General features: G+C 40.6%; 5 protein-coding genes across 6 annotated transcripts in view; 1 reads left to right on the top strand and 4 right to left on the bottom strand.

Annotated features, from left to right (window-relative positions):
* Positions 1–4,519, top strand: part of LOC101733641 (coronin-6-like) — a 7,454-nt gene extending 2,935 nt beyond the window's left edge. For both annotated transcript variants that reach the window (XR_004221251.1, XM_031896674.1), the window contains one exon: positions 2,232–4,519. Coding sequence is in view for 1 of the 2 variants with exons in the window: in XM_031896674.1 (XP_031752534.1) it covers positions 2,232–2,364 (133 nt within the window). In the remaining variant the exon portion in view is untranslated. The remainder of the gene's footprint in view (positions 1–2,231) is intronic.
* Positions 4,520–20,676: 16,157 nt separating this feature from the next.
* spag5 (sperm associated antigen 5) lies at positions 20,677–45,728 on the bottom strand. The gene is made up of 26 exons (XM_012957454.3): positions 45,629–45,728; positions 44,814–44,891; positions 44,195–44,338; positions 41,726–43,542; positions 41,425–41,608; positions 39,846–39,965; positions 39,075–39,167; positions 37,679–37,813; positions 36,116–36,235; positions 35,935–36,027; positions 35,191–35,325; positions 34,630–34,702; positions 34,308–34,455; positions 34,100–34,153; positions 33,483–33,597; positions 30,650–30,783; positions 29,348–29,516; positions 28,727–28,838; positions 28,491–28,565; positions 27,721–27,847; positions 26,978–27,110; positions 26,605–26,685; positions 25,961–26,104; positions 24,382–24,456; positions 23,372–23,452; positions 20,677–21,547 (listed from the first exon to the last, which is right to left on the bottom strand). Exons 2-26 carry the CDS (start codon positions 44,868–44,870, stop codon positions 21,476–21,478), a joined length of 4,491 nt encoding a protein of 1,496 aa, XP_012812908.2. The 5' UTR covers positions 44,871–44,891; positions 45,629–45,728; the 3' UTR covers positions 20,677–21,475.
* Positions 45,729–53,552: 7,824 nt separating this feature from the next.
* Positions 53,553–74,971, bottom strand: rskr (ribosomal protein S6 kinase related). The gene is made up of 12 exons (XM_002937626.5): positions 74,611–74,971; positions 71,766–72,014; positions 70,662–70,745; positions 69,917–69,985; positions 69,720–69,789; positions 59,397–59,504; positions 57,568–57,608; positions 55,732–55,759; positions 55,557–55,646; positions 55,004–55,092; positions 54,810–54,920; positions 53,553–53,869 (listed from the first exon to the last, which is right to left on the bottom strand). The coding sequence occupies exons 1-12, from the start codon at positions 74,635–74,637 to the stop codon at positions 53,645–53,647; spliced, it is 1,191 nt and encodes a 396-aa protein (XP_002937672.2). The 5' UTR covers positions 74,638–74,971; the 3' UTR covers positions 53,553–53,644.
* A 3,345-nt stretch (positions 74,972–78,316) lies between these two features.
* Positions 78,317–130,591, bottom strand: kiaa0100 (protein KIAA0100 homolog). Its single transcript, XM_004911634.4, has 39 exons — positions 130,297–130,591; positions 122,146–122,278; positions 119,739–119,788; positions 119,004–119,163; positions 116,547–116,665; positions 115,442–115,502; positions 114,134–114,347; positions 113,276–113,384; positions 113,056–113,180; positions 112,661–112,728; positions 111,193–111,338; positions 110,726–110,844; positions 110,021–110,184; positions 109,234–109,519; positions 107,891–108,096; positions 106,664–107,768; positions 104,397–104,588; positions 103,413–103,615; positions 103,006–103,124; positions 102,373–102,593; positions 101,218–101,408; positions 101,028–101,127; positions 97,781–97,962; positions 97,184–97,478; positions 95,979–96,136; positions 95,438–95,644; positions 93,046–93,145; positions 92,649–92,831; positions 92,431–92,552; positions 89,499–89,654; positions 89,162–89,283; positions 88,000–88,180; positions 87,713–87,799; positions 87,140–87,250; positions 86,164–86,299; positions 85,549–85,679; positions 84,992–85,093; positions 84,180–84,314; positions 78,317–81,540 (listed from the first exon to the last, which is right to left on the bottom strand). The coding sequence occupies exons 1-39, from the start codon at positions 130,362–130,364 to the stop codon at positions 81,364–81,366; spliced, it is 6,744 nt and encodes a 2,247-aa protein (XP_004911691.2). The 5' UTR covers positions 130,365–130,591; the 3' UTR covers positions 78,317–81,363.
* A 5,713-nt stretch (positions 130,592–136,304) lies between these two features.
* Positions 136,305–140,410, bottom strand: sdf2 (stromal cell derived factor 2). The gene is made up of 3 exons (NM_001016483.2): positions 140,204–140,410; positions 137,057–137,253; positions 136,305–136,879 (listed from the first exon to the last, which is right to left on the bottom strand). The coding sequence occupies exons 1-3, from the start codon at positions 140,373–140,375 to the stop codon at positions 136,592–136,594; spliced, it is 657 nt and encodes a 218-aa protein (NP_001016483.1). The 5' UTR covers positions 140,376–140,410; the 3' UTR covers positions 136,305–136,591.
* Between the last annotated feature and the right edge of the window lie 3,769 nt (positions 140,411–144,179).

Genomic DNA, 144,179 nt, shown 5'->3' with positions numbered 1-144,179 from the left:
ATTGTGCCACAATGACATTATAATTGCACTTTGGGTCTTCACAGACCTAACTGATTTTGTGTCTAATACAGTCCTGGCATTAGAACTCACTTAAGGGTCCAGTATATAATTTTACATTAAATCTGTGTGAGGTCTCTTAAGGTCCCCATACATGGGCCGATAGAAGCTGCCGATAGCGGTCCCTTGGACTGACTCGGCAGCTTATCTGCCCATGTAGGGGCAGAAACGAGCGGGCTGGCCAAACGATATCTGGCCTGAAATTGGCCAGATATCGATCGGCCAGGTTAAAAGATTCAGTCGGATTGGGGGCCGCATTGGCTCGTTGATGCGGTCCCCGAACCGACTGCCCCATTGCCGCCCAGGGCCAACATTCGGATTATTTTTTTTTTTAAACTTCAAACTCCCTGATATCGCCCACCCGTAGATGGGGATATCGGGGGAAGATCCGCTTGCTTGGCGATCTCGCCAAACGAGTGGATCTTACCGTGTATGGGGACCTTTAGGCATTAAAAACCCAGTGGGTTAACTCTAAGCTGGACATACACATTCAGATTTTAGTCTTCTGGCGAACGGATATCAATCGTATTTTTTAATGCAACCATCTGACACTAACATTCAGATTGAAATTGTAGGATAAAGCCCAAAAAATAACAAATGGGAGGATGTTCTGAACATGAATAGTTGGCAGACACCAATCGTACGAAAGTGACTCCCATTGTAGGTCCCCCAAGGATCTCGTCAGATTCACAATACAGGCGCAGATTTGAATACGCACGGTCCAAAAGTCGTACAGTAGTAAGTTTTGTGTGATTTTATTGGTACGTGTAAAGCCAGCTTTAGCCTACAGGGTAAATTCATGTAATTGGAATTTTATTGGAGCCCTTTGGAGTTAGTTCCCAGAATTCCTTGTGTTTATTTGCATATGTACGAGGCAGTCTCCTCACCCTCCTTGGTTTACATTTGGATCCACACGCCTGTCTCTACACTAGCAGTTTAGAAAATCCTGTGTTAAACTATTGAGCCCAAAGAGTGGTGAAACTGGTCTGTAGTTGGGAATTTTATTAGATATAATACATTTTTATTATTTATTAAAAAAATAAAAAATCTAATTAAGTTAAGAGTTTTTATCAGGTGTTTAAAAATAAAAACAAAAATCTGGTCAGCTATTAAACTGATTTCTGCTTTAAAAACCCAGTGGCTGAGCTTTAGCCTGCTATAGGCTAAACCCTCATAATTGGAATTTTAGTGGAGCTCTTTGAGATTAGTTTCCAGAATTTCTTTTGTATATTTCCATATGTGTGGTACAGTATCCTCAATCCTAGTGATTTATTTGTGGACTAGCTTTAGTGGTTTCACTAGCTTGGTTCAGCCTCCTCTCAGCCATGGTCTGTTTATTATGAGATGTGTCAAATCTTTTTTTTTTTTTGCCTCTACTGTGAGGCGTCACTCCTTCATTGGTACATTTGTACGTTTCACATACCTGATTGGCGATAAATATAAGTGCTATGCAAACAACACACTTGCCTGTGACAAAGCCCTGTAGTATAGAGGGCACAACTCGCATCAGGCACATATTTAGGTGCAGTTAGGCAGGACTCTTTGATGCTGCTAACATGAGGAAGGGGGCACATGAATTTTGGTGGGCATTGGATACAATGGGAGGATCATATTTGCCTGATTGATAACAGAGTGAATCCTGGTGAGTGCTCTGCCAGACTTGTCACCTGTTATCACTTACCCTTAATATACCACCTTATACCCACTCCCCACACCACCCTACCATCTCACCTTACTTGGCTGGGTAATAGCGACCAACTGAGTTGGAGTATCAGCCTCACTACACACTCGGTTGTGGTTTCTTCATATAATGTATACTCACCTCTATAGGCAATGTCAGCGATTTGGCTCTGCCTTAACTGTCAGTTTTAATATTTTTATATTTGTTTAGTTAAGCACTTTTTTTAGTTCTTTTATTTTTAATCTGGTATTACAATAAAAGTTATGTTTTAATTTTGGAACTGGATTTCAGATGTTCCGGAAGGGAAGGTGCAATATAAGTAGTCTCTGTACCTTGGACCCTGCACACCTTCCTATGGCTTGTTGATTAATGGGGGTGCTCCCTTAATATTAATTGCTTTACTGCAAATATATCTCTACAACCCCTTCCCCTTTGCTGTGTGCCTCTGTATGCTTATTGCTCTTTTAATGGTTTTGTGCTCTCGTTCCTACAGTCAGACCTCTTCCAGGATGATTTGTATCCAGACACACCCGGACCTGAACCGGCACTTGAGGCTGAGGAATGGTTTTCAGGACAAGACGCAGATCCTATTCTTGTATCTCTTAGGGACGGTTATACCCCCTTAAAGAACAGGGAGTTGAAAGTCAACAAGAAAAACATTCTAGATAACAAGCCTCCAACTGGACCACGAAGAAGTTACTCATCTTGCGATGCTGGTTTTCTGTAAGTCTGCAGTGTGTGTAATCCAGCAGTGTCATCCTCCTTTTATTATTCATAAAATATTCTGTCATACAAAATAAAGAGATATTTGTTTAATGGGGCATTAAAATTAGTTTAATGGCGCCTCTAAACACAATTGGCTCTGTTCAGTGGGGCCTTACAAAGAGAATGGGCAGTGGTTTATCTAGAGAGAGACGAGATCCTCTGCACGCACCCATTATCAAAATATATAGGGTATTAAGACATTCTGTGCATTAAGCTACTAAGAAATACCCTCCCCTTTAAGCAAAACAGGGATTGTTTGTCCATATATTGCAATATACTTTAACCTGACCAACTACATCAGCCATCCCTGGTCTGGTCAGTCCTATACTCACTTTTATCTGATTCATTAAGAATCCTATTGCTTCATTACACATTTTGCACATTGACTGAGTTTTACCTGCAACTTACATGCTTTCTGGGTTACTTAAGGATTTCTTTGTAGCTGAAAGCACAGAATGGGATAATGTCCTATATATACTGATAATGAGTGCTGAGGCCCTCTTGTCTCTGTCTAATTTAGAGGTGTGCACAACTTTCCCTTTTTTGCTATAGAAACTGGTTTATAGTCCATGCCAGGCTATATGATCCCAAACCTGCTGTAGATCTGTAGCATTATCTCAGCCTAAACTGGCCAGGTTCACATGAATAGGCATTGCCGTTTTGCTATACATTCCTACATGGTCTGTAAAAGTAAAGAGGGCACTTTATAGTTATAAAAACGAAAAGAAGTAACTTAAGTAGCTTTAAATACATACATGTTCTATTCACTGAATTCTGTGTTACTCCTTTGACACCGTGTTTCCCTTGAGGATCTACTAGAAGAAATCAAGAGCTTGAGAGCCACAGTTGAGTCCCAGGAGAAACGTATCTCCGACCTAGAAAACCTGCTGCTTGAACTTTCCAATGGCACAGCTTGAGGCAAAAAAGCCTAAGGTCAGCCCAGCTGGTTCAGAATGCACTAGAAGAAACCTCTTGTCCTCCCCTCCTAAGAAGTACACCCTGATCATGCTCTCCAGGGGGGTAGGAGCCATTACAGGGACTCCAAAAGGACATCCCCAACTAATACTCTTGCTCCAAAGAAGCTTCATTGTAGATGTGCCTCCAGGGGCCTTTGCTTGGGGCTACCTTTTATCCAAAGGAACAAAATGACAGAAGAAAAGTTTAAAAGCACTTAAGCATTTATCTGCAGCATCCACACGACGAGAGGCCAGTGCTTTACATGATGGAGGGGAGACTGAGCAGTCTGGACTGAGCAAAACTAAAACCACATTTGTATGCAAGCCCCCACCACCAAGCCATGTTTCTTGGACCTAGTAGTGACACTGTATTAGAAGCACATACAGTTCTATTTTTTTTCCTTGCTGGTCTTATTCCGTTTTTCTTATTTAAGTTAGCGCTGCTGTATAATCACACGTAGGAACAATGAAAGGGCACAGGAGATTGACTGAGGGGGTTACAGTTTTATTGTTAGCCAATACCCAAAGGTTTGTAGGTTTTTATGGCTGTATGGTGTCTTTATACAGCAGTATAATGTATCCAGATGTTTGTGCATTGGAATTATAAAGCTGCCTATCTATGCAGGCTGCCAGTTAGCAATTTCTTTTTGCATTGCTGCACAGATTAATGCGGGTCCGGCTGCAGAGTGTCTACACTGATTTGCTGTGCATTATTTATGGAGGTTGTGGAACGTGGAGCCAAATCCTTACTACTCACTTCATCCTTAGAATAATAACAGTTAAAAAAATTGCAGAAGTTTGTGCCTATTCTAGTAACCCATAGCAACCACTCAGCAGGCCAGTATATGGTGACTGGTTGCTATGGGACACTAGAATGAGAGCAAACCTGGCACAGCTGTTGTATTAACCTTCAAATATTAATTGCAGTAGTGCTTCAGAAATTGTTGTTCCGTTGCTTTGCACAATTACAGATGTCTAGGTACAGGGACAGGCTACTGTATGAAGAGCTACAGCTTAAAGGGATACTTTCATCAGAATAAACCATCTTTATATAATATTACACATTGTGTTCATCATGTTAAGTAGTTCTGGAAATGATTTACTTTGGAGAGAGTCCTTTTTGTGCTTCCTTGGTACTTATGTGACTCTCTTTTACTATAAAAAACACAACAGTCCTGTCTTGCTTTATGGCAGGGATTCTAGCTATACATACAGGATCACAGCAGTTCCACAGCAGTCTCACAATTTCCCTTTACTGCACTGCTGCCTGGGAAGAACTTTGTAATTTAGAAGACGGTAGAAGGGACAAGCTGAGGCCCAAGAAAGAAACCATATTTAACATTTATATCAAATATAAAATAAAAGAAAAATAAGTTGGCTTAATCAAAGCTTGGGGGAGTCTATACTCTCACAAGCTTTAATTAAGCCAACATATTTTGGAATTATAAGGCATATTTATATGATGACACTATTCCTTTAAAAGCTAGTTCTGCACTTTTATATGGAAGGAAGGTGAGTACAGGAGCCACTACATTGGACATTTTCCCTTAAAATTTACAGTGGAGGAAATATGTATCATATATAGTACAAGCCACATTCATTCTGCTTATAGAAATGTTGAGATTAATAATATTGCTCTATATATGTACATTTATGCACCCATATGTGCCGCTAAAGCGCAGAGAAATAATTCTTATCAGTGAGTGCAAGAGTCCCACAATGGGATAATAAACACCACACACAGACTAGGCGTGTTTGTCATTTCAATGTCACTTTTTTGCATTGCAGATTTTTGCACAAATGTTACCACTATGTAATATGTATCTAATTACAAGTAGGCAGTCGCCTCCCAGCAGAGATCATGGGTAGGATTTTTTTGCCTGTGACAATATTACGCAATATTCCTTTACAGTAGCAGTTTAAGACAACCTGAAACACAATGTCTGGTGTCAATATCCTTACTGTAGAGCAGTGGGTGACAAGCAGATAGAGCATTGCACCTTTTCTTGTAAATGCAGTAATTGCTACTCTTCATTTCACATATAGAATATATGGTTTTTGTAATATATATATATACACACACACACACACACACAGGCTCATGAAACAGTGTAGCGAATCAGCTCCCTTCCTGCACAGAACAGAGAACAACAAGGGGCAGACAGTGACTCCTTATAAAGGGGATTTATAGCCCAAAATATAAATGATTACTGTTAGGCCTGAGCAATAGCCGCCTAGAACAGTTAATTCCCTTTTTCCTGAAGCAGGAAGCGTCTCTTAATGCTTATGTGATCTGTTCTATTACTCAGCGAGGAAAGTACTCAGGGCTATAGGCTATAGGTCCCCTTTAACTGCCTCTATAGGAATGGTTAGATCCCACCCAATGGTTTATCAAATTTTATCATATTTGGATTATTTTATTGATATCAGTGCCAGGTCAAACTGTGATTGCACCCAATGGAGGATCTCATTACAATACAATGTAAATGAAACTACACTTGCTGCCTTTAATTACACTTATTTTATTGTATTGCTTTTAATCAAATGCAACCTTACTTGGACATATTATGTTTGTAACTTGCCACAGATACTAAATTTCATTGATCAATCCCCTCTCTGCTGTATGTTGTAGCTTGGATTGGATACTTTATTTAGCCTTGGAGCGCTCCCATAACCCCCACAATGCAACAGAATATAAAAATGCTGTACGGGAAAGCTGCTGTTTCCAAGCTCTATATCAGTAAATGCAGAGAGGTATAGTTTAACAGCTGAAGCCTCACAGGTTAAATATCCTTGTTCTAAATGTTCCCAACTCAGGTTCTGTTACAATGGGGTTTATGTTGGGCTTTTTGGGGAACAAAATATTTGCTGATAACAAGGCAAGCTGTGCCAGCTCAGTCCATAACAAGGTTATTGTGCCAGCTCCAGGTATAATGACATTGCTGTGCCAGTATTCAGAACAGCAAATAAACATTTACCCCAAACCTTGATTGCTCTTCTGGCCAGGCCCACTTCAGGGCCCCATTTAAATTAACAAGGCAGCAACAGGCCCCCCTGAGCCCAAAACTCCTTGTGAATAGGTGAGGGGTGTTTTGGATCCAGCTTCCTTCTTACTTCATTTAATTTCCATCAATTTGCAGCGCTGGTCCATGTAGTTTAACAAACAAATATATTTTATTAAAGTTTATTTTTCCTCTAGAAAACTAAAACTCACTAGACCTGTTCATCACAAGGTGCCTATTTTCATATGAATGTGGGAGCTGCTATACTGCTTGCACAGGAAATAAAACACCAGTTACAGATTTTGTGCCCAAATAATTGGGCTTGGATTTATCATACAGTAACGTCTGAATGAAGAATCACTGCAGTTCACTCAGCAAGTAAGGCCTTGCCAAACTATAAGTGTTTCTAAAGCCGTAATATAGGGTTCGGTTGTACAGCAGACGGCTGCCTGTCTGTATATTGGCAGTAAGTTATCACTAGTGGGTCTCTCAAGTTGCCAAAACCCAGATAGTGACTTCAAATCTTACTTGTGTCCAAATACAATTGTAAAAGCAAATCGGTACCCGATTCATATGGGTTCATATAGTTTCCCTTTTTATATTTTTCTTTAGATGTTTATCACAGCATATGAGCTCATACAATTCTGCACGGTGAGCCTTATTTAGTGATAATGTTGAGAAATGCCATTTTCTGCTGCTGAGATCAAACTGAATATCATCGCCCTCTGCTGTTTGGCCTGGGTGGTAGCTGAGCAGAACAACAAAAGCTAATATCATGAAATCTAAAGGGAATAATGTAAATGGCAAAAGTGTTTCCATGTATATGTTCCCTTTAAGCCTGTGGCACATCAGCCAATCCCTGCGCACAGCCACATGTGAATAGCAAGTGTGGGGTGCAGAGAGGTATCAATAGACAGAACCAAACCAGTGGCCTTTATAGCATTTCCCCTGGCCTGCAGGAAAGTAAATTATTATATGGCTATAATGTTATGGCAGACAACACACACATAGTTATATATAATTATTTATTTAACAGTTGGTACCATCACATATACCAAGGCAAGCAATCATTGGACCTCACTTATTTATTAGGGACACATCTTTTTTATGAACTTTTTAGTATGAGGCAGACTGTGACAGGGTTGGACTGGGGGGTGCAGGGCCCACCGGGGCTGCCACCCCACATCCCCAAAGGAGCCCCCACCGCTCGGACTTTGCAAATGGTCTTTATTATTTATTTTTTATAGTTTTCTAATGATTTGCTTTCCACTTCTACATCTCTGACCCCGGTAGCTTAAAAATTATTGCTCCACTCCCTTACAATTTTATTACTGTAACTTTTTATTACTTGTCTTTCTATTCAGTCCCTCTGCTCATTTAAACTACTGCCTGCTTGCTATGGTAATTTAGACCCTAGCAACCAGATGGCTGCTGAAATTCCAAACTGGAGCGCTGTGTAACAAAATGCTAAATAACTGAAAAACCACAAATAATAAAAAAATGAAAACCAATTGCAAATTGTCTCAGATTATCATTGTCTATAACATACAAAATGTTAATTTAAAGGAGAACAACCCAGGGTCGGACTGGGGGTAAAGGGCCCACCAGGGCTCCCGTCCCAGGGGCAGTGCAGGTGCCCCCAGTCGGGCGCGTCCCCTAACCCCCCTCGCAGGGGCCCCCCTAACCCCCCTCACAGGGCCCCCCACATGACGTCCTCCCCCGAGTGCGTAAATTTGACGCGTCAGGGGAGGAGCGGTCGGGAGGGGGAGCGCCGGCAAGGGTCGGGTCTGGGCCGCCGGGGCCAACTAGAGCCGGGGCCCATCGGGATTTTTCCCGGTGTCCCAACGGCCCAGTCCGACCCTGGAACAACCTGTTTAAGAGTGAGAGCTGACATGCCCAAATAACTGTACCCAGGGGACAGCAGGCCCTCATATGAATTCTAGCTCCTGGCATTTGCTGACAGACAAAATCAGCTGCAATATTGTTAATACATTACATATATACCCCCAACTTCAGCTTATAAGGATGTGACTCTATGTGGCTGCTGTGTTCTGAGTGCTGTAATAGCAGAAAGCTGTCACAGTGTGTAGAGGGTATATAGTTCAGCTACAGCTAGAGGGCAAGTGGTGCAGTGCTTGATAAAGGGCTTTTCTTGTGGATTCTGTTAGTTACACCCTCACTGGTGATAAGTATAGGTGATAAGTATCCTTTAGGGGCTCTGATACACAGACCTTTTTCCATTCTTCCAACCATTGGCTTTTGTATGGTCCAGCACACAGCTATGCATGTAAAAGCATCCGTGTCTAGGAACCCTTGGGGGGTGCAAGCAGGGGAGACTGCTATAGATTCCTCATATAATGAGGCAATATAGTACAATAGTTGAATAGGAATAGTTTGGAACAGGAGATAAAGCAAGACAAAATTGCGAGGGGATGGTGGGAGAAACTGTATCAGACACTGCCCTTATTTACAATAGGACCCAGGGTTGGACTGGGAACCGTGGGTGTCAGGGCCAGTGAGGTGTTGGGACCATGGCGGGGGGTCGAGGCCCCTGTGGGGGGAACTTGGGGGCACAATGGTGGGGGGGCACCAGGCAGGTACCACTTCTGTCACCTACCACTGGTTTTGGACCCTTTCCGCCGACTGTGCAGCGGTCCCTGTTACCCCCCGCCACCCTGTGTGTGCATAGGCACATGTGCACGGGGGGGTGGGAGGGCCAAGCTGACCAGGTTGCTTAGGGTGCCTGGCCCCCTTGGCCCGGCACTGCCCTGCACCCCCACAGTTTTGACCCTGCTAGGACCAAAGCAGCCTGAGGAAACTGTCTCAGCTATATAGGAAGTGGCACATGTCATGGCAATGTTCTGCCAGCAGAGGGCACTGGATCTATAGTTTTTGGTGCCAGGGAGACTTCAACTAGTTTCTCAAATGTTAATGTTAACATAAGTGTATATTAAATGAATACTCTCCCAGGCCTATTTATCAGGTGTGTAACAGAGAGGCTTATATATACACCAAACATTGCAGCTTAAATGCCATGACATGTGGGTAAAAAACATGTTAAAAAGCTGTTTCATGAATTCTGAGAAGCAAAACCTTTTTGTACCAGAAGTTCTTTTTGCGCCAGAAGTTGTCACATTGACACTTATGGGTCAAGCTTTTGTAATGAATTAGTTCTTCCTTTGTAAGTCCTGTGTAAGGACAGAGCTTTACAAATACAGGTATAGGCAGTGGTGTAACATTTATTATTAGAAGCATTTATTTCTATCCTGGGTTTACATTTCCTTTAACAACATTACATTTCCCAGCCATTACTTCTTTAAAATAAGCTGCAACCTGATGTTCTCTTTAAGCCCTGGACTTGCATTTAGACTGTCTGGCCTTATGAATGCCTGTGCCTAGGGGGTACTTATACTGCGCTGTCTATGGCGCCCCCTCTCTGCCATCCCCAGCCATATATATTAACCAGTTATATGTCCCACAGCAAACCCTCTCTAATAATCCACCTGCAGAGATAGTAACCAACCCAGTTCCACAACCAAACCTCTCTATCAGCAACACCAGCTTTAGCCCACCCTGCCGTACACTTGCCCATTTAGATTCCCTCCCAGCAATATTAATTACCCCCGTCTTTTATATCAGAATGAGGCGCTAGAACCCCCCTTATCCCCTCAATATGTACCAGCACCCCATGTATTCAATAACAACACAGAGACATGGTTATGGCTAAATCTGCAGGAGGCACAGGATTTATTAATATCATAGCCATAAATAATAAAATATTGGGCATTCCCTAATACCAGCTGCGGCTCCCAAACATGGCTCAGCTAAAGGGCAGGGATTGGGTAGTGCGCCCACGAGAAACCTACCTTCTCCCTCTCCCTGCCCTTTAGTGTGCAAAAATGGCTCTAGCCCCGCCCTAGGGGTGATACCTTCTGGCTAGGCCTGCGCGATGGGAGGAGCCAGAATGGTGCCGGGAGCAGCAGCTTCATGGGATGCACAGAGACCTAAACAAGCGATGATCCAGAGAAAGGCAAAAACCCTTAGCGCTCAGGCCAATCTGCACTAAGGGAAAAATTCCTTTCTGACTCCAAATGGCAATCGGTGTTACACCCTGGATCATGGCTATAAACACACACATACACATACACACACATACACACACACACACACATACATACATACTCACATACATACATACACACACACACACACATACACATATACACACCCACACACAAACACATACATACACACACACATACATACAGACACACACATACATACAGACACACACACACATACAGACAGACAGACACACACACAGAAACACACGCACACACATATATACAAACACACATACAAAACCACAGACACACACATACATACAGACACATACACACACATACATGCACACACACATACATACACACACACATATATACAGACAAACACACACACAGACATACAGACACACACACACACAATCAAACATACACAGACACACAGAAGGGATAAAAAACAGGGTCAGGGAGGTGGAGGGTTTCGGAAAAGGGAGAAAAAATCCAGAAGGAATTGTCTGGTGGAACGCTGGAAAGAAAAGAACAAACTGGTTACAAATGTTTAAAAAGAGAATAAATGACAGATATATAGTTTGCATTTTAGGGGGAATATCAAGATTTATTCTGGGCCTACGGCATATCAGCCATCTGGAATGTCACTGTGCAAACGTATATATTGATCACTTAGTAACAATGCTCCTTTTATGGCCCGGCCTAGTTTATATTGGAAGGGACAATGACAATAAAACATAGCCCTCTGTATGATGTTAATTTTGTTAATTATTATGGCTGAAAACACAGAATGATATGATTAATAGCTATTCTGACCATTATGTTACAACAGTGATATTTCTATTATGTGACGTTAAATCTGTAAAATGTAAAATTGTTTCAAGAAAAAATAAGATATGTGTTTAAAAAAGGGACCCATGATCTCAGCCGTACCATTCCCATCTAGCTGCTGTTGTGTAACTGATGCGTTATGGTTAGTAACGTGGTTTATGGGAATATTACATTATAAGGCCAATGGCAGGTACTGTGTAAGGGTTTGTGGCTGCACATTTGTCATTTAATCTTTAGTTATAATTATGAAATCCTAAGTGGATCACGTGGTATAATAAAGATGTTCTCAAAGAAAATGACATTAAATAAATTACCCGAATCCTCTGAAATCTCTTCTTTATGGCTTTTCTAAGCCTCTTCCTGGTGCTCAGCCTGGGCACCACCACAGGGGGCTCCTCTTCTTGTTCTTCCGATCTGATCCTGCACAAAAAAAAAATGAGCCAAAGTTGTGTTCAGTTTCAAAGGTTTTTAAGCCAGAAATTCTAATACTGACGGCATAATATAACGTTAGCCATTTACCATAACATTACTAGTATTCCTACAACAACACTGTGCCCTGTGCCAAATGTGGGTAACAGAGCTGAGTTTGCTGTAGGTACAAGCTCTGCTGTAGGGATGGGGAATCCTGGCTGCAGCTTAGAAACACTGGAACCTTGTGATTGAGCCAGTGGCTCTGGAACTGTCTAATGCTTAGAACATGTAGGGTCTCTCTTGGATCACTTAAGCAAGAGGAAAGCTCATTGTACCTGTATGGCTAGGGACTGGTCTTCTGAGAGTCAGAGACCACAGGGGCTGATACTAGGGATTACTAACTGCAGTTGAAGCTAGTGCAGGCAAGGTACAAACACAAGTTGTGCCTCCAGTCTCCTTATCTACATGAAGTTAGGGCCTTCACAAATTTAGTTGCTGTTCCAGTGCTCTGATTGGCTACTTGCTCCATCTCTAAGGAACTGTAAGACTATGGTTACAAGGTTGTGCTAGCCTTTTCATTTTACTCTTATGTTTAAAAAACTGAATAGTAAATGTATCACATGTATAATACATACTTAGCAGCTTCTTCCAGCTCCTTCTGCCTTGCAACGATCTTATTATGCAAGCCTTCGAGTCTAGGTCCCAAAGCCTGTGAGCAAGGGGGGGAGAAAGGAGATACTTTTATATATGTATTTAGATACGGTGTTAATAGTTCCTGCATTACCTTGCAGAGAAGAGAATAGGAGAGAGTTTAACAAATGACCGCTCCGAGATTTAAATACTCCACTGCAATTTAAGTACAATGAAGGCCAAAAATAACCCCACAAGTACTTGACAGTCATTGGCTCTGATACCATAAAGGTACTACAGGTATGGGATCCCTTATCCGGAAACCCATTAGTCAAAAAGTTCCAAATTAGGGAAAGGCCACCTCCCATAGACTCCATTATAAGCAAATAATTATTATTTTTAAAAATGATTTCCTTTTTCTCTGTAATAATAAAACAGTACCTTGTACTTTATCCCAACTAAGATATAATTAATCCTTATTGGTGGAAAATCAAGCCTATTGGATTTATTCAATATTTAAATTATGTTTAGCAGACTTAAGTTATGGAGATCCAAATTACGGAATCCGAGCATTCTGGATCACAGGTCCCATACCTGTATCTTAATATTCCATTATTTAGGAGCTTTCTCAAGCCAGATAACAGAACCCATAGTAGCGCTAAATAAGATGTAATATTCATTTTGTAATTTGTAATAAGCAGTTGGTTGCTATGGGTTACAGCACGACCTGCAAAAATCTACACTTTGCTTCTTTTACAACACACACAATATTGCACATTATTCCCTATAGCCTGACCAGCATTAACTGTGGCCTCTAGAATTCAGCAACAAACCATCCAGAAAAATCTTCTGGAATAGTAAAGTGGGCAGGAAACTTACTCTCCGGGCTTGCTGCGTCTCCTCGTATTGGGCCAGTATGTGCTCCACCTCATGCTCCTGCTGTGAGAGACAAGACTCTGCGTTAAACTACTGCTGATTTGTAACAGCGGCACAGTAATGGTACTTAGAGGGAATAAAAGAAATAGCAATAATATAATTATTGTTGGGGATATGGTGAGTAATATACTCACAAATGATAATAATAGGGATACAGTTGGTACAGTAAATAACCGCACTAATAATAAAAACAAATATAATAATAATGGTACTTACCTCAGATAAAGCCAGGACCTTATGGATGTCATAAAGTGTTACCTCCAGCTCCTCAAGTTGTTTCTGTAACATAAAGGAAGGTACCAATGTGAGAAAGGGATCTATACATCATAGCTGTTCCCCTTGAAATCAGATCTATAAAACAGAGTAAGTTCTCACAGCCCCAAGTAGTTATATAGGTCCTCGCTATAATCATGATGCCTGAATGGCCAGTGGGGCTCATTTATAAGGGAAGTTGCAGCAGCAATATCACCTCATTGGCTAGTAAGGAGAAGGAATATGGCACAATGCCACTGGCCAATATCTGTGTTGCTTCAGTTTCACTATTGGCCACAAGCCGCAATTATTTATAGGGTGGTTTGGCCTTCTGCACTTTACGGCTTTTCCAGGTTAACAGGACATAGTAATCATAACTCATACATTCAACTCTTTTAATAGTTTCTGCTAGCCCCCCCCTGAACACAAGTGTGCAGTAACAAAATTTTAGTTGCGTTCATTAATGTGCTAATAAGTCAGTCAGTTTATAGGGGGTCAGTGGAGTTTGTCCTTAGTTTAACTCCTTCACACCTACCTGCCCCTGTTCTGTGCTGGAAGTTGCATAAACTGTGTAAGTTTAGGGGCCCAATGATATTGTTGCGGGGCCCAATAACTAGTCAGTAGAAGGTCATAAAAACAGTAAAAAAAACAAAGTGCTAAGTCAGTATTTCAATTGCGGGGTCAGTGGAGATTATACGGAAGTTGCTTGTTTCTTTGAAAATAACATTTTGCATATATTATGAAAATGCCGTAAGTGTAGGGGCCCAATGGTGTTGCTGTGGGCGCAATAATCAGTTCCCCTGCTGAAAAGTTCATGTAGAAGACATTGATATAATTCAGTAAATAGCTCCCAATACAAACTGCTATTGTTACTCTATAATCAGCAGTTCATATAAATAGTTAAAATGAATAATAAAGTGCTAATAAGTCAGTCAGTTCATTGGGGGCAGTGGAATTTACCTTAAGTTTTATAATTCACTGGGGGTCAGTGGAGTTTGTCCCTGAAAAGCTTCTCTGCAATGTCTTTTGCTTAATACGCCAGTTGCTGACATTTCTAGGCAAGTTATGCCGTTTTCTAGGCAGTTTTTGCAGAAGTTACATAAATTCTGTAAGTTTTGGGGTAACTTAATGCGTAACTTATGCAATTTGCGTAACTTTCAGGGAGGGTCTGGATCTGCTCATTTTCTTTTTTTTATGTAATTTTCCCCATTTCATCATTTAGAGTCACACAAAACATTTGCAATTTAATTTTCTTCCCTGTTTATCTAAACTTCTACTTTGGATTCCTTACCCGATAGGCATCCATAAGGATAAAGTGGGCCATGTCCCTCAGATGTTCGACGTCATAATCAATGTAATATTGATTTATGAAATGATCCCTAAAAAGCAAAATCCCAACAGATCATTAGTGACACTTCCTACCTACTATTTCACTGTATTTCTACTGTACATGCACTTATTCATTTGAGCAGATACAATATGGGGCAAACACAAAATGCGCCACAATGCACTGTAGGGTGCAGAGCGGATATCACTTGTGTCTGTTTGGGTGCTTTATACAGTATAAAAATTAGTATAGTATTAAAATAGTAATCAACTAAAAACATTTAGGCAAACTAATAGTTTTAGGAAAAACTTAAAAAGAAAAATTAAGGCAAAATTGGAGGATTTGCTCTTTTTACTTTTCCCAAAGTTCTTACAATCTAATCTGGGAAAGGTAAGATAATTGATAAGATCATTTTCATGTTACTTACCAGTCGTCGATGTCCGGATATCTTCGAAGGTAATGATGTTCTGCAGGGAAACACATTGCTATTAAACACTGAGCTTACAGAGGGAACCAGTCACATATAAGAACCCAGCACAGAGGCCTTTGCCAAGGACAGTGGCCATGTTTCCACTTTTCCCAATAAATTTTGGGTTAAATGAAACCACAGGCTGCTCTATCATATACTCGTGTCATGTACAGCAGAGTACTATCAGCTAAAGGAGAACTAATCCCCATATTACAGGAGGGGTGCAATCTTTTAGACATTACCAGTGACTTTAATCACTAAATAGTGTATAACCTCTCCTTTAATCCTATTACCTGTAACAGCTTTGCCCTGCCCCCCCCAGTAAAAGAGACATGGACCCCCCTCCATCCCATATGGTCCCCTGGTAATTACACCACTGTACCCACTATTTTATACACCCGGTCATCCCACTGTTTGCCAGAGAGTCCTAATGAGCAGCCCTCAAACTGGACAGGTCTTACTAAAAAGTGGGTGGGCTCTATACAGATAAAGGGCGTGGCTAAGCATAATGAAATGTGGCTTAAAGTTCTGCAGAAGAAAAGTTCTGAATGTTTACAAGGGGAATGCTGGGAGTGACACCTTTATATTTCTGGGGTCAAAACCATAAAGTTATTGATGTTAAGCACAATACTTACCATAGTAGCCAAGAAGGGCCTCGTCGATGGTCTGCAGCTTAATATAGTCCTCCAGGACTGTGAAAAGCACCTGTAGGTAAAAGAACGTTAGGCACTCATTACTCAATGGATCTATATGCTGCCAGGGTAGAGGCTAAATTTGAGAGACAGTGTATGTAGTAAGAAGTAAGACAAAATGGTCTCAAAGAAAAGAAAACCCTTTAAAGCACCCTGAGTGCCATTACTATTAAATTGAAGGACATACAGTATCTGCAGAGAGGTGAGTGATATGGCAGCTCCCACCTTTATGTAACAAAAATGATGTGAAGAGTCAGATTGTGTATAATGGGACCAAGCACTCAAGGAGAATGAATGAGAGAGAAAGAGCACTTTAGATGAGAGCGGAGTTACACTTTCCCTTTATTTGTAATATGAGAATAAAGTGATTCCTTACCTTTACCTCTGGCATTCTGCTGCCTCAAAGTACAGCCACCTAAAGGCAAGTGATACAAAGGGGCATTATATTGGCAGCACAGACACAGGCAGTCTCAGCAATAGGACATGTATGTGTGGTTATAGCTTTCTATTCTCAGTCATATTTCAGTACTAAATACTATTCTGGGCAGACTTGCTACATAAATGGTTAAAGATCAGTAAGATTACCTCTTAAAAGAAATGAGCCAGAAGGTGCTGTTGGAACCAGAAGTGCCAGATGGTAAACTCTTCTGGTTCGTATAGTGAGGGGTTCCTCACACCTGAGGGCCGGCACAAGGCCGGGGCACCCAAGGGAGACCCTCAGTAGAAAGTGGCTTCCCCTAGACCAGCTCAGATCAGAATGGAATTGATCGAACTAAAGGGGAAGCCAAAAAATCGCTCAGAAATCGCAACTGAAAATCGCAGGTCACACAAACCGCAGCTCACACAGTAGGAAAAGCACTATAGCAATCTGTATGGAGAGACAATAGAATATAATATAAGGGCAAGTAAACTTCAGACAGAATGCATTTAGCGAATAATTGGGCTCAGGCAGGGCCACCAACAGGGCAGTACAGGTCAGGGGTCCCATAGCAGACAAGATATTCAAAGGTATAATTTGTCATGAAAGGGCAGATCAGGGTTTGGCAATTCATGTGAGTGGCTTTTTATTTTCATTGGGACCATATTTGTTGGTAGGGCCCAGCAACCAGGGGGTCCAGGTGACCAGTGGGCTAATGCTAAATTGGTATTATGGGGCCCCATCATTACTGATGGACTGCCTTCAGGTTTGACCCTGCCCCCCAGCCAACCACTCTGGGTCCCCTAAGGAGGCCATCCCCTCAGTTTAGGAACTAGTTTTAGATTTAAACCCCCCACCTCCAAAACATAGAAGTAGTAAAGTATGCAGTGTTTCCATAGCAAGTGATAAGTGACAATTGCAGAGGGGCAGAAAGGGCATTTATGAACATAGGTGCTAAATTGCACCAGTGTGGTTACCCATAGTAGCCAATTAGATCTTTGCTTTTATTTTCATATACTCCATATGCCTGTATTACTGGGTAACTGTAATGTGAAGCATGTATATCTGTCACATTAAAGATTTTTATTCAATACAGCCCCACCATGTACCCTACTGCCCCCCAACGACCAAGGCAATTTCATACATTATTCTAATGTAAAATATGTAATAATGTAATGTTATATATAACACTGTGTATAAATCAGTCCTAGTGCAATTCTGCTAGAAATAATAGCAGCTTTAGATTATTGCAATTACATTGCCTTAGTACCTCTTAATACATCATAGCAGGGTAGCCATTTGGGGGTACAAGGTGCCCAAATCTAATGGGCCCATCATCTCTACAAAAAATAATTAAATACTGTCTAGTAGAACACAGGACAACCCAAAATAGTATGGGGGGGAGTGTGTTTTGCTGGTAGCCCTGCCCAACTGTCAAATACTTGTTGTGTCCCTCAGCCAGAGCCAGCATTAAAGTCATCTCCAAAGCCCATTTTAGAAGAATTCTGCCCAAATGAACTAAAATCCAACCCCCACTAGTCTCAGGGGTACAGCACTATCACTATTTCCTCTCTTTTTGGAATAAAATAAAGTTTGTTTGGCAAATAATCGCTCTGAAGGGAAGATCACTTACCTCTCACCACAATGCTCACCAACTGAATAACTGCCAAAGTCAGCGCTTTGGCAGTTATTCAGTTGGTGAGCAGTGATGTCACATGAGTGAGGTTTATATGCCATTAGTTTGCCCTTACATGTGCAGAACCTACACAGCTTATTGTGTACACAGAATATTGGAACAATGTTTTGTATGTGTGACCGTTTGAGTCACTACATTTACTGTTCTATTGGAAAGATCCATTGGGTTATAGTGGGTTATACTCACCCTCAGGAGAAGGAAGGGGTTTGGCCTCAGAGTTATGTATGGGGGGGGGGCAGTTTTCCTTCTAGTAAGGGTGCCGGTGGGTGAAGGAACAGCGCAGCTCATTACTAAAAGAGAATGAGCCCTACAAACCTAATGTAGAATAATTCCAACAACAAACACACCCACACACTTTGCGCAAAGAGAATTCACATTTCTTTACTTACAAGTAGGTACATTACATTACATTAACATTTATTTATAAAGCGCCAACATATTCCGCAGCGCTGTACAATAAGTGGGTTACATACATTGGACGTACAGAGTAACATATAAAGCAATCAATAACCGATACAAGAGGTGAAGATACTAGAAACATTGATCAGTTTGCTGATGAACCACAAAAAAAAAAACTTTTGGGCCTTGACGTTTAATGTTGCACTTTTGCCACCAGCAGCAAAGGGATTACACACCAAATGAAACAAGTATTGTTACTGGGTGGAATCTGTATCCAGTGCATGGTTTATCAAGCTACTCCTGGTGTTGTGGCTGTAAGGTTGGACTGTAGTCAAATTAAAAGTCTCTAGAGGTGTGTGACCCTTGCTGGAGATAAGGAGCAATACAATACTGGGTTTCTAACTGCAGGGGCCAATAAGTTACATAACATGGATTCACAGAATCAACTTTTTTTGGGGAATTGGCCAAACCCTGAACCGAATCTGGGATTTGGTGCATCCTTATAATTAGGAATTTTCAAAATGTAATGAACCTTCATCTTTTTATCTTCTGTGAAATAATGAATCATGTCCCCCATGGCTGAAAGGAGCTGAATTTTGGAAGCAAATATGGAGAAAATATTTTGAAATATTTTTGCTAAAAACTTGGGCCATTATCTCACAGGACATGATGGGAGCTGCTGCATGCACTCCCCAAAACTTCATATGGACATATCTTTACTATGTAACATTTCCATATTTACTATAAATTGAACTAAAAGACTTGAGTGGTCTAGGATTTAGCATTAGCCTTACTTTTACACATATGCTTTTTTTGGTGAGAAGTGGAATTTGGGTCTCTTTTTAAGGTATTCCTGATTAATGGGAGACTCTCGTCGCCAAGAAATGCTGAGTGTATTTCACTTGTCACGTCCATGGCTGGAATAAAGTGGATATGAGCAATTACAGAATGTGTGCAGCTCCTGTTATTTTCTAATTGTGCTGGGTGAGTGATGCCTGGCCAGGTATCATGGGAACAACAGCACCACTTAAAGGAAAATAAAAGGTAAAAATCACTGGGGGTGCCAAATGTTAGCGCCCCCCCCCCCCCCAGTGAATGTAATTGCTTACCTTTAACCCCGGGCTGGTGCTCCTGTTAGAATAAAACCACACCAGCCTGGGGTAACTGCGAGCGAGTGTCTCCTCTTCCTTCTGAATCCCGGGCCGGCGCAGTAGAGTGAAGAGGCTTTTTTGTTAAAGTTCAACTTTTCACTCTACTGCGCAAGCAGCGCGACGTCAGAAGGAGGAAGAGGAGACGCTCGCTCGCAGGTACCCCGGGCTGGTGCGGTTTTCTCCTTTCTTCCCAGCCCGGGATAAAAGGTAAGAGAGTACAATCCCTGGGGGTGCCCAACATTTTGGCACCCCCCCTCCAGTGACATAGTCTTTCCTTCTCCTAAACTGTTTGAAGAAGCATGTGTAAGAGCAGGAATATACAGAAGATCTGTCAAGCAATGAAATGTAATGCCAAAAACTTGCACACTATTCCCTTGGTAACAATATCAAGTCCTTATTTGGGAATGCTGACATACCCTGTAGTAGCACCTCTGCTGGTAGCCACAGTAGAATTAGTATTTCAAGAAACCCATGCTTGGCAGTATGTTTAACTATTAAGGAGGTTATGTAATAAAAGACACCAAGTTTGCCCAGGAGCAGGAACCCATAGCAACCAATCAGCAGGTAGAATTTCCTGGTCGCCTATTTAAGAGCTTGACTCTTATTGGTTGCTTTGTGTTATTTCCACTGGGCAAACTTAGTGCCTTTTATTACATATGGGGAGTAAGACTTCTATTAGGTGCTGTGCTGTCCTTAAAGCAGAAGAAAAGGTAAAAACTAAGTAAGCTTTATTTTTTATAAGAACGGAGGGAGGGCGCTTCTAGAGCTGTTTACTAAGGTATGATAAAGCTTTCTAAAGAATATAGTGTTCTAGGCGGCACTTTTGTGGATAATATATAGGCAGTAAAATGCCTTTCCTTCTGTAAAATTCTAATTTTTGCTGTGACTCTCTATAACAGACAGACAGACAGACAGACAGACAGACTCAGGTGGTCTTGTGAAATATCACAGATTTATTGAAGTCCAACATTTCAGTGAACATATTGTAACCTTTACCAGGGACCTGTACACAAACCAATCTATTAATTATATACAGTGTATTTATTGTGGGGACACCCCAAGGCTAAATAATATTAAAAAAAAAAAAAAAGATTGATGAAAGTAGTTGTGATAAACCCATAAACAATGCAATGGTTATTGCACATTCCCTACTCCCTATATTTTGTACAAGGAGAGAATTTGGCAAGATCATTTAAACTTTCATTATACTTTCATATTCTTTAGCCCTGGAGTAATCCCACACGTGGTTGTAGCACCCCCCAACACCCGTCCTTTTACTGGTGCTTTTATGCCTTTAAACATGGGTGTAGGTGTCTAATAACTACAGTGGAGGAGGCTCAGCCTGCAAGACTAATGTGCATTAGTCAATCTCCTCTTTTTTGTAAGTCTGAAGGGTATTTTGCTGTCTTTACTTACAGTCCTTAAAAAATCTCAAAACATAAAACAAGTTTGTTTCTTTCTAATACAGAACTACCGCAATAATCCTTCAAGTCAGCAAATTAAAATAAAAGGAGTGTGTTTTGTACATTTTAGCTTTAGAAATATCCTTTAACCATTGTTCATTTTATTCAGCCACTAAATGCTAACCCTTTAAATAAGGAAAATATATATATTACACATGTTTATTACAATGAATAAATACAGCACATTTAGAATATGAATGTGTGTGTGTGCTGGATACACAAAACAATAATGCCGGCACCTGAAGGTCAGCAAGAGGCTTGAGATGAAGCTAGTTGAGATATTCCAGCATTTGTTTCAGTTCTTCACAGTTGGAGACAACTTCAGGTATAGACAAGAGAGTCTGCAAGGGCAAAACAACTCGACATTTAGAACACTGAAGGTCATTTTATGGATATACCACACAAAACAGTGTTAGCTGTAGGATGTATTTTGGACAATGTATGTACACATTTTGCACAGCAGGGTCCCCTGAATACAATGAAATTCCCTACAACAATAAAAAATAATAATTCAAATCAAAGTGCATTACTGGCTTTAATACAGTTCACAGAATTAATTTCCTAATTTAATTTGCCCCCCAAGCAAAGGAAAAACTCTTGTACAGGAAGCTGCCAGATTGTTGTTTTTTTTTTTACCATATTACACAACATTTGCATGGCTGCTTAGTGCCTTGATTTAAAGTCTGGGGTTGTATATTGCAGCATCAATGCACAAAACCCAAATTACATACAATTTCATAGGCAAAATCTGCACCTTGCCATAGTAATAAGAGGCAGCAATGCCCACTAGAAGCTGCATGGCTGAGTCTGGCAATGCTATACTTCCTTGTGCGAGCACCCCCCCCCCCTCGTGAACGGCCGAGTATGGATGCGCGCGCGTTCGCGCTCAGTCTAGTGATCCTATACTTGCTTGCACGAGCACACCCAACCCCCCCCCCTGTGAATGGCCGCGTATGCGCATTCTCCCCCCCCCCCCCCCCCGGCAGCACCGTCCTGGACGATCGCGTGTGTATGCGAGCGCGTTCGAGCTGACTCTGTGCGCGTATCTAGCATCTAAGAGATTAGACCAGTGAAGAGCAATTCAATTATCTTATGGTGTTATCAAAAGTAAGTGTGCAGGTTGTATTTATAATACGCAGGTCAATGGAAATACCGTAGCTTCATGTATCTTACTCTGTTTATAAGCGTTTCAGGAGATAATTATTCAGTGTTGTAAGGTAAATAAAAGAAATGCTGAAAACTATGATTTGGGAGGGATGTAATAACTTGGAAACTGAATATAAAATAGGTAAAATAAGCATCAACAGAACAGTCAGATTGTATATTCCCAGTGCATTTTTCAAGAGCTTGAAGGGTTTTTTTTGTTAGTAGTTCTTTATAAGTAAATTACTACTAGTGGTGGCACAGTCTTGATTTTGGTGAACTAGGACCTTCATGTGCACAATACAAACCTTACATTAAAAGGTTTCTGTGCCCCATGAATAAGGTAGATCCCATTACATCTTATGCGTCTTAGTAATAGAATTAGTTAGTTAGTGAAGAGGCAACGCAAAAGGATACTGTCATGGTTTTTATTTCTAAATTACGCTCTTTATATAGCAAATAATTCACTTTACCGTTTAAAATATTATTTTCGAACCAACAAATATATTTTTTTAGTTGTAATATTGGTAGGAGTAGGCAGCCATCTCAGTGCATCGTGCCTGAGTCTGTGCTTTCAGAAGGAGCCAGTGCTACACTTGCTTGAACTGCTTTTAGTTCTAATGTCAAAAAGGTCTAGTAACTACCATTGTAGTACTGTGGTGGGACTTGTACTGGGACTGGGGTCCACTGAGGACAACCCCTCACGTGAACTGTGTCAAGTACTTGATAATTAGTATGGCAGCTTCCTTAGCCTTTCCAAATTTGCTTTTGTCTGCTGCTGTAGCATTTTTCTTTCCCTAAAGTTATCTATTATTTATTTATCTGTTATTTATTTGATTATTGAAACTTAGCAGTAGCGGCTGCATTTCCCACCCTAGGCTTATACTCGAGTCAATAAGTTTTTCCAGCTTTCTTAGGTAAAATTAGGTACCTCGGCTTATATTCGGATCGGCTTATACTCGAGTATATACGGTATATAGGCAGTTCGCTTACTAGCTCATACCATCCCCACTGAAGCTCACCTTTCTTATTTTCTCAATAGTATCATCCAGCTTCTTTAACTCCAGCTCAGAGCGGGCGAGATTTCCTTCCAAGATATTCCTCTGTAGAGGGGGAAGAGATATTATTCAACTGCAGCAATAATCCATGCCAAAGATCAATAAACAGAAATGGGCCAAAAAAGACACATTCTTATCATAACATATTTATTAACTGCTAAATAAACTAGCATGTAGCAAGGCTAATAATAGGTATTTATATCAAGGCATTTAGCCTTAGAATGGAAATATTTAGCATCAGCTAGTAATGTATAGAGAATAGAAGAAAAAATAATTCCTCAACAATGAAACATCTTTCATCCAAGGGCACTGCAGCAAATACATTAGCTGAAAGGGCCATAATGTAGACACCTGATACTCTCCCAAATCAGAGATTCTGTAAGTGATGTTTTAGGTACATGAAGGGCAACATAAAACCCCTCTTAATGGGCAGGCTGACGTGCAAGTATAATGTTCCAGTGGGTTGTGCTTCCCACTGTTCAGTGTATCACTAATGTGCAGGCCACTGAATGGAAAAGCTTGGGATGGCTACACAACCACTGATATGGCAGAACTGACAAACCCCAGCAGTGCAATGGGACAAAAAGAAATACAATACCAGATGACTCTGGGGGAGGCATTTTGACATGTTTTCCCATTTTTAATGCAATCATTATACATACAGAAACTGTGTCTCTGCACTGGCCTGAGATAACCAATACAAGTCTCCCCTTTCCTAAATAAAATACCCTGCCTCCTTATGAACATGAAATTCAAACATGCAGGTTTTCTGAATGACTGGGAACCGTGGTCGTTTTACCGCCCCCCCCTCCCCCTCCCCCTCGGCGCTAAAACTTTATTTTGCTCTGAGACAGATGTGTGACACAGGCTGGTTCTTCAGTGCAGCTTGCTATGTAACACTGTGTAAGACATGACTAGGCAACAGTTCAAAGGGAATGATTCAATTCAGTTTCCAGTAGTCACCAAGTACTTACATGTCTCATTGCTCGATGTAGAATTTCAGACTTAGAATTTTCAGTTTCCACAAGCATCAGTCTTAGCTTTCGCAACTTGAGGAGTGAAGAAAACAAGAAGTGTTTTATTTAAGTTTGACTAGAATTTGTTTTAGACTGCATAACATTGTGAGAAACAGTGTTAAAGCATAAACATAAACACAATACTTTATACATGACAAAACTAGCAGCTGACATATTGGCAATATGTACAGCAAAAATTGGGCAGAAATGTTGTACATTATGTTTTGTGCTTTTGTACCAGCCCAAGGCAACCACAGTCCTATAGCAGGGAAGATCTGTGCCCCCAAAGATGGCTCCCCACCTTCTTTTCTGCCGATTCCCAATACATGCTCTGTGCTGCTGTGACTTACCTGAGCTTTGGGACCAGCTCACAATAGAAATGTATTAATATACAGTATAATCTATATATAATGTTAATTAGCAAATAATTCAGATTATTAATACATGGCAGCATTGAAACCAGCACAATTACAATTACCAGCACTGAGCATGAGCAGTGTCACTGACACTTCTAACAAAATCCAGCTTCTGCCTCTGCTTAGCTACATGAAGCAGAGCTGAGTGGGCATCACCCAAAAACCTAAAAGCAGGCATTTTTGTGCAGATCCCCTCTCTGCTCCACTTCGTATTGCCAAGCGAGGAAGAAGCTGTTCTTGTCAATGCAGTGTTACTGAAAAGAACAAAGGTGTTGGTAGAAAGCACAGCTGACAACTGCAATAAAAAGACTTCAAAGAAAAGATTATCATGTGTGCAGAATATATATAAATATAATATATAATATATTTATAATATATAATATATAAACAACTCATCAGACTCAAAAATTAAAATGTATTAATTTGGTCCATAGATTTCTGTTTATTGATAAACATGTAAAATGTTCATAGTGGAAATTAAACCCCCTTTTTTGAGCTCATTCAGTCGGGCTTATGTAGAATAGGTACATAGACATTATGTAAATTTCCAGTTATAAATATAAATGTATTTACCAGACTCCCACATATTGAAAGGATACCAGGATAGTCTAGTCTGTGCTCGCTGGGTCCCTCACCTCACCTTTGATCCATTGTGAAGTGCTGGATTCTGGGACTTGAAGCCCCTCTGCTTTCCATAGTGGGGGTGCAGATTCCCTGAAAAGCAGATGGACTTCAGGTCTCAGAATCCAACACTTCACAGTGTAACAAGGTAAGGGAGGGGTTTCAGTACACTGTGGGACCAATTGCCCACCTCCACTTAGCCTCCCAGAGACAGATTCATAAATTCCTTTCAGGCTGTAAAAATAGGGAATATTTGTGTAAAGAAAAATACATTTCTGTATATTATTGGAAGTTCAGATTGTATTTATGCACGACTGAAGGATCTCATGTCAAAAAGGGGGTATATTTTCCTTGTAAAACCATACACAGCCTTTTTCTGGCATCTGACAAATATATAGAAATATCAAATATAAAGAAACTGCTGACAGGGGATAGGACTTAAGCTAAAAGCATCTGACGCAGACACAACTGGGGGGTGGTTTCTGATTCACGCAACTCACATCCTTATGTAAAAGTAACTTCTCCTGCATCCAGTCTCTAGCTGCTTCAGTTGGGTTCTTTGACAGCTCATCTTTAAGGACTAGTAATTCACTTTCACACTGCTGTAGGGATCGCTTTAATGTTGCATTTTCTTGCATCATGTCCTAAAGAAAAAGAAAAATGAGTATACTCGAGACATTTTTAATATTATTAAATTGCAATACAATTTTTTTGTGAAGGCAGAAAAAAAACCCCAAAACAACACAGTTTGGTAGGTAGGGTACCTGTACGGTAAGGAGAAAAGTAAAGCAAACCCCACTGGCTAAAGTGCCTAGTGAATGGGTCCGAAGGGATGTATTGTGCACCTCTTAGGTAATTGTAGGATTGGTAAATGAGCTTTAAAGAATGGATTACAGCTTGAAAATTATCTGTTTTTGGGCAAAATTCTCCCTATGTGCACAGGGGCAGGCTGATGCAACTGAAAGGCACAGAAGGAATGGGCAGTATCCAGCGGGAATATGCCACACCTAACATTTCTGTTAAGGTCAATTTGACCTCTAAAAATTTAAATAAGAATGTTTCAATATACACCTGAATTAGATGCCCTAGTTGTATAACAGACACCACTGTAATAAAGTCACAAGAATTATCACGAGTAAGTTACCTCTCGTTCTTTCTCCTTGCTAACTTGCTGTAGTAACCTCTGTTCCTGTTGATTTACAATTTCCTCAAGCTCTTGAACACACTGGAAGAGAAATTGCTTGTTAAAAATTAGACCCTAAATTGTACTTTAGCATAACACACAGTAGACCCAGTATCATAAGGGGGGGGAGTCAGAGGGTCTGGATGGTGGTCATGACTTACGATCAGATTTAACCCTTTATCATTTGCCTGCCAGTGAGTCTACATTGCTGCTGGCAGAGTAAATACATATGCACATGGGGTCCTTAAATATATTTTATTGCTTGCCATGTAACTTTGGGTGCGCCACTGTGATTTGCAAGTTCATGCCAAAGTGTACAGCCCTTAAGTATTACCTGCTGCTTACTGTTAACACAGTCCTCCAGATTCCTATTTTTTCTTTTCAGAATTCCAATCTCTTCCATTAAATCACGTTTTTCAATTGTGTTTTTGAAGTGCATATTCTGTAGCTCATCCTTTAGGTCCGATCTTAAGAGAAACACATGAATATTTTACATGGCTGTATGAAATACTCGCCAATCGGAAGTAGAAAATCAGTTGGGTCATTTTCTAAGCAAAACGCTTCTGAAGTTATCTTTATAAGTAAATACCAATAATTGTTATGTGCAGCACTGTACACAGGGTCCATTCAATTAGGCAAAGTCCTTGTCTCAGAGCAAGTTCAAATACAGTCACAACTTCTAAACCTATATAGTTCTAATATAAGAAATAAATAGCTTTATAAAATCTATTCTACATTGGAGATCACAAGCACAATAACATCCTTTGTTTATCCACAAGGATCTGACATCAACAGATGACATTTCTAGTCCTGACAAATCTACTGTAATCTGATTGGATTGTAGCATGACTTGTCAAAAGCGACCCCCTAAGGTGACCATTTACACTCAGGAACTTGGGAAGTAACAATGAAATCAGCCAAACTTTCCAACCAAATTTGAGCAATATCATAAAACAATATTTTTTAAATTGAGTATTATCTAACAGGACAAAAAGGTGCAAAAATTTAAGAAGTCAAAAGTTGAATTTACTAGTATTTCCTTAATTTCATTCTGCATGCTACCGAAGTGTCACTTACATTTCTCTCTTAAAGTCTTCGATTTCTTGTTCCTTCACTCCAATGACATAAGAAGAGGAGACAGCAAAGTTTGACACAATTTCACCTAATTCACATATTACATCTGGAAGTGTTTCCTCCTTGTTATCTGCAGTTTAAAAAAAAAATAAAAAAAAAATCATTAAGAAATGTTTTCTATATATGTATATATAGATATGGATACTTTTAACTAAAAGCATGGGAGTACTGTAAATAAATTGCTTTGACAGACACTACTTGAATTCATCCAATAGATGGTATGTAGAAAGTATTAAGCTATTCGAATGGCAGCATCCCTTTAAACTACTGTAGCTGCTAAAAGGGCCAATGGGTTCCTAGTTACAGAAAAGTTAAAAAATAAATCAACATGATTAGTGAAACTCTCTCTTTTGGGCTCATTTAAAATCAATTAAAATTACTAGAAAAATAATTGGCCTACTGGCAAATTGAAAAGTCAGAATCGCCTACTGCACTGTGTGTATAGTGACACCTATGGTTACTACTTGGTCATTACAAAACAACTGAACAATCTTTCTTGTGCTTTATATTGCAACCAAGTATACATGAAATAGCAAAGCAAAACGCACCGTTTGTAAAATATGAAAGGACTGAAATCACATTTCTGAGATGAGTCTCTGCCAGCTGGTCTTAGCAGAAATCTAGCCTCTTCTACAGCAAACTAGCTAGTGAAGTGCTATGACAGACACTGTATAGCTGCATAGCAACCAAGCACAAGGCTAAATAGGAGCTACCTGTAGTGGGCGAGGCCACTGGTTGAACAATGGTAAAGGCACTTGTCTCACTCCAAATGCTTTCGGCATTCTTGGCTGCAGGGTGTAAAAGCAAGAGGCAGATTAGAGGTTTGTCAATATGCCAATGGAAATACTAAAAGGCATGTAACAAATATTTTCTTTAGCAAGTGTTCCCTGTTGTAGAATGTGAAACATGACAAACAATACAGTAAGGGTTCATTCAGTTATATACATACCTGTTTTAGATTGCTTAGTTTGAGACTTTAGGGTGCTATTGATCATGTAAGTAGAGGGGCAACTCCCAAGTCCCCTGGCAGGAGTCTCTAGCATTTGGGAAGCACCTGCTACCTGTTTAATTAAAGAGGTTGCAGTTTACTCATGGATTTTAAACACGTTTTTGTAATTACATTGCTAAAGTGACCAGAATCCATTTTGGTTCATTAAAGCACATCCTGCTACTTATTTCAGAATACAGGTTATGTACAGGTTGGTATTGCTCCCAGCAAAAAAGACAACCATAATGCATTTTTTGATGTTACAGCTTATTTCACATCAAAGACCACATCCATATAAAAGCTTACTTATTGTACAGGATGTCATTTATCCCATACAAGTAACATAGTGGAAACAATGAAAAGTAGACATAACTGAACCGTTACAGATGGGATTACATTTTAAAAATTATATTAATTATCATTTAGACATCTTAATCCTATTTCTGCATGGCTGCAAACAATAACATGAATATCAGTGCAAATAGATTTAAAATTCATCTTTTCTTAACGGTCCTTACATGAAAATATATTTACATTTGAAACCAAATTACTGACAATTTAAATCAGCCCTACATACTGTACCTCTGCATGTAATGTGTCCATTATTTGTTCTTTCACACACAGCAGGTTGTCCCTGATTTTGCCGGCTTCTGTGGATGAATCCGATATCTCTTTACCCATTTTCAGCAGCGTATCGTTTGCTGCCTCCTTTGTCATCTGAAATTCTTCCTTCAGTTTTAACAGTTCACTCCTGAATAAGATAAGAAATGTTTTACTAGGAGATAGCAAATATATCAGGATCTGCAGAGAAGCCAAACCCGACTTCACAAGTTAGCGACTTGAGCAGACCTTTGGGATGAATATTGTACCATTTGGCCACATCAATGCATGGCCAAATTGCTTATTAAAGGGATACTGTTGTGGAGTCAAATATAGCACAAAAACAGAATAGAAGCCAGAGCCGAGTCTTCTAGGTCTGGGAGTTAACGGGGTTGTTCACGTTTGAGTTAACATTTAGTATGATGTAAAGATTATTATTTTGAGACAATTTGCAATTGGTCTTGATTTTTTTTTATCATTTGCGAATGTTTAATTTTCTCATTTTGTTCAGCAAGTCTCCAGTTTGGAATTTCAGTGTCTATCTTGTTGCCAGGGTCCAAATTATCTTAGTAACCAGGGTGCGGTTTGAATGAGATATTGATATATTTATAGGGAGTACCTGAAAATGGGAGTCAGTGACCCCCATTTGAAAGTTGGAACGTGTCAGAAAAGTAAACAAAATACAATTTTAAAATGTAGAATTATTTGCAATGCACAAATGTATAATATAGGAAAACCACCACCATAAACATCATGACAGTCGCACAACATACGAAAAAATTGCGACAGCGACGAAAAAAATCGCAAAAATACCGATCATTACAAAAAAAAAATGCATTCGGACACTTTCGGACGTTCGTGGATTAGTAAATGTGCCCCTTAGTTTATCCAGTGTTGGTTGGCCCCTCTAGTTCCCCTTCTCTGAGGGCAAAAGCTGGGTGGAACACAATTGCGACTCACTAACACAGTTAGGATTGAAGGCCTTATGCAATACAGCTTCCGATATATTGTTGATCTTGTATGTTCATATAACTGATGATTCTGCAAACTGTTCGGATACTGAGTATTATATCTGAGTATTCTTAGGTCATGTCTTATATTAGTCTTTACTAATGTTGCATATATTATATTGCAATACCCTATAACACAGCAGATACATTACATACCATAAACTGCACATGCAATATACAAAACCAAAATATTTCTCCTTCCATTCAACCATTTCAAGGCACTTAGGCAGCTTATTTAGAAAATGAAAGTGGGGAGACAAAGGAAGTAGCTTACTGTAGTTCGCTTATTCTGTCCTTTTGGGTCTCACACTGCAGGTTTCTCTCACGTAAGGCAAAGAGATTATTCTTTAGCTGTGACTCCGTTTCTGCGACCTGCTCAAACCACACATGGTTCTCTTGCTCAAGGAACTAGTTAACAGAAAGGATACACTATATAAATACACTCACATGCACCAAGCGACTTCAACGCATACACGGAATTTAGGATTCAGATGTTAATTTGGGATTGTTGCATTTTTTTTATGAAATGTAATCCGTGTCTGTATATAAAGATATATTTTCTTTGTCTGCTTCGTAATCACACTGACGTAAGTGGACCATACACATTCAGATCATACATTTAAATGCAACGATCTGAAACTAACATTCAGACTGAAAGCGTAGGATAAAACCGGATGATGTTCTGAACATGAAATAGTTGGCAGATACCAATCGTACAAAAGTGACTTCCTGGAAATGCATTGCAAGTCCCCCAAGGATATTGCTAGTTACACAATACATTCGCAGATTTTATTGCTATCTGACCGAAATTATGTGAATGTCGCCATGGTACAAAAATTATTGGCACGATAATTCTGAGCCCACATTCTTTTTGGAAAATCATACAAAACTACTCTTGGTATGATTATATCAGTGCATGTATGGCCGGTTTTACTCACTTCTTAATCTAAATAAATTGTAAGCCACTAAGATCAACATCTGGCCTTGAGGTCCACTCAGGTTATTAACCAACAAAGGAGGGAAAACAGAGTATAAAATTCTATCAATTAAAGTAATTATCCATGAGTTATGATGGTCATGAATCCTGAATGCCTGGCTTAACTGAATCCAAAACCTTAATCTTTAGACTACCACTAGGGGGCAGATTTATCAAAATGTGAAATTAGAGCTCAAGAGTCCCCCTCTATTTATTCCGATGGGATTTTTAGAAGCATTACCAAGTATTAGAAGCATTAACCAAACGGTGAACTCTAACTCTATCATTCACCTATTGATAAATACACTTCTAAAAATACTAAAGGAATGAATAAAAAGTGGGCAAGGTTTTCCTGTGATGTGTTTTAATTTTGCATTTTGATAAATCTGCCTCTTGGACTTTAAAGCTATGGCCAACTGAAAGCAACATTTTTTTTTGTTCACGGCTAAAGCAGTTCTTTTAAATATGGCAATTAGGGTTCGGTTTTAATTCAACACTTGGCCAGATCCTATGTGGAGGGTTCAATATTCAACCAAATCCAAAAATTATAGATTTGGTGCATCCCAGTTAGAACTGTTCTCAAAAACTGTTCTCTGCGTATTTTGCCATCTTAAGAAAACCCTATTTCATTGTTCAAGCACAATATAAAAACTATTTCTATACAAAGATGTGTGAAGTGAAGGAAAATGTCAACAAAGGTATGTGTTATGTGTATTGCAGAGGACATTTGTCCCCTTTGGCAGTAGTTGTTACCTCTGTACCAATGAGAGAAGGAAGTTTCAAGAAAAGACCTCAAAATATAATTTTTTGCCTAATAAAAGAAACCAAAATTCTAAGCAGCTTTGCAATATACATTTATTACAAGTTTGTAATGGTTTTTGGAGTTATTTGTATTTATAATTGCTATTAGAAGCAGTGCTTGCCTGTCCTTTTCTATTCTCTGCCCTGGTGGCTCAGACTGTTGAAACATTGTAACACAAGCCAGCAGACTGACAGACCTGTATTGCTGGAGAAGCAAGACCTTTGCAACATTGTTTAAAATGTTTAAAACCCAGGAGTTCAGCAAATGCTGCTTTCAATAGCAATTACATTTACAAATAACGTTTAAAGCGCTACAAATTTTTAATTATTTCATATTGGAAAGTTGCTTAGAATTATGTTTTCTTTCATTATGCAAAACATTTTTTTTGGGGTTGACATGCCCTTTAAAAGAGCAGACATTATAGGCCACCCCAGCTAGATCTTTCTTTTGTCCATTGTATCATAATAAGGGAAACTTGACCAGAAGAGAATTATTCCTCATTTATCCAGCCTACTATTAAATGCTGTCAGTACAGGCTATAGGGAGTTGGAGGGAATTGTAGTTAGGGTTGCCACCTGGCCGGTAAAAATGATGCTTGCTGTCAATGGTAATACTAGGACAAGGTGGCAACCCTCACTGTAGTGTTAGGCCTTCTAGAGGTAGGGGCTTTTTACCCCAGTGTTGCAGTTTCCCTAGAAAAGAGTCTACAGAGGCCTACACTCAGATTTCTAAATTAGTTATATTTCATTAGTTGGATTCCTCTAAAGGCTATAGCAAATAGGACTTTTAACCTTTATTGACTTTATGTAAAGTTAATCTAAATCTCTACTTCCTGCCACAGATTATCTGACAACATTCCCCTAAAAAATCCATGGGATGCTACATTTAGGATATATGAACATAAAACAAACAAACAAAATAGACAGCACTTCCATAAGCTGCATGCTGTTTGCACATTGCCAAGTTACATGGATTTATGGTTTGTTATCTCTGAAGAAACTAAATATAAAAAAAAAACCTGGGGAGTTATCCCTAAGAGTGGCATTTACCGTTCCAATGCATTAGCTATCCTCAAACATCCTCTCACACCCCTTAACTGCTAGGCTACCCTTTATTATTGTATGCTCTTTGAGGAAGGTACCTCATCAAACGTTTATTGAAACATATAAGCAACGAATCTTAGATTTACTGCCACTGAAAAAGTAAGTAATAAGAAATATACATTCATCTTTAATGTGAACATTAAAAATCCATGAGGAAAATAAAAAATGAGTGGTCCCCTAAAGCTGTGCTAGTGTTGTGTTATACATCTTCTACCAGCACACTGACCTCAATGCTCTCCTTATAAGATGCAGTCTGGGATGCGTGCTGCTTTTGGAACTCTTGTATCTTTATTTGTAGAACCTCTTTCTCTTGTAATGCCTCTAACAGCTTCTGCTCCAACCTAGACATCAATAAGACCAAGTTAACTGCATTGTAGAATTAAAGAAATAAGTTTCACACCTAATGAACATTTTTCTTGTGGAGGCACAGAGTACCAGTTTAATGTTTTATGCTCTCTATAGACAGTTTCTTTATTTGACATGTTTGAATAATCGTCTGTAGGTAACACAAGTTAAAAAAAACAATGCAACTTTTTCCCCTGGTGCTTCTCTCACTCTTAGGCAGGGGTCATGGGTGGCTCAGTGTGTACTATATACAAGTAGAGTATCTGGTTTGGAACTGGGTACATGAGTTAAGTGGACTGGCTGCTAAAATGAAAGTAAAAGAGAGCACAAACACAGGCCTTCTACCTACAGCCCATGTTCAGAAGTATACCACGTGGCTACTTTGCAAGAACAGAGCAAACATCAGCTTCCCAGATAGATTCAAGAAACAGAAAAACAGAGAAGGAACATTAAATCCTAAACACAAACAAACAGATAAAGAAAGAACAAGGTGAACACCTCGGCACAGTTTCAGCTGACAATTTCTTGTTGTGTTCTTTAATTTCTTGTTCCCTGAAAGAGAGTTAATAAGTGTGACATTAACAGAACAGTCAGGGGAATCATTTTACAAACTACACCCAACAGATGATATATAATTATATAAAAATGCATGTTTTACATTTATAATTTATACCTATTAATATATAATGATACTAAAGCATCTCACCGAATGGTTGTCTCATTAAGCTCTTTTTCTAGCAGTTTCATAGACGAATCTTTAGCACACAGTTCCTCCGTCTGCTCAGAGTTTTCCAGTTTCAGGTGATCATTTTCAGACTTAAGTTTACATATCTGTTCCATCAGGGACTCCAGCTCTGAAATATATAATCAAGTTATTGAACTGAATTATCACTGTTAATTTCCACGTTTAAAAGCTATTTTGAAAATATACTCTGACAGAAAAAAATAAGGTAATTATGTGATCTTATTGCACTTTATTACAATTATTGTCCTTAAAGACACATAATGCAATTTCAGATAATACAAACCTGAACTAAGGTGAGCTATTCCTGTTTCCAGCTGAGCCTTCTGTGAGTTCACATCCTCTAACTGATTGCACATCTGTGAAGAAAAAATACATCTTGGAGCTTTAAAATGTGAAACACGTGTGCTGCTTTAAGCCATCAAGCTGCTGAACTACCACTCTCAGCAACCACTGCACTGAGGAGGTAAATTTAGTTCATCCACAAAAGCTTTAGGGCCACATAGTTTTAATCAGTGATCCAAAAGTGCAAGAGGCTATCCCAGAGTAGGGAAGGCATCAGATTAGATGATATACAGGAAAGTATGACATTAAGATCTATATTTACACACTTTTAATGCAACATGCAACAGGATTAAGTCTTCCATGCTTTAGTGAAGGGTTATAGTGACAATATTTCATAGAAAATCTGAGTAAAGTTATTCAAAGGGTCAACACCGAAGGCTTCAAAGTAAGGACAAACTGTAAATACATTCACAAACACCAAGTCTTACTAATCATAATTTCCATAATATCTGTAAACTAAATGAAGTCATCTGCAGAATTTCCCTAAGCTATGAACACTTACTTCATTTTTTTCCAAGTAAGCCGCATCCCGCTCACTTTTCATGGATTCAAACTTATGCACAGCATGATCTGTTTTATTTTTCATCATGTCAAACAGGACCCAGTGTTTTGACATGAGCTCCCTGGCCTGAGAACACTATAAGACATACAAAAAAATGAGATGCTATAAACAGAATCCTTTCCTTACACAACAGCTCTTTGTTAGTAACTTGGGACCCCAAGGGCACATGTACTGTTGGCTCTGCTGCTCTCAGACTGTTTTTTCTTCAGGCTGAGAGAAGTGGATCCAATCCCTTCTGCCTCTCCACTGACAATCATAACTTCCGCCTATGCGTAGCTACAGGGAACGGAGCAGAAAAATCAAAGATTAGCCTAAAAATGCCTGCTTTCACGTTTTTGGGCAGATCTCCGCTTCTGCTCTGTAAAGCTACACACAGGTGGAAGCTGTGATTGTCAATACAGCTATGCATGCCCTTGCCCTAACCATGAAAAAGTTTTCTTACACACTGGGGAATTCCATAACAAAACAAGGAATCTAATAGGTATTGTAAAAGCATTGGGCAGATACTTTTAAGGCAAAATTACAAATAGCATGCAAAGACAATGTTATGATAATGTAAAAATGTGTTTAGTGCCGCAACGGCCATTAATCATGGTCATGGAACTCCGAAGCAGCTTCTAATACCTTTACATTTTACAATATGTAACACATTATTTACTATAGACTTAAAAAATGCTTAATCACCTTTACTTGCAACTGGACTCTATCCTCTTCCATTTCTGAGCAGACAGACTGAGCCTTTTTAGCAAAGTCAACCAATTCTTCATTAAAGGAGAGCTAAAACAGAAGAAAGGAGGCATCTTTATATTGAATTTAATTGTGAAGAAATGTATTAACACATATACATATCTTTTCCCTCACTAACCTGTTGTGTATAAGCTTTTTTCACAGCATCACAAAGCAATTGCTCAGATTCCAAGTCACGTTGCAGCTGAGCTATGACTGTAGAAGAATGGGTCTCAAGATCTTTCAAACACTGATCAGCCTGCGTTTAGGGAGAGAGAGCCATGAAACTACATTACTCCAAGGTATAATCCGCGCTAGTTCTGAGTAGGATTTACATTCTTGTTTGTATAAATGCTCAGTAAAACATAGTTTATTCTGCACTAATATTAACTACAGATTTGCAATTATTCATATTAGTGGGAGCAGAAATAACTGCCTGCAACTTCATCCAAGGAATCATTTGAAATGTAGCTTTTTGGTCAGTCGCAACAGAGTCTGAAACATCAGCACCTACATGGTTGCTAGGGTCCAATTTACCCTTGCAACAGGGCAGCAATTTGAATGACATATAGGAAGATGAACAGGGGAAAGGCCTGTATAGAAAGATAAGTAATATAAAGCATGTATTGAGCACCCTGCACCAGCTTGATTGTTATGCGCATGCAGGGGATGTAGATCAGTCAGCGCATCCCTCAATCCTATGTCACATCCACATGGATAACTAGCGAGATGGGTCACTCCCTCATAATGCGCATGCATGTACCTCAACATGGCCACAGAGTTTTTATCTTTGGCCATTGCCATTGTCTCCCCCTTCAGTATGCAGGCTCTTTCAGGCTCTACCTCCGGTGGAAAAAAAAACTATTTTAAAGGTGCCCTTTAAATATTTCCAGTCCAGCCTTATTGCACATATCGTTACATAGTTACATAGGGTTGAAAAAAGACCAGAGTCTATAAAGTTCAACCCATCCAAGTAAACCCAGCACACACAACCCACACCTACCAATCTATACACTCACATACAAAAACTATATATACAACCACTAATACTAACTGTAGATATTAGTATCACAATAGCCTTGGATATTCGGATTGTTCAAGAACTCATCCAGGCCCCTCTTATAGGCATTAACAGAATCTGCCATTACCACATCACTAGGAAGGACATTCCACAACCATCACTGCCCTCACCGTGAAAAACCACCTACGCTGCTTCAAATGGAAGCTCCGTTCCTCTAATTTAACAGCTAATAATGTGCTGCATGACGCACAACAATTTACAGACAGATGTCTGATTTGACTACATGAACGTCCTTGTAGATTAACACAAGTCTGCAAAGTTTGAGAGGTAAGATAGTTTAATAAAGCATATACTGTACAGTCTGCCATTTAGATCATTTGGCCCCTTGAGGTGTCTATTGGTGATATTTTGTTTTATATTAGCGGAGCAACTATTACAATACCTCTTACACTTTAATATAAATACATCAAAAACTGCTTTAGTTTAGATAGTTGTTTAATTTTCCACATGCCCATAGCTAACACACAGATATAACACATATTCCCATGCAAATCCTCAAAAATCTTTTGGCAGCTTAACTGTATCATTCTGAAAAGCAAAGGCTGTGGCTAATGTAATCACCTTTGATAGGAAGAAGCTGTGTGCTTGAAAGATATAAAGGGAAAAAGAAAAATGAATTACCGCTTCTTTATCACCAACTGCCTTTTCCATACTAGTTCTCATTTCGGCCATTTGGTGCTGGTTTGCTTGCATCTTCTTGTTCATTTTATTCAATAAAGTCATGTGATCAGCTATAAGTGACCTGGCTTGGCACATCTGAACACAAGGAAGACCACAAGTCAGTATTTGTATAATAGGCAATGCTTAAAGCAAACTCATAACTTTAAAAGGGATTCTGTCATGATTCTTATGGTATAGTAAATAACTAAATTACACAGTGTACATTGCAAATAATTCATTCTACTATTTAAAATTTTATTCTCAAACAAATATTATTTTAGTTGTAACATTGTGTGTAGCCAGTTTTTGCAGGTCATTGTGCCTGATCATGTGCTTTTAGAAAGAATATATTCTAGCCCCATGTCATATTTCAAAATTAATTAAGCAAATGTGTTTGCTCTTTTGATAAAAACGATTGAGAAAATGATTTCACTGCAGGATTCTGCAGGAGGAGCGCTATAACTTTGAAAAAAGGATTGAAAAAAGGATTGAAGTGGTTGTTCATACCAATGATGATGTCTATATGCATTTCACCAAGTACAGTACGTCATTCAATAAGCTATTTTACAGAACAAAGCTTTACTCACATAATAGTGCCGGAGCTATATAAAACTTAAAAGTTTCTCCATAAAGGACATGGCCCACTTATATCCCATTAATAGAATTACATTGATTTACAACTTGATCTCTTGGCTGAGGCTAGCATTTTGTTACCAGTACTTTACAGCCCTTATAGATAGACTAATACATTAAGATACCTTTTCAGCATTTGATTCCTAGCCTTACATCCCTGCCTCACATTCTGCTGACTCACATTTGGACTTTGAGAACATTCAATGGATCCTCTATATTTGAAAAAAGTTTACACAGATATGCTCATCATTTTGCCTGTTTCTGCAATGGCTGCTTTCTCATTGGCCAACCCTGAACCTAGCAATACCAAGGTGAAAGCTAGACAAACTTAATGAGGATCCAGAGTACATTTATCAGCCAGCAAGAGAACATTTAAGTTGGTCTGGCTTATTAGAATCTTGCAGTATCCATGAGCAGCTTAGGTATTGCATAACAAGACACTTTATACAAAATTCTTATGCCATTTACTTTAGGCAAGGCAACAAAAACTATTTAATCTTTGAATAAATGAATTAGAAATGAAAAAGGATCTTGACATCAGATGAATATAAAGGGATCACAATGTAGGGCCCCTTTGAGTCATCTCACTGCCGTTGCCTGCACATCTTTAGATGGAGTTTATGCTACAAGCTTTGGGTTATCAAACAATAAATATTCTTGATCGCTTGAAAATGCAAAGATACACAGTACAAAAACAAAAATTTTGATGACAGGTATGTCTCACCTTCCTGCTAATATCTGCTTTATCCTCCTGAGTTTTGTCTTGCATGTTCTCAGCAAACTCAATCAATGACATAGATTGAGTCTTGTTAGATATCTGGAATGAGAAAAAAAATATTATACATCAATATATATATATATATATATATATACACACACATTTTTTACACTAATACACTAAGGGGCAGATTTATCAAAGTATGAGATGAGCGTTTGCCAAAGAAAAACTCACCCACTTTTACTTCATTCCCATTGAATATTTAGAAGTGTATTTATCAATGCGTGAAAGTTGAACATGATTGATTGATAAACACACTAACTGTACAGTATCTAGAAGAATTAAGTCTAAAATTTTCAACTGAAGAAGCCACTCCGTGATTTATCAACAGACGAGTTAAAAAATTTTTCTAAATTCAAGTTTTTTTTGCTCTTAAACTTGAATCCAAGTTATGGCTTGAAAACTCAAATGTCTGGCATTGATTAAGGGCAAAAAGCCCAAAAACTCGAAAGGAAAAATTCGACCATGTAAAATCTTGCAAGTTTCTATAGAAGTCATTGGGAGTTGCCATAGGCAAAGTCAAGCCACACTCTCAAACTAGCATTTTAAGAGGTTGTAAATGTGAAATATTTGGAATTTGAGTTGTTACTCAAACAAGGTTTCCTTAATAAATAAGTGACCATTTGATATGAGTTTATTCGATGTAGAAAAACAAACTCAAATATGGATCAATAAGCCCATAAGAGTGCAAAGCTGCTAGGTTTTATTCATGCTTACCAGCACATCAACACTCCTTTTAAGTATCTCCTGCAGTTTCTTTTCTACGTCATTGCATCGCTGCATGTTTTGAAGTCTTTCCATGGTTTCTACATACAAGTTGTGATAATATTGCTCTTCCTGAAAAAAAACCACACAATCAAAGTGAACAATTAACGTTCATATTATTACAAGAAAAATGTAGAATTTAAAGTGCAACTGTACTGTAAATTAATGAAAAGCTTCCATTGCACATTTCTGCTTTATACATATGCTTTCACATGATGCCCTGCAGAGTTTAGTTTGTAGCACCTATTAAAGTGCTATCAACAAACCTTAGCAGCGTCTTCAACAATACATTTTACAGTATACCAGACATTTCTTTATGAGAAATGGCCATATGCAGGTTTTAACTCAATTAGCATAACAGGGAATAAGGTCTGGCTGGATTGTGGGCATGTTCTAGTGTAACGAAGCATGGCTGTGTAGACTGGGGGCGGGGGGGTAGAGCTTAGTTGGACTTTTTATTTGGGCACTTGCTTACCTGGCAGTTCCTTCTCCCCAGGTGAGTGTTGTACTAATTAATGTGTATTCTAAATATTCTAAGGTCCCACAACCTCTCATAGCAGGGAGTTGCTGGAATGGGTCACTGTGCAGCATTGCAAACATTATTTGCATGAAGTGTCCACAAAGGCAAACCATCTGTGTTCTCATAAGGGCTGTGGCACACGGGGAGATTAGTCGCCCGCGGCAAAACTCCCTGTTCGCGGGCGACTAATCTCCCCGAGTTGACAATCTCCCCATCGGCGACAATGTAAGTCGCCGGTGGGATGGCAGACGCGGCGCGATTTCGCGCAAATCGCCCCGCCGCGTCTGCCATCCCACCGGCGACTTACATTGTCGCCGATGGGGAGATTGTCAACTCGGGGAGATTAGTCGCCCGCGAACAGGGAGTTTTGCCGCGGGCGACTAATCTCCCCGTGTGCCAGAGCCCTAACAAGAGTCAACATCTGAAGTGCAATGCAACATTTAAATAAGAAAAGGGAAATTTGGAACCAACTGTTGTGATGTAGAACTCTAGGCAGCATTCCTAAATGAACCAAAGTAACAAATACATCATAGGGCCCTGCAGAGGCCCCCTTCCAGACTGCAAACACTCCCCTGCGTACATTCACACTGAAATCTACTCTGTGTACTTGCATACAGGCCAACACCATGCCAGTCACACAAAAAGGAGCCGATGGGAGCACATACACACATAGTTTGATTGCTTGCTTGGAGTGAGGAAGGTATTTCTCCCCCTACCAGCTTCATAATGTATTTCTTTATCAACTAACAGACAGGTCTCATTTAGACAAAAAGTTGAACTTGTGTGTGTATTTTTTTTTTTCTATGAAATGTTTGAAGGAAGAAAATGTAAAAGGAGATCTGTCATAGCAAGCAGTTTAAACTTTTTTGTAAATAAGATTTTTTTGTAAATAAAAAATTACATAAACCATTCAGTGTTAAATACTATTCCTATTGCTAACATTTTAGGTTTTATTAAATTCCTTTTAACAACATTGCAGTTTCACTGTAGGTGCAGCTCATCTATCCTTACCGTACTTGTGTATGTTACACATGTTTGTGTGGCAGAGTCTCTCTGTTCAGATGGTCTAGAACCAATTCGATTCTGCTGCCAGCCTTGAAGCTGTCGTGAAAGAACTTCAACAACTATCAAAGTACTCTCTAAACGATCCATCAACTCCTCACGTGATGCTTTATTAAAGGACTCCCTGGAGAAGCTGGTATGGATACATAAGTAGATATCAGGATAAGGGAATGTTTTCATAAGTTGATTTTTGTAAAAATTGCTTACATGGAAAAGAAGGCTGATAAAAATTAAAACCAGGTGGACTCACTTCCAGAGCAAGGAATCTGTCTCCGATGCATTGTCTCTTGGACTTGACCTCCCCTTTTCAAAGTCCCATGATGTATTCAAGCTCTTGTTCAGCAACATTATAGGTGTTGTCCATGTGGATGTATTTGAGGTTGAAGTTGGGGTCGAACACGTTCCAACTTCCAATTTAGAGCTTTCCCCTTTAGGAGACATCTTGCTGAGTACACTTTTGTATAATTTTGGAATATCAAAATTCCTTGCTTGTAGCTGGTTATTTACAACAGAGTCCCTTGGGTTTGCTACTGAATCAGACCTGCTTTCATTGGCAGAAGCAACAAGCGGCACAGCTGCTTGCCCAGTATCACTTTGCACAACAATGGAAGGACGTACTTTGACATTTTCATTTTTAAGAGAACCATCATAGTTCTTAGAAGCCATTTCTTCCTCTAAAACAATGGAGGATTCTAACTCTGTCTTGTAATCAGTGCCACGATCTGCAATATCTTTTATTTTTAAGGTGCCCCCAGTCTGCTCTGGTAGCAGTTTACACCCTACCAATAGATCATCAGTCTCATCACAACTCCTAGTATGTATAATACTGTTTGGTTCAATACATTTAAAGTCTACTTTCTTATCCTTTATTGTAATGCAGTCTAGATCAAAAGTCTTATTACAGACTTCCTCTTGAATGAAGGAATGAAGAAATATTTTAGAAGAACTATCAGCTAGTTGCTGTAATGGGATATATGTTGTAGGATAAGTTGCAGGACTTTCTTTAGTTTTATGGGACATAGGCAGAACACTGTCATCACCTTTCAGTGGTTTGTTGACGTCAGTCTTATCCGCCTTATTATAATAGCCTTCAGGTTGTGTATTATCTAAAGTTGATATGATTTGAGAGCAGTCAAGGCCATCCTGTTCAGAATACTCAGTGGAAATTAAATTTGTAGTCAATGCTGGAAAGCTGTGTTTGTCAACATGCTCAGGTGAAGCTGCTGATGAAGTATCAATTAAATATGTGTCATTAGCAAGTCCATTTAACATTTTGCAAGATTCAAGCTCTGAGGCATTTGGGACTCTCTCCTCCTCTTTTAGGCTCAACAATAACTGGACTTCTTCAGTCTTGTTGGGACAGTTATTTCCATTTGCACTCTCATTAAAGTGGTTACTTAAAGATGGATCAATAATTCCTTGGTGTGACACAGCAACATCATTTTGTTCGGGAATGCAGAATGTGGATGCAGCATGAGAAAATGCTTCATTTATAGTTAGGCTTATGCCAAAGGGCGATTCTTTTAGAGCTTCATTTGCACACAATTGTAATTCAAGACTCTTCCTTGTTTCACCCAATGCCTGGCTAGAACATTGAGAAACAACCACTGATTTGTGAGAGAGTGGAACAGTCACTGGGCATGTGTCTGCTTCTAACTTTTGATCCCTGTCTTTTCTAGACTCCTGTTCATTAATTTGTGTTTCCACAGGCAGGCTTGCTGTCACATTCATGCAAGGATCTGCATTACTGGGAAAAGAAGAGTCACTGTCCAAGCAATTGAGGGGAAACTTTTCTTGACCACAGGCAGATAAGCACAGTATCTTTTCAGAAGTTGCAGGTTCTGAAGGCTGCAAACACTCATGTATATTGCTAGAATCTTTACTTTTCATTTTGGGAGCTAATCCATCTGAGTTCAATGTAGTAAACTTTGTCTCAAAAAGGGTAATTGGTTTTAAACGCTTTGAAGCACACACTTCACTTATGGTGTTGTCCATAAGAGGAACTTGTGTCTCAGATTCCACCCATATGCTAACTGGTGATGTTCCAGTGTTGCCACTCTTATTTTCCTATTGAAAAAGAAAGAAAATATTACATTATAACTGTTAAAACACACAAGCAACATTACTGCACACATTTAATACTGATAACAGATTAAAGTGGAATCTCAAAATACTTTATTAAAAGGATGCTTCTTCTTAAGATCTTAAATAGTGCAGCTGTGCACTTCCTCACTGCAAAATCAGTATCCATATTATAAAAACAGTACAGAGCACAAGCTTAAATGAGCAAAGTGATTTATTTGTGCAATATTTTGGGAATGACCCCAAACAAAGTTTCACGCTTGATAAAGGCCTAGGAGGAGCCAAAACATTGGTACGGCATACTGGGCATCATTTATAAACAATGGGCAAATCTGCACCTGAGCAACTGATACTCAGTTCATTTTAAAATGAAAACCCCCTTTAAATGAGCCAAGGTAATAAACAGGTGAGGGTCAATCTATTTTCTGCTGGTTCCAGATTTTATTGCTGAAAATGTAATCTAGTCAAAGTACGGATGCATGGATTAAGGGCCCTAGTATGATAGCTTACAAAGATTTGTGATTATGCTGTTAAATTATATTAACTATTATAGTAGAAAAAAATAAAAGTGCCCACAGTTAAATAACAAAAACATAGGAGTATATAAAGGTATAATTTTACAAGGTACACATCTTACCTTGAAGTGCTGTTTGTTCACTGTGAGGCTTGGGGATTTGTTTGAATTTAACCTTGTTTTAACCAAACTATTTTGCTCGGACAATGTAAAAGACTGAGCTGTCAAATCTTTGAGCGGAGTCCTCCCAACAGATTTGCGTTGTGCCTAATTGTGGAGAGAGGTTATTACACAAAAATACAGTGGAGCTCAAATTGACCATTATATGGTTATGAAGCATAGATTTAATCATTCTGTATCCCATAATAACCTTATTTGAGCATTAGTTATCATCTAGCAAAAAACATTACCACATAAATCCCTACCAGTCTTGCATCAAGCTCCTTCTATTATATGAATGAAACTTTTTGTGAAATGAAAAATTGTCATTATATCAGCAACCCTAGCTTTGCATAATGTTGTAACTAACATTAACTGTCTCACACTCAGCCTGCTTGTCCTGTATACACAATTAAGTAGATGAATCAGATGGCTTGTGTTCCCTTAATTCCCAAATGTACATCGTGTAAAGACCAGTAAAAAGAAAAGAAAAAATCTGCATATGAACCTGTTTAAGAAAATCCCTTGCATAAAAGGGCCCTAACAAAGCTACTATGGTTAAAACACAATGTATTTCACTTACAGTCTGCATTGTCGTAATCCTGTTTTCATCAGAAATTTGTGCTTTCAGTGGCCACATGGTTTTTTTAAAATTAGATAACTGAAAAGTAAAAGAAAAAATTGCACATTATGTTTTAGTTAAGGAAGAATTAAGTTCCCTTTTATTTTTGTACAGTATTTTGTAGCCAGACGTAATCCCTGCAGTGAGCACCCATCATATTATATTCTTTTGTAGGTGTGCAGCACCACATATTAGAATTGTTTAAGTGATCAAAATACAGTCTCCAGCATCACATTTAACAAATGGGGAGTTATGATGTAGTCAGTCTACCAACTGGGGTTCTATTGCCAGTCCATAAGCATCCTATGGCCTATAATTCTCCTGCCAGTCAGTCAGTAGCCCTTGCTACCATGCCAGCACACAGTATTACATAGTGCCTAGGTTTGCTTGTGTTTCAGCAGGCCATGGGGCGGGCAAGTCAGTGGCTAGTGTCAGCCCTTTGGAGTCAGTGTGTTGGTGGCACATAGGGGCAGGACACGCTAGTGCTGTCAGTAGCCCATCCTGGGTTTCCTCTGTCAGTATATTATTCCATGGGAGCTGGCTTTACTTCAGCAATATATCAGCAGCCCCAGGCGTTTAATTGACTAATAATTCAGTAAGCCCCATATTCCCAGCTCAGTTTTAAAGTATCCCAAAAGGACTGGAGATTGCCAGCATACAAATCTACTTCATAATGCGATTCCATACTTCACGTATGAGCTCAAGCTCCCCACATACTGCCACTAGTCCCCCCGCTAGAGTCCGGGTAGCCAAACCCCGCACCCCACTTGCCATACCTCGCAAAAATCGCGAATATCATTACACACAGCCACAAGCCCTGATCGCTGGTTTGAATGTCGCGCTCGTCACCCCCGCCCCGCCCCCTCTCCCGGAGTTCCCTCATAATCTCGCGAGATGAGACAGCCGCTCTGTTACAGGCCCTGCTCTTAGTGAGAGGAGCTGCTAGTAACTCGCAGTTCTGCAGGGCATGCGTGATAATGGGGATGTTCTGTCGCACATACTGGCTTGTCAACGAAAAAAATTAAGACTTTTGTGCAAACTAGGGCTCGGTGACATAAAGTTTTTTTATTACTTTGGATTTTTTTCATAATTTAGGGACAATAAAAGAACAAATGAACAAAATGAGAAGAAAGAGGGCGGAAGTGATGCTGGTATGGGACCCCCACAAAAAAATCTTGAAGGGAGGCAAGGTTGGTGTGCTCTGTCACATTAAAAGCCACCTCCCTGTCCAGCTCTCATCAACTTGCTGCCCAATTACATGAGGCAGGCACACAACTTATTTTGCAAGGAGCATTGATCTCCCAAACCCACCATGGCTGCGGTGTCTGCTGTATGTAGTTTGGACACTGAAATTATGGGGAAACAAATCTATATTATGGGTAAAAAAAACAAGGTGATTGTGTCCCTAAGTGCACATTGTACCCTGCAATTTCAGTAAGGAAATGACCCTTGTTAGGTTGTCTGGCTGCTTCTTTTGACATTTACAATAAACCATCAGGGGGCTTAGCATAGCATAGTTTTTATTAGATTTTTTGTCAGATTTCTGGAGTTGTTGCACTCACCAGGGGAGTTGCAGCTGATTTGTGAACTTTGTATAAATGGAACGAAACTGAACTAAAAGTTTTTCAAGTCCACCTCCAGACCAGGCGGCAGCTACAGGTGGTGGGAATGACTGATCAGCACCAAGGGCTACTATGTAGGAGTGCAAAGAGCACCCTCTCACAGGGCCGCCATCAGAAATCACGGGGCCCCTCACAACAAAATTTTCTGGGCCCCACCCTCCCACTGGCCCTCCCATCAATACAAGGGATACACAAGCACTGGTAGCCAGGGCCCCCCTAAAACATTTGTGGCCAAGGGTTACGTTTTGCATTAGTGCCAGGGCAGGGACCCACTAAAACATTGCTAGCCAGCCCAGGGCCCCCTAAAACATTGTGGTCCTCCCCCAGTGTTCCCATACAATTGCCTGCTCCCCGCTGCTTCATGACGCTCCCCCCCCCCCCCAGAATCCTCCTGCTTCTTCCAGGGCCCCCTAAACATCCTTCATCTCCCCCCACCCAACATCCTGCTGTTTCTTCCAAGCCCCCCCAAGCATCCTCCACCTTCCCCCAGGGCCCCCCAAGCATCCTCCACCTTCCCCAGGGCCCCCCCAAGCATCCTCCACCTTCCCCCAGGGCCCCCCCAAGCATCCTCCACCTTCCCCCAGAGCCCCCCCAAGCATCCTCCACCTTCCCCCAGGGCCCCCCCAAGCATCCTCCACCTTCCCCAGGGCCCCCCAAGCATCCTCCACCTTCCCCCAGGGTCCCCCCAAGCATCCCCCACCTTCCCCAGAGCCCCCCCAAGTATCCTCCAGTCCTCTACTGCCGCCGCCGCCGCCAGCATCCTTCTGCTTCCTCCGGCTCCTCACCTGTGTCAACTCCGGCTTCATTTGTATCTTCCACTACGTCCCGAGCTCCCCGCTACATGTGCGCTTTTATAAAAGCGCACATGTAGCGGGGAGCTCGGGACATAACCGCGGATGCCGGCAATGGAAGTAACAGGGCCCGGAGTTGAGTGAAGGGGGCCCGAGGTAAAAAAACTCTAGCACGGCCGGGCCCCCTTTAAACGCCCGGGCCCGGGACAACTGTCCCCCCTGTGCCCCCCTGATGGCGGCCCTGCCCTCTCACACCAGTAATTTAAGGAATGGCTTTATGTGCAATTCACTGGCAAAATTTATGCGACTGCAAGTGCGGTAGGAGACATGAATGACCCTACTATTGGAAACAAACTCCCATATATAACAGTCCAGTGTTGCAATGATTTTACTATATACGCTGATTCCCCTTGTTGGTTTCCGAGTAAACTCCTGTGCATAAGTAACTATAATATCTGTTGACACTTTGTTGCTTCTTACCTGTTACCCTAACACTCACTTTAACTTTATTTTTTGTTAGGTGCATTACGGTCACAGCTATTTAGGGCTGGGGAGCCCTTGATTTCTATTGCCAATGCACATGTGGGAGGTCTTTCTACACAGTTTTTTTTATGTAGGGATCCATAGGGTTAACTAGGCCCTATGGCTTTAAACCCTGCAGCTTCCTGGTATTGTGCTGTTACTGGGCAAAGACCCCTGTATCAGTTTTGAGTTCATATGTGTGATTATTGGTTCACAGGGAGACCACTCCCTTGGCACTCTGATATAGTGCTTAGCAGGGGGTGGGTCTGTCTCTTTGGCTGCCTGTGTCCTGAGAGAGAGGAGCATTGAGCCTGGAGGGAGAAGACTAGGCCTCCAGTAAAGCCATGTGCCCCAGAGTGTGTCAGCCACTCTGGTGAAGTCGGGGACAGGGACCCCGTGAATGAGGACCAGTTAGATAGCAAGTTTTGTGGAGCACTTTCTAGGAAAGTGAGATAGTGAGGGAAGAGAGCACGAGCAGTTTGGCTCAGAGGAAAGTAGCTGTGGGAGTACCCTTCCAGACAGGCATTGTTGCCTTAGTGTAGGGCCACGGTTTTGACCTAGGAGGCAGGTAGATTGAACCCTGATCCAAAGTTGCCGTGGGGCCTGAGGAGTGTGGTATCCAGCTAGCTGTTCCACAGAGTGAGCAACTGAACCGGTGGCACTGATCCTGCCTAGGCTCAAGGGGAGTTGGGAGGAGCGGGTGTGCCCCCTCTCTGTGTTGTCCTCAGAGACTGCTATGCTAACTGATGTGTGAGTATATTGCATAACCCTGCAAGTTGCTTGTTGCTGAAAATAAACCAGTTCTACTGTTAAACTGCAAGAACCTTCTGGCGCCCATTTGTTATTCTGCACTGCACACAGCTACAGTGGGTTGTAGTTGCACTACACCATAGCTCTGTTTGGTTACTTCCACATAGCGAAGGCCCATCCTGAAGGATTGAGTCACGTGTACCCCATGCTCAAGGCCTATCTAGCCGTGCTGTTGGCTTGTTACAGCCAAGAAAGGGTTACATTTACATTGCCTCATTAAGTGATGTCACGATCAGGGAATGAGGTAGTGTTGGGGGAGGGCTTTGCACAAACTGTTTGGCTCCCTTTTCAGCTATATGTTTCATCGCTTGATCACGTTGTAATTGTGTGTCCTGAAGACTGCTTGAGTCTAAAGCTGGCCATACACGTGGCGATCTGACAATGTTTCGTGTGACCATCGGTCGCACGAAACATCGTCAGATCCGCCACACACCATTCAGGGCTGAATCGGCAGGTAAGGAGGTAGAAACAATAGGATTTCTACCTCCTTCTGCCGATTCAGCGCTGAAGAGAGATTTTGGTCAGGCGCCTTCTATGGTGCCCGATCAAAATTTTCAAACTGGTCCGATCGGCAAGTCGGGCGATATCGGTCGACTCGCCGACATACCATACACGCGCCGAATATCATACGAAACAAGGTTTTGTACGATATTATCGGTGCGTGTATGGCCACCTTAAAGGAAAAAGAAAGTCAAAGTCACTTGGGGGTGCCAAAATGTTAGGCACCCCCAAGTGACTTTGACCACCTGCCTTTTACCCCGGGCTGGTGCCCCTGTGAGGAGGGAACAGCACCAGCCCGGGGTAGCTGCCGGCGCTTCCTGATTCGCTGCGCGCGCATGCGCAGTAGAGTGAAAAGCCGAACTTAAACATTAAAGTCGGCTTTTCACTCTACTGCGCATGCGCCCACCGCTGGCATTTCAGCAACAGAAGCAGGAAGAAGGAAGCGATCCGCTCCAGGTGCCCCGGGCTAGTGCTGTTTTCTCCTAACAGGGGCACCAGCCCGGGGTACGAGGTAAGTGGTTAAAGTCACTTGGGGGTGCCTAACATTTTGGCACCCCCAAGTGATTTTGCCTTTCGTTTTCCTTTAAGGGGTGTCACCTGCGACTATGTAAATCGCTGGTGGGATGGCATTCCCGAAATCGCGGAAGTTGCCTTGAGCAGTGCCGCGTATGCCATCCCACCGCCAATTTACATACTCACCGGTGGGATGGAATTTCGGGGAGATTAGTTGCCCGCGACAAGGGAGATTTGTTGCGGGCGACTAGTCTCCCTGTCTGCCACAGCCCTAAGCCGAAACATTAAACACCTTTTTGTTTGCTTCATACAAGTCCTGTGAGTGCGGTTTGTTTGTGCTTACTAATTATGTTATGTTAACCATGCACCCAGGCAGTACTTGGAGTTGTCTGTGTGCACCATTCCTGGTGGAATATATATATATATATATATATAAAGTCAAGCTGTGTGTCCGCACTCTAAACAAGTTTAACAGATGGGTGCTGAAGTCAAAATATGTAAATACCTATAAACAGGACCAGCACACCATTTCACAGCAATTCTTCTATTTATTCATTCGCTGATTGGAACGCACGGTGAATGAATAAATAGAATAATTGCTGTGAAATGGTGTGCTGGTCCTGTTTATAGGTATATATATATATATTATTCCAAGGCACTATGTTTTCCCAGGTGCAGTAACCCAAAGCAACCAATCAGCAGGTAGCATTTACTGGTCACTTGTTTAATGCAAACATCCTATTGGTTGTTATGGGTTACTGCTCCTGGGCAAGCTTAATGCCTTTTATTACATAAACCGAAATATGAACTAACTTACTCATCTGTATTACACATAGCTGTGACAACCATAGCCATCCACATGCAAGTGATGGAAGTCAGATTCTGTACCATTGGTTACGAGTATGAAAGTTTCGGATTCATTCAAGCTTCGGTATCGTGACTTTCCTTGGGCCAGGTTGGAGCTGCAGAGTGCCATTGAGCCCTATGGGAGACTTTCCTTGGGCCGGGTTGGAGCTGCAGAGTGCCATTGAGCCCTATGGGAGACTTTCCTTGGGCCGGGTTGGAGCTGCAGAGTGCCATTGAGCCCTATGGGAGACTTTCCTTGGGCCGGGTTGGAGCTGCAGAGTGCCATTGAGCCCTATGGGAGACTTTCCTTGGGCCGGGTTGGAGCTGCAGAGTGCCATTGAGCCCTATGGGAGGCTTTCCTTGGGCCGGGTTGGAGCTGCAGAGTGCCATTGAGCCCTATGGGAGGCTTTCCTTGGGCCGGGTTGGAGCTGCAGAGTGCCATTGAGCCCTATGGGAGGCTTTCCTTGGGCCGGGTTGGAGCTGCAGAGTGCCATTGAGCCCTATGGGAGACTTTCCTTGGGCCAGGTTGGAGCTGCAGAGTGCCATTGAGTCCTATGGGAGGCTTCTAAAATCATGCACAGAAGGATCAAAGTCAGAAAGGTTTTTCCGCAATTTACAATCGTTCAGATACGAACATTTCGTGACTATCGGACGGCCATTAGCAAACGATTGTTTCAATACGAAAATTTTGGATCGTAAGTATGAAATCTTCGCATTCAAACAAACAGAATTTTCGTAACTTTTGCAATCATCCGAAATAATCGGATTTCGTGATTCGGATTAATACTTTAATGGATGTGACCCTTAGTCTCCTTTTATGTATACAAGACATGAAGATCTTACACCATACTGTATCAATTGTACTAAATTTAGACTGTAAGCTATTTTGGTCAGAGCTGTAAGCTCTTGTATTGGTTATGGGTTGTTTCTATGTTATTCTGTATGTTAAATGTATAAACCCATTTATTGTGCAGTGCTGCTCAATATGTTGGTGCTTTATAAATGCATGTGCATAATAAAATAATAACCTATTCAATTCATTATGGGTTTCTGATATTCCAACAGTTTCCCCATTTTAGTATACTGATGTAATGTAACTTAGATTTCTACAGAAAACAAAATGTGTGTAATATTGTGAAGCAGAATTGTCCCCATAATGCCTCTTTCCACCATACTTCCCTTCTAAATAATACAACAGCATTAGGGCACTTCCCTGGTAAGGCCTCACCTTGAGTATGCAGTGCAGTTTTGGGCTCCAGTCCTTAAGAAGGATATTAATGAGCTGGAGAGAGTGCAGAGACTGCAACTAAACTGGTTAAGGGGATGGAAGATTTAAACTATGAGGTGAGACTGTCGAGGTTGAGGTTGTTTTCTCTGGAAAAGAGGCGCTTGCGAGGGGACATGATTACTCTGTACAAGTACATTAGAGGGGATTATAGGCAGATGGGGGATGTTCTTTTTTTCCCATAAAAACGATCAACGCACCAGAGGCCCCCCCCTTTAGATTAGAGGAACGGAGCTTCCATTTGAAGCAGCGTAGGGGGTTTTTCACGGTGAGGGCAGTGAGGCTGTGGAATGCCCTTCCTAATGATGTGGTAATGGCAGATTCTGTTAATGCCTTTAAGAGGGGCCTGGATGAGTTCTTGAACAATCAGAATATCCAAGGCTATTGTGATACTAATATCTACAGTTAGTACTAGTGGTTGTATATATAGTTTATGTATGCGAGTGTATAGATTGGTAGGTGTGGGTTAGGTGTGCTGGGTTTACTTGGATGGGTTGAACTTGATGGACACTGGTCTTTTTTCAACCCTATGTAACTTCTGATATCTCTTAACAATTAACTATGAGTATAAAATGTTTAAATGTAGCTTTTTGAAGAAAATTTAGTTTACGGAGTTTCATAAAAATCTCATACACCATAAACCATCCTTACACTGAGCAGCATGGAACAAGTGTAGGATTTGCATGGCTCTGGGCACAACCAGAGGTGAATCAGAATGGGGATATCCCTGCACCCCATAGTCTAATGCAGATATTATTATTATTCAACAGAAGTGGCCTTGAAGCATATAAATCTTGATAATACAATATAAATCAGTCTAGGAGTTGGTGTGGCTGTGCAGTGACATCCTCAGTTGCAGCTTTAATAGAAGGTATCGTGGCTGTGTTGCACTCATCCCTAATCACCATTGCTAATAGTTTGCCCACCTTTCAAAGAGTCTGCAAAATTTGTACTGTAATTATGCTTAAGTCTGTTCATGATTAGCCAGTGCCAGCAGTCTTGTGGCTTGTAGGCAGACATTCCTATTGTCCTTTGTAGGAACAGTTAAATAGATCTTTTCTTTATGAGAGGTTTATTGACTGTGTTTGCTAAAGCTTTTTGGCATGGCTATTTGCTGAAATATATAACCCCACACCCCGCTGTAGCTTTAAATGCTTCCCAAACCATGTACATGTCTGCCATTCCATGGTTCAGTTGCCAAGACTGAGCTAAAGCTAGCTAAACTATTGGTTCAACTTTGGAGGCACAAATCGAATGGAAAGGGATCCAATTGGCGGGCATATGCACCATCGGACCGAAGACCGCATCAACGAGCCAGTGCAGTCCCTGATCTGAAGAAAAATTAAATCTGCCCATTTTTGGGTTGGGTAAGCCATTTGGGGGTGCGCATACACAAGCAGATAAGCTGCCAAATTAGTCTAAAGGCCCTGAATCGGCTGCAAAAATTTGCCTGTGTATGGCTACCTTAACTGGAGTGCCTGGCCTGGAAAGGTTTGCTAATCCACACCTGTTTAAGTTACAGTAGTTTTTGCCCAGACAAGTGGGTCTCTAGCAATAGCAAGATGTCTGTTTTGTATTTCTGCATAAACTGAAAAACTAGGTTTATGTTAATTTTGTCCCTAGTTCCAGCTAATCAGTTTTAGACCTGCCACGTGAGTGATACGAGCCATCCGCTTACCGTATTCAAACACATAATCATCCCCTTCCCCCAAAGAGTATAGAAAGAAAATTAAACAGGTTGAGAAAGAAAATGACCATACATTTAGTTGTTTAAAATGAGAGTAAGTGCAAAGAATGACAGAACACAGAGTACCGTGGTGTTATATTGTTTTATCAAATGACATGCACCAATATCTCTAAATAAAAAAATATATGTAAATGTTTGGCAGACTTTTCCCCGATTTAGACTGGGCATGGTAACTTCAAGGTATCTGTTAATTCACAGTCAAAGTCCTCAAAGAGATTGACATCTGGCAGATTTGGTGCCTCTGATTTCCGCATGGACAGAACAAAGGCAACTGGGAACTTCTGGAGAAGAATGGGGTCAAAGGACATGTTTCTGAAAAAGGGGTGATGCTTAAACTGGTGGAGGTAGCGCAGTCTCAGTCGTGGGACTTTGCACAAGAGCTATGCAGGGGATAAGGAAACAAATGCATCTTAGATAGAAATACTGCACGCAGTTATAAAATGCAGCAATGTGCTCAAATTCATCACAGTTCAATCACAATACTTTAAAAAAATCCCCCAACCCAACACTGGACATTTGTAGGTAAAACCATCAGTGGAGTTCTTCAGCCTGACTGGCACATGTACATGGACTGCCCTGCATATATGACAAACACCCTGAGTAGGTGGGCCTTTTAAAGAAGAGGAGCTGGCCCTGGGTGGTGGTGGGGTATCACTGGGGGGACCCTCAAATCAGCACCCTAAAGTTATTTGAACTTTTATTCTCCTTTAAGGAACAGAGGGAGTGGTTTAGATGGATTCAATTTTTTGGCTTCATTCAAAACGTTATTGCTGATAAATTATTTTGATCACTTGTCACTTGTAGTTCCACATCTTATCTAGTTTGGCAGCTATTTCTTCCAACACCCAGGTACCAGTCCTGATTTCCTTTACAGTAAAAAAAAATGTCTGAAATAGACTTTAGTGAACTGCAGCTCTACAGCATCAGTGTTACCTCTCTAGTACTGCAAGGGTTCATTTGAATTTGTCCATCAAATATGAATATTCTGTGGGCTGTAAATGGAAAAAATGAATACTCTGACAGTAGCCATTTTTGTAATGGGTCTCCCATTAATGCCTTTCCCTCAGACCTGTGCCGGGATACAAAATAAGCCCTGGCATTTCAAGTACACAGAGGCGCAAAGAGCCCCCCACCAGTGCTATAAAGAGTTACTGTCTATGGCATCTAACAGCAGCCCCTCTGGGCTTGCTTTCTCTGAACTTTTTCTGAATAACATTCGTCACTGCTTAAGTATATTCTGACTGTCTGTTCCATTAACAAGATGTATTTGGTATTGTATATTATCTTTTACAGCAGTACTGAATCTTTGGTAAGAATTACCTCTTTTAAAAGGTGGGAGAGTCCATGGCTGAAGTGCTCAGGCATATCGTAGGATGCTTGGCTGACTCTCTCTAGCATGCTTACATGGTCCCTTTCAGGAGCAACAGGAAACTGTAAGAAAGCAGACAGCACCCCTATATAATATAGCACCAGCTGTTTCTGCTGAATGTTGAATGAAAAGTCAAAAGTTATACCTTTCCAGTAGCCAGAGCAAACAACAGCACACCTAGGGACCACCAGTCAGCTGAATGGTTATAAGGACCACCAGAGAGGACTTCAGGGGCTAGAAAAACATGAAAAGGACATTTGAGATAACTTTTTTAAAGGAGGTTCACTTTCTAAATGTTTGGGTATATATTACTACTCAATTTCCCCATAGTCTTTACAGTTGGCAGTTCTTCTCCAGCTCACTTATCTGTGTAGGCTTTTGGCACCTATTCAGCCTTCAGCACTGATATAACCAGTGTTTTCGTCCTGGTACTTAGATGCCATTGAAGCTTTTTAAAAAACCAAGAACATTTCAGTATCCCCTTAAGTAAAACAATATTCTCCCATATCTTTCCTTTATGAACCCAAATCTGTTCAGCTTGACTGCAAATACTCTATATTAGTTCTTTTTTAAGATGCAGAATGTTAGAAGCCAAGCTACATACACCCATATTGAATACTATCATATCTAGAATGCCTGACTTAATGGTAAGTAGCCAATTCTATCAGGGTTTTTTGTGTATGTGGGGGTCTTCTTACCCATATATTGGAGGGTGCCACATATTGTATAGGCATGGTGCCCAAAAGCCAGCTGGCGGGCGAAGCCAAAGTCAGTGAGCTTTAGGTGCCCTAGAAACAAAACCTATAGAGTTACAACAAACCAGCCCATAAATCTTCCAACAACACAAACATTTAGAATCCTCATTTTATTTACCTCTTTCATCCAGGAGTATGTTTTCCATCTGCAATGATATAATATAATCCAGTTACAAAACTAATACCTCAGTAAATATTTATACTGAATGTGACATATATCCTATTGCACATTGTTCTATTCTGAGCACTTGAGCTGTTTATATTAACAGTGCCCCCTGCTGTTTGGCACAGGCAGAATGACAAAAACTCATTTTACTGGAGCAGGAAGCTTCTTTTGGTGTTAAAGGGGTGGTTAACCTTTACAGAAACCTTTATGTTATAGAATGGCCTATTTTATTCAACTTTTTTTCAATTGGTCTAAATTATTTATTTTTTATAGTTTTTGTATAAAATGCCAGCTTTTTTTCACAGTTTCCAGTTTTCAAGTTTGGGTCACTGACCCAGCAGTCAAAAAACTATTGCTCTGTGAGGCAACAATTTTATAGCTATTGTTATGTTTACTACTTATTTTTCTATTCAGGCCCTCTCCTATAAATAGGTCTCAGTCTATCATTCAAATCACTCTCTTGTTGCTAAGTTAATTTAAAGCCTAGCAACCAGCTGAAATTCCAATCTGAAGAGTTGCTAAACAAAAAGTGAAATAATTAAGCAAGTACATATAGTAAAAATAAACACAAATTGCAAATTGTCTCCGAATATTACTCTATACTGTGGGTGCACTGAATGTACTATTATAGGATCTGTTCGAACCCCGAATACTTTGTGAAATAAGCAAATTAGGATTTGGATTTGGTATTCGGCCAAATGAGGGCTAAAGAGAACCATGCGTAAGCGTATGGCAAAAATATTTTTATTCCATGTTTATGTCACATGACTTCAAGGATGTGAATTTGTTTCGGCCAGAAGCATATGTTCGGCTAAATCCAAATCCTGCTAAAAAAGGCTGAATCTTGGCCTAATCCCGAACCAAATCCTGAATTTGGTGCACCCCTACAGTAAAGGTTAACTCATTACAGTAAAGATTAACTCAAAGAACAACACCTTTAAGTGTGACAGAAGCAACAGAATGAGCAGTGAAGTATGAAGAGGCTGCTTCATGCTTCAGTAAAATAAGCCTTGGCTTGCTTGGCCTGGCCCTTGCTGGCTAATAAAGTCTCACAAGTGAGGCTGAAACTGGTTCTTATACACTAACTATAAATAAACTTTAAGCCTTTTTTTTTGCAAGTCCTGTGCTATTCTCCTAAAGGGTATATGTCCCCTTTAAAGACACACACATACACACACATATACATACATACAGACACACACATAAAGACACACATATACATACAGACACACACATACAGACACACACACATACATACATACATACATACATACAGACACACACACACACATATATATATATATATATATATATATATATATATACATACATACATACATACATACATACATACAGACACACACATATATATAATATATATATATATCAAACTCAACAGTAGAAAGCACTCACAGCTACAGCATCAATCAGGTCAGTGATTTATTTCAGCATACCATCTACGCGTTTCGATCACCACAGGATGACGATCCTGTGGTGATCGAAACGCGTAGATGGTATGCTGAAATAAATCACTGACCTGATTGATGCTGTAGCTGTGAGTGCTTTCTACTGTTGAGTTTGATGTATTATTTTTGTCAGCACTCAGCCTGTGCCCGATACTGGTGAGTGCTGATTCTTTGCAAGACTATAATATATATATATATATATATATATATATATATATATATATATATATATATATATATATATACACATACATACAGACACACACACACACACATATATATATACATACATACAGACAGACACACACAGACACACTTTTACCTTAACATCACGGTGTATAATACCCACATCATGGAGGTAGGCTGTGGGGATAAGAGTTCAGGAATCACTTTATTACTCAAGTTGCCTTTATATTTATAAATATAATAAACTTCGATAACACTAAAAATAGCTAGCATTTTGTCTGCTTTATAAGAGAAACCAATACCATAAATATTATTTAAAAATTCAGATTATTCCAGATTCTTTACAGAAACAATTCAATGCCACTGAAATAGTTCTTTGGGTATTCTGTGCAGAATAAATTGCAAAGGCATTTTGGAGAAATTTAGTCACCTGCGGTTGCAGCCTAAAGCAATGATCTCCAACCAGTGGCTCCGGGGCAACATGTTGCTCAGCAATCCCTTGGATGATGCTCCCCATAGCCTCAAACCAGGCGCTAATTTTCTGGCTTGGAAGCAAATGTTGATTGCATAAAACACAGTGTATAGCCAAGCAGAGCCTTCTATATGCTACCAGTCCATAGGGGCTACCAAATAGCCAATTGTAGCTCTTATTTGCACCCCCAGGAACTTTTTCCATGCTTGTGTTGCTCCCCAACAGGTTTTTCATTTGAATGTGACTCATGGGTATAAAAGGTTGGGGATCCCTGGCCTAAAGGATGTTTTCAGCTGATGACCCCAGCAGTTATTCCAGAGCATGTTTACTTAGGCACTTACAGCGGACCTGTCACCTTAAAAAATAATTTCAAATTGTTTTCTATTGTGTTTGTCAAGCAAAATAAACTTTACTTACACTATATAAATTATTTTAATCTTATTTTCTTCAGCCTTGGAATTCACAATTGCAGCAAGCAGGCAGGGGCCATTTTGTGGACACTGTTATCAAAGCAGGCATTGCATCCTGCCAAAATCTTGTTTCTGTGCCAGTATGGGGGAACCTGATACCCATGTCCATGCACTGGTTACACAATTACATGGTGCGAAAGGAGGGGGAATGTGAGGAGGGCAGCAACATCTAAGAAGTTCTGAATTGAAAGTGAAAGTAACTGTCTGCCCCACCTCTATGCCTAAGGCATAGAGGCGGGGCAGGCATTATATGATTGACAGCTGGGATTTAAAAATGCTTTTATAATGGTTATGGATGGCAGGGGAAGGCAACTCGGGGAGATTAGTCGCCCGCGAACTGGGAGTTTTGCCGCGGGCGACTAATCTCCCCGTGTGCCAGAGCCCTAAAGAGTTAAGATAAGCTTTTTAACTAACTTATGTGTGGGGGTTTTTTTTGTTTTTTTTTCTCCTTTTTTCTTCTCTTCCTTTCTCATCTTTTCTTCCTTTATTTCTTTTCCCTACCCTTCAATTATTACTCTATTTTGAGTATAGAGTACAGTTAATAAAAAGTTGTATGGCCTGAAGGCTAGATATATAAGGCGATCAGCATGTAGAAAGGCTATACCCATGTTACATGATTGTTATGTCTATTGTAATTAAGAAATAATAAAAATTGTTAAGATAAGATATGCTAATAAAAACAAGTCACTAATTACACTGCATGTAATTACGTTTTTATTTTGATTGGGACTCCATTCTATGTGTTAGCAGTGGCCTTATATTTGGGACCCTGTGAGAAAGGGATTTCCTGTAATTTCTAACATTTTATTTCCCTCCAATACTGGAATGGGGATTTGCAGTTTGTGGGGGGAGCAGAAATGGAAATCATGACCCATGAGGGAGCCAAGGTCAAGGGTCTTTACCAGGCAGGGTCTGCCCCTCCACAAGCTACACCACTATCTAATAACACTGTTAGCACAGAGGCATAGAGTTTGGACACTATTCCTGATATGACAGTAGAGAACAGTCATTTCCCACACTTACCTAACACTGACACCAACTCTGCACCAAATAGACGCACAATGTCTTCATCAATGCATTTAGAGGAAGACCACAAAGAATAAAGGTCCCCAAAGCTGCAATAGGAACACACTGCAAAAAAAGGAAATAAAAGCATAAAATGAAAAAGGAAAAGACTGACTTCTAATTTTTTATCCATAGTTTTCTAATGTGCTCATAGATGTTGGGGTCCATTTTTCACATTACATGACTGGCTAAGGGCACACATGGGGACCAACCAGTGTCGGACTGGCCCACCAGGATACCAGGAAATCTCCCGGTGGGCCCAGGTGTCAGTGGGCCCTCCTGCCCTTTACCAAATGGCCTGCTATATGGTCATTACCTATTTCTAAATGGAAATGAAGAGGAGAAATAGATGGAAGAATAGATGCTAGCATGTACAGTAAATAAAAGAGACTAGGAGAATAAAGAGGTTGGGCGAGGAAAGGAGGAAAAATAGTTTGGAGAGGGGGCCTATGGTATAAGGTTTTCTGGTGGGCCCCTGGGGTCCCAGTCCAACACTGGACCTGCTCCCCAACTCCTCTCTCATTCCCTCCTCACACGCTCGCATTCAAGACTTTGCAAGGGCTGCCCCCCTTCTCTGGAATTCGCTCCCACAATCTGTCAGATTTCTCCCAATCTCTCTGCCTTCAAAAGATCTCTAAAAATGCATTTATTTAGAGAAGCTTACCCTAATTTAGCTTAACATAACCTCGGTGTGCTGCTAAAAGCAATACCCTGTGCCACATCTCTCACTTTGCTTAACTCTCATCTTGCCCATTCCCACACCTTGTGTCTCAACCCTCTCTCCTTGTAGATTGTAAGCTCTTTTGGGCAGGGCTCTTTTTACCTCTTGTATCAGTTATTAGTTGCGTTACATGTTACTCTGTATGTCCAATGTATGAAACCCACTTATAGTACAGCGTTGTGGAATATGTTGGCACTTTATAAATAAATGTTAATAATAATAAGCTCTTGGGGCATCATTCATGGGCATGGCCTAATGTCTGTCTGTGCAAAGATATAACATAAATGTCAGCGTAGGAATTATAGGAATTTCTCTATATTTCATTACACATAATGGGGCATTAGTTTTAGCCCAGGACACAAATGCTAAAGTGCTTAGTAGCACAAGTGCGTTCCCCTAAGGGCTTACTTAGGCGAAACCGGGTGGACAATGTACTCTGCTCCTCACGCTGAATTTTGGCTGAGCCACTTTATGATTCCTTTAGTAACAGTTTTCCTTTGAGCGGATATTAAAGTACAAGTGTGTATAGCTGACAGAATATTTATCGGCATTTATTCCCTATGTAATACAGCTGCAGTCACTCTGACTAAAAGTGAATCTTGTAAGCTCCTGTTTCTCAATGTTGGACAAGGTACTCGGTGCTGGGAGTATTCAGATTTCAGAAAACATATTAATTTCAGGTTTAAAGGACATGTAAACCCCAATAATACATTTTTGCCTAATAAAAGAAAACTTAATTCTAAGCAACTTTGCAATATACATTCATTACATATTTGTAATGGTTTTTGAGTTATTTGTATATATAATTGCTATTACCCCAGGAAACCGTATATTTTTGAAAAGTACACATTCTGACGAATCCGAAATGGGTAACTATGTCTTCCAACTCCTAAGTACCAAACGGCGATGCTTTACTGAATTTAGTATTTTCTATAAAAAATTAAGAAAATTCTAAAAAATCGCCTCAAACCTTCCACTTTCAAGCACCATATCTCCCACATAACATTAGGTACCAAGAAAACACACCCTAAATATGAAAGCCAAGGGTCCGCTGAACAGTTTGATTCCCATTGTGCATAGGATCACCGATGTATCTGGCATTTAGAGACCCCATAAGGAAGTTAGTGCATACAAAGTGTATATGCTGCAATTTAAGCTACCGGCATGTACATTATGTGCCATAAGACCCCCTAACACTATGGAGACCCTAGAAAACTATACATTTTCCGAAAGTACACATTCTGACAAAACAAAAATAAATACATCATTTTACTGCAAACTACCAAACTACAAAGCTATGCTAAACAGAATGGTTTTTATGACATTTCTGAAAATCGTCACAAAGTTTGCATTTTAACCTCATTATGTACCCCCACATTTTGTAATGTATCAACATAAAACTTTCTAAATATGAACACCAGGGGTCTACTGAACAGTTTGATGCCCTATATCCATATATTGGCCAAACTATGTGGTGTACAGGGGCACCCAAGTAAAAATAGTGCATATGAATTTTCACATAAGATGTGAGAGCATGTGCATTATGTGCCATAAGACCCCCTAACAGTACGGAGACCCTAGAAAATATATTTTCCGAAAGTACGCATTCTGACAAAACAAAAGTAGGTAAATACAACTTTCTACTGAAAACTATCAAACTACAAAGCTAAACAGAATGGTTTATGTGACATTTCTAAAATTGTCACAAAGCTTGCCCCATTATGTACCCCCCATTTAGTAACGTACCAACATAAAACACTCTAAGTATGAACGCCAGGGGTCTACTGAACAGTTTGGTAAATCTGTCCATGTGCAAAGACAAGTACTGTATATACTCGAGTATAAGCCTAGTTTTTCAGCACCCAAAATGTGCTGAAAAAGTCACCCTCGGTTTATATTCGAGTCGGGTGCCATGGGTCCCTCCAGACTAGCACCCTCTGTCCTTTGTGTGCAAATTAGGCCACCTGCAACCAGACCCTCCAGTGCCCTGGCCTAGGCTCCCACTAGCAATACTTATTCCCCCTTACATGCAATGAGCGTTGGGTAGTACTCGGTTTATTTCTTTGAAATAAATATTGAATAACATATACCCCACTGATGCCTCAATTAAAATGTCATTTTATTGGTATTTATTTTGATTATTAAAACTTAGCAGTAGCTGCTGCATTTCCAACCCTAGGCTTTTACTCGAGTCAATAAGTTTTTCCAGTTTTCTTAGGTAAAATTAGGTACCTCGGCTTATATTCGGATCGGCTTATACTTGAGTATATACGGTAATAAAGAACAATGTGAAATGCAATAAATTGATAAAAATAAAAAAAAATCACTAAAATCATTTTTTTTTTTGCCTAATAATATCTGCGGTCAGAATAACAGTTTGAGTATTTTGGCTTGGGCAAATAAGTTTTACAGACAAAGTCAAGCGAACAACAACTATGCATAACTGAAAATGCAATAAAATGGCTAAAAATGCAATAAAATACCTAAAAATGCACCAAAATCACAGAAAATGTAGTAGAAACACCAAAATAATACACGAAAGGTATTGCGCAGTACAGTTAGCCCTGGGGGCTCTGGCGTTTGAAACAGTGTAACACAAGCAGCAGACTGACAGACCTGACTTGCTGGAGGAGCCTGGCACTTGCAACATTGTTTAAAAAGTAACAACCAGGAGTTCAGCAAATGCTGCTTTCAATAGCAATTACATATACAAACTAGAAAAGTAAGTTTGAGAACAAACTTCATGTTGGGTTGAAAAACATGAAGTCACTGAATGGGCTCCGCCCACTTTCTCTAACCTTGGGCCACAGTTATATAGTAAAAACCACTGTGCAAAGTTTGGGGACCCTGGTTTTAATAGTGTCTGGAAATGGATTGGCTGTTGGTGGCTCCGCCCACTTGTTCTAACCCTGAATATGTAGTCAGCCAGTGACTGACTGTGCAAAGTTTGGGAACCCAGACATAAATAGTGTGAGAAAAGCAGCATTTTAAATTTACACAAAAGAAATTCAATAGGTGAAGTCTGATTCGCTGTTGGTGGCTCCACCCATAAAAATGCAGTCCCCTAGTGGCCCTGGTGTTAATACTGTGAGAATGGCAGCAGGTTGAATTTCCCCATTGAAAATCAATCAAAATCTGATTGGCTGTTTGTGGCCCCACCCACTTTTTCTAACCGCAGTTACTAGGTGACTAGCTCTGCAAAGTTTGGAGACATTAGTATTAATATTTAAAGAATAGCAAGAGTTTAAATTTAAACATATGAAGTCTATAGGTGAAATCTGATTGGCTGTTGTTGGCCCCGCCCACTTTTCTTAACTTGGAACATAGTCACCCAGTGACAAACTGTGCAAAGTTTGGGGACCCTGACATTAAACATGTGAGAATGGCAGCAGTTAAAATTTCCCCACTGAAAACAATGAAAGACATGTGATTGGCTTTTGGCGGCCCCGCCCACTTTCTCTAACCTTGAGTACAAAGTCACCCAGTGACTGACTGTGTAAAGTTTGCGAACTCTGGCATTATACTAATAAAATTCAATAGGTGAAATCTGATTGGCTGTTGGTGGCTCCACCTAGTTTTTCAAAACTAAAACTGCAGTCCCCTAGTGACTAACTGAAAAGTTTGGGGACCCTGGTGTTAATACTGTGAGAATGGCAGCAGGTTGAATTTCCCCATTAAAAGTCAACAGGTAAAATCTGATTGGCTGTTAGTGGCTCCATCCACTTAAAAAAATACCAAACACCTTAAATGCGTAGTCACCCAGTGGGAACCCTGGCAACAAACCAATAAAAATCAATAGGTGAAATCTGATTGGTTGTTGGTGGCTCTGCCCACTTTTCAAAACTTAAACTGCAGTCCCCTAGTGACCAACTGTGAAAAGTTTGGGGACCCCGGTGTTATTATTGTGAGAATGGCAGCAGGTTGAATTTCCCCATTGAAAGTCAATAGGTAAACTCTGATTGGCTGTTGGTGGCTCCACCCACTTTTCCTAACCTTTAACCGCAGTTACCTGGTGCCTAAGTCTGCAAAGTTTGGGGACCCCGGTGTTATTACTGTGAGAATGGCAGCAGGTTGGATTTCCACCAAGTCAATAGGTAAAATCTGATTGGCTGTTCACAGCTCCGCCCACTTTTGGGCATCCAACAATCATCATATTTTCATTCAGGCTGACCCCATGACTGTGTGATTCAAGTTTGGGGAGTGTCGCCTCAAAGCTGTAAGATTGGCAGCAGTTTCAATTTCCCCATTCAAGTCAATGGGTGAAACTTGATTGGCTGTTGTTGGCCCCTCCCACTTTGGGGTCATCCAACAAATGTTGCTGTTTCATTTGTAGTGACCCCATGATTATGTTATTCAAGTTTGGGGGCTGTAGCTTCAAAGCTGTAAGAATGGCAGCAGTTTGAAAATCTTCCCTGTCAAAGTCAATGGGAAAATTGTGGGGTTCGGAGCGGCGCCACAAAAAGATGGGGGGCCTGATCGCTTGGAAAAGCACAAGCAACCTGCTCCACTATAGGGCGAAGAAGTGTGGGGAGTTTGGGTGCTGTACCCCTAAAACTGTAGGAGGAGTAGCATTTAGAAAATGGGGGGCGCTAAGAAGAAACGGAAGAATAAGCCAAAGTGGAAGAACAGTCTGTGGGGTTTCAGCCCAACACAATAACTATTAAAGCTCTAATAATGTTTAACTAATTGATATTGGAAAGTTGCTTCAAATTATGTTTTCTTTTATGAGGCAAAAAAATATTTTTGGGGTTGACATGTCCTTTATGAAAATATACGAATGTAAATTTTTCAGAATATGAACTCCAAAAATATAGATAAATTAGGTAAATTTTGTTGCATGTTGAAATTTCATATTGCAAAACAACCCATATGATAAAAAGGGCCCATTGACAAATGTTTTGCAAAACATTCACTCGAGCCAGTATAGTCCTCCACGACCATGGAGATTATTCATACTGGCTCCCATTCACTCAAGCCAGTATAGTCCTCCACGACCATGGAGATTATTCATACTGGCTTATCACTCACTCACACATTCACACACTAAGGGTAGGGGGATCCTATCTGTATGTTTTTGGAGTGTGGGAGGAAACCGGAGAACCCGGAGGAAACCCACGCAGCCACGGGGAGAACATACACTTAAACTCCTTACAGTGCCCTGGCCAGGATTGAACTCGCGACCAGTGCATCTGTAAGGCGACAGTGCTACCCACTGCGCCACCGTGCTGCCCAGTTACCTTACTGCCCATATAGTAATCTTGTCTTTTCCAGCTCATGATGTCATCAGTGCAGCTTTCAGATAGGGCTACTTGTTCTATGGAGCAACACTGGGGTTGACAGTATCCCAAAATGCAGCCTTTTCTCCTAGTATCTTATTCCCCCTTCCTTTAACTGTATAATGTCAAATATACAATTGGTTTACAATGTGTTTTACTGTTTTAATGAGGGCTGGGCAAGTCCTTTCCCTCTCCCACAAGAAACAGCCATAACTGTAAGTGACAAACAGAACTGTGCAGTAGCAGCAGCCCAAGTGTGTGTTTAGTGGCGCTGCCCCAAACTGGAAGGTTATACTGTGCCCCAATATCAGCAGTTGTCTCATTCCCAGCACTTTTATTTCCACGCAGCTTCTACTGTGTAACAGTCTCCATTAAAGCACTAGCTGTTGGATACTATGGTACGGCCCTCCTCCTGCCAGCAACAACTCCCTTCAACCTTATATTATACATTGGGGGGGAGGGGAAAAACATGACGATTCCTGTCCCAATGCGTCTTGCCCTTTGCAAGATGCCCCCTAAGACCTGATAGTGCCAGACATGATGGGTCTCATCAAAGGCTATTATAATGTGAAAGTTATTTGATCAAATATCCCTGGGTGGTCAGACTGATGTTAGAGGGGTTTCAGCCATTCCCAGATCTCTATAATAACTAAAAACACTGAGACTGTTTGCCAGTGATATGAAGGTGGAGGGAACAATGAAATCTCTTTAATTGTCACCTTGTGCCGAGTTAAGATGGGCAACATATGTTCTGTTCACATGAGCAGGTGGAAAGGGGCTGCATCTGGGCAAACTGATGGGCTGTAGTTACGATTAAACTAAATAAGAGGAGTTTGTTCTGTTTGCCTTTTTTTTTTTTTTATTTGTCCACAACCAGCAGATGTGTTTCCTGCGACAAGCAAATATTTCATTCTGCGCTTATCTGCACTCTTGCACTTTTTTTGACAAATTTTCTACCCCCTACAGATCTGGCAATGACTTTTACTTTTCTTCTAGAAGTCATTGGCCCGTCTATTCATTGGATGGTCAATGTATGTTAAATACTTATCATACCCTGGACATCTGTGTACAATATAAAATAAATGGAAGGATGCCACATATGTAAAAAAAAATCACTGTTTGCCCAGTAGCAGTAACCCATAGCAACCACTAAGATGTTTGCTTTTAAATAGGTGACCAGCAATTCTAAATGCCAATTGGTTGCTATGGGTGATTGCTCCTGGGCAAACTTAGTCACTTTTTTTTTTACATAGCCCCCAGTGTTCTGTCTATTAATGCTCTAAATCAAAATCCTCTTCAGCTTCTAATCCATGCTGCGTGGTGCATTTGCTCTGAAACATTACCTTGCAAACACTACTAATCTTTGTGGCATAGCAAGTTCTTAGTTGATTTATTGTAGAGGATTTAATAAGAAAGTCAGGGACTCTAGTGCAATACTGTAGTAGGTAGAACGGTAGTTTTTAAGGGAATCTGGCATGGGAAAACACACAGATTTCAATGCAGGATTCTATTAACTGATGCTTTTTGAAACGCATATTAAGCATGTTGAACTGGCCAGTGGGTTAGTGTGTAACCAGATAAACACTTCTGTGGACTTTGCCAGTTGCTATTCATAAAGCATGGCCATCAAACTGGGGAGAGAGGAGAGATATTAGGATCCATATTTTCTTTTCTGAAGCCAGAACTTAGAAGCAGATTCAAAAAGCATTGCAGCCTAGTTATTATTATTATTATTATTAACATTTATTTATAAAGCGCCAACATATTCCGCAGCGCTGTACAATAAGTGGGTTTTATACATTGGACATACAAAGTAACATATAAAGCAATACAAAACCAATACAAGAGGTGACAAGGGCCCTGCCCAAAAGAGTTTACAATCTACAAGGAGAAAGGGTTGAGACACAAGGTGTGGGAATGGGCATGACCAGAGTTGTGAGAGGTGTGGCACAGGGTATTGCTAAACTAGATTAGGGTAAGCTTCTCTAAATAAATGCGTTTTAAGAGATCACTTGAAGGCAGAGAGATTGGGAGAAAGTCTGACAGATTGTGGGAGAAAATTCCAGAGAAGGGGGGCAGCCCTTGCAAAGTCTTGAATGCGAGCGTGTGAGGGGGGAATGAGAGAGGAGTTGAGGAGCAGGTCAGTAGAGGAGCATAACAAGCGGGTTGGATGGTACCTAGAGATGAGTTCAGAGATGTAGGGTGGGGCAGAGTTATGAACTGCTTTGAATGTGAGAGTCATTAGTTTTAATTTTATCCTGGATGGTAGGGGAAGCCAGTGCAGGGATTGGCCGAGTGGCACGGCAGAGGAGGAGCGGTTGGAGAGGTGTATGAGCCTGGCAGCAGTATTCATTATGGACTGGAGTGGGGACAGTCTTTGGAGGGGAAGGCCAGTTATCAGGGAGTTACAGTAGTCCAGGCGAGATATTATAAGAGAGTGAATAAGAATTTTGGTGATAAATGATCGTATTTTGGAAATATTTCTTAGGTGAATGATGTGGTAAGTGATTGGATATGAGGAGTGAAGGACAGGGCAGAATCAAGGATAACCCCAAGGCACCGGGCCTGGGAAGATGGGGTGATGGTAGAATTGTTAACCGTTATAGATACCTCGGGAACAATGTGGGCGTTGGATGGGGGAAAGAGAACCAATTCAGTCTTAGAGAGGTTTAATTTAAGGTAACGCTGGGACATCCAAGTGGAGATAGCGGACAGGCAGGAAGAGACGCGAGTTAGAAGCTCTGGGTTGAGATCAGGAGAGGAAAGATAGATCTGAGTATTGTCAGCATAGAGGTGGTACTGAAAGCCAAAAGAATAGATTAATTTACCAAGTGAGGAGGTATAGAGAGAAAATAGTAAGGGGCCCAGGACAGAGCCTTGAGGAACCCCGACAGAAAGAGGCAAGGGAGAAGATGATTCCCCATTGTAAGAGACACTGAAGGATCGATCTGAGAGATAAGATGAAAACCAGGATAAGGTAGTGTCACGAAGGCCAAGAGAGCGGAGAGTCTGGAGGAGAAGAGGGTGATCTACAGTGTCAAAAGCAGCAGAGAGATCGAGAAGTATTAGTAGCGAGTAGTGTTTTTTGGCTTTAGCCGATAGGAGGTCATTTGTTAGTCGGGTTAGAGCAGTTTCGGTGGAGTGTAGGGGATCCAGGAGGTTATCGTCAGAGAGTAATAGTGTCAGTCGGTTGTAGACTAGGCGCTTGAGCAGTTTGTACTTCTCTTTGTAATGGCTGCTAAATTGCTATTTGATACAAGTCTCTCTAGTTAGAAAGTATTTGCTGCCCCTTACCGTAACCCTTTGCCTCCACTGTACTTTGAAGACAATGTTTCTGGCTGTAAGGTTTGACATCTAGAAACAGACATTACTTTTCATGAATTGTTACTAATGCACTTTAAAACACATTGTAGTGGGCACCCAGAAAGCTAAAGTACAGGAGTATACATCTCTATTCAATAGATGCAATTAGAGACTAAGCTCTCCCCTGGCTTCCCCTACCATCCAGGATGAAATTCAAACTCATGACTCTTACATTCAAAGCAGTTCATAACTCTGCCCTACCCTACATCTCTGAACTTATCTCTAGAGACCAAGCGACCCGCTTGTTATGCTCCTCTACTGACCTACTCAGTGTCAGACTGGCCCACCAGGATACCAGGAAATCTCCCGGTGGGCCCAGGTGTCAGTGGGCCCTCCTGCCCTTTACCAAATGGCCTGCTATATGGTCATTACCTATTTCTAAATGGAAATGAAGAGGAGAAATAAATGGAAGAATAGATGCTAGCATGTACAGTAAATAAAAGAGACTAGGAGAATAAAGAGGTTGGGCGAGGAAAGGAGGAAAAATAGTTTGGAGAGGGGGCCTATGGTATAAGGTTTTCTGGTGGGCTCCTGGGGTCCCAGTCCAACACTGGGACCAACTTGCCCTGTCTTTTGCCATAATTCATCCTTCTCCCCAGAAGTGATCCAATTCTACCATTAGGTAAGGACTCAAAAACAGAAAATATATATTTAGCTGTGTACAAGCATCACAACAGGTTCTGCACACAATATTATTTATATATATATATATATATATATATATATATATATACACACACACATACATTGCAGAATGGTGCACTCCTAAGACAATGAAAGACACTGACAAATTCTGGGGGAACCGCAGCCCCCCCCCCTTCCCCCACCCTGGTTCCAATGCCTATGGTTACATGACTAATGCTCATACTAACAGAAGGCAATACACTCATGGGAGAATCAACAGGTTGCTGCGTGACTCACTTATATACAGATGGCGCTGTCCCTGCCAGCTCTCCCCAAAGCCCTGGATAAAGGGATGCTTGACGTGCCGCTGGTGTAAAAGGAAAATAATCCTGATCAGTTTTTATTTGGCTTATGCGAATGTGCAAATGCATCCTGTGTCACTAGGAGATCTGTGGCTGATAAGCAACAATAATAAGATTAGGAAGACAACCTACCTGTATGCTAACCTCCTCTTTACACTGCTTCAGTGTGTTACGGCGAAGGATCTCTCCTTTGGGTAAAACCTGAAACACATATGGCTTTCTTGTTATATTGTAAGGTGCTGTGCACTACAACTATACCCCCTAAAAGGGAACCTTATGAACCTAATGAAAGACTATATTTTGGCTAACTTGCCACTCCAATGGGGGAAATGCATTTGTTTATGATAGCTACTATTTTACTCTTTATGTACCACTTTCCACTGTACAATCTTGTTGGTTCTGGGTCTCTTTTTCATTTATACAGCAATGCGTGTGTTCTGACAGCATACAACTTACAGTATGAAACAATTACATTTATAAGGCTGTGTATAAATACACTCTAATACAGGATATGCAATAGAATCAAAAATGCAGGTATACAATCTATTATAATATAATAAGATGATACCTTGTTACTGTTAACTTGTCCTCGATGTTTAGATTTTTTTAATAGTAAAACATGGTTGATATTACAGACAGACCCATTATATATAAAATAAAACCCAAGTTCTTAGGGGCTCAGGACAACAGATCCTATACCTGTACACAAAACCTATCCAATTATGAAATCAGGAAATACACTTTTCTGTACAGAGATACGTGTGAAGCTGTTTTCACTGATTGATACACACATTACAAAACGTTTTAACCCACAAACTCTTTTTATTAATGTCCCTATTATCAGTGCAAAGCGAGTCTCACATTTTTAGCCTGTTACCTTTACTGCAAAGACCTTCTGCTGTGAGCAGTCTAACACTTTCAGAACCGGTCCGAGTGATCCTTTTGCAACACATCCCAGAATCTACAGCAGAGAAAAAAAACAAGGAAAATGTATCCATCCAACCAACAGCCAAAAGCACCTTATGTTGTTGCTCTGTGGTACTTGGATGCCCATTAGTAAATAGTTGAGAATGTGTGGATTTGTAATGCTGCCAGTGGTTCAGGAGATTATTAGTAAGGTGATAATTCAGGCAAATGTATGTTCTTATTTTTATTCAACTTGAAAGGAGGGGTATAACATTGGGGCCCCCTCCTTGGAGTGATTTTTCCCGATTTCATGTGCATGACAGGTTACTCACAGGCCCGAAATGGCTTGTGTGCCTGGTTTGCGCTTTGTGGGTTTTCCTGGGTATTTCACTTCCCTTCCGTATTTTGCTTGTCACCATGGGGGGTTTTAATCAACAGGTTTGTGCCTATAGCTTAGCCCTCATAGGGGTGGAAATAACCTCCTAGTGATTTCTTACCTACAATCGGTAATAAGGAAAGGAACATTAACAGAGTTGGACTGGGGGATGCAGCGCCCCAGGGGCCCCTGCACCCTCCAAGGTGCCCGTGCCGACCACGGCACTCTGCCAACCCCAGAGTGTTGCTGATAATATTAACAGAGTCCAATATAGTAACCCCCTGTGACAACTTTGAAGGCCTAAATAATTTCTGCTATAGAGATTCTAAAACTTTGGGCTAGTGTAGTAAGTTCAATATATAAAATATGGCATTTCTATATACATTTGTTTTTGGTTCTCCTTTAACACAATTTTAAACAGTTAATATTTAACTGCCATAAAAGAAACATGCTAGATCTATCATGTGACCATATTTAAAACAGTGGCTCATCAATTTTATTCTGCAAATTCTAATTTGTGTTTAACATAAGTGCTGTCTGGGTATTATGGAGCTGAAGCAAGGTGACTGTAATACAGATATTTCAAAAGCCTTTGTGACCTTTTAAGGGGGGCCCCAAACAGGGAACCCAAGAGTCCTAAAATTCTCTTCTCTATTTTCTCTATGTATTGACACAAAAAGCTTGCCAATAACAAAATACCTTTAAATGTGCCTGTCCTGTAATAGACCAAACAGGGAACTCAGGCAGGAATAAGGTGATACATTGAGACAAAGGTTGATCAGTTATTTTCTTCTCCTCTGCGCCAGTGGCCTGTGTTGGCTTCAACCTTTCATTTACTGTCCAGCCCGTAGCCCACAGCCGTTCCAATCCAGATGCAACCAAACTTTTATCGTTCAGTAGATTTTTCCATGGACGAATCCATAGGTTGGTTGACAAGGGAGAGCCACCCTATAACACACATAGCGAGTGAGAGATAAAAGTTGGATCTGTGCACAAGTACCATCTTACCCATTTCAGGTAGTATATATTTCCTTTATGGAAAGTAAAAATATTACAGAGTTTTTAAAAGTTTTTAAAAAATGCTCAGAAGAGACTGTACAGAATGCACCACAAGCAAGTGGAAAAGCACCATATAGGGGGAATCTCTCATGAGTCACATCACGTGTGATACCAAAACGTAACCCACTATTGCTTTATGTGTTTTAGATTTAGTAACCAGAAGATTGGGCAGACTGTGGGCAGGAGAATGCTACACATCTCTAATAATGTAATAAACCTGTAATGTTTAGCAATTTTACATTCATTTGTTTTGAGGGATTTCATTTAATGATTGCTTTCATAAACACATATAAATGTAAGGGTGATAGTCATCAAAGTGTATTTATTAGGAGGGATTTATATACAAAAGTCTCATTATTGTGTTTCACATAATTGGCATTGATAGCAGCGTGGCCAAGTATTACTGGAGCCCTGTGGGGTAGCATTTACCCAAAAAGGATAACAAAGCAACTATTACAGCTCTGCAGGATCACTCTGCAACTGTTAGGTTTGCACACTAAATTAGCAGATGGAGCCAGTGTGCTGAGTAACTATACATGAACTGAAAAAAATGCAAGAATAGGCATAGTCACAAATCTGAAAATAGAGTCCGTATAACAGACCGAAGGTCAAGGGTGGGCAGCAGACAAACAGGGATCAACAAGGGCCGAGGCCAACTAGGAGGGTAAGGACTAGGGTTGCCACCTCTCCTGCCGGGAACTCTGGGCAGGGAGGCGGGGTGTGATGCCACACCATCACAATTTTTCCAAATTGGGAAACCTGGTCAAAACTGGCAGGTGACAACCCTAGTAAGGACAAGAACAGGAACTGGAACTCAGTATCCGGACAGGAAAAGGAACAACTCGGGCACAGGAACACAAAGCAGAATGGCCAACGGCTCAACCTGGAGGCTGCCAGAAAACACCAGGTCCCTGCTTTGAATTCAGGGAGTTCCTGACACCAATATTGTGGTCTCGACCCAGCAGCACAGGTTGCTCAATATTTAGAAGGCCACTAATAGGTCCATCTGTGCTACTGAATGATCCACCTGTATTACTGGTTATTATTTGTGCTTCTGATTGATCCTCCAACACAGATGGAGAGTGCTGAGGGCAGGCTTGAGAGCTCATGGTGTAGTGGGCAGAACAATAAGCAACACACTCTGTTACACAGCCCTGGGGCATATTCATCAGCAGTGGGACATGGTTTGCTGCTATCTATATTTTGCAAAAAAAAGAGGTAATTGACCTGCAAATGAATGTTTAGTGTGATGTGGACTGTGACATTCTGATACAATTTGAAGTATTGAATTTTTTGTTCTGCAACTCTTAATTTTGGAATTTCAGCTGCTATTTTATTACTAGAGTCCAAGGGGCCTCACAGTTCAATAGGTTTTTGGATTCAAGCTGGAAAAAGGCAGAAGAGGAAGGCAAATAATTCAAAAAATATAAAAAGCTTAATAGTAAAATTAAAACACAAATATATATATATTTATCGCACTATAAGTTAATTTGAAGGTGAACTACGCCTGTAGTGAAGAGCATCTTCCCCACACGAGAGTCAGAGATGGCAACTAGGGTTCAAAATGACTAACCATTATTTACTTGACCTTATTTTATAGTGTGAATAGGAATTTGGTTTTAATAATCTATTATTGTATTATCACCCTAATGACATAGGGTTAGGTAACCTCTCTGGGGCAAAACCTTAATTCACCATGGCCCCTGGGGAGAATAATCACCTGTGGCTAAATCTTGGTGACTAATCTCCCTGAAATGCCTTCCAACCAGCAATAAGGTAATTGCCTGTGGGAAGACATACACATACAGTATTGAATCCACGTCCTGCATGGCTAATTAGCAATTAACTTAGATTCATGCTGTAGACTGAATTAATTTAAGTGCAGCCCTGCAGAATGCATCTAAATGATAACTAGCCATACAGGATGTGGATTCAGTATGCGGCTGGTATTTAAGGGGTAAGGTGGCAACCCTATTATTCACCCTGGTATATTTACCACGGGAGACATTTACCTCCCCATGGGCCATGGCCCTAACCAAGAAATATAAACCACCAACAAGCTCGGAATATTCATTATTCGTTAAATCATTCACAGTGCTTCCTAATGGACCTCAGTTATTTTTCACCCATATTAACATGAGACTTCTAGTTTCTATTGGGTTTTTCTAAAGGCATCAATCATTATCCAGAATGAAATCCCAGAATTATATCTTCACGCCTAATTAAGACCCTAAACCCTTTGGATATCTGGTGGTTTAAACACGACAGAATGTGGCCCTTGGGTGCTGGAGCAGAAGCAAGAGAGAAAACTAGGAAACAAGAGATGCCTAAATGCCTCAGGACACCAAACACCTCCAGTGACATAGCATTCTGTATAAAGGCATTGTATGGAATAACAGAATCAGCGAGGGCTTATGCACACATATGTACTGAATTAACAGCACCACATACAAACTATATTAGTTTAATTAATATATATCCTCACCTTGGTGTCACTGCTTGCTGCCCCCATCTCCAGCACTCCAGCCACAGTACCTCCATGCAACACAAGTTGTTTCCCTGCATGCTTCAGCTTCTGAGCTCCCTTTTGGTCACATGGCTGCTTAATCTGCTTTTGATTCACGTCTGACAAACAACTTTAATCTGCTCCTAAGCACTACTCGTTATTAATGCATGCCCATCAAGTGCAATACATTTTGGGAATGAATAAGATAATAAACCAAGCTGATTTAAATATGTATTTCACGTGTTAGTTAGATTTTAATTTATTTCCTTCCTCTTTGGCCTCTTTCAATCTTTCAAATGGTAGTCATTGACTCCAACCAAAACACTCTGTGTGGCTACAATTTTATTGTTATTGTTAGTTTTTATTATTTATCTTTCTAAGCAGTCCCCTTTCCTATTCATCTTCCAGTCTCTCACTCAAACTACTGTCTGGTTGCTAGGGTACATTGGGCCATAGTAATCACATAGCTGCTAAAATTCCAAACTGCAGAGCTCCTGACTAAAAGGCTAAATAAATACATAAGACCACATGAAGTTTGTCTTGGAATATCACTGTCATACAAAAATTGATTGAACTTTAAACTACCCCTGTAGTTCAATGCAATGCTCACCAGTCACATCAGAATAGAGGCATGCTGGTTAATCCTAGTGTAATCCCTAGTAGCCCAAGATAACCTGGACTATAAAAAATATTTATATTTAAGCAAGCCAAAGGACTAATACCCAACTGTCTAGGGAAATGCTGCGAGGACAATCATACCATGCCACATAGTGCCAGATAATTTTTCAACAGTTAAGGGCCACAAAAATGCTAAAAAGTAGATGAACATATTTGTATAATTAGAATGTACAATTAAAAGATAAGTTACAAGGAAATCCATGATCTGTCTTCTCTACACTTCTGCAAAGTGACCTGACCATCCACATATGTGGCCATTTTGCTTTGATATCATAAGTACTTTGGCACTTTCCACCCTCTCCATGCCCGCTTAAAGGAGAAGGAAAGGCTAGTAAAGAGTTCATCTCAAGCTGCAGGCATTCCTTCAGTTCTCTCAATACTGCCCTTAAGTCTCCCCATATTTCTCCTGTTCAGATGATCAGAAGCCAAACAGGAAGAAAAAACGCTGAGCTGTGTAAAGAAAGTTCCCATAATGCCTCACTTCTGCACAGACACCCAGACCAAGTGTACATGCTCAGTTAGTAAGACTATGAGGAAGCTTCCTGCTGATTGGCTCAGACCCACATTCCTAAGCGGGGGGGGGTGAGTTCTTAGCATTCTTGAGGGAGGGGGGAGCAGGAAAGTGGAGAGAGCTGCGTGTCTCTGGCACAGGAAAACAGACACAACAAATCTTTTGACAGAGAAGTCAGTGCAGCGTTTCTGTGAGTGCTTATGGCTTATACATAGACCTTTCTGATAAAGCTTACTTAGTTTTTACCTTTCTTTCTCCTTTAAATGTTTTGTCACAGTGTCTGTGAAAATGGGTGTGGTGTCTGGGGCATGGCCACAAAGTAGGTGTGGTCAAAAAATGTTGCCAGCCTACATGCACCCTCAAAATGTATGCAGGTATGCATACAACTGTCCCTATGAGCAGTTCTTCAAAAGGAAACACCTGCCAAAGCATTCAGCGGGGACAGTCTGGAGATTAAACATACATAGTTTAATGACATCTATGAAGGTTTTTATTTATCCATACATTAGGGCTCATTTACAATGCAGGACAAAGTGCAAAAAAACACTGCAATCAGCCATTTTCTTTTTCACTTTGCACAAGGTATTCTGAATTGTATAACTAGCTGCAGGCCCCTGTGCTCCTTTTTGGAGCCACTTTGCGGTTCAATATTTAACCAGTGGATTATTCCCGGGGGGGGGGGGGGGGGAGGGAGGTTGGTTAATATGAATCAGCTACTATAAGTGAGATTAAAGGAGAATGCAAGTCAAAATGTAAAAAGCATTCTGCCCAATAGTCCTCCTATTATTTAGTAAAAACACCACACTTTTGGCTCACCTAATCAAATATTTACTCAGTCACACTTACTTCACATTTTCTATAACAGGCAGCCATCTCTAAAAAGGTATTCTCCCTTCCTTTCCCTCCTTGCTTCACACTGCACATGTGTTTCATTCCCCCCCCCCTCCGCCAGATCCGCTTCTGATTGGCTGGTGGGTATGTGTACAGAACAGCAGACAGGATCAAGCTACACACATGCTCAGAGAATAGGAAGGCTGCCGCTGGCACCTACAGGAAGGGGAGATAGATTTCATTGATGTCACTGTAGTCTTCACACTGCTGTAGGCTGCCAGCACCATATCTCAGAGAAGCAAGCAGGGATCTGGGAATTTAGATATGCAGTAGGTACTTAAAAAGAATGCCTTTAGACTTACTTTTAATTTATATTAACCTTTCATTGTCCTTTAAAATGCTTTCTTTAACAACATTTGAATTTCTTTAGGTAGTACAGTTACATCTTGGCCAGATTAGTTGCTAAACTTGTAGTGCTATCGGATTACTAATAATATTGGTAACTAACCGATTGGTCTATACTTTATGCATAACATGTTCTTGCTTTTACAGTAACTGTAGGTACATAAAGGACAACTAGTGATGAGCAACATTTTTTCGCCAGGTTTCGCCACAAAAGATCCCAAAAAAATGTAGAATAGAGGAAAGCACTCTTTAGGCAGAATAACTGGCATTATTCAGTTTTAGGTTAAGGACCCTTGGAGCGGTTAAGTCGCCAGCAATAGATCTCTGCAAAATGGCTTTCCACCGGCAACAATAGGAGTCGGCGGTGGAAGGCCCTTCACAGAGCTTCTGTTTTCCAAAGTCATGTTGCTGATGGAAAACCATTTCAGAGCAGTTAGTTGCTCACAATAGCAACTACTAAACCACTCCTTATTACAGACTACTTTGCCACAAAAAAAAAAAAAATTCATGCCGCAGCTTGGATGTGGGTTTAAATGCTGCAATAATCTTGTATTGTTGACACTTCATATATAAGGTCAATTGGGCCTGAAACACGTAACGTAAGTAAATTGCACTTTGCATTGTTCTGTCTCCCACTTCAGAATTTGAAGTATGGAAGACTTGTTTAATTAGCCGAACGTTGTGGTTCAACATTCAACCCCCTTAGACTATAACAAGGTTACAAATATATGAAAACACTGCTGTATCATACATACATACATACATACATACATATGTACAGTATCGGTTATGTGTTCACCAAATATTTTTCTTTCATTGACTTTTAAGATGTGCTTTTAGGACATCTAGGACAAAAAAGCCATTCTATACAAATATGTCCCTATGTGCCCTGAGGGCTGGGCCTCCCCAGTAATGACTCCAAGTCCCCGTACAGGGCTCAGCAATACAGTTTCTTAACTACTGCTCTAGGGAGAGGTACATACCATTTCCTTGCAGGCGATTTTGAAGCATAATTCTTTCTCATTTTTCTTACCTTTACCAGCAAAATACTTTTGAGATGAGAAGAGTTGGACATTTCAATGATTCTTCAGTTCTTCTTTATGGCCCACCCATGCGCACACATGGATACCTGCAAGCAGGGCCGGCTGTACTAATACTCCAGCATATGATTATACAATGCATGTTACATACCTGTACATGTGGCTATGTAATACATGTTTAGGGTGGGTTCTCAAAAATGGAAATAAAACACAATTCCTCTTTAAAAGTAACAATATGATTTTAATCATTGTTTCTGGAGAGTAATCTGTTCCAAAAAGTGCAAATGTCTGCAGATGAGAGCAGGAATCTATACACCTCTGTAGCAGCATCAACTGCATTCAGCCCCCTCAATGCATATAAATATGTCATTATATATATATTTCATAAAAAAGTTAAACATCCGCTCTGTTAGTGCTCATGTAGAATGATTATTAGATGCACGGTTATCTAAAATCTGACTCAACACAGCAGGTAGATATGTGTCCCATTAATAGACTCCCCTCTGTGTTACAGCCCAAAAATAATATGGGCCTAGCAAAATATCAACCAACAAAATCTAATAACAAGAGGGAGCAGATTTAGAAAATAAATTCAGTATGTAATTGATTGGTTTTTCCTCAAGATGAAAAACCTGCATTTCAGTGGGAAATTTTAGGTTAAAATACAAAAAAAATCAGGGTGCAGCAACAGTTAAGGAGGGATGGGGAAGGACAATACTGGTGCAACACAATGCTCACTATCACTCACTGAACTGCGGGAGTTTAGAACAAAGGCACCCGAGGTGTTCTATCGCTGAATGTTCTTCTATTACATTAACACAGTGATGAACCACCCAGAACACAAAATGACAATTTCCCACTATTGTCAACAGAAATAGGGGACTAGGACAAAATGAGGTGATTTTTACCCAAGAAGTGCCATGCTTTGAAGTGTGAATTACACAAGTGTTCACTGTGATTCTCACCATCTACTATATAAAGCATAATTCTTACAGGCCTTATGTACTACGGGCCATAAAATGACAATTAATACTTATATTGGGCAGAAAACTATGAAAGAACCTTATTTTTCCCCATGCCTTCTAATATTTTGTTTAGTAACAATGAATTAGCAGTGTTGCTCTAGGTTGCACACAACCCTCATACTAACTAGATGAACACATTACTCAGCGTTACAAAGGCCTGTGGCATAGGCTGAGGCCCATCTGGAAATCTTCAGATATTTAGGCATGTCAGGCCCAATAATTATCCCATGCCCAGAATGCTCTAGTAAGGCTACAAAGTTTCATTACTCTAACTGGTGTTCTGGTGGGATTGGTCTCAGGGCTGATTTACCAACATTGGTACAAAAATGCACAAGTGTAGCTACACAGAGCAACCAATCAGCTCATTGCTTTCATTTTCCAAGTTGAAGCAATGATAACTTATTGCTCGTTGGTTGCGCTAGGAAATGACACTGCTGCAATACAGTACCCATGTTACTAAATCAGCCCCTCTGGGTGATTTATTTCTGGGAAGGATGGGTACTTAATACCAATGCATTCTACAATGATGCTGCACTAAAGTATGTGAAGAGATAATATTACCTAATACACTGCTATAAAGTGGACCTAAGACAATTTCAGGTTTAGTCCACTGGTTACGGCTATAAATACCTGTTTACAGCCCAGTATTTCCATGAAATTGCATTAAATTCTATGAAACATACTTGGTATAAGGTATGGGTTAGCTTGAATATTGGTGAAGCCAGAGTGGATAAGAAGAACAACCCAAAATGCCTTGATATGGGCAATAATGATGTGCGCCAGGCCTTCAGCATATAAATAGCTGGATTTAGCCCAATCAAGCCCTCGCAGTGTATGCAGAAAGCAATAAACATAAGCAAACAGCTTTTGGGGAATTGAAATGCATGAGCTATCTTACTGTTCTCGACATAGTCTGCATTTCCTCCAAAGTACAATCTTCATCTGAGATCTAATTCCTAGAAAGCCGCTAATTGTAATGGCGAGCATTTCCATGTTACTTTGTAAGCTCACATCAAGGTAAACAGCTTCTGCTGGGAAAAATTTAAGACATGAGAGGGATGAAGTCCCTCAACTTATTTCTGCATTTAAAATGACAAAAGGTGCGATGTTCTTCAGTTATGATATTCTATTCCACTTTAAATCTGTTGCTAGCTTATGCATAATGTTAAGACTACATTGGTTCTGCCCGGTAGCAGTAAAGCCTGTGCCGCAGACATCTGTTAGATTATTGAGTTATATGCTTTTAAAGGGCAGGTTCACCTTTAAGTTAACTTTTAGTATGCTATAGAATGGCCAATTCAAATGGTCTTCATTACTTATTACTTACTTTATAGTTTTTGAAATATTTATGTTCTTCTCTTTGCAGCTTTCAAATGAGGGTCACTGACCCCAGCAGCCGACAAACAATTGCTCTGTGAGGCTACAATTTGTTGTTCATTTTTGTGACTTATTTTTCTTTTCAGGCCTCTCCTATTTATATATTAGTCTCTCATTCAAACCACTCCATGGTTGCTAAGGTAATTTGGACCCTAGCAACCAGAAAGCTACTGGAACAAAAACCAATTGCAGATTTTCTCAGACTATAACTCTCTACATCCTACTAAAAGTAATCTCAAAGGCGAACAACCCCTTTAACAGACCAGACCAGTCAGACATGCAGAGCTCTGGCTCTTCAGTAGTCAAGCTGACTAGCTGCCTATAACTTGCCACTGTTATTATGTTACATGCCCCAAATCCCAGATTCTGCTGAAAACTAGTACCTGGGAATAGACAGAAGTTTAGAGGACAGCCCCTTTGCTTATTCCATGTCCCAATGTAAGTGTATGTCAGAATGTAATGAAAGTGCAGCATGGACTTAACACCAAGTCAATGCATTTTGTGTATATGCATTATGGGTAAAATAAAAGTTCTACTGTGGGTTAAGGCGTGGATGTAAGCTCTGTCCACAAATACATAAAGAACAACTCTTTCCTGCTTTAGCAACATTATTTTGTTGCTCACGGCCTATAAGGAGCAATGTTAAATGTTCTGTTATTTTCTAGTGCATTCTTTCTCTTCAGCATGACTTTCCGAGCAAACACTGCTTGGAAGCCCTAACTCCTCTGTCCACCTCCCTCTTTTGTGTCCTGATTCACTAGAATGCAGACTGGCAGCCTGTCTGCGGCAGAAGATTTGCAGCAGTGTCCCCCAGTAAATCTGCCTTAACATAACACCCTTCTTCACTGTTTCAGCACTTCACTGCTTATTTTCTTCTCGAAAAGATTGATTTCTTTCCAGTGTTTTTATCACTCATACTGAGTCCAATTAGCAACCTCGCCTTCTCATCTTCCTCCTGCTGGTTCATGTCTGTTTTTGTCTCTCCCTTGACTTTGGTTTCCACACCCGCTGCTGGCTTTAGGCGCAATTTCTCTTTAATGACCTGGAAGTGAAATGCATTATACTTTGAACATAAATCATATAAAATATCTGAAGATCTTGTGCAGAAGTGAAAGAAGCGCAGTATTACCCAAGTGATTAATCGTTCAAATCAATGGGGTGCAAGTCCCAGCATTTTCATTCCCACTCATGTAGCAATTAATGGGCCATGCAACAAAATAGCTGGAATAACTATATGTGCCACTGCCTTAAAATATGAAAAAAGTCACACAGAGGAAGTTAATCTAAAAGACTGGGCACTGTACTGTTTGGAATTCTGCTACTAAAATTTGTCCCCAAGAACTGCAAAGTTTCTGAATACCAAAATTAACAGACTAGTGTCCCAAAAAAGGGGATTTCGTGATACTCACCATTAAATAATTTTCTCTCAGGTTGTATGTAGGACACAGGGAACAAGGGGTATATCATCTATAAGCAGGAGGTTGGAAGAAGAAGACCCCTCCTCCTTGCTGCTATACCCACTCTCACTTCCTGATACTGCCAGTTTTGTCAACAAGAGAACAATAATACAAAGTAACCAGAACTATGTACATGTAGGCAGAGAATAGACCAGATAGACACACTTCCAGGAGAGGAAGCCCTGTGTTCCACAGATGCCCTAAGAGAAAAATATTTAATGGTGAGTATTACAAAATCCCCTTTTCTCTTGCAGGTGTGAGACACAGGGACCATGGGGACATACCCAAGCTGTCCCAGTATGGTTTAGGGTGGGAAGAAGTGGGGCAAGTAGGCTATGGAATTGCAGCCTGCAGCACCTTTCTTCCGAAATGAGTATCAGATGCTGCAAAAACCTCAAAGTTTAAAATCTAAAAATCTACCGAAGTAATGGATGGAGGACCTGCAGACTTGTTCATCTAAGGATCTGTTCCTGAAGGCCCAGGAGGTACCTATGCCCCTGGTGGGATGAGCCGTGATGCAGAGTGGTGACTGCGAATGGCCGCCCTAATTAAGCAGGAAATGGTTGCCTTGGAAGCTTGGGAATCCTTGCGGGGCCTGAGGGCAGTGCAAACAGGGACATTGTAGACCGAATATCCTTGGTACCCTGGAGGTAGAATTTCACGGCCCTGACTGGGTCTACAGAATGTAGTGTCACTCCCCTGGAAGAAGAGGGATGTGGAAAAATGGTGGCAATGGTTATGTCCTAGTTAATATGAAAAGTATAGACTACCTTAGGAACAAAGGAGGGATGAGTTCTCACAATTCATGGAAAATCAAGTGAGGGTGCTGACATGAAAGTGCACTGATCTCTGAAACTCAGTGAGCTGAGGTAATTGCCAGTAGTAATACAGTCTTCCAGGTGAGCCAAGCATGGGGAATAGTAGCCAGAGGTTCAAACGGAATATCTTGGCAAGTGGATAGGACGATGTTAAGGTCCCAGAGGGGCAGCAGATTGTAGAAGGGAGGCAAAGGCGGGACACCCCCTGCAAGAATGTAACCATATCAGGTAAGGTTGTCAATCATTGGTGATTGACAAGAGATCAAGAGACTGAGGAAGAGCTCAAAGGTCAGACTTGCTGAGGGCCTTCTGGGACAGTGTGGGGGGCCACCAGAATAACCACGCATCTTTCTGCCTTGATCTTCCTAATGACTCTGGGCAGCGGAAGAGAGGGAAAGACATATGCCAGGTGTCTGCCGCGAGAGCCAGTGGATCACGACACCTGGCCATGAACTGTGGTACTTGCAGTTTAGGTGAGAGGCTATGAGGTCCACCTCTGGGAGACCCCACCACTCACTCAATGTCTTGAAAGACCTTGGGATTCAAGGCCCACTCTTCTGGATCGAGCACTCAAGGATAAAAGAGGCAGGGTAATCTGTATGGCCCGCTCTATAGGAGACTGACTGGCCACAGCTCTTAAGGTGGCCATACATGTAGCCACTGATGTTCAGGACTGAATCATCAGATACGGAGGTTGAAACAATAGAAATTCTATCTCCACCTGCCGATTCAGCCCTAAACATAGATTTTGCTTGGGCGCCTTTAACCTGGCTGTGATCCACAGCCTTTGTGATATCGGTCACCTCTTTGAGCTGCCACAAGCTGGCTTTAGTGCCACAAAAGGGAAAAGCCTTAGTACAGGGGCTCCTGATGGAGGCCCGTAGGTCGACCCCTGGTGCAAGATTTAATCTGGTTGCAAAATAGTCAGAGAGGTGAAGTGATCCTGTCTCCTTGAGGGAAACTAGATAAAAATTGGCAGTATCAACAAGTAATGGGGGTTATAGCAGCAGGTAGGAGGGGTCTTTTTCCTGTCCCTGTGTCACACCTGCATGAGAAATTAACTATTGTCCCCAAAAAAGTTTATTTCTGACAACTTAAAGCTTTGGACATTGGTTGTGAATGACTTTTGCATTTAACCAGATGGGTTCTCGCACACAAAATGCAACCGGACAACGTGGTGATACCTAAATTCCTTGTAGGGCCTTAAAACTGAAGTGCAGTACAGAATACACACACATATCTCTGTGGCCAGTTTATTTGGGGCATTTATGTGTATTTGTAACAGTCCATAGATTTGCAAGCTACACATACATTTGAGGCTAAACATGCTTTTAGAAATGTCAGCAGACTGGATAAAACCCTTACTGAAAAGAGTTAATCAATTTTGGGGCAGCTCGTCACCCTACCTGAGCTACCAGTGCCTTGCGACTGTCCCTCTTTACAGCCATAGCAAAATCCAGCCACGTCCAGGTATTATTGTGATATTCCAGGCAAGGCAGCACTAAGTTAAGGTCACCCCAATCAACACTGTTCTTTTCACCCTACAATATAAAAGCAAATGCAGAGAATTACTAAACAAGTGAAAAGAGAATCAAAGAAAAACAAAATAGTAGGCACATTTGCAGTATAACCTCTATATATTGACCTTAAAGAGGACGTTCACATTTAAAGTAAGTTACAAATTTGTGGCCCATTCGTAGAAACTATTCACATGGCCATCATTTTCTTTTTGATGAAAGGTAAAATCAGATGGAGTGCCAAATGTTAGGCCCAGCACGTATGCATAGGAGAGTGAAAAAACAAACTTTAAGCTTTTTCCATGGTTCTCATAGAAAAGTACTCAGGGCTGGTGTAGTTTTCATCTAACAGAAGCACCAGCTCGGGGGATCTGTAATCTATTATAACCAATGAGGGGTGCCTAGCATTTGGCACCCACTGTGATTTTACCCTTCCTGGTCCAAAAAAATACTTTCTGGTTGAAAGGGTACCCAAAAACAGTCTGTAATTATTTATTTTACTGGTATTGTTACTTATTGCAAATCTTCCTATAGAAGCTATTTCCTTTTCATCTTTCAGTCTGACTTCCTAACCACAGCCTGGTTTCTAAGGTGTGTGTGTGGACCCAAGTAACTAGATACAAGTTTCCGTTATAAACCGGAGAAAACAGAAATGATAAATAATTCAGTAACTACAGTAAAACGAGCAAATATATCAGTACCTTATAGCTCACACACAGAGGCACCTGCGGTATTTTTATGTAGATAAATGAATTGTTCATTGCAGCTCTTTCTTTCATTTTATCCAAGTCATCCACAGGGTGCTGTTAGAAAGAGAGAATAACAAATACCCCAAATGAATGCAATTTAATGCCCACAAGCATTGTGTTTTGTAATGCTGAAAAATATCTGATGGTAATAATATCCTATGGCATTTTGTCATAGTTTGAGACACCCACTGTAAAATGAATTCCCACTTTGCAGAAAACAAAACCTGAAGGCTATTCAGCTACTAAATAGGACTAACCTTTCTTTCAACAGCCTGGCAAACAATGTTGCTTTGTTCCTGTTATAAACTGTTGGGGCTTAATTCTTGCCCTGGCTTAGCCTACTCATAACACTATTAATTCCACTAGGCATATAATACCCATTGGGACAATTGTAGACAAGCCACCCGGGCAATTCAAGCCTTTGGTTCTAGAGACAACAGATACAGCGAGCGAGCTTAGTAGTGAGCATACTGAAAATATTCTTCTAATGTTGGATTGGCTCCTTTTACCTCAGGTGCTTTCCGGAAAGATCTCCTGACCCCAGTTGTCCTGTTTAAGCCCTGACCAACTCCCTTGCCAGGACCAAGTGAGACAGCATCGTCTGCCACCATAAGTTGCCGAGGCTTCACGACTGGCATTCCTATAATAGAAACAACCAGAATATTTGAACATATAAGAGGCAAAATAATTCTCAATCGTGCAAGACTGCATGATAATGTAACCACCACTGAAAAGCATGGGATAAAATAAAAGAGGTGGATAGTAATCGAAGGGGGGGGGGTTGATTTCAGATTTGCTGGGGGGTGCCCAGCAAATATATTATACTATGGTTATATAGAAAACACATGGTTATATTTTTAATACTCTCTTGAGAGATGTGTAAAATACATTACCCCAGTTACATGGGTCTAGCAACTAAACTCCTGTTTGGGCATTAGGACATTTAAGGAGAACAGACAAATTAAATCGTAACAGAGTAAGAGTGCGGTAGCTTCCCACATTCACTAGAACAGACAATGATGCATTGGAGACAGTAATACATCCCTCTCCTTTCTATGTCCAAAGGAACTGGCCTCATGTATAGGTGAGCTCCAGCCCCACTTTGCTTATTTTATAGACCCTACCCGTTGTAACAAGCTTGGATTTATCTTCTTCATCCCCAACTTCCTCATCCTCCACATTTCGCCCAGGAAAGAAAAATCCCATCATCCTGTGAAAGAACTGGTGCGTCAGCTGGATGGTGAGGGGAACCACATTGACCTATAACATAAACAAATAGAAAACACATGGTAACTATATAAAAAATTAATTCAAACCATGGCAAGTTTTTTAAGCTTTTGTTTGTAATTTTAAAAGAATAAAAGGATTGATATGGATGAAAAAGAGAGAAAGAAGGAGTAAATAAAGAAGTGCAGCAGAGTTATCAAACTTTTATGGACAGCCTCTGGCTAGGTGCCACAGCTTGTACAGTTCAGGTTGTGAATTCACCAGTGTAATCCATCTGGATACAGTCAGAGGAGAGGAACCCATCCAATTGTTGGCCACTGTTCTTTTTGGCATAGAGTGTTCTCTTAAGTAGTCTGATATATGTTCTGGGTGCCAGGAAGTCACCAAGGCCCAGCCTTCATGTGGACAAGTTAAGAACTTGCAGTAATGAAAGTTATTCCACGACAAACTTTATGGTTTGTTGCCAAAATCTCAGGATATCCAGGCATGACCCCATTAAATGTATTAAACTTGCCTCTGAGGCACCTGGAATGGTCAAACCTTACCCACAGTGTGTAGTTTCAGTGGCTTCTCAGGTTTGATGGATAGTTTTTAACTGAATTAGTTTGTCCCTAGTACTGATGAGAGTGGTGATGTTGTCCTCGACTGCCTCCAGAGTGGCAGTTATGATCCAAATGTAGGCCCAAGGGCCAAACAATCAGGTCAGCCCAATACTGCCGACTGTGTCTGGCTAGCTTTATAGAGCAGTTTGTGTTTACTTGTTGGAGAGTTATTGCCTACTATTACAAGCTTGCCTCCAGTCAAATCAAAATCATCACACAATTAAGAGCAAAAACAAAAACTAAAATGTTAAAATACAGAAAAAGACATTACCTCAAAGTGCTCTTTGACAGAAATGCCACCTACAGGTGGCCTGACTTTGCTGAAAATTCGTAATGCAAGTTGTCTCCCAGACTGCCCAGGCATTTGAGGTCGCAGTGCTACCTGGGGGGATTACAGATAATCATAGAAGTTAAGGAGCTGCAAGGAGAATTGTAGCATTGTCATACAGGAAAGTCCTCATATGCGCAAAGAGAACAACTAAGTAAAAGATTTCTGATTTTATACATTACGTAAAAACACTGTTTTACAACATACATTTTAATAAAAGATGCATAATAAATAGATATCAGAACAAACGAAAGAGTTCATAGAACGTTACAAACAGAGAGAGCTTAAACAGCGAATTTAATTCCAATAAAATAACATCTCCCTGTGTGAAAGAGTAGTTTTGCTAAAAGTAAGCAAGTGTTTCCCTGGATACAAGCAGTGAAAATAGAAGAGGCAGTGGGGAGAATTAGGGGGCACCTTTCCACAGATTTTAACATTTCTTGTAGCCCTGTCCTGCCTTGAGCCATGTTTGTACTGTATTTATTACATTGTCATGAACATCAAGGGGTGTCTTACCTTGTAGACAGCATTAGGGAGCAAGTTATTCATTGTGAACCAACCCAGCTCCAAAAGGTGCTCTGCAGTGTCATCAGACTTATTTACCTATGCAGCAGAGAACAGAAACATTTACTAAGGGGAAAAAACAAAGTATCCTGTATGCAAGTTTAGCGCTTTCTAATGCTTTCAACAAATGCATACTATATATATATATATATATATATATATATATATAATATATATAGTAATCTATTTCTGCACGAAGTTGCTAGATTTAGTTTAGTATTATGCCATTTTCAACAAACCTTGCTATAGAGGAAACGCTGCAGTTCCAGCTCTGCAATGCCCAGCTGCCCATCCTGCTCAGTTAGGCGCCACCTTGCTTGCGCAAAGTAGAATTCAGTTCGACGTGCTACACTGACATCTTCCGGCTGCTTGCGCAGCTCCATCTTGTTGGCTCGCTGCAACTGGAAATCTTTGAAACACCTGCAATTCAGAGTCCAATATTTTTTAACTTATTGACCTGTGGCTTCGTATAACAGACATAAAACTTAGGATATAAACTTATAACAGCCCAACTCAAAAATAGCAGAAGTTACCCATTCATCGAAGGGCGGCGAAACAAGTTTGTGGAGTCGAGGAAATAATTGTAAAAGGAAGGGAGGGAGTTACAATCTATATTTCATCTGTTATTCAGTTTAGAGAATACAATCTACTCTCTGATCTGCCCTTAAAGGAGCACTAAAACTTAACTAAACAAGTAGGGCAGAATTATACATTATAATTTGGGCTTCTGTACCAGCCCAAGGCAACCACATTTAGAATATGTCACAATATAGGGCTGATTAGTAATTATTTTAGATTCTCATTACACAGCAGCTTAGAAACCAGGGCAATTTGCATCAGAATTTAATAATTAGCCCTGTAGCATCAGCTTCTATTACAGGCCAGTCTCATTTTCTGCTTGATATTTTGCGATAACTCCTAAGATTAGATTCCAAGCAGCTGCCCAGAGCACACTGAGCATGTACAGGGTCACTGACACTTCTAACAGAATCCAAGATGGGGAGCTCCTGTGACAAGTCTGATGCCCTGGATCATTACTTCTATAAAGATGCTGAACCTTTAGGCTGGTGCATTAAGTTTATTATATAAAATATGGCATTTCTAGCCATATTCATTATTAGAGTTTAGCTCTTCTACACCAACACCTGTATTTTGGTAAATGAAAATGTTTGCTGCCTCTGAAAGGCAGATTTGGCCTAGGCAGTAACAAAGTGCTGCTATTATACACACAGCACTGTGCAAATATATCCCCTCTATAAATAAAGGGGATATATTTGGGCAAAATAAAATGCTATCAATTCTTCCATAATCAGGAACTTCATCAGGTGTCTCCAGATCTTGACATATTTAATTCCCACATGCAGACCCAATGCTCTCTTTAGTGAGTCTTAGCGAGTTTACCTGATCAAAATGTTTAGTTCTTCACTTTTCTGCTGCAAATCCATCTTTTCCTGGAACAACTGACTCTGTAGTTTTTGGAGTTGCTCATTCAGAGATTCATTCTTACTCTCATCATGCAGTAACTGAGAAGAGCACAGCAACACATTACCAAATCCATGCAGTGCAACTTAAATTAATCCACTGATCATCCAACCTACATAGTCAGCTAAATCAGAGAAGAAGATACTGGACCTACTTATGGAAACTGAGTTACACAAAGTACTTTATGAATAAAAATCCATTAAGCTTGTTTTTTAATTAACAGTATTTCAACCTGCAGGAAGTGTGGTGCAATTACCTTCATGATGGCGTACATTTGCTTTTCCCATTGGCGTATTTGGAGAACATGTTGTCTTACTGCTTCCTGCAGATGCAATATGCTACTGCGCTGCTCTTCAGGGTTGCTGGAAATCTCCAGTTGGAAACGTACTCGCTGCTTCTTCTCACTGTGCTCCTGAAAGAGTGGAAGTGGTATAAATTCTAAAAGCATCAACCTGAAACCAGTGAAAGACCAAGCATACTGTGCAAAAGCTTTTGCGGTCACATTTGAGTAATTTTTTCTATCCTCCTCAAACTGGATATATTGAATTTAGAAAAAAAAAATAAAAAGGAATATTATACCCAAGCTCTTTCAAAAGAGCTGTTCTCTTGATTTTGACTAATTAAGACAGAATTAAACATGGATTCAAAATTAAAAGTATCTTTTCAGAAGGTGTCTTGTGGTTTGGGTATAAATTTCTGAACATAGCTTTTTGTGTGATTGAAGAGGCTATCATCCGCAAAAAAAAAAAATATTTTTAATTTAGTTATTTATGCATATTTTACTGCCATGGAGATGTGTCTTTTGCCTTATCACTTATTTTAATCACGGTGTTAATTCTAGTCATGCGAATGGTCATTAAAATAAATATGCAAACAAACTGTAGTGATGTTTAATAAACTCCAAACAGGCCTTATTAAGTTCTGTATTGTGTTCACTGCAAACTTATGCAGGAATCAGCTGATAAGGTCAAGTTAAATAACAGCAGGGGCTGAAACTAGAAAAAAAATGTTTGGTTGAGAAATTCACTGATAATTTTATTTATTTTTTTTTTTTTTACAGCAGCAACAGTTTCACTGTAAGAGTAAGGCCATCAGAGCGTTGGCTCTGCTGCTCTCAGCCTGGCATTTTTTTTCCATCCTAAAAGAAGCGGATTTGCTCCTGTACTTTGCTCTATTGATCTGCACACCATCTGCTTACTTGCAGGCACACGCAGCAGAGCGGATTGGAGGTCGGCCTGAAAACACCTTTTTTTATATTATGGCTGTATGAAGGAATAAAGAAAGACAAATACTTAACCATATGCAATTGCAAAAGGGACTGATTTTTTCCAAAAAGTTTATTTAAAGCTACTTTACAAAATATTACACATTGTTTTCAGCCACAAATAGGCAGGTTTTCAAACACAAAGCCAAAAAGCTGGCTCATTTGGCACTTAAAACAATCCAGAAAGGATCCTGTTGATATAAGTCATTCACCTTGTAATTAATAAAAGACAGATTTTTTTAAAAGGACAGGGAAGCAATTAAAGGACATGTAAAGCCTACATTTGCCTACAATGTATATCAGTTGGGCACGTCTCCCCACCCAAATGGCATCATTAGTACTGCATATATCCCCTCCGTTTGCCAGCACCATCACATTTTCCTAAAGCAAATAGCAGCTTTCACCCAGTGGCCATTTTTCCTCTGATACATAATCAGTTACATTTAAATCTGCAAACAGCATACACACACAGACCCTTATTCAGAATACATTTCATCAAGACTGCAGGCTCACACAGGCAGAACTGTCTCTGATAAAAGTTCTGCTTTGTTTGAGCACTGTAATGGTAAAGCTGAGCTCAGGAGAAAAAAACTGAAGCAGACAGCTAGAGCTGAGTTTCTATGGGAACCAGCAATGCCATCTCTTTACTGGCTGCTAGACTGGGGGCGTGTTTAGAAATCTGAGCTTAGAACAACTGAGCATGCCCACAAGCCAACAGCCAAAGCAAATTCCCAAGGGAGGGGGCCTAGTGGCTTACAGGAGGAGAAGCAAATCCAAGTGATTAAGGGGATGCTGCAGCCTTACTATTAACCTCTGGACAACCAGAGTGGCAGGTATTGAAAGATTTCAAAGAGGCTGTTCACTAATTAAATTTTTGTGTGTAGGGTTTACATGTCCTTTAAAACCTGGGGTGCCAATTTGTTCCCCCTCAGATCAGGGACCTGCTCTCCTGATTGCTAAAAAAAACTACTATCCCCAGTGATAATAACTTTCCTTGCCCTTTAATAATGGGTGAGGCTATGTGTCAGTTACTCCCTGGTTTAGAACTAGGGACCTGCTGTTCACAGGCCACAGCTCCTTCTTGTTGACAGGGGGAAATGTCAAATGTGCCACTGGAGGTAAGGTTGTTAATGTCATTAACTCTGACCACAGCACCAAGAACATGAAGTCTGCATTTAGAGTTACCACCTCTCCCCTTTAACACCAGCCACATATTTAATAGCAATTAATTTAGATGCTTGCTGCATGGCTGCCATAAATCAATTCAGTCTGCAGCATTCATCTGCAGCATTTCATCTGCATTCATTCATTCAATATTGTGGCAGGTATTAAAGGGGTGAGGTGGCAACTCTAAATGCAGGCTTCATATTTTTGGTGCTCTGGTCAGAGTTAATGATAATAAGAATCTTACCTCCAGTGGCTCAACAAGGAGGAGCTGCAGCCAGGAAACAGCAGGTCCCTGGTTCTAAACCGGGGGAGTTCCTGACAAAGTCAGAAATAAGGGAGAATATGAAGACAAGGGCAGGGCAGGAACCAACTTAACTGAGAACAGGAACTTGGAAGACTTGGTCAGAGCAACAGATTAATGATTTAGCAGAGGTAATGGACGGAAGCATTAAATAGCCCCTTTAGTGGGCTACTGCCTGTGGCCGGTGTCAGCCAGGGGAAACAGGCAGGAGAAAAAGTCATTAACTGTGACCACCGTACCAAAAGCATGATGCCTCCCGCTGCTCAATAAGAAAAAGCTGCAGCCAGTAAACAGCAGGTCTCTGGTTCTAAGCCAAGGATTTTCTGGCACTCTGATGTAAGCACAGTACTGTAACATACTACTATCTTCCACTAACTAATAAACGCACAAATTTATTTTAAATGGTGAAAAAGTTTGAATCATCCCAATTTATTAATATAATATCAGTGAACAAACCTTGCGTTTAGGCTCCACATGAAGAAGTAGGTTATTAACAATGTCTAAGATCATTGCATACTGTGCAGGATTGGTGGATATCTCCAAGTGCTGGTGCTTTAAGGTGAAAGTATCAGCCGCTGCTGCAATCAAATCAAAGCAGAGATACAAAGTAAGTGTAATTTTGGTACAGTACCAACAAGCCTAATCATAGGGTTATGCACACTCTCTAAACATACCTTCTTGCCCTTTCAGCAGATCTTCCTTCTCTGGGTGTACAGGTGTGGGTGGAGGTTTGATCTGCATGGCCAGTTCAGGGTCAATATCATGGCTGTAGCTGATGTAATACATATGGCAGTTACAACGTGAAATGATCCTCTGCATTTGCAGGTTTTGCTGGACTTCAGATGGTTGAGTCCAATCTATAATTGAGGCAATGGTTTTAGATAAGATATTTCTGAATGTCACAAACCTAACACTTTCACGTGTTACTGATATTTCTGTGACAATTATATATTTAATAACACAGTCTAATAACATTTTACTCAAATGGACATTTTTAATGAATACATTTAGTCTGGTGAATTAACTAGAAGCTCTAAGAAAATCATTTTCATGTAATCATCAGATCCTGACCTGTAGTGGTGCTGACCATGCCCCCTACAGCTTGGCCACTCTCCATCAGCTCCTGCACAGAGTCAAGGTTCCTGTGTCGATGCTCTTCGATGTTTTTCACCTTAAGAAAAAAAGGTAGGTAGAGTATGGCACACACAGGCAGCATAGGGCAGGCAGAGTATGGCACACAGGCAGGGTAGAGCAGGCAGAGTAGGGAAGAAGAAGACGTAGTTAGGGAAACCTATCATGACTACCAGTGGTGCTGCTACCATGAGGTGTGTTGAGAAACTCACCTCAGGTGGCAGTGCCCCAAAAGTTACCAGGAGCGGCAAAAAGCCGGGGGGGGGGGGGGGGCTGAGGGGGGCAGCATTGGAGGAGCTGCCTCAGGCATCTCAGTGGCCAGATACGTCCCTGATGACTACATAAGTAACAGATCTGAGGTGCAGTGCAGGGTTTTTCAGGTGTGAACAATACAGGGCTTAGAGCCCTAATCTAAAGTGTAAACAATACGCTGGGGCTAGATAATCACAATACTGATACCAAGATTACAGGTAAAGGTAAGCAGTTACAGAAGTCAGACAGATTGGGGGGGGGGTCCATGGGCCAAATGTGGCCCACAAGTCACCTGTTCAGCACTGCCTTGGGGTAATCGTGGCACATCACTTTTTTATCATCTATCTTTTTATTCTGCACAGACCACTGCTTTTACTACCTGGCCTTCCTGACTCCCACCTCACCCCAATTCAATCTACTTGAAACACTGCTCCTTGAATCCTCCAACTATCTTTTAACAGAGTACAGGTTCCTCCTGGATTGGCAGTCTTTATTACAGATATCTATTATCATCTTGGAAGTCATCTTGGCATTTCACTGCCAATAGATTTGCCACATTAGTGGCACCTAGAACACTGTATTTATTCTGCAGAAAGCTTTACTATACCGGAGTAAAGAGCCCTAGAAGCTCCCTCCGTTTATTTAAGATGGCAGCTGCTATTTTAGCTTGGTCTTCCTAGCTTCCTAGGGCAGCTCTAGAGTCTGGTAGCTCAGATTACACATTCCTAAGGAAGGGGGGTGTAAGTTTTATGAATTCTTAAGGGAGGGGGGAGCAGGAGAAGGGACATAGTTGGGCAGAATCTGTCCCAAGATCTGGCCCCAGGAATGAAGGATTTTTCTGAGAGAGGAAGTCTTATACCAAAGGACAAGTTTACAAAAAAGAAGACCAGAAATCCTGCGTTTCTTTTGAGGACTTTCAGTGAGTGCTTATGGCTGTATTTACATATACCTTTCTGATAAAGCTTACTTAGTTTTTACCTTTCCTTCTTCTTTAAGCAAAGAATAATTTACACAATACTCCCCTTGACCTCTTATTGTGTCCTTCATTCCTCCACATCTCACTACATCATGCCACTATACATTCCTAGGTGTCTTTCCTAGGTTGTCCACTGCTGCTGTATGCCTTAAACCAGTGATCCCCAACCAGTGGCTCGTGAGCAACATGTTTCTCTCCAACATCTTGGATGTTGCTCCCAGTGGGCTCAAAGCAGGTGCTTATTTTTGAATTCCTGGCAAAGGGCTGTGACACACAGGGAGATTAGTCGCCCGCAACAAATCTCAGCTGTCGTGGGCGACTAATCTCCCCGCAATGCCATCCCACCGGCTAGAATGCAAATCACCAGTGGGATGGCATACGTGGCGCTGCGATTTGCCAAAGTCGCCTTGAAAGGAGATTAGTCGCCCGTGACAACGGAGATTAGTCGTGGCGCACCTAATCTCCCCATGTGTTACGGCCCTTAGAGGCAAGCTTTGATTGCATAAAAACAAGATGTATTGCCAAACAGAGCCTTCTGCAGGCTGCCAGTCCACATAGGGGCTACCAAATAGCCAATAACAGTCCTTATTTGGCAACACTGGGAACATGTTTTATGTTTGTGTTGCTCTCTCTTTTTGCATTTGAATGTGGCTCACATAAAAGGTTGGGGACTCCTGCCTTAAACCCTTCTCTCATTCTGCCCCATACCTTGTTGAATCCCTCTGTAAGAAACTTTCCCTCAACAAAACTCAAATTCTACCTATTGGAGAACGAGCACAGCATCTAATTCAGGCACAGCAAATATAAGCTAATGCTTCTGTGAACTGCAGCACTTTTTACCCTGTGTCTTTATAATACTTATTAAACTAGACTGTAAGCTCTACAGGGCAGAAAATCCTGCCATGCCTTTTAAAACTTGGTTATTAACTTTTAGTGCTTTAGAATGAATTTATGTCCTATGTAAAGTATAGATCAGTCTGTTCTATTAATGTACTTTCTAAAAACGTACAGAACTGTGTATACTGTAGCTTTAAATTAAAATATTCACACAAATACAGTGACATAATGCCATAAATTAAATGTATATTTACTAAATCAACACACCTCCAACCAGCACTGGCTGTCTTCTACTTCAGCAGGATTGCTTTCTGTTGTGGCAAAATACTGCATGCTGTCAAGCTGGCAGGTCCACGAGGTCTTCTGCTTCAAGGTATCTCCATACCAAGACGGATGGTGCTGGCACTGCAGAAGTTGTGCTTTGGCTGCTGATACAATAACACAGCCCTCTGTCTCTGCACCTCGTAGCACCATCTATGAATACAATCACAACACATTAATGCACAAGAATCAGTACAATGGAGCAGAAATATGAAAGGCTCACTTACAAAGTATGCTGTAATTATTTTGGCACTATGCTGATTTCTTAGTATTAATATTCTTTGTGTCTAATTTATTACATGGCCGGGACGAGATCCTATATTCTCTCAAAAGCAATTTCATTTGCATTTTTTTTAAAGGCCAAGTAAAGCTTGTCAAAAGATTAATCTACATGTGTATAGTATTAAAGAAGTAATCTGGATTCAGTATCATACTACATGAAGTTTATAAGTCATTGACCTGTATATGCTACCCAAAAAGCATTTACCTGGCAATTAACCAACTCAATTAACCAGTTATGGTTAAGGATGTCTTGGTCCTGGCAAGGAGCTTTGCCACAGAGTTGTTCGCTCACCCCTGACTCTTCTTCAGTAAATACCACAAATTTATCCGTCTCCTCTATCAGTTTCTGCAGCATGTCTGCACCTAGAGGGGAGTGTAACATCTTTGAGAGATACTTCTTCAGAAGAAAAAATATCCTGCACTTTTACCAATATTAACAAATATGTCTGCTTTACATAATTTCAGCAATTAAAATATGTGCACAACTGATCCTACTGTTTGGGTTATACCTTCTCTATGCACCCTCTGAGATCAGCATTGGGAATAAAAACAGCACAGGGTTATGTACTACTGCACATGCCCAGTCATGTACTCACTTATTTGCATTGCCAGCCAATCGGATGAGCATTATGCGTTGAATTGGGGAACAACTGGCATATGCAGTTGCCCTCCCTTTTTTAACATGGTCGATCTCTGCATCTGCCTGAACCCTGGATTTAGTAAGCATGAAATTTATAAATACAATATTATATGGATTTATTTTTAAAAAGTATTCAAATGGGAAAAATATCTATTTTGCAAAGTCCTACCACTATGGCTCAACCATATTACCATGGGGTAATAATCATCATTAGTTAATTGAATACTGTCATGGGAAAAACATGTTTTTATAAAAACACATGAGTTAATAGAGTTTCTCCAGCAGAATCCTGCATTGAAATCCATTGTTTTTAAAGCGCAAACATATTTTTTTTATATTTACTTTCGAAATTTCACATAAGGCTAGACATATTCTTCATTTCCCAGGGTGCACAGCCACGTGCTCTGATACACTTCAGTCACACTTTACTGCTGCGCTGCACGTTGGAGTGATATCACCCCCTCCCTTCCTCCCCACAAAAGTCTATCAAGTTCAACCCTTCCAAATGAACCCCAGTGCACATATATACACATACTTATACAGACCTATTTATACACTCACATATACAACTGTATATTCCAATATTTATCTAGCTGTAGCTCTAACTAACAAGCTGTAGATCTTACAATTACAATAGCCTTGGATATTATGCAGACTACAGCTGAACAGTACAGTGAACCAAGCAATTGTAATTTTTTATAAGGCCTTGTTTAATGAAATTATATGTGATTGTATTATGGTTGTAAAAAAAAAAATCAAACACTTCGCACCTCCTGAGGGTGACCTTTCAGTTCTGCCAGTGACAATTGGTGCTGTGACTTTCTTAGGAGGGGGAAAGCTGCGCATGGAACCACGTTTCAGCTTCTTCGCCTGCATCTGCGCATCAATTTTCAACCCTTTAAGTGCTTCAGTGGAGAGGTTGCGTTTCAGAACAGCTGCCTTCTTGTAGCCGTCATACAAGCCAAATGCAATATCTCGGTTCAGAGTTGTCCAAGATGCTCGGAGATCCACTAGATGCAACCGGTGGGTGTACATGGTATTCTCCTCGCCAGTGGGTGACAGTTCCTGTAAAGCAGAGCATCACAAGAAGAACAGTGCTATGGGTCAGAAATTACATTCTATGTATTGATGGCATTATTATGTTTATCATCTAAGCATCATTCATTTCCTCAGCTGGAGGTAAAATGGCCTAATGCAGCAATTGCCTGCCTCTTCTGCCTGCATCTGTCCATAGAAATGAACAACTGCAGATTATATTCTCCATGGTTTGCAGCATCACAGCCTCTTTATATGCCACAAACCAACAGAGGCAGAGGTAAAATTGGCATTTACACATGGATGTCTTGATTTGCAGTCTCAATGCTTACCTGCCTTTCATAACTTAAAGAGGATAGGCTGAGCAGGTGAGTTTTTTGCACTAAATTATCAAGCTGGTGGTCAGCATTTTCATCACAGGCAGAAGCCATAAGGTGTACAGTCACAAAGCTCAGTTTACTGGTCATTTGTGGTACACTCCATTCTGAAATTAGGCGGCGCATCACTGTTCCAGCTGTCAAACATAAACAGAAAAGAAAATGGATAAGATATAACCATTAGGGAATATCGGCATAGGAATAACTAGAACCATAAACCTAATGAATAGAAGTCAACTGCCAAATTAGTTCCATTATGTTTTATAAATGGCCTATTTGTACTTGGGCTTTGTCATACTTCCTTTACCAAAGAAACAGTCTCATATGAAACAGTGCTTCAAGCAGCCTTATAATAGATTTATGTACTCACCATTAAATCTCTTTCTCCAGTTGGGGGACACAGAAACAGTGGGGTATAGCTGGTACCACTAGGAGGCAGAAAGGACTGTGGGGATGAACCAAAGCTGTCCCCATGCCATGAGAAATGGTTGGGAAGGAAAGGCCAGGTCCAGGGTCCAAGAAATGCACAGCCACCAGAGACGGGCAGAAAGTTTGGAATGGTTATCTCCTGGTTCAGGTAGAAGAAGGATACCCCCTTGGGAAGGAATGGTGGTACCGTGTGGAGCACGCCCTGTCGTGATGGAACCCGGGTCTTCCAAGTGAGCAGCAGAAGGGAAAGCGAGGCCACAGGTTCGAAAGGCGGGAGTTCGAGAGCCCATAGGACTATGGTGAGGCCCCATGTTGGAGCCAGGGCTAGAATGGGGGAGCCAGGTGAGATACCCCCTGATGGAAGGTTTTCAAATCTGGAAGGGCTGCCAGCTATTTCTGGAAGAGGATCGACAGGAACTACATTTAGTGAGCCTAGGAATAACCCCACAGAGAGGCCATACTGAAGGAATTTCAAGATATTAGGAACGGAGAGTGTTTTCAAGTCCACGTTGTTACGACAGCACCAATGCTGGTATGGTACATCTTGGCAAAGACTGGCTTGCGAGCTGAGCTGTCTGCATGGTGTGCACCACAGTGTCAAAAAAACCCTTGTGCTTTAGGATTCGGGTCTCAATAGCCACACCGTCAATTTGAGGCTGGCTGGGTTTAGGTGTTGCATTGGATCATGGGATAGCAGATCCGGCAAAGTAGGAAAGATCCAAGGGTCCATCATTGAAGGTCTGAAAACCAGGTGAGTCAGGGCCACCTGAAAGCTATGAGAACGGTCTGTTCCGTTTGGCGCTTCTTTTTTTTTCCTGGGGATGAGAGGGAGAGGAGGGAAAGTTGGCAAAAGTTCCAGGCAGATGTTAGTGCATCAGCAGCCAAAGCCAGAGGATCCTGGTACTAGCTCAAGAAGTTTGCCACTTTCCAGTTCTGCCTTTTCGCCATGAGGTCTACCTTTGGCACCCACCCCATTTCAACGTTATCTTGTGGAAAATCTTCTTCTTTAGTGACCACTCACTTGGGTCTAGTGGCTGTCTACCTCCCAGTTTAGAAGGCCTGGAATTAAGATGGGCGACGGCTGCGTTTGATTGTCTTCCGCCCAATGGAAATGCTTTGACTTTGTTCAGGGCCATTTTTTCTGCTCGTGCCCCCTTGGCGGTTTATGTAAGCCACTACCGTGGAGTTGTCCAATTGGATCTTTACTGCTTGTCCCTTCAACTCATGCTGCCAGTGGAGGAGAACAAGTTTGATTGCTCGGATCTCTCCCTGCATCCCGAGGAATGTCATGGACTGGCTGGGAATCAGAGAGAATTTGTTTAGGTTGAGGCCACCAGCCAAGTTCCTGCAGCATGGCCATGGAGGATTAGAGTGATTGATGAGCCTCCAAGAGGGCGCCTTGATTAAAAGGTTGGCCAGGTGGTTATTGAAATCCCTGTGCTCTGGGTCACTGCCGTGGCTGCTGCCATAAATGTGTTAAAGACGTGGGGAGCTGATGGGAGGAAGGGAAGTGCCCAAGGCTGGAGCATAGTATTCCTGCTAGTTCATTATCCATGGCATCCTTGAATAAGGAGGCGTCAGGGACAGGCAGGGCTAAGTTCTTAGAAAAGCAAGAGACCGTAGCATCCACAGAATTTTTTTTATACATGCACTGGGCTGGGTAAACTGACCTGCCGAGGGAGAAGCAGGAGAGAGAAAGAGAGGAGAGACCGTGTGGGAGCGGGAGAGGTCTCAAGGATATGTGTAGCAGCAGCAGTAACTAGCCCCTCAGATGTGAAAAACTGGAGTGACATTAGAGCCCACGTGTCCTGAGAAGCGTGCAGTGCCAATCCAATTAGTGTGTTGGGAAAGCGTGAAAATCAGTGGCGATCCCAGCAGTATTGGTGACTGGAGGAACATCCACGCACGTGCTTCCAAGGAGCCCTTAGCGTTGGCGCCAGTGGAAGAAGGGGGAGCCCTGCTCTGCTAGAGATGCTTGTTTCCAAGGAGCCCCTTAGCCCCCTTAGCTTCCCTTGCCATGGGAAGGAAGGGAGGAGGGAATCCCTGGTGCCCCATGGATACTCCAGAGGAGGGGTCAGGTGACTGCCTATACTCACCTGATGTGTCTCAGCTCCCTTCTGTCTGCCGGCAAGCTAGCACTCCTCACGTGGGGGAAGGAGAGGTAAGATAGAACTGGGTGGTCAGTGCAAAGGCACATAATGGACCCAGCAGAGTCGATCCCACATTGGGAGATGTCAGTAATAGGCATCCTATTCAGTGTAGGAATTTTAAACATCCCCTGATATCAGGATAACTGATAGAAAACTGCAGAAGACAGACATATTCCATCCTAACCTCTTGAGAACGCAACAAAAACTGAACTGGACTCTGCCTGCTGAGGGTTTAGCCAGCAGAGGGAGAGCTAGTTCCTTTTTTCTATTGTTGTGTCCTGCCTCCTAGTGGTACCAGCTATACCCACTGTTCCTGTTTCCCCTAAGCAGAGGGTGGAGAAAACAGTAGAATATTCCCCTGGCTTTTAAAATGTTTTTTAAACAAAATCAGGAGTCAGTCCATGCTGACAGAGTACCAAATTGAGATAAATGTGGTCTACCCCTGCTTTACAGCAATAGCATCTTCTTTCAGGTATGGTCTTCAGAAGATCATTCTTGGTATCTTTATAAGGATAAGTGATCAGTGTTTGTTGGAAAAAAACCAAAAACTAAATTTAGACCATGACCTAATTAAAGCTTGGAGAAGATAACCACAGCACTAAGAGTTCCTTCATTCAGTTTACCTTGTGGAATGAGCCTTTGTACCCCACGAGTGAAGATTTCTCCTTGATCGCATTCCACCTGAATCCCACGCTGCTGTGCAAAGGAGGCCCAGTAGTGAATCTGGAATAAACAGAGGGACCAATATTCAGTTGTATAAAGTCTCTGCAATACATTGCACCATGCCAAAGCAGCACTACAGTGCTGACTTACCTGCAGCTGGGGAAACAGCGCTGTGTAAGACATCTGTTTGTAATGCTGCCCAAGTTTTTTCTTCCCCGGCTTCAAATTGTTGAAGAGTTTCCCTCTGCAAATGGGCCTTGTCACACTGCTCCAAGTTGCCCAGAAATTCTGCATCCAGCGCAGGGTACTGCTATAAAGCAGGATACGAGGTTGGGAGACTTCTGAAGAGAAGGTGAATGGGAAAAGTGTGGGTATGAAAATGCAGTATTAACATACTCAAAATATATTTCACTCCTTTTAAGGTGGCCATACACGTTAAGATCCACTCTTTTGGTGAGGTCGCCAAACAAGGGAATCTTCTCCTGATATGCCCACCTAAGGTGGGCGATATCGAATTACAACGATGGGTATAGAAGCAGTCGGACTGAGGAATGCATCAGTGAGCTGATGCAGTCCCTGATCCGATTGACTGAGGAGGCCCATCAGGGGGCCCCATACACAGGCAAATAATCTGCTATAAGAACTTTAATTGGCAGCTTAAATCTGCCTGTGTATGGCAACCTTTAGTTAGCAGGACTTTGTCTTTGTCTGAGGCCTTCTCTATAGGCATGGAAAAAATACAGGAAAAATACCCACAGTAGTCATAAAAGAAGGTCCTTATGCTACTGGCAGCTCTGATGAGTTAAAGCAAACTGGCAGCTCTGTCTAAAAATTCAAATATGCAGATAAATTAATGAATTTAAAGAATATGGTCATTTAACAGACTAATATTTACATAAAAGGTTACCTAAAGGCTTTCTACCACAAACAGTGGTTAGGTCTTATCAGTAGCTCTCTCTTAGCTCATGAAACTTGCTATTAAAAAGAGCGCGGGTTAAATAGGTAATTTGCAGAGGATGACCTAATGTAAGTAATTAATCTAAAACTTTTTAAAGTATGCCTTTATTAGAAATACCTCTGCTCTTCTAAACAAGGACAACAATTTTAAAACACAAGAAACTGTATTCATATTAAAACACAAAAGGCATAAAAGGTTCAAATTCCACAACTCCATATTTAATGCATTAACCTTCTAAATAACTGGACCTGCCTTGTATGGCTGATGCTTACAGACTCATTGTCACACAATATTCACACTTGTGATTGTGTCTTTCCCACAGATGAGATTTTTTTGCCAGCACCTACCAGAATGGGGCTGAGTTAAATCCATCTTGATGGATAAATTGATGTTCTCAGAGCGGAAGGCACGGTAAGAATCATGTTGCTGAATGGAAGAGAACTCTGACAGAAAGTCTGGGGAACGAAGTGCTACATTGTGATGATCATGGGGATTTCCATGGCACAGCCACTGCAGGTCAAAAATCATGCAGAGATCGGGTAGGTGAAGAAAGCAGCAGTCATCATACCTGCAGAAAGAGTGTTATAGGTCTGACAGCAGAAGTCAGGCAGAACCCGTCTAAAGATCATAATGCCATTTATTTGGGAACAAATTTAATAGTGTCTGTTTGAAGAAATGGTTAGTGCCATCAGATAAATCACTAAAGCAATGATGTATGCTTTCTCTTAATTCCAGCTTCTGTTCAACAATAAGAATGTCATGAGCATGGACTTAAATGTAAGTACCGCTTAACAAAGGGATTTCTCAAGGGTGTCCCCTTCCAAGAAAACACACCCACACAGCATTGGCAGTCATGCAGAAGGAAGAACCATAATAACTGCCCTGACACATGCTGAATTACATAACCCTAGCTTGAGAGATAGTATAATTTGTCCCTCTAGGGGAGTGAATGTTGAGACCTTTTACAGCTGATAACTCACTTTGAGGCAGTACGGACATTGACATCAAGGTCCCCCTTAAACACAAACTGTCCTGGATTCCAGGCAAATTTGAGGTGACTCCACTCCCAGTGCATGTTTTCTGTTGTATTATATGGGTCCTAGAAAATAAAAATTTGAATAGTCATTGAATTGGGTTCACATTAGGAAGATGCTTAAGAAGCCTGAAAGTAACCAAAGTTAGTCTTAAGCCTAGTCTAAGATAAAGATAGTAAATGATCTGCCACTAAAACTGAAAACAATATTACAGTTAAACTTTAGATCCTGGTGCTAACAATGTTTTATAAAATATTCACTCCTCCACAGCATTTATATTGCATTGTTACCTTTTTATTCTAATGACAAAATAAGGTGCAGTGCATTTTGCCATAGCTGCATGCTAAAATTACCTCAGTCGCCAGCTGGTGTAAGTTAGCCTGCTCAATGTCCATACTAAAGTGCCCATGTAGAAGCAATCGACTTTTGTCCCACCATGGCAAAGGTGTGCTGGGGTCCACTGAAGGTTTGGTTAGAAGGTCCACATACTGCCCCACCAGTGTCCAGGCTGGGTCCCAGCATGGGCCCCATACAATGGTGTACAGCTGGATCTCAGCTGCAACCAATGAAAAAAAGTCACGCATCACATTAATCACAAATTAAGTTACCTAAATTTTTAGTTCTTACAATGAAAACTAGTGAAATCTATTAAATGTAAATTATGGTCCAAAGGTTTAACATAGCTTTGAAATACTGTAGTAACAGACACATAATTTAGAAGTGCAAATTTGGGGACACAGTATTTTTAATTGTCTCCACTAATAAGTAAGGCCACAATGTGTTGTTACCCGATCATACACAAAAGTTTTACAACACTACACTACAATGTCTGTCTTATTTACAAATTCTATCAAGGGAAAATATGTTTTTTTACAAAATGAATCAGTTAATAGGTTCCTCCAGCAGAATTCTGCATCAAAACCCTGCTAGCAATTTTCTTACTTTCCCAGTTGCCCTTAGCCATTTGACTTCTGCTAGTGGTAGATAATAGAACAGCACTCAATACTAAATCACCCAAGTCCAGCCATGACTTCTCCAGTTAGGAGGAGAAACAATAGTTTATCTGAAAGCAGTTGCATTGTGAAGTGCTGGCTTTTTTGGAAAGTACAGGTTCAGGCACAATGCACTGAGATGGCTGCCTAAACATCAATAGTACAGCTTTTATTGGTTAAAGAATAAAATATGAAATTGTAAAATTCATTATTTGCAATGTACACAGGGTAATTCTGTAATAAAAACAACCTCTTTACAGGACAGCACATATTCAGTCTTTAGCAAATGATGTATAGACAACTATATTCTAGGATGGAACTACAACAGGAAGTGACCTAACTCACAGTGAAAATCATGAAAGAACTTCAGAGGTGGCATGTTTCTCTCCACTGTTGCATCACCCCATGGAATCCCCAAATGCAAGACTTGTTTCCTGCGTGCACTGGCTTGACCACTCTGCTCAGCCCCAAGAAGTCTCCCCGAGAGGTGCCAGTCCCGGATCTCAAACAGGTAACGAGGATAATCACGTATTCGAACTGTAAGTTGAAAAACAACAAAGACGTTAAATGAGGTAGCCTACACAAGCTATACCTCTCTTTGTGACTCCCTGAAAACACAGAAGACTATCCTGCTGACAAAAATTAAAAAAAAAAAAAAAATTGTGGATTAAATTTTTTTTTATAATTCTGATTTTATATTGCAACAGTGAAAATACAGCAATCCTGACATCCATTACAATCTGTAATAATTCAAAGCTTTTACAAAGGTGTTTTAATAAAAGAGGGTTTTTAAAATGACAGGGTCTAATGTTCCCCCCTTTGGCTCAGATGCTAAAAGCTGTTCTTTAAAGATAACCAGAAAGTACTTTAGGTCAATGGCATTGACCCTGAAAACAATGGGAAAGCAAATGCTGTTGTGGGCTTCAGTTTCAGTTTGTATACCTGAGACAAATAAAATAAATCATCAAAAGGAAACTGCCTTCTAATCATAAAAGGGTTCAGCTCTTAAAGGGGACCTGTCACCCTAAGAAAAAATTACAAATTGTTTTCTATTGTGTTTGTCAATAGTTCAATTACACTATATAAATTTTTTGAAACTTATTTCCTTCAGCACTGGAATTTACCATTGCAGAAAACAGGCAGGCACCATTTTTGGACACTGTTATTAAGGCAAGCTGTGCATCCTACAAAAATCTTGTTTCTGTGCCAGTATGGGGGGACCTGATACCCATATCCATGCACTGGTTACACAATTAGATGGTGAGGAGGGCGGGGGAATGTGAGAAGTGATGTGACATCTAAGAAGTTCTGAATTGAAAGTGAAAGTAACTGTCTGCCCCACCCCTATGCCTAAGGCATAGAGGCGGGTCAGGAAATATATGACTGACAGCTGGGACTTTTAAATGCTTATATAATGGGTATAGATGTGTTAATAAAAAAATAACTTTGGGTTACATGTTTTATTTGAAAAGGGCTTTTATTATACAGCTTATATGTCTGGGTGACGGGTCCCCTTTAATTAGGAAGTAACATAAGACAGCATCTATCTTTATGTGCTCGCAAGCTTGCTTCTATACATATCTTTATACACATATCCTACATTTAAGCAGGGGTATTTTACATGCCCAACACACATGTATTATCAAAAGTCTTAGCACAAAAAATAAGCTTGAGCTTTAGTGGGACTGGGCCAGTCTATGATGCCAACATATTCAGACTCCATTTGAAGAATACACTTAGTAAGCAAAGTCATTTACAACAACATTTCATTGATTTAAAGGTATGCCATGGAAAGGAAAATACTAAGCAAGCTTTATCAGAAAGGTCTATGTAAATACAGCCATAAGCACTTACAGCAATGCTGCACTGAATCCTCTATCAAAAGAAACACAGGATTTCTTGTATCCTTTTTTTGTAAACATGTTCTTAGGTATCTGACTTCCTCTCTTAGAAAAATACTTCATTCCTTGGACCAGAGTCTGCCCAGTTCTCTCCTCTCTCCTGCTCCCCCCTCCCTTAAGAATTCATAAAACTCACTCCCCCCACCCTTGGGAATGTGTGATCTGAGCTATAACAGCTAGACTGCAAACAGGAGGCTATGAACACCAAGCTAAAATGGCAGCTGCAATCAGAGAAAGCTACTATGGCTCTTTACTCAGGTATGATAACATTTTCTGCAGAATAAATATAGTGTTCTAGGTGACAATAATGTGACAAATCTATTGGCAGTAAATGCCAAAATGACTTTCCTTCTCCTTTACAGTTCCAGCCTGATGCCTGACTTTCTGCTTTCTTTGATGTTGCTGTATTAAAAACCGAAATATTCTCATGGAAATCCTGGATATAGAGGAATACACTGTGCATTGTTTGCCATTTATAAAAGCAAGGCACAGAGGGCAGTGTCTGAAACACACAAACACACACACACATACATATATATATATATATATATATACATATATACACAAAAGCCACTCTATTCAGTTGTTTTAAGGTTTATATTCTGCACTGGGCAAGGGAAGTTGGATCCCTATGAGGCACGCCAAATGGAAGGTTTGTACTGCTTAATTAAAGTTATTACCGGTATGCTTTTGCTCAATGACTGATCTTACCATAGAAAGTTTTCAGGGAGCATTTCATCATACGACACCACTGAATAACCAGAGAGAGCCCCTCAGTGGGTAGTGGGCTGACACTGTCAATTTCCCTCATGTTCTTTAAAACATTCTCTGGACCATGCAAGGATTCATCTGCTACGGCTACCACTTCAAGGTCAGACATAGTCCAGGTCAGCAGAGACTTCCGCATTGGAGTGTTGCTGTAAAGACGTCTTGATCGTTGGATATAGATTTCAATGTTCTTCTTCTCCAGGGATGAATAGAGCTCCTCAATCTTCCTTGCAGGTAGTAGTTCTCCATGCTGCTTGCGCAAGGCAGCTACTTTATCATCAAGTAGTCGCAGCCTTTTAGCACTCTCCTTGCTCTCATCCTTCATGAGTTCGTAATTATCCCTGAGCTTAACCTCGAAGACATCATCTAAGAATGCAAAAGAAAACTGCTTCACTGTCAGCACCAGGTCAGGTGGAAGTGGGGCATTTACAGTTTTTGAGAAATTGTGCAGCCCCTTCAGCCACTTTTGCACACCAATAGCATGGTCCAATATGCAAGAAAAGTCATAACGGTGAGGAAATTCCATTGAGACACTGCTGAATGACAACACCCAAGCCCTATTCCTTTTTGTAAGTAGTGAGGGAAAATGAATACGATGCAACAGCATGTCTTCCAGTTCTGTCAGTCTCTGAGCTTCAAGATCCTTAAAGAGGAAAATGTTGTGGTCATCAGCACATACAGTTGCTTCAGGGCAATGTAGGGTAATAGAGCCCCCATGTTGATGTAACCATAACTTCTGAGTTCTTAAGAGGAATATGTTCTCCTGAGAAACAAAGGCCTGCAGTCTCAAAGAGCTCAGCTCCAGGGTAATCTGCAAGCATTTCCGGTGGAAACCATGTTTGAGTTCAGGGCTACCCTTTTTTTTATTCTGAGGTGATGATGCACAGTTTTCACCACTTTCTGCTGTGGAAGAGCCTGGAAGTTGCCCTTCTTTAACTATATGGGAAAGCAGCAAATCCTTGCACTGCAAGGTGGACAGTGTATGCTGATATAAGTACATGTGATCCCAAGGACTCCACTGCAGAAGCAACTCCTCCCCAAACAGCACCTGCACAAAAAGTTCAGTATCAGTAATATAAAAACATTTTTATTCTAACAAAATATTAGTTCTGTAAGAGCTCACAGATTAGGCCCTCCTGGCAAGGAAAGAACCTAGTTATATGTACATACATTTAATGCCTGTATAGTGCTGTTATAAGTCAGGGACAGTGTGGAGAAGTAGAGCAGAGGTTCAGTGATGTCCTGGGCCCTGCAGCACAGCTCCATTTTTTCAGTGATGGACTTTAACAAAGAAAAAGCCACTCCCTGTAGGCTCAGATCACAGCTCTCAACACTTCCAATGGCAGTAAGCAGGTCCAACCTGACCTGTGAAGCCCCTGCAAGAAAAAAAGTGAAGAATGAAGAGAAGTGAAGAGCGGGCAGAGGTGTAATGCTGCACCCAAAAGAACAAATATGCAATCAATGGTGCCCTAATATAGTATTTGGGTATTGATAAGATAAATGCAATAATGCACTTACTATTACTGATCTCAGGGTTCAATTGGGCTAATAGGAATGGTGGATAAAAGCTACAGTTAGCACGAAACTGTGGTCACCTTGTTTTAATTTATTTAAATAAAGCTAAAGTAAAAAGTAAAGAGTAGAATAGATGAAACATGTCATGAGATGAACATGATCATAGAGAGAAAAGAGGTACAAAGTAGCATAAAATTAAAAAAAAAACAAAAAAACAAAAATCTTATATGAACACTTACAGGGATGGACAAAACCATGCCTTCCAAAGAGCTCCAGATAACATAGGAAGCGAACAAATGTGTAAAAAATCAGGACTGCCATTGGTGGGGGAAGACACATAGCAATCCAGTCAAAGACCCGGTTATAATTGGGGCCCCAGAAATATACAAAGGTCCTGAACAGCGAGCTTCCAAAGGGGCAGGATTAGCTAAAAAAAAAAAGGTAGGATTTGGGTGGATGAGGGTTTAGGTTATGTTTGGAATGGCGCAGGCCAGACATGCCTTATTTTGGTTATTTTTTTTTACTTAATATCCATTCTACTTAGGTGGCGGGGCTCACCACTCAAGGAAGGCCTGGTCAGACAGAGGTTTTAAAACCCAGCTACCTGTAGCATTGAATCCCTTGTTTTCTGATGGCTGCCCTGGTAAAAATATCCGTATGGAGGCATTTACTCTTCACAGACACAACATGAGTGCCATTTTTAAATAGAGAGGACAAAGAAAACTTAATAAGTTGCTGAAAATAAGACATGCTTGACTTCTAAAGTGTTCTTCTAGGATTTGGTCAAGTAAACTGCAATATGAAAGAAAGAAAACATTCTAAAATTCTCGAAAAACCTTGAAGATAGCAGACTTGATCCTTCTCCTGTTTGTTTACAATGTTTTGCAGTCTATATGCCATCTATAACATTGGGTTAGTTTCATATCAGAACTGTGCAAAGTCAAGCATTTTTTGGATCTAGCACTGCCTGGAACGTTCAAAGAGTGTACTGTACTTACCCACCAGGCTGGACAATGTAAACAAGTTCACTTCTTCAATTCTAACATCCACTTTCCAAAGGAGACCCTGTTTGTTGCCCTGATCTTCAGAAGGGGACATGTGAGGCAGTGGTTCTTTTAAAGATGGTGCAGGGAATTTGGGGACTGTTGGTAAGAGGCTTAGAACACGAGAAAGGCATTCTGCACAGGTGTCTGAGCACTCCAATTGCAAGCCTTGTACAGATGACTCTATAAAAACACTGTCTTCATTCACAATGCCAACACCAAGAGACTGGTTGTAACTGCCCTGCAAACACAGGGAACAAAGCAATAATTCTTAAATAAAGCTTCTTCTGCACACATAATAAGAATGTGAACAACAAAGGGATACGTTAAAGAAACCCTGCCCTGACCATCTGGCCTAAACAGAATGTTACTAGCCTAAAATGTAGGAGTAAAGAAACTATGGAATATAGGTCTTGCTGAAGCCAGAATGCTTAACTCCTGTTGTGGACTCTAGAATCGTAGCTTCAGTTTTCACTTTAATTTTATAGAACATTAGCAACTTTTCAACCAGTATTTAACTTTATTTTTTTATAAACTTTGAATTGTTAGCCTTTTATTCCTGCCTCTTTACAACTTGCAATTTAAAATGTCAACTGGTTGTTATTAAATATGTTTGTCATTAGTGTCATTTCACTAGCCTCCAGCAATCAAATACGCTGTGCATTACCTTTTTCTAAGCCCCTGTATATAAGTCATGCCTCAAAATGGCTCTGTGGGTTAAAAATAAAAAAGTAATTCTCACCTGCAGGCTGAATGAGTCAAGGACAAGTGCCTCCCCCCACACATGTGTGCTTGGGGGATGAAGAGCCTGCTGGATATGAGAGTCCTTCCCAACACGCCAACATAAGTGGCTAATAGTGAGCAGTGCCCTTTGATGAAGGTTTTGTGTGCGCAGGTGCTTAAACTCTGGGAGAAAAAAAAAATTATTATATGCTTCAAATACATTTAATATATTATTATTTATGTGCTTTGATAATAAAGCGCATCTAAAAATAAATATTTCACTATGTGATATTCTAAAGTAACATGGTAGATCTAACAGGCTTTCAAAAAAACTTTAATACTAGTGTCCAAAACCTGACGTGCCAGTCACAGGACCAGTAGAATTAAAAAACAGGCCCAAAATCAACTCCTTGATACAAAGAAAAAATAAATTTGCCTAAGCCAAAGCTCCCTGCCAGGCGCAGCAATAAATGTAACATGATAGACGCTGAAATAGAAAAAAATATCAGCTTAAAAATTTACTATTGAACGAACCACTCACAAGGGTGTCAACCTTTGCTGGAGATACATCACTTGATCTGACACTTGATAAAATGTATATAATAAGTCCTAAGAAATGTCACAGTAAAATGATTATTTTTTTTTTAGACAGATGGGATGCACCTTTAGCAGTTAGGGAAAGTCTTTCTAGCACTGTAAAAACATGAAAGAAATTTGGTCTTACCCAGTGAAACTGATGAAAACCCCACTGCAAAAGGCTGTGCCTCCCCAAGCTGGACAGACACATTAACATTAGAAATGTAGGAGTCAAAAACAATAGGTGCCATAATCACAGGAAGAGGTCTGTGTAGAAACAAAGCTGTCAGAAACATGGAAAGCAACATATTGGGCAGACAAAGTCAGATTGAGAATGTACATTTTATTGTACAAAAATGTATTCCAGTTTTAATTAGAATACTTCGAATATTTAGAATACAGCTGATCTATGTATATCTTTGCTGATTTACTTATTTTATTTTAATGACTGCTGAAGATGATTCATTTTAAGATCCCCTTTAAGATAATAAACTACTAGACTAATGACCCAATTTAAAGTGGCAAATATTTAAAGGTATTAATGTTTATAAACCTTAGCCCAAGGAGCTGTTATTATCTTGAATCACTCTGCTGTAGCATCGAGACAAAGCTTACCGTCTGTTTTTGGTTGAGGCTTCTGGGGAATTAGGAAACTGGCGTTCCAGCGCCAGCAAGTTAAACCAATGGGAAAATTCCAAGTGGCGGTAGTGAATTATACATGTGTTGAGTGCAACATAAATTTTAATATCTATGGAGGTGACCTGTAAAGAAAACCCAGAAGAATTGGAAATGACTCAAAGAATGACTCATAGAATACTGTGATGGGGAAATGATTTTGTCAAAACGCATCAGTTAATAGAGCTTCTTCAGCAGAATCCTGCATTGAAATCTGTTTTTCAAAAACGCAAACAGATATTTTTATTTTTAATTTTGAAATTTCACGTAGGGCAAATGCATGTCTAACCTATGTCTTTACTATGTTGGATTGTATGGATCCCTGAAAACGACCAAAGAGTAGCAGTGGATGGTACTACACCCCTTTGAGATTGGCTTGCCTCTCAGGCGACAATCTTCTCCTGCAGCGCTTTTGGGGCTGCGGAGAAAGAAATTCTTGGAGATGGGCGCTTCTATACTGTTTTCAAACAGAATATAGTACCCAACCCTGTGTTCTTCCTTCTGGGTTTGCCCATCAGAACACTAAAAGCCCCAGAATCTAACAAACTGGTAACACATATACTAATAGCATCAAAAACTCTGTGGGCAGCCAACTGGAAGACTACTTTCCTTCTGAATCTACAGGCCCTTGTACTGTTAAAGTACTGTAAACTGTTATGGGTGGATTTTGAGAGAAATCAGTCAGAATCAACCATGACCCATCATAGGACTTTAATTACCCCCCCCTCCAGTTGTCCCTCCCTTACACCCCTGACCCCCCTCCTCCCACAGTTTTGTAGATCACTGTTATTAAGTCAAGCAAATCTCCCCCCTTGATGAGGGGACCCACAGCATTTTAACTACTAAACTCAATAAATATGGAATTATTAAAAGAAACAAACACTGGGAAAAAATGAAGCCCAAATATGTCAACTGTAATTTAAAGGAAATATAAACCCTCAAAACAAATTATTAAAAAAAAAAATGTAAATGATATTAGCAAATGTTTGCATGCTAATATAATGAAATTAAAACAACAGGGCATCCATTTCTTTCAACCATGTTACTGCTGCGAGAACATTTCAAAAGCGCTGACACAGCATACATTCACTGGGCACCTGTGGGCCACTACTGGTGGATCTATTGGTACATATAGCCAACAGATGGACAACACTGGCATGGAGTTACAGTTACAGAGCAAGCAAAATATACATGTACATGCCTATCTATATTATTTAACTACACTGGAAATTTGTAACACACACCTCAGTTTAAAATCTGAAATTCCTTAGATAATCCAGAACTGTATAAGACCCAGAAGAATTCAAGAATGACTAAAGTGTATTCTTGTGTTGCCATAACTACAGCCCCTTATTTTTTACTTTACCCAGTTTTAATTAGTACTACTACTTTATAGTATTTTACGCACCTGCAAACTGGCTCTAAGGTGATTCAAGCAGATGATTCTTTGTCGGCTCTGAGACAATAGTAGGCCATCTGAAAACAGTACAAATTATGATCAGGGGCATTCTTTCACATACCCAATTCTTGTTACTAATACGCAGACTCATACTGCCTTTGCAAGCATCCACCTGATAAAAGCATTCCCAAAAATATGTCAACAATAATTTGTTCTACAGGTCTAGCAACTAATATCTGCAAGCAGCATATTAAGTAAATGCCCTTGATTTTTAACCCGGTTCTGTATGAGTGTGCACTTCCCCATCATTTTAACTTCAATGGTAAATCATTTTATTGCATATTAGAGTTAAAGCTTTATCAGTAGACAGGACCTAATAACAATATTTCTTGTAGCTCCTTTACCTTCCACAATGAGCTCAAATCCCATCTGTGCCAGATCTGACACACCAATAAACTTGCGCAGTGGCAACTGATCTTCTTCTCGCTTATATGAAAACTGCAGGAGTTTCAAAGTCCAGTTAAGGTGCCTGTAAGAAAATAATTATGAAAGAAAAGCATATAAAGAGAAGAGACTTTATAACCAAACTCCAAATAATCATAAATATTTGTTTTTCATAATTACCTTTGCTGACTGTTCATTGAAAGGACAACAGTGCTGTTCTCAAACCCCACATCCACACTGCATGGAAGCTGTTCAATCATTTGCAACCATTTTGGAGATGTAACAGTTTCTACAGATTGAGAAATAAGTAGTTGCCTTTCACCAGAGCACTGCAGTCACCAAAAAAAATATACATTTTGAACCCAAATTTAAAGGGATACTATTATAACTTTTGTAAACCTATATCAGTTTCTTGAAGAGAGTTGTACTAATATTGGAGGTTGTATTTCATAGTACTTTACAGGTTGGCCCATGTATGACCACCTAAATTATTTGCAAAGTATAAGTGAGACATACTGCAGACATATGCACAATACCCAGGATTGTTCTGCATATTCAACTTTCAGCAGAATTGCACCATAGTGTGTATGACAAGATGTCAGACTGCAGAGAAAACCTTTTCCGGTGCTGCTGAAAACAAAACACTTCTGGTCTGGTACACTTTCTGTTAGGCTACTGGCACTTTTACTAACCTGGACAATAAGAAAATTCACTAGTACAAGAAAACCTACTGGGGGGCTTCAAAGTTCATAGGCAACCCTATTAACACTAACCTCTTACCCCATGCCAGAATTCCTTATCTTCAAATAAAAAAAAATAACACCAGCCTAGAGTACTTTCATTATGAATGAATGATGTGCCCCCATATTTTTCAAGGTATACCCGATGCTGATTCTATCATGCATACTTCGGAAATCTAAGATGATGTGCGGTACTGCACATGCACTTGCAGAGGGTATAAATTAGAGTGATGTTAGGTGTCCTTTAATCGCAAAATAAGTCATTTTAACAGTTTGTAGGAATACAGATGGTTCCAACCTGTGTCCTCGTGTTGTGCAGCAACATCATTCTGCTTATCAGTGTCTTTCTCTGCTGAAACCAGTGCCTTATAGAAAAAGTCACTATTGAACAGACTCTCGTGAAGTTCCGAATGAAGGCTGCATACTCTCAGGCTAACTGATCGCAGGGACCTCTCACTGATGCTGCATTGCACAGTTAGAGCTAATGTCAATTCTGCAAGGCAAGCTTCATCCTGCACAGAGTGGAAGACTGATGTTTAATGTTCAGCAAGCAATTATTAGATAAATTTACTGTATTTAATTATCCCACACTGCTAGACATATATCTGTATGCGGAAATACAGCCTTAAGATTTTCACTAATATTTAGAAGATTTACATATCATATTTAAAGGAATACTGTCATGAGAAAACACGTGTTCAAAACTTAACAGTTAATAGAGCTTCTAAAGCAAAATCCTTCACTGAAATCAGTTTTTCAAAAACAAAAACAGTTTTTTTTTAATATTAAATTTTGAAATTTCACATGGGGCTAGTAATATTCTTCAGTCACACTTTACTGCTGAGCTGCAAGTTGGAGTGACATCACCCCCCTCCCAGCAGCCGATCAGCAAAACAATGGGAAGGGAGCAAGATAGCAACTCCCAGTAGGTATCAGAATAGCACTCATTAGTAAGAAATCCAAGTCCGGCTTGGGACTCCTCCAGTTACATGGGAGTAGGAGAAACAATAGGTTACCTGAAAGCAGCTCTAATGTGTAGGGCTGGCTCTTTCTGAAAGCTCAGACTCAGGCACAATGCACTGAGATGGCGCCTACACACCAATATTTCAACTAAAAAAAATACAAAATTTTAAATGGTAGAGTGAAATATTTGCTATGTAAACAGTGTAATTTAGAAATAAAAAGTATACCATAAAAATCATGACAGTATCCCTTTAACATTGTAAAAAGGCCAAATAGGTGAGGGCATGTCTAGGGTAAAGCTACTTACATGATTATGTCATAGACTGTTCCCTTATTAAAGGCAGCTTTGTACATAGCTCTGATGAAGCAAAATCAAAGTGCTTTAAATGACTGCATTATAAAGGATATGCATCAAATCTGAGTTAGACAGTGAGCCCTACTGAAATACATAGGGATTTATCAGGCAGATTAAGGCCCTTGGTCAGCTGGCTTTTATACATGTATTAAATGTCATTTTACAATAAAACTCTATGAATCCTTGGACAAAATACATAACTGCTTTACCTTGCAATGACCCACACATAAAAACTATTTTAGAGTTGATCAGGAAGAAGGAATGCATATACATATCAGGTTAACTCACCTGCTGGCTGCTCTTTAATAATTTGCTGGTCAGCTGATTAAGACTCATTGTGCAGTCCAACCTGTAGTGCAAACAGATAAGACTTGAAAAGCCCTTCAACACACACACACACAATTACACCAACATTTTAATCATGCCTTAAATAAAACTTAAGGGCAAACTGCATGTTTACATGTCTATGTACTTTAAAGGAGAAGGAAAGGTTAAAAAATAAGAATGTTTTATCAGAAAGGTCTATGTAAATACAGCCATAAGCACTTACAGTAATGCTGCACTGAGTCCTCTATCAAAAGAAACATGGGATTTCTTGGCTCCTTTTTTGTAAACATGTTCTTAGGATATCTGACTTCCTCTCTAAGAAAAATCCTTCATGCCAGAGGCCAAAGTCTGCGCAGTTCTCTGGTCTCACCCATCTCCTTCACCCACCCCTCACAAGAATGCTACGAACTCCCTCCCCCTTCCCTTAGGAATGTATGATCTGAGCTATAATGGCTAGAGCTGTAGCAGGAAGCTACTGCAGTCTTAAGCAAAGGAAGAAAGCTTCTGAGGCTCTTTACTCAGGTATGATAATGCTTTCTGCAGAATAAATAAAGTATTCTAGGTGGCACTAATGTGGTGAATCTATTGGCAGTAAAATGCCAAAATGACTTTCCTTCTCCTTTAAATTTAACATGTGATTGGGGGGCTCAGGCCAGGCCTAGGCTGGCAATCTGTAAATTCTGATGAAAGCCAGAGGGGCAGCTTTAATGTGCTATAGACATTCACTACTTATTGGGCCTGTGGGGGTTAGTTTGGTCCCTTGAATCTCAGTCCGGATTTGACTAAGGATGAAGGCCAATTTTTTTTTAATTCTGCAATTAAGGAAAAGCTTTTAAAAAATCCTTATAAATGCTATCAATTTTTTCACATAGGAGCAACATGTGGAAACCCACAATGATTCCCATTACTTTCAGCACAGAGATGTGAATGCTTCATGGAGGCAACAAAAAGGCTAATGTGTCATAGAATGAAGAAGTTTTATTTCTAATCTGTTACTGTAGTCTTTATATTGTTGCTGGTGCACATAATTTATCACATACAGTATAGAGAAAGCCTTGTCATTTACCTTTTTCCATCACTTTCTACTAGGAAACACATCTTTGAAATAGTCATGTGCCAAAGGGATTCAGATTCAGCCACATTTAAAACCATAATGTTGATGGAGTCCAGATGTACAGAGAGTAACTGTGCAATTGCAAACATACAGAACATATATTTCATTTAATAAGAATTTACTGAATATAGTATTTCTAAATAAAAAATCAAAAACCTAATTAAAAAAAAAACATGTACAGGTATGGGGCCCGTTATCCGGAATGCTCAGGACCTGGGGTTTTCCAGATAAAGGGTCTTTCCTTAATTTGGATCTCCTACCTTAAGTCTACTAAAGAAATTATTTAAACATTAATTAAACCCAATAGTATTGTTTTGCCTCTAATAAGGATTAATTATATCTTAGTTGGGATCAAGTACAAGGTACTGTTTTATTATTACAGAGAAAAAGGAATGTGAATTATTTGATAATAATGGAGTCTATGGGAGATGGCCTTTCCGTAATTTGGAACTTTCTGGATAATGCCCAAAATAGAGCAATGTGACACATTTCTTCTTCACATTTAACAGATGCATACAGTAAATTACATATATGTATACATTATTATTATATTGGTTAGGTACCAGGCAGGACCCTGCTGACAAAAATAATGCATCAAACTCAACAGTAGAAAGCACTCACAGCTACAGCATCAATCAGGTCAGTGATTTATTTCAGCAGAAGTATCTTACCCAATGATGCTCGGGGGATTTATATGCTTTCTTGAGTTAGTATCCTCCGATTTATAGTGTTTATTGTTTATTTTTTATTTATTTTTTTTATTTATTTTCTTCTTTAATTTTGGTTGCCTTGATGTTTTGTTCGTTTTTCAATGTTTTACACATTTGGTGTTTCGTGTAGGTAGTGGGTCTGTGTGATGTCATCACTGAGAAGTTTTTTTCTTTGATCACTGTCCGTTTGGTTTTCCTGCCAAACACACTATATAGTGTTTCTGTACACTCCATTTTGTGACTTTGACAAAGGCTGGTGCTCCAGCCGAAACGTTAGTCCTCTGTTCACCTTAATAAACTGATTTATAACTACATAAGACCTGCCTGAGTGGTTCCTGAACTGTGACTATAAGTTGGATTTTTTGTGTGTGTGTGTGTGTGTGTGTGTGTGTGTAGCCATGAAGGCAGAAGCTGTGCCACCATACATAAAAGGAATACATTGGTCAAAATTAAATGTGTGCATGCATACATGTGTATATTCAGAAACAGGGCTAAAATTTACATTAATACTAGAGGAACAAGACAAGAGGTTGACTATGGTGGAAAGCCAACTTTCACATGTATTGCATGTGAAAGTTTTAACACTTAAATAAATAAGACAAAGCAATATCTACAGTGCAGTAGAAAATGAAACTGGTTTAGAAAGGGGATATTGATACAATAACAGTATCAAAATAAAGAGAAATTGAAGATAATCTTAACTTAAAAATCAGTTTAGACAATATCTGTGCCACTACATCTTTATCAGGGCCATTTATCACCACAATTGTGGGGCTGCTAAATTGACTGCAGTCAGTTGTGTGAAAAATTTAATTTATTAAAGATACTTATGTACAAAGGCACTACTTGCACTTCTGTATGCAAGTGTGTCTATTGATGCAGAGGGTTCCCTGGAGATATAACTATCTCTGAAGGTGGCTTTAGCTCCACAGTTCCCAGTGTGCGAGTTAACAGTCACAGAAGATTCATGATTATATAATTCTTATAATTCCACTTTGCACACTGCACCCTTATTACTTTTAAAAGCATACTTCACAAAGATTAACCAGCAAAGAAAGCTACAATCAATGGGGGGTGGGGGCAATCAATTAATCTCTTACCCTAAGGGCCGCAGCAAACGGGGAGATTAGTCGCCCGCGTCTAATCTCCCTTGTCGCGGGCGACTAATGTCCCCGAAATTCATCCCACCGGCGAGAATGCAAATCGCCGGTGGGATGGCATACGCCATACTTCCTCTCAAGGCAACTTCCACGATTTTGGGGAAATCGCGGCGCCGCATATGCCATCCCACGACGGAGTTACATTCTCGTCAGTGGGATGGCATTTCGGGGAGATTAGTCGCCCACGACAAGAGCGATTTGTCGTGGGCAACTAATCTCCCCATCTGCCATGGCCCTAAGCCAGTGCTGCTCTTTTGTAATAGGTGAGCCGCCACCATCTTCCCTACTTATTCCAGACATCCCCTACACCTCTTTAGACTTGGGAGAATGGGCAGTAGAGAACTAGTTTTGTCTGAAAAGTCTGAAAATCTAATTATGGTGCAGGGGATGTCTAGTGGGTAGGGAAAGATTCCTGGGGGAGCAGTTAAGTGCTGCCTAATTTCCTCATTAATGAGGAAAAGGTTGAACACTTCATGTTTATCATTAATCTTGGTGATCTAAAAGTCCTGATGCTTGATGCTTTCAAAGAAGGAACGTACTTGAGAAAGGATTTTTAGTAGTGATGGACTGATGACTGGTCTTTCTCTGCGCTCACTGGATACTTCAGCTGAAGAATTGGGAACTTTTCGGGAAACACCTGCCATGCCCTGTAGATCAGCTCGAATCCGTATTTCCCCAAGACACAGAGCAAAGTAGTGACTGCAGCAAGAAAATCAGTTATCAGAACACTTTAGATTAGTAAAAGTCAAGTAAAAAGGGCTATAATTTGTTACTACACGCAGAGAAAGGTTAGGAGATTTAGATCGTGTGTAGCTTTTTTTTTTTTTTTCTTAAGACCACCAACTTATAGAAGCCCCTACAATATAAAAATGCAAGCATTAATACTATATGCAGACAGTTAGGATTCTAATTTTAGTTTAGACATGTTTCAAATCGGTAAAGGCTAGGCAATGCATATCATAAAAAATGTGAAGAATGTGAAATGAAAACATAGTTGATATTTTGTTCTCTAAAACCAGCAGGAAAAAAAGAAACATTGAACTAATGCTAAGATCCACAGACGGTTCTGCAGCAGTAGATGAAGCCCTCAGCCACACATGTGTCAGCCATGCTCAAAAGGCCATTATTAGCACTAGATCAAGAATAAAAGAATATTTCTTTACTTAAACCTTGGTGTCAGGGGTAAATTTTATTTTGAAGACAAATAGTAAAGTGCTTGAAAGCTTTAATCCACAAGTACATAAATAGACAAACTTAACTATTTTATTACTTACGGTAACTCATGATTCAGGAGTTTGCTTGATATCCAGATGCTGTCTATTTCCTATAAAATAGAAATACATTTCAGTATTGATCATTTTTCTTCCTGTACCAAAATCATTTTGACAAAAATTTTTGTAACTGAAGAAACTTTACAATGCACTTTACAATACACATTGAAAGCAGCATTTCAGTGGGTTAAGTATCTGTCTACCCCTTGCTATAACTTCTGTATCCTGGAAACCTTTTACTCAAAAAGCTCTTAATTACAGGATGGCTATCTCCCTTGCAGTCCATTTTAAGGAAATAATTCAGATTTTTAAAATATTACTTTCTTCTTCTCTGTAATAAATAAACAGTACCTTGTACTTGATATTAACTATGCTGCATGAATCTATACTGGCGGAAAAACAATGCTATTGGGTTTATTTAATGTTTAAATGATATTTAGCAGACTAAAAGTGGCCATACATGGGCCAATTCTAGCTGCCGATACTGATCCTGTAGACCGATTTGGCAGTTTATCTGCCTGTATATGGGCATGAACGACGAGCCTGCCTGACCTACATCTCGCCTGAAATTGGGCAGATCTTGATCGGGCAGGTTTGATTTTTGTGTCACATCAGGTACCGCATTGGCTCGTTGCTGAGGTCCCCAAACCAACAGCACCTACATCCGCTGTTCTAATTTGTTTGTTTGGCCCTAGGGCCAAACAAATGAATTAGCCCAATATTGCCCACCCATAGGTGGGGATATCGGGAGAAGATCAGCTCGCTTGGAGACCTCTCCAAGCAAGCAGATCTAACTGTGTATGGCCAGCTTTAAGGTATGAAGTTCCAGACAATGGAAGATCCTCAGGCCCATAGTGTGTGTGTGTGTGTGTGCGTGCGCGCACCTATATTTATTTAAAACATCTCCCTTAAATGAGGGATCATTAAATTGTGTCCGAATGAAGTCAAAGTGCAAGTACACTCCTTTTGACGCCTCAGCCACAATTGTGTCAGGCACAACAATGCTGGAATTCTGGGAAAAAACATGGCGACTCAAAATTGAACTTTCCTCACTGCACTTGTGGTGGTAAATAATGCCTATCTTGTTTTGTTCTTTAGAACCTTTGAATAAAGAGGATTTAATTTTCATTAATATCTGCCTATAAGAAGTATGGACTAAGAACAAGTAAGCAGTACATAACGGGCCTGATTCACTAAAGGGCGATAAAACGTGCGCTATTCTTATTGTGCGCTAAAATTTTTACCGCCGCTTAATTTTGGCGATTTTTTGCACGATTCACTATAAGCATACTCGAGCTTTTTTACGCGCGATATTGCAAGCGTTATTTAACTCGCGAAAGACTATTTCAATGCGGTATTTGCCTGTACATGCGCTAAATTACGCGAATAATCGCCGAATATGAATGGTAGCATAGAAATAGTGTATAAAAATTGTCGAAGCATATAAATGGTGTATATAAATATTAGCCACATATAAATAGTAGATGCTTATAAATAGTAGCCACTAGTGATGAGCAAATGTGTTCTGGTTTCTTTAGTGAAAAATTAGCAAATCTTTCGAAAGATCCCCGAAACGGCAAAAATGTTGTGCGGGCAAAAAAATTGTTGCCCGTGACTATTATTTTTTGACACTTGTATCAATTTGTGGATGTGCGGTGAATTTTTGCGTGGCGAATTTTTTCATGCGTTTTGCCATTGGCGGATTGTTTTGCGAAACGCATGAAAAAATCCGCCGCGAAAAAATTCAACGCACGTCCAAAAATTCGCTGCGAATCCATGCCTGGCGAAACATTTCATCACTTGTAGCCAAATAGAAATAGTTGCGCAAATGAACGCACGCCATGTTAGCCATACACGCCAATACTTGCGGAAAATTACTGTATTAAAAATGAACATTTCGCTGCAAACTGGCGGCTGCGTCACTCTGGGGGAAACACAAACTTGAATAAATAACACTAAGTCCATATTTTATTGCAAAAAATCATTTACTGTACTTCTGTATAATTTTTCGCCTGCCTGTAGTAGGTGTTAATTTTCGTATAGCCGAATGCGATATTTAGCGCGCAAAAGTTATAGTGAATCATGCGATCGTATTCTTTTCAGCGCGGAAATTAATGCAAAACGGTAAAACTAGTGCGAGAAATACCCCATGCGAAAATGGCGATTTTTCGCACGCGATAATACTATGGTGAATCGCGCGCAAGTTATTTTGCGTTTTTTAACGCGAAAAAGCGTGCGATAATTTTTATCGCCCTTTAGTGAATCAGGCCCAACGTCTGCTACAATAGTATATTAAAGCTAATTTGTATATAAAGCTAATTCCCAAAATTCTTTTGGGCCCCCATCCATAAACTCCAGAAAACTGGCTTGTGAGGCTCCTGTAACCTTCTGAGCATGTCCATGTCCTTACCAGTATTTGTTGCTGCTGATTCCCAAACTTTAAAGTGATGTTCTGCAGCCAGAAAAAACCCAATGATCCAATTTTTAAATCAGCTCCTAGCTTCCGCTGACACCACTTAGTCACCAGGCGATAAAGCAGCCATCTGTAAACAAAAACAACATAACAGTTGGAGGGACGTTTATACACATTCATTTTTAAACCAAAGATTTGGCAGAATCCCCACAATTTTGCAAGGTTTAGATTTTCTAATTGTTAGAAAATCATTGCATGAACACAGAACGTAGATTGCGGTGTATACAGAATAGACAGGATTCCTATGGGAAAATCATCCTACATTATGTGGTTTACAAAACCAGTTATGATGTTGCTAGACCAGGGGTGGGCAAACTACGGCCCGCGGGCCACATCCGGCTCGTCAGCCCTTTCAATCCAGCCCGCCGTCTCCGGCCCCCTTAAAAGAATGACGGGCCCTGATTGGTTGCGCCCCGTGCGTGCGCACAACGTCAGCACGCACGGGGTGCAACCATATAAAAGAATGCACTGGGGAGCCGGGGAACAGAAGGAAGGGACGGAGGAAGCAGCAGGTCGCTGGGGGGGAGCTGAGAGGCCCCATAATTTTTGATGGCAGCCCCGGGTGTAACGCTGTCCCGGCCCGGTCCGGCCCGTCTGTTAGTTAATGTGGCCCCTGAGCCAAAAAGGTTGCCCACCCCTGTGCTAGACTGTAGCTCCTAGCATGCATCCACTCTTTATAATTTGCTAGAATCAACAATTGGGCAAAGCAACTCTGCTGTGAAAGGTTTATGTCCCCTTTAAGTGCATATTTACAGGCTGATGGTAGAGATCAGGGCATACCTTCCCTGGGGTTAAAAAATGAGTAAGAGATTTACTGTTTAGATTTAGCTTTGCACCTGTATTTGGTAAAATCTTCTGTTGAGCATTCACCATTTTCACTGAATCCAGAAATAACGGAACCGTGCACCTCTAACACATGTAAGCAAACCAAGAATGCAAATAGCCCCGTAAAGAACAATTTACTGGAATTAACAGTAAACTCATTAAATCTACACTAGAACAAATGTTTTCACAAATACCCATGGTGAGAAGTAAATGATTAATGAGATACGAGTGAGAATGTCAGTAGAAATGGATGAAGGTTAAATAGCTATAGGTGACAGACGCAGCTGAGAAGTGCCAAGCTCTTGGGAGGGGAATGCAGACAAGATGTAAACCAAAAACATATATTCTTTCTCTCCTGGTTTCCTTAATCCTCATTAGCAAACGTGCCTTTACACAGGGTGCCCATGGTTCATCCATGCACACCAGCAGCTCTTTCCAGGGACCTGCCTTTAGGACTTGGTCAGAATGAATAGCAGAGAAACCAGGAAAAAACAGACAAATATCAAATTATATATTCTCTAAAGCTGGCCATAGGTACCCAGATTTGACCAGGCAGTTTGGCCAATTTTGAAATAATACTCCACCATCTGAACATGTGTGCCAGGTTGGAGGGACAATTTTGACTGATCACTCTTCAATCAGCTCACAGATCATAGGCCATATTTAAAAATGTAATCTGATGATCTACCATGCAAACGAGGAAGTGAAGAGTAACAACAGTTCTGCATATTCGGGCTGAACAGAACAGTAGGAAGGTGGCCATATACATGGTATGGCAACTTCTACAGTATCTATATCTTTGGTCCAAGGGTGAGTGGAGATATTATTAGTACCAAGCAGTGTATGATGACATTAATTCTTTAGCAAGTTTTAGTTCATGTTACTCATGACATATTTTTGTAATATTCTAAAATATTTGAAAGATCTTTATGGGCCTCAAACAAAAGAATAAAAAGGATTTTGTATGCCTTTAACTATAAATGTTTAAAAGTAGGTGTTTACTTCAGAAGCCAATGCCAAATGGGTATGCATTTTTGGGCTGAAATCTGCTCCCTGTGTCAGCACCCAGGCACACACAGTGACAGACACAGAAGAGCGCAGTCACAATTGGAGGGGGTTGCTTCGAAGCCTGCGCTTATATATAGGCTGAGAAAAAGCCACTTGTGGCAGTAGCCTTTAATAGATATAAATTTAGCTTCCATTAAAATTTCAATTAAGTTATGTAGTCATGGCTCAATGGACTAATTATAAATCACGGAAGGAGAGTACTAAAATCCGGCATGAATGGCAGATTAGGATAATCAAAGGCCAAATGTAGAAAAGAAAAATACAATAATTTTCTGCCCTCAAACATTCCATATAATTTAATCTAAAAGCTTATATGGGAAGTTACTTTCACCTAAACAGGTATATAGATCCCTTTAACAGGAGTGGATTCAATATTTCAGCTTTGGAATTGTTATCCACACCACTTTTAGGAAACTGGTTAAAGGAGAAGGAAAGTCATTTTGTCATTTTACTGCCAATAGATTTGCCACGAGTGCCACCTAGAACACTATATTTATTCTACAGAAACCATTACTATACTTGCGTAAACAGCTTTAGAACCTTTCTCTGTTTGTTTAAGATAGCAGCTGCCATTTTAAGCAGCTTCCTTCCTGCAGTCTAGTCCTTATAGCTCAGATCACACATTCCTAAGGGAAAGGGGAAGGAGTTCTTAGCATTCTGGTGGGAGGGGTGAGCAGGAGAGGGGAGAGAGAAGAGAACTGTGCAGACTCTGGCCACTGGAATTAAGGATGTTTCTGAGGGAGGAAGTCAGACACTGGAACATCGTGTTTACAAAAAAAGAGACAAGAAATCCTGTGTTTCTTTTGATAGAGGACTCATTACAGCATTACTGTAAGTGCTTATGACTGTATTTACATAGACCTTTCTGATAAAGCTTACTTAATTTTACTTTTCCTTCTCCTTTAAATATTTTTATCTGAACAAAACTCCTTTTATGCTTCCTTGTGTAAACATTACAGGTCAAATACTCTATGTCACTAAATCAGCAGAACACATAAGCCAGAACTCTTAGGCATATAATGCATTTTCTCTATGAACATTTTTGAGCTGGCAGAGAAGTAGTCAGAATCACCCGATGCCTCAATAGATTGGGAAAACCTTACAGGGCCTGAAACAGGTGTGGATCCCTTATCCGGAAACCCATTATCCAGAAAGTTCCAAAATATGGGAAGGCCATCTCCCATAGACTCTATTATAAGCAAATAATTCCAATTTTTAAAAATGATTTCCTTTTTCTCTGTAATAATAAAACAGTACCTTGTACTTGATCCCAACGAAGATATAATTAATCCCTATTGGAGGCAAAACAATCCTATTGGGTTTATACAATTGTTAAATTATTTTTAACAGACTTAAGTTATGGAGATCCAAATTACGGAAAAATCCCTTATCCGGAAAACCCCAGGTCCCGAGCATTCTGGATAACAGGTCCCATACCTGTACTAAAAACAAAGGCAGTAATGGTGCTTTGAGGTTTTCCCATTTAAGTGAAGAGGGGGCATGATGAAATTCCAGAAAAAATTTCACATACCTTCCCCAAACCTTTCATGATGTAGCCTTTAGTCACATTTTGAAATCTGATGAAAGAAAACTAAATGCAATATGCAACTCAATGTAATAAGCATATCCATACTATGCAAAATCAAAGAAGATTGAATCTGCTGCATCCCTACTGTCTAACCTCCTACTATATCTTTATAAAAAGCAAGTAAAATTTGTTTGACATAATCTGTATTTTATATGCAGATAACTGTTAAAAATCTTAAACTTGATCCCGTCAACCCCAAAAATAATTTTTTGCCTAATAAAAGAAAACAAAGCAACTTTCCAATATCAATTTAGTAAACATTATTTGTGCTTTAAAAGTTATTTGCAAATGTAATTGCTATAGAAAGCAGCATTTGCTGAACTCCTGGTTGTTACTTTTTAAACAATGTTGCAAATGCCAGGCTACTTCAGCAAGTCAGGTCTGTAAAATCTCTTGGCGTTTGTTACATTGTTTCAAACACCAGAGCCACCAGGGCAGAGAACCGAAAAGGACAGACAAACACTGCTTTTTTTTTTTTTTTTTTTTTTTTTTTTCCAATAATTTTTATTTTGCTTTTTAACTTTTACAGACCGGATATTAAAGTAAAACATTATCATAATAGATGACTTATATCCTGAAAGAATGGAAAGAAAAGAGAGAAGGAAGAAAGAGAGAGATCCCATTTTGATAAACAATGGGTCAAAGGGTGAATGAAAAGAAATAGCATAATAAACATATGAACTAAACGTTTAGTTGACGGTTCTTTTAATCCTTGGATCCAGTGATCTTTAAATAACAGTGCCTTTGAGGTCCCGTAATATAAACATATTTCAAAATGATCAGCGTCTGTGAGAGTTTGGTTCATGCATGACTCAAATAAGTTTTTCTGTTATTCCTATATCACTTAGTGTTATTCTGTCTATTAATTCAGGATGAAAATGAGTATAGGTTAGTTGTATTCGGGAAAGAATAAGAATACCACGGCTCCCACACCTTCATAAATTTGTCGTGTCTGTCTGTAAGTACACTAGTTAATCGTTCGTTAACCATAACCCAGTTCATCTTGCTCTTAAAATGAGAGATGGCAATTTGGGTTGTTTTCCAAAATTTGGCAATTGTTATTTTGGCTGTCAGAAAGATAAAGTTTATTAGTAGTCTAGTATAGTTGGTAAGGTTAGGTAATCTAACGTTCAAGAGAGCGTTTTGAGGGTCTTTCCTCAGATTTATTTGCGTTACAGAGTAAATAATATTACATATTCTGGACCAAAATCTTTGGACATTTGGACATTCCCACCAAATATGAAACATAGAACCAGTTTGTCCACATCTCCTAAAACAATCTTTGCTAAATTGGGGATTTATCTTATGTAGGCGGGAGGGAACCATATACCATCGCATAAGGACTTTGTATGTGGTTTCCAGTAGTGAAGTGTTTCTAGAACAGCTAGCCGTAGTTTGCCATATTTGGGTCCAACTTTCATCGGTAACCGTGGTATTAAGATCCCTATGCCATGCTTGGGTGTATGGCAAGGGATCCTGTGATTGTGTACCCAATATTAAATTATACAGGTTGGAGATTAACCTTTTTGAGTATGGGTATTTAATACAAACCATTTCAAAGTAGGTAGGGGTCAGAGTAGTATTATCCTTAGTAACTGTTCGTATGAAATGGTTTATTTGTTGGTAGTGGAAGATCTCTGAAAGAGGTGGGTCGTGGGTATTTTGTATCATTGGCCATGTCTTGAGGCCTGATAGAGAATAAAAATTGTAAATAAATTGAAATCCCTTTGACATCCACCATTGGAAGGCAGCAAAAGAGAGTCCCGGGGACAAAAGTGGGTTGCCGAATAGTGGTGTTGCTGGGAGAGCTGATGACATAAGTTTAGCAGAAAGTTTATGCTTATCCCAGATTGACATAGAGTGGGTCAAAAAGGGGTCCGGGTATTTTGGCCGTTTTGAAGGGGGAGACCAAAGTAATGCGCATGGGGCAAACACTGCTTTTAATAGCAATTACAAATAACTCAAAAACCATTACAAGTTTGTAATGAATGTATATTGCAAAGTTGCTCAGAATTATGTTTTATTAGGCAAAAAAATATTTTTTGGGTTGACATGTCCTTTAACAAACTTTCAAACAAGTTACGGGCCTTTAATTGCCTGTGTGAGATTGGAATCGGTTTTGAAATATTGGAATACAATTCCAGCAATCCATCGGTAACATTCTACTCAAGTGTATGAGAAGTGGGCAGGCTAAAATTAAACTAAGCTCTCAAGAAAGTAATACACCAGGTCCTAGGGCCTTGTAGCCGTCGATATATTATGTTTTATATTTCCAGCTAGGGCAGTCACTAGGGTGATCAGCACCATAAGAGTGATGAGACAAAGGGTGTTTTCTCCACGGCATATTTCCCTAAATGGGGAATAGATGACAGTGCCAGCTTTTCAGCATGCAAAAAATGTAATCTGCATTTTGATATTAAAAACTGTCATCACTGGCGCAGTCAGGAACTTGCTATTTAAAAGAATAGGAGGTGGCATTGGCAGGTTTGGGTGCTTCTCTGCCAGCTAAAACATATCCACATAAAATAGGTCCAAAGTTACAAACAGTAGAAAAATACCATGTAGGTCCCTATTATAATTTATGATAATAATTTTAATGTTGACGATACAAGCACAAGAAAGAATCATATATATCACAGATCGCAGGAATATTTTAGGGTGATTATCATGACACTGTGCCATATTCATTCAACAATTAAAAGTGATTAATAAGCACTGTTGCCTCAACACTTTCAGAAAAGCCACTGTGATGAATTCTTAGGGGCTGATTTACTAACCCACGAATCCGACCCGAATTGGAAAAGTTCCGACTTGAAAACGAACATTTTGCGACTTTTTCGTATGTTTTGCGATTTTTTCGGATTCTGTACGAATTTTTCGTTACCAATACGATTTTTGCGTAAAAACGCGAGTTTTTCGTATCCATTACGAAAGTTGCGTAAAAAGTTGCGCATTTTTCGTAGCGTTAAAACTTACGCGAAAAGTTGCACATTTTTCGTAACGTTAAAACTTAACGCTACGAAAAATGCGCAACTTTTCGCGTAAGTTTTAACGCTACGAAAAATGCGCAACTTTTTACGCAACTTTCGTAATGGATAGGAAAACTCGCGTTTTTACGCAAAAATCGTATTGGTAACGAAAAATTCGTAAAGAATCCGAAAAAATCGCAAAACATACGAAAAAATCGCAAAATACCGATCATTACGAAAAAAACGCAATCGGACTCCATTCGACCCGTTCGTGGGTAAGTAAATCAGCCCCTAAGTGTCATGTTTCCTTAAGCATAATATCACACATGGAGACATGTAGTTCTACTTTACCTGGTTGTAAATAGGTTTCATTGTTTCCTTACAGAGAAGCAATAATTGCCATTAAGGCTTCCCAAGGTGGAAAAAATGAAATGTTATTGCAGCTAGCTACAACTAATCGCTACCAAACTGGCTAGCTACAACTAATTGCTACCAAACTGGCCCTGGAATTTTTAGTACACAGAGGCCCAAACAGCCCCCATAAGCCCAATACATAGTGACTGTCTATGGCATCTTACAGCTGCCCCTCTGGCATTTGCTAGAACCCAGTCTGGCCCTGCCCATGTTCACTGCCCTTAGTTCCTGATTCTCCAAGGATAGCAGCTATTCAATGAAAAATGCTGGAAGCTTCAGCACTCCTGGATGTCAAAGGCTGCTTAGAGATATTTGGCTTGCTTACTGCCATTGCTAAATATCAAAAGGAAATCTGGACCCCATTGTCAACAAAACTTTATCTCAGGCAGTTTCCTCTCAAGGCAACTTCTGCTACTTCGGCAAATCACGGCGATTTACATTCTAACCGGTGGGATGGCATGTCGGGGAGATTAGTCGCCCGCAACTAATCTCCCCGTGTGTCACAGCCCTTATACATCCAGCAATACAATTCCCCCCTCATGGGATGTGCAGTTTACAGCTTATATTCAACCACAATTTCCCTGTCATCAGTACCCAACAACACCTCACATACAGCTGCACCTAACCAATAGCAAGAAATCCGTTTAATAAGGGCTGGTGCTGACCTGAATTACTGTCAGCTAGATCTCACTGCACAGATTTAGTGGCACTATAACCCAGTAACAGAAGTTGAAGTCTGAAGTCCTGAGTGTGGATTTATAGTCAGTCACATGAGAGTGGCAGTATGAATGTAAAGGAACAGATTTGTGAAGCCATATCCCAATAGGTCCAAATACAAGACTGTACAACTTGTGGTGGTGGTGGGGGGCCAGTAGGTATAGGGGGGCCTAGTGGGACACTGACCAATAAGAAGTTTTAATGAATATTTATAAAAAGCATATTCCCAAATCTTAGTGGGGACTAACTGTATTTTGCTAAGGGGACCCAGTAACTAAGTTCCATCACTCTCTACCATTCAGCATCACAAATACAGCTCCCAACACTTATGTGCCACCACAAACGCTGCTGAACTGCAACTCTCTCCCTTGCTTGACAGTCAGCTGAGGTGCAGCAAACACCTAAAGAGCCACAGGGTGCAACAGCAGTTCAAAGCACTTGTGGGAATAAGGTGCCACGTCTGACAGTTCCACCTGCCATCCAGGCCAGAAAATGCGGCTCTCTCACCTTCCCAGGAGCAGGGCTCCCACAGCCAGCAGCACCAACACCGCAAGCACTGCAACAATCACCGGCATGGCGTCCACCCAGGAACCAGGGGTACCGACACCCGGCACACCGGCTCCTGTCAGTTTCACGGAGCTTCAGGAAACCATAGAGAGACCACCCCCTCCGAGTTGGAAGGAGGAGTTGAAACCCAGAGTGAGTACAGGAAGCGAGTGACTGGGGAGAAAACACAGGGAGGACCAGCAGCGTCACGTGACCCGCAGAACTTGGAGAGTTGGGGGCGGGCACTGTGTTATCCCGGAACAGCCGCACCGCTAATAGCCTTACAACTGGAAAAGGAAGCGCGCCACCTGCTGGTAGAACAATAAGAACTACAAGGTTCATCGTATCGTTCTGATGCAGATATCGTGTATTACTGTTGCGTCGGTGTATGTCTACTTGGTTTCATCCTCACCGTCATTATTTTATTGTAGAACTACGTGTCGTGACAGCCTTTAGATGAAGTGACCTTGTCGGAGTCTCTTAATAAAGCCAAATATGCAACCTATTAGTCTTGCCGGAATGAAATGCGCATTTCTGGAAAGCTACAGTATTTGCAATAGCTGTTTTTTTTATATACTAACAATTTTTATTGATTTTTATTGGCATACATATGGCAGATGGCTTGGCGCAGATTTTTGCATTAATGGTGCTGTTGATCAGTAGTACTGAAGAAGAGAAAAAAAGTAACCATTGTAAACATATAACATAAATATAACTCTTGGTATTGTTGAAAGAGAAATGACTGATCTATAAGTTCTGTAGTTCTTAATATATGTGAGGGGGTTAGGTGATTTAGGCATGAAGGGCCAGAAAAACTGGGGATCATTTTCATGGGCTGGCAAAAGGAAACACATTTTATTTTAAGCTTTCATGTCATTTTAACATATAGGAAAGTTTTTCGTTGAAGACTATGCTTATTATTTTAGTTTAGCGGGAGCCTGTTTTTTTTCCAGTTGCTAGCTATGATTAGTCTCACTGCCATTAATATATGTTGGCTCAGTCTGTGAGCACAGTTAGTATACTCTCAAGGTAGTTGTAGTACTCGGGGGTCTTTGGGAAACTAGGTATGGAAAATCTTTGAGAGAAGGCAAAATTCTAAAACAACCTTGCAATCCCACCATATATGTAACATAGTTCCAGTTTCTACACAGCCTCTGAAACATTGTGGACTGCAAGTAAAGTTATTTAGTCTGGCTGGAACTAAATATGTTCTATGGAGGATTTTAATAGATGTTTCCCTGATTGTTACACAGCTGCTTCCTTTATTTTCTGCACTAGCATAGGCGGAGGGTGACTTTTTTGTTTGGGGAGGCTAAATATGGGCCGTACACAGTCCGACCTACAGCTAATGTGAGACTTAGTGGATTCGCTGCTGGTGTAAAAAATTAACTTCCCAACTACCTCTTGCGGTTCCCACTGACTCCCAGGGATACTGCGCAAAAGTGCGGGTGGGGGTGCTTTTAACCCTAAAATGCTTAGGATGTAAAAGTATTCATATGTGCTCTTCTGTTGGGGGTTCTCTATACATTTGTGTTTGTGATCAGTTAGCTTCAAGGGGTAGTTCACCTTTAAATTAACTTTAACATGATCTAGACATTGATATTCTGAGACAATTTGTAGTTGGTCAGCTTTTATTTTTAATAGTTTTTCGGTTATTTAGCTTATTGTTCAGCAGCTCTCCATTTGGTATTTCAGCAGCTATCTGGTTGCTAGGGTCTTATTTACCAGGTAGTGGTTTAAACAAGAGATGGGAATATGAATAGTTAAGGGGCCTGCATGGAAAAATAAAACTGTAGCTTCACAGAGCAATACTTTTTGGTCAGTGACCCTCATTTGAAAGCTGGAAAGAGGCAGAAGCGAAAGGCAAATTATTCAAAAACTATAAAAAATTAACTAGGAAGACCAATTGCAAAGTTGCTAGGAATAGGCCATTCTATAACATACTACAAATAAACTTAAAAGTGAACCTCCCCTTTAGATGTGTTTAAGTTAGCTTTACAGAGAGAGAGGCAGCAGGTACTGACATCCCAGGCACGTTATATACAGCGAGATGCAGTCTTTATATACAAAACCAACACATATATAATGAGAAGCAGTGGGTACTGAGGGCAGATATTCAGGCCCTGGCACTATAACACTGGCACTGATACACAGCATTGGCCCCACTGTAACTAACTAGGAATGAAAAAAACAATGACAAAAGTAAAAGAAAAATAGAAAGTGCAAAAAACCATAACAAACATATAAAAGCACAATGAGCTTTGTCAGGGGGAAAGTTAACTTACCCTCCATCTGTTAGGGTAGGGGATAGGGATATTATAGATGTCAGGTGACTAAAAACAATTTAATTTCAGCTAGTGGGTCAGTCTTTAGAACATATACAGTATAGTTACTTGTGTATAGTACCTGTGGGATGAAAACTGCAGCAAAGTTCACAGGCTCCAGTTAGCAAAATCTCCCGATCCCTGTCTGCATCTGTGCCTTGATTGGTCAATTTTACTGCCTGTCAAGAAAGCTATGCTCTGATTGGATCTTTCTTCTTGTGGATTCTCTAATCAGAGCACAGCTTTCTTGACAGGCAGTAAAATTGACCAATCAAGGCGCAGGTGCAGACAGGGATCGGGAGATTTTGCACAGCTGATTTCTGCAGAACCCCAAGAAGATTTGCAGGGCAATGCAGAAACGGAGCCAGGTTTTAAGGTGCCAAATCAGGTTTGGGGAGGCTTAGCCTCCCCAAGCCTTATTGAAAATCCGCCTATGTGCACTAGCTATTTTTAAACATGTTTTTATTTATTTCAACATATTTGTTAACCACACTTACCATTCTACCATCCTTTCTTTTTTCTGGCTCCTGTTTCCCGAAGGCACTATTTCCACACTAGGCTGTTCTCTTTGCCCTGTCTTCAGCACAGGCATTATCTTCCCCTTTGCCCTGCCTTTTGTCTCCTTCCCCTCTCCACATGGCCCAATTTAACCACCCTTTCCTCAAGTCCCAGTTTCTCCATATCTCTGCTTAACTTTGTTCTTTCTTGTTCCATATTCAACTTCTTTTCTCTAACACACATAAGACATTTCTTCTTTCCCCCCCATTTTTCCTGTAACATTTCTCTCTTCCTTTCTCCTACACCTAGGTTTCAAATGGAAGGTATGCAGGCTCTGTTTGTGTCCCCCTTTTCCTTCATCCCTCCTATGTTGTTTAAATTTCTCATTTGATAATTTCTCTATTCCCACCTCTGCTTTTTCACCCAAGCTTTCCTCCATATACACACAGCCAGTCCATCCTGTTACTCAATGTTATATGTACCTTAGAACAGACTACATTAAAAGTGTTATGCCCTGTACCTCCAAGCAACAGCACTGGTATGTTCTCTTCCCATAGCTGCTTTTGTTGTCCGCTGCACACTGAGGAAAATGCTTTGGCACTAAATTGACCAAGTGGGTAAAAAAGTCTAAACAAAACATTCTAGATGAGCTATTGGACACAGGGGCAAGTGACAGCTTTAAGATAGATGGACCATGGTGAAAAGTATTTCATGTCAACTAGGCAGAGGGTGGAACTAGCTGATCAGAGCTGTCCAATCTTCTGATGATGCAAAGTCAGTGCACAAGATTTGGTGGATGAGGCCACTGACTGTGGCTTCTGTATCAGCCCAAAGTAACCACAGCCCTTTAGCAGGGAAAATGTGTGCCCCTGATGATGCCCCCAGTAGCTCCCGATCTTTGCTGCTGATGCTCTGTGTTGCTCTCACTTACCTAAACTTAGGGCTCTGGTACACGGGGAGATTAGTCGCCCGCGGCAAAACTCCCTGCTCGCGGGCGACTAATCTCCCCGAGTTGCCTTCCCCCTGCCATCCCACCGGCGAACATGTAAGTCGCCGGCGGGATGGCAGACGCGGCGGGGCGATTTCGGGGAAATCGCCGAAAAAGCCTCGCAAGTCTTTTTCAGCGATTTGCGCGAAATCGCCCCGCCGCGTCTCCCATTCCCGCCGGCGACTTACATGTTCGCCGGTGGGATGGCAGGGGGAAGGCAACTCGGGGAGATTAGTCACCCGCGAGCAGGGAGTTTTGCCGCAGGCGACTAATCTCCCCGTGTACCAGAGCCCTTAGGGACTGACTCACAATATAGTGTATATCTACAATATAAAAGACCAGATACAAGACTGATTACAAATTAGTTCAGATTCTCATCACATGGCAGTGCATAAATCTGTGCAAATAGCACCAGAATTTAATAAACGGCCTGTAGCATCAGCTTACATGACAGGCAGACATCACTTTCTGTTTGATAATTTATGATAACCCCTAAGCTTAGCTTCTCAGCAGCCGCCTACTGACACTTCTAACAGTATTCAAGATGGTGAGTTTCTTAAGGGTAAGAACCCACAAGGCGGTTGAGTCCCCCGTGATAGATCTCTGCTATCTTATGTGATGAACCACTCCGAAATGGCTTTCCACCAGCAACAATAGGAGTTGCCAGTGAAAAGCCCTTTGCATTGCTTCGTTTTCTGAATTCACGCAAAGTTGCCTGTAGGAGGAAACTTTGTGCAACTTTGGATTACCAAAGTGTTAAGGCCCCCATACACGGGCCGATAATAGCTGCCGATATAGGTCCATTGAACCGACTCGGCAGCTTATCTGCCCGTGTAGGGGCAGAAACGAGCGGGCTGGCCGACCGATATCTGGCCTGAAATTGGCCAGATATAGATCAGCTGGGTTAAAAGATTCAGTCGGATCGGGGGCCGCATCGGCTCGTTGATGTGGTCCCCGAACTGACTGCCCCATTGCCGCCTACATAATCCGGTCGTTTGGCCCCAGGGCCAAACGATTGGATTATTTTTTTTTTTTAACTTCAAGCTCCCCGATATCGCCCAACCGTATGCTGGGATATCGGGGGAAGATCCGCTCGCTTGCCGATAGCAGAGATCTATCTCGGGAACAACTCAACCGCTCTGTGGGTTCTTAGCCTTAAAGCTTTCAAAACACAGGGATTAAATACTTATGCACATTTTTCCATGAGTTGTTTTTCCAACATAAAACATTGTCAATGTAAAAAAAAAAAAAAAAAAGCGTTGACATAAAAATACTAGAGTATTTGGTTATGAATGCAGATTTTGTTATTTAGAAAAATGACAGAACCTGGGTAATCATGTCATTGTCATACCTGCAGCTGGCTGAAACCCCTAACTAATGGTTACTATGCCCAGGTGTAACTTTGCTTTTTGATAAATGAGCCTTTGTACTATGAACAAAGAGTACTGCTTCCCATTCATTAAATATATGACAAGTGGGAAAATGCACATTTGGATATTAATATTTTCATTAGACAAATACAAAGGTAAAATAAACACTTAAAGTTAAAGGTGACCTTTAAAGGAGAATGCAAGTCAAAATGTAAAAAGCATAGTGCCCAATAGTCCTCCTATTGTTTAGTAAAAACGCCACATTTTTGGCTCACCTAATCAAATACTTACTCAGTCACACTTACTTCACATTTTCTAGAACAGGCAGCCATCTCTAAAAAGGTATTCTCCCTTCATTTCCTTCCTTGCTTCATACTGCACAAGTGTTTCATGCCCACCCCCCTCCCCTCTGCTAGATCTGCTTCTGATTGGCTGGTGGGTATGTGTAGCGCAGAACAGAAGACAGCCTACAGGAAGGGAAGAGAGATTTCAGTGATGTCACTGTAGTCTTCACACTGCTGTAGGCTGCCAGCACCATATCTCAGAGAAGCAAGCAGGGATCTGGGCATTTAGATATGCAGTAGGTACTTAAAAAGAATGCATTTAGATTTACATTTAATTTATATTAACCTTTCATTGTCCTTTAAGCCCACTAGCCTGTGAGGCAGATAAAAATCAGGCAGATAAAAATCAGGCAGCACCAATTGACAAAGTGGTCCTTCCCCCCCCATGTTTCAGCATAAGAAAACCTTGTAACCAGTTACATGCTTCTTTTAAGTAAAACACAGATTTTTGTTTTAAAAATGTTGTATTCAAATCCAACAGCAGCTGAGATGAAATATTTAAAAATTACTTTGTTCCAGGGACGTGCCCGGTGTTACACCTCAGTTCCTTACTGGACATAAAAACAATAATACCAGCAGAATGGGCAACAATACAAACCATGCCCTTGAATCCACATTTAAAATATTTCTGAGCTGAACTTTTTAAGTGACCATTCAGGATCTGAGGAAAATCCTGATTGATCCCAACACTGTATGGTTAAGGAAAGGGAGTCAGAGTCTCTATAGGTGACATCATAATTCAGTATGAATGTTCTGTGTCCGGGACTGCTCACTGGGCTTCATGAAGATACCCTCCATGACTTTCCAATAGCTGTTTTGGTTAGCGTATGACATGCCGTGAACTTCCCTCTGGCCGTTAATGGGCCTCCCATACTGTTCCCCTGTGACAGAGAGGAAAACACTGGTAGATGTGTGTCTAAATCGAACTTCATCATCTCTTTGCCAGAATTCACCACCACATAGAACAGTCCAGTCATCCAGTATGTCACCTTCCCCATCATCCCCAAATGCACTGACTTCCTGCAAAAAAAATAAAAAAACAAAATAAAAACAAACTCTTAAAATATACAGCCCAAAAAGCAAGATCACATGCTTAAATGAGATGTAATGCTTGCACATATAATCTACTAACAAAACTATACTTAAAACAACATGAAATGGTGATGTGCTATTTATCTGTTAGTCACAGTGACTTGCCTGGTTTCCAGACAGAGGAGAAGTAAAGTGATGACTGTGCAGATTGCGCCCTGTGTTGACATGTGTTAGACGCACAGACTGTCCACATTTAATTAGTTTTCCTCTCTCACACACGGTGGAGGTTTGTCCACGGATACGCCAGTAACTGTTGCCATCGTCTACAGATGTGACTCCTGTCACAGATTGCTGTCCGCTGCCTAGATGTACAACTTATTAGTTAGGGGTCTCACAACAAATACATGCACAGTAGCATTTGTGTCTCCAAGGTGTAGGTATCAATCCTAAAATAAATATCACAGTGAAAATATATACCCATACTCTGATTTACACATCCAGAATGCTCCTGGGGTTTTCTGGATAAGGGATCATTACATAATTTGGATATCCATACCTTAAGTCTAATAAAAAATAATTTAAACATTAAATAAACCCAGGGATAGGAGTATTTTGCCTTCAATAAAGATTATTTCTTAGTTAGGACAAGATACTGTACTATTTTATTTTTACAGAGAAAAAGGGAAATTTTAATTATTTGATTAAAATTGAGTCTAAGGGAGTGGAGCTTTCTGCATTATGGGTTTGCGGATAAATCATTCAATACCTGTAATATAGTTCTAATGTCTTGGTGTAGAGGAAGAAGAATAGCTTAGCATATTGAATGCCTTTCATTTACCCCAGCCCTAGAGAAGAAATCAAAATAGGCCCTGGCATTTTAAGTACACAGAGGCTAAAGGTGGCCATACACGTAACAATTACGGTCTTTCCTGCGACCATTGGTTGCAGGAAAGATCGTTCATACCCTCCACTGACATTCAGGGCTAAATCGTCAGATATGGAGGTAAAACCAATAGGAATTCTACCCCTATCTGGCAATTCATCAATAAACGCAGCTTTTGCTTGGGCACCTTTAACAGCACCTGATCAAAATCTTTTGTCCAGCCCAATTGACAAGACGACTAATATCTAAGGCATTATTGGTCAAAATCGGTCGCCTTGTCAATCCACCATGCACGAACTTAATATCGGTGAGTGTATGGCCAACTTTATTTAGATGTATTTAGATATATGTTTTATGTTATTATTTTATTAACATGGGCAAGGCTTCATAAAGCCTTCATCATGAAAAAGTAACTGAGCAACTACAAATGTGATAGCCAAGTTTTATTTATAACCAGTGGCTTAAAGTACACACTGGAGGAGCTACGCACAGAGCAAGACTGCTGATTGTTACTGTACATCTGCACAGCTGAAAATGAAACTGTTATGCAAAAATATCTACAAAATGCTTATGGAAACTTTCATTTTCCTGAGAAAAATGAAAGTAATTAGGAAGGAAATTACATTTATTTGGGGAACTAAGTGTCACAAAAGGCTAAAAATATGAATCTGAACGTACATCCTACTAACTAAATCTAAAAAGCAAGAATATTAATCTTATTATAGTTTCTCTTCTGCTTTTTATACCTAAAACACCAAATAAAAGATGAACTAATGGGGCTGCTGTAAAGGCAATTTTGATTCAAATAAAGCTAATACAAAATTTGTTATAACGTATTGCGCTCCTGAAATTATTTCATAATAGGTGAATACATGAATTTCAAACCCCCGCAAAGACTATGGCTCAGGGCCACAACCACTCATAACCATTTATCATAAATTCCACCCTGAGGCTTCATCATCGTCATTCAGTGACTTATGGACAACCGGAAACGCAACCTTTCTGTTCCGGAAGTACTAACTCGAGAATCTAAATGAATGAAATAATATAGAAACAGGTGGGAGCGGTGACTGCCATATTTCATAATGGAAATACCAGTGCTTCCCAGTGTGGTCGACCCCTCCCCCGGGAGGCTTGGAGCACTGTCAGGAAAGCTCAGTCTGAAGCCTATTTGGGGTGAGGTTGTAGGACAATTTATATTTCCTCTTTTAGATACACCTTAAAAGAGAACTAAAGAATTAGGCCAGAGATGCTGTACATTATGTTTTGAGTTTCGGGCCTGATGCTGCCCCCTGCTCCTTACTAATGCATTATAAGGCATATGTACTGTCTATGTAAATTATAAGGCTATAAATACTCACAAAGGAGCAGTGGTGTGAATGTCAGCACCCGCCCGCCCCGCTTACCCACAGGGTAGATGGCCGAAACAGGAAGTGATTGGGGGCAGAACAGGGCCACTAGGGGCAGACTTCACAGGTCCTCAGCAGCCCTTCTGTCTCACTGCCCCCCCTCCCAAGACTGCAGGGTCAGTTATGTAAGTACTGAACTGTATTTCTCTTGTATTAAAAGGCATATATACCACATATATCAAGTATAAGAATATTAATAGTTACCAAGGAGTTCTGTGCCCATGTAAAGGCACAAGGCTGCAGCCTGTTTATTAAAGGTCAGGGAAACTTGAGTAATAGTTATGCAGGTTAAAGGACTTCAGTCCTGCACTTACCCATACCAAACCTGCTGATGATTTATACACCTGCACCCAAAACTGGTAATCCCTGATGTAGGAGTAGTAAGAGGCAGGATGGACATACACATTTTGGCAGTCACAAAAGTGGGTTTGGGAGAGAGCAGGCAAGGATGAAGGGGCTGGGCTATTCATGTATTTCAAAGTTTTTTCTTTTTAAAAAGGGTCTGCAACACATTAACAATAATGCGCCAAGTAGTCAAAGAAACAAAATGGGGGAAAGGTATTTTTTACCATATACAAAATAGTTACTAACAATAAAAGCTTGAAAGACCACCCCCAAACCCTTTCTCTTTACATTCGCTGCTTGCAATGTGACCAGCTCAGCTGTGACAGTGCAAATGCCATATATCAGATATGAAGCAAGGGTAGGAGAAGGGGTCCTATTCTCCCTACGGACAATGCCTAACTGAATATATGTGTGCATTTAAATACACATTTGCTATACTGTACATATAACTGACAGCGACTGCGCGATTACAGTCTCTCCCTCCCCCAGGCACACACTATATTTCAATTCCATTGATTAAACAGAGAGGGCTATGTCGCTTTAAGCCAAGCATTAACACCCTGCTCACGGGAACCTGCCAGCGCCTAATGCCATGGAGGGCACTTTACCTCTCCAGAGGGAACTGGGTGCGCTGATGACGTGCCACTTGCGCTGGGGGATGTGCCCTCATCTTACCTGAACCATATCTAACGTCGTGCGAATGGAGACGGACGCTGTGCTTGATATTGAGCAGCTTGACCACTGAGCCGCAGGTCACCACGGACAGCTCAGAGGCAATGCTCACCGGCAGCAGCAAGGGAGTGATAAACAGCAGGAGAGAGCCGGCTCCATCCTGAGGCTTCGTCATCTTCATTCACCGGCTGGTGGACAACCGGAAACGCAACCTTCCTGTTCCGGAAGTACTAACTCGCAATGAATGAAATAATCTGGAAATAGGTGGGAGCGGGGACTTCCCAAACAGTGGGGTTGCTGTGTTCCCCTGGAGGCTAGGAGCCCTGTCAGGAAAGCTCAGTCTGAGGCCTATTTAGGGTGAGATTGTAGGACAATTTACATTTTCATCTTAAAGGAGAACTAAAGCTTAGAGAAGAATTAGGCCAGAAATGTTGTACATTATGTTTTGAGCTTCTCTACCAGCAGCAACATTTCTAGGGCTGCCACCTTCTCCCAATTTGCAAAATTGGGCAGGACTCACTGAGATTCAAGCAGTGGTCAGCTAATCGCTGAGTCATTTCACTGCCCTGCCTCTTCCCCACCACCATGATGTCACAGCCCTGCCTCTTCCCCACCACCATGATGTCACAGCCCTGCCTCTTCCCCACCACCATGATGTCACAGCCCTGCCTCTTCCCCACCACCATGATGTCACAGCCCTGCCTCTTCACCACCACCATGATGTCACAGCCCTGCCTCTTCCCCACCACCATGATGTCACAGCCCTGCCTCTTCCCCACCACCATGGTGTCACAGCCCTGCCTCTTCCCCACCACCATGGTGTCACAGCCCTGCCTCTTCCCCACCACCATGATGTCACAGCCCTGCCTCTTCCCCACCACCATGATGTCACAGCCCTGCCTCTTTCCCACACCGTGATGTCACAGCCCTGCCTCTTTCCCACACCGTGATGTCACTGCCCTGCCTCTTCCCCACCACCATGATGCCACAGCCCTGCCTCTTCCCCACCACCATGATGTCACAGCCCTGCCTCTTCACCACCACCATGATGTTACAGCCCTGCCTCTTCACCACCACCATGATGTCACAGCCCTGCCTCTTCCCCACCACCATGATGTCACAGCCCTGCCTCTTCCCCACCACCATGATGTCACAGCCCTGCCTCTTCCCCACCACCATGATGTCACAGCCCTGCCTCTTTCCCACACCGTGATGTCACTGCTCGCCCCCTGCCCAGCAAAAATGTTGGCAGAGGTTGCAACCCTAAATGAGCCTAATGCTGCCCCCCCCCCCACACCTGCTCTGCACGTACCTCTCTAGTGTCAGAGCAGGTCCAGGGGCTGCATCACTAGTGCAGAGAATGCTGTTGCACTAGCAATGCCAAATTTCTGTTTTAAAAACCAGAGGCGGCTTTTTGTCGTCCTTAGTAACTGGCTTCTCACTGCTGCCTAAGGCAAGGTTCTTACGATGCCTCATGGCAGTAGTGGACCTGTTTACCAGCCCTAGACAACCCCAGCCCTTTAGTAGGGAAGTGCTGTGCCCCTAAAGATGCCCCCAGTAGCTCCCCATCTTCGTTTCTGCTGATTCATTGCATATGCTCTGTGCTGCTTTCGGTTACTGAGCTTAGGGACTGACTAAAAATATACTGTAAATATAGAATACAAATGTCACAATAGAAGGCTGTTTATACAGATTACAGATGGCAGCTCTAAAACCAAAGCATATGCACCCAAACTTAATAATCAGGCCTTGCCACACCCTTTATAACAGACAAACCTCATTTTCTGCTTAAAATTTTGCGGTGACCCCTAAGCTTAACTTTTCAAAAGCTGCTCAGAACATGCTGAGCATGTGAGTGTTGCAGACGCTTCTAACAGATTCCAGTATGGTGACCACAAGTGACAACTTTGATGTACTGGATCATTACTACTTCTATAGAGATGCTAAACTTTGGGCTGGTTCAATTTATAAAATTTGGCATTTCTAGACATATTAATTTTTAGGGTTTAGTTCTCCTTTAAGGCCTAGCTGGGATGTCAGGTTGAACAGTTATTTGCTAGCCTAAGTATTCTTAAAATTATATCTGCCTGATCCATACACAAATGTTTCCCTATGTGTGTAACTGTTACGAGGGCCTTAAAACAAAAAAAGTCACAAGGACTGTGACTTAAGGTGGCCATACACACTAAGACCTTGCCAAGTGATCGGATCTTCTCCCGATATCCCCACCTATGGGTGGGCGATATTGGGCTAATTTAGTCGTTTGGCCCTGGGGCCAAACAATCTTATTAAAACAGCAGGAATAGGCGCCCATCGGTTCGGGGACTGCATCAACGAAACAGTCCCTGATCCGACGAAGAATCAAACATGTTCGATAGAAATCTGCCTGATTTCAGGCCATATGTCGGTTGGGCAGGCCTGTCGGTAGTGCCCATACACGGGCCGATAAGCTGGTGAATCGGTCTAAGGGACGATATCAACAGCTAGAATCGGTCTGTGTATGGCCACCTTTAGAAATGATAAATACATTTAAAATCAAACTAATTTATATGTGAAATTATAATATCATTGTATCAATATCAGGGATAACAATCTTGTCCAGTTTTGCTCTACTAATTTGTTTTTTAAATATTTGGGAAAGGGTTTCAAATTCAATACAGAAAAATTGGAAAGGGAAACAATATGCTGATCAAATATGTACAGCTCAATTACTTTATATCTAGGTGTATATTCTGAGGGAGAGATTCTGGAGGTCTTAGATTATCCATCCTCTTGTCTCAGCATACTTTTAGTAAGTCCTTTCAAAAGGTCACCATACTTGAGTGTAGAGTTATTTGTTTGTCTACCAGTATGCATGTGCTATTGTATTTTTACGAGATCAGACCCACTAGTTAAGCTGTTGCTTGACCTGAAACCCCCAGAAGCAATGTCAAATATAGGGCTGATTTTTACAGGTATAATTGCTAAATTGGTCCAATGCAGTTACACATGTCTTTGAACAATCTCCTATAAATTGGAAAATGAAAACAAAAATGAATGGCTGCTACTGGCAACGGCACTTTTGCAGGTTATCACCTGTGCCCATCAATCATTCAAAGCAGTACATTTTTGAGTCCTAAAGAAAATATACTGCTCAACACTTATCATCAGCTGATTGAGAAGAGAATTTTTTTTACTACTGGCAACATACTTTTCACTGGATGAACCACAATTAACTGTAGTTACCAAATTATGTTTTCTTCCCTGGGTGTAATTTAATTGAATTTTCGCATGTGTTAATAAGATTCTAGATGAAGTTAAACCAATCCATTTATGGGTGGTATATCACAAAATCTACAGTGTATGCTCTGAACTATATCAGATGTTACCTAAATTCCTAATTCTTCCTCAATCCAGTCTTCTGTATTCTATGGATTATTGATATTATTTATTAGCTTCTGATTTAAGGCTTTACATTTTCCTAATAAATTATCACTTTAATAATTGCTTAAAAATGCACTCAACTTGCTGTTACTTGTAAAAAAAAAGGCTTTGTTAAACATCTAGATTTGCTGACAGTAAAAGAACTACTGGAATTGTCTCCAGCAAATGTAGTAAGTATTGGCAACAGTTTCCCCCCAAAAAAGGAATTATGCATCATAAGGAAATAGAGAGCAGCACAATATGTATGTGTTTTGTCTTCCCTCTCACTTCATTTCAGTTTTTTTTCTAGCCACTGAGCACAATGTTCCATCCAGACTTGAACTAAGGACAGAATAAAGTTGCATTAAATACATGCAAAAACACATACTGTAAATGAGACACCAGGTTTTCCGAATATGAACCATAACCTAATATCACTGCCAAAAATGTTCTCCTACACCTGTAGCAAATTTACACAAGACTGTGATCTTTTATGAACAGACTATGCAATAATATATGTACTATAATATACTGTATATACATCATGCAAAAGCAAGGGACTTAAGGTTCCATCGTA

Source organism: Xenopus tropicalis, chromosome 2 (genome assembly GCF_000004195.4).
Source record: "Xenopus tropicalis strain Nigerian chromosome 2, UCB_Xtro_10.0, whole genome shotgun sequence".
Taxonomy (NCBI): domain Eukaryota; kingdom Metazoa; phylum Chordata; class Amphibia; order Anura; family Pipidae; genus Xenopus; species Xenopus tropicalis.
This window is presented reverse-complemented; position numbering and strand designations above follow the sequence as displayed.

What these genes read in the sequence shown, in the direction of transcription:
- kiaa0100 (XM_004911634.4), bottom strand. Translation starts at nt 130,364, where the DNA reads ATGCCGGTGATTGTTGCAGTGCTTGCGGTGTTGGTGCTGCTGGCTGTG. An exon ending in ATCAGCAGCAACAAATACTG is followed by an intron (nt 119,789 to 122,145) that starts GTAAGGACATGG and finishes TCTATTTTATAG; the next exon opens with GAAATAGACAGCATCTGGAT. An exon ending in GCACTATACAGGCATTAAAT is followed by an intron (nt 107,769 to 107,890) that starts GTATGTACATAT and finishes CTTTTTGTGCAG; the next exon opens with GTGCTGTTTGGGGAGGAGTT.
- spag5 (XM_012957454.3), bottom strand. Translation starts at nt 44,870, where the DNA reads ATGTGGCCACTGAAAGCACAAATTTCTGATGAAAACAGGATTACGACA. An exon ending in TGAACAAACAGCACTTCAAG is followed by an intron (nt 43,543 to 44,194) that starts GTAAGATGTGTA and finishes CTTTTTCAATAG; the next exon opens with GAAAATAAGAGTGGCAACAC. An exon ending in AATAGCTCACCTTAGTTCAG is followed by an intron (nt 34,456 to 34,629) that starts GTTTGTATTATC and finishes TATATATTTCAG; the next exon opens with AGCTGGAGTCCCTGATGGAA.
- rskr (XM_002937626.5), bottom strand. Translation starts at nt 74,637, where the DNA reads ATGGGGGCAGCAAGCAGTGACACCAAG. An exon ending in CAGGACAGGCACATTTAAAG is followed by an intron (nt 70,746 to 71,765) that starts GTATTTTGTTAT and finishes TCTCTGCTGTAG; the next exon opens with ATTCTGGGATGTGTTGCAAA. An exon ending in AGAAGGTCTTTGCAGTAAAG is followed by an intron (nt 69,986 to 70,661) that starts GTAACAGGCTAA and finishes TATGTGTTTCAG; the next exon opens with GTTTTACCCAAAGGAGAGAT.
- sdf2 (NM_001016483.2), bottom strand. Translation starts at nt 140,375, where the DNA reads ATGACGAAGCCTCAGGATGGAGCCGGCTCTCTCCTGCTGTTTATCACT. An exon ending in CGACGTTAGATATGGTTCAG is followed by an intron (nt 137,254 to 140,203) that starts GTAAGATGAGGG and finishes TTGTACATCTAG; the next exon opens with GCAGCGGACAGCAATCTGTG. An exon ending in CTCCTCTGTCTGGAAACCAG is followed by an intron (nt 136,880 to 137,056) that starts GCAAGTCACTGT and finishes TTTTTTTTGCAG; the next exon opens with GAAGTCAGTGCATTTGGGGA.